The sequence below is a fragment of the Astyanax mexicanus genome, chromosome 5, assembly GCF_023375975.1.
Source record: "Astyanax mexicanus isolate ESR-SI-001 chromosome 5, AstMex3_surface, whole genome shotgun sequence".
In the NCBI taxonomy this organism is placed as follows: Eukaryota; Metazoa; Chordata; class Actinopteri; order Characiformes; family Acestrorhamphidae; genus Astyanax; species Astyanax mexicanus.
Window position 1 is genome coordinate 11,923,773 of NC_064412.1, and position 101,467 is coordinate 12,025,239.

Consider the following 101,467-nt stretch of genomic DNA (forward strand, 5'->3'; position numbering starts at 1 on the left):
TAAACAAACTTGTAATGGTGTCTAATGATACACATCTTCCTGCCTGCAGGCACTTGTATAGCTGTCTGTTGTGTTTGTTGAGGTCCCACGACATCGGCCTCTCAAAGTGGCGTTTGTTTATAAACAGATTATTGAATAAATATTACTTGTGTGAGATCTGCACGTACATCTACAACTGAGTCCCTCCTATGAATAACTGTATGATATCCATTATTCTTTTTTTTTTGTTGATCTATTATGATGATAGCCCATCACCTTAAACCACGTGTCTTCTTGTATACATTCCTTTCTTTTTTTCCATTTTTACTCTTTTAATTTATGTAAGCTCATACAAAGTCATGCTCTTTAATGGCCCATTTCACACCTGATACTTTGGTTTTGGACCAAACTGAAAAGTCAGAATGTCATCAGGTAAAAAAAAAAGGGTGTGAAATCCTCCTTATAGAAATAATAAAATGTAGTTTGTTCATAATAAGTATGTGGGCTACAGGATATGCTAGACAATGATTTGCCAAAATCTGAAGAAGTGTGGTGCCTCAGGTAAGTCCTTCAGCTTGTCTTCTGGATTTGAGTGTTGTGCCTTGTTTAATACCTACATGGAAAAAAAACGAAATGACGTTGCGCACTGAGACAGGACTAAAATAATAGAGAAAAGCAGATAGAAATCAATTATATTACCCCATCTCCTCAGGTAAAACGAATCATGTCAGAATAGGGCTGTCAAATTTACCTTGGTATAGTTGAGTAATTGATTGCATTCTTTTGATACTGGAGACAAGAACATCATGCATGTTATAAGTATCCATTATAGAACCATTTTTCCTGAGCCAGAGACTGCAGACACTGAGCTCAAACTAGGATTTTTTAAAAAGACAAATGCTTGGCAAATGACTGCTATTGTTGGTCCTGGCTTTCGCTATCTCTGCTCTCAAATGTCAGCTCCCTTAAAATACTAAAACACCTTAGCTGACCAAACTGGAGCTAAACACACACAAAAAAGTAAAGAAAAGGCCAAACCTGTGGAAGTGTGTGGAAGCAAGCTTAAACACTAACCCAGCTACAGTTTCTTCAGCTTGCTAACAGCACATCACACATTATCAACATTATTTAATAAAAGTCAGGGATAGTTTTGTTCTTATTGCAGTGTTGAAACTTTGGTTTACCATTTCGTTTCCATAAGCCAAAAAAAATGCAGTGATAATCTTTTTGAAATCGACATAAATCACATACAAATAACAACCTAAAATGACTCTTTATTTGGCAGTTTTTGTTGAGTACGTCTGTAAAGTGTAGATTCTCATGTCTGATACACTCATAATGGAAAAGAGTAGCTCTACAGGTCTGATTCTCTAAGAAGGGGATATGCAGGTACAGGGAAATTAAATTTAAGACTTTTTAGGACCACTCAGAGGGAAAATGAACTAAATTCCAAAAAGCTCAACACCTATTAAGATTAAAAAAAACTTACAGTAAGCTTGTGATAACTGTTTTTTCTGACAAAATTGAATTTTTTGCACAAACAAAAATGAGCTGTTCTTATACTGAAAATAAGGTTTAGTGCAAAATTGGGTTTATCCAATACTCATTCCTATAGTACAGTCTCTGTCAGCTAAAAGGACATAAGGAACGTTCCTGAACGTTAATGAACATTAGCCCTTCTGAGCTATAAATAATGCCATTGGTTCTGCTAAGTTTACTTTGCTGTTAAATCAATAAGCCAGCTTATAAAATGTGGAACCTGCAAAAACCTTTACTGTTTGTGAAATTTTAAGACCTCAGAGAGATGGATTTATACAAATTCAGGCCTTTTATGAAGAAATAATGTGTTTAGACTTTGTACAAGACTTTTGAAGGATTTGCAGGAAGGATATAGCCTGTGTAAGGTGTAGTCTCATTTGCAGGGCTACGTAGAACAGTTGTTCGTGAGACTCGCTAAAAACACTCCCCTGATTTACAGCTTCTGTGAATCCTCAGCATATACAAGGCCAGCTAGTTCTGCCAGCTATAGCTATGGCATGATGCCTCGGCTCTGTATCACTCGCTACCCCCTCTTTAGTCATGGCAGGAAAATGTAAATGGGATTATCAGCGGTCAGGCATGAAGAGTTGGGCGCAAGTGTTCAATTCAAAATGGTTGAGAAACAAACTCACAGTTTGAGTCTACAAGAAGATTTACGTCGTACAGCGGACCAACAGCAGACAACGTACCGTACTGAGAAGAACAGAGGCGACACTCACAGACAACGGTCGAAACATTTTATTACTGTCAGTATGGTACGCAAATGGGCTTCTTAGCACATTTAATGCTACACATACAATAGAGTTGCATCAGGGTGTCCGTGTGTATGTGAGGAGCTCCAGTTAGATTCTCGTCAGTTGGTACCAAAGGCAAGAGGGCATGAAGTTCTCCATCTTGTCTGCAAAAAATCCCAGTGGTGCAAAGAGGGTACTGAAGAACTGCAGAAAATAAAGAAAAAAATATTAAAGAGAGAAGGGCAACTTTTATACAGCCATTCTTGAATTTCTTGGTTTCAAACATGTGACAAAAACATGTTATTGTAATAATGATTTGGTACAAAAGCAGTATCCACAAAAATCGTATTCACAAACACCACTAAAAACTTTTCTGTGCAAAACATAACCATTTCCTGGGCTTGGAGGTGTCTGGGATGGACCATCACCATCAATCATTATTACAGATCTTTTTCGGAAGAAATGAATGCTGTGAGTGGTTTGGACCAAAGACAAAAAGGAGTGTTTTCAGCAAAAAGGCTGAATTTAAGACCTGTCATGTTATGGGGTTGTGTCAGTTCATTCCTGCCACTCCTGTGATGGAGCATTAATGCAGAATATATTGAGATCTTAATATAGGTATACTGAGATCTTATAGCAACATACACTCACCGGTTACTTTATTAGGTGGACATGTTCTACTGATTATTAACACAAATGTAGAATCAGCAGCAACTCATGGCATGCATTTAGGCATGTAGACATGGTCTAGGCGATCTGCTGAAGTTTAAACCGAGCATTAGAATGGGGAAGAAAGGTGATTGGAAAAACGTTACCAAACGCCAACAACATGAAAGCATGAATCCATCCTGCCTTGTATCAACGGTTCAGGCTGGTGGTGGTGGTGCAGTAATGGTGTGGGGGATATTTTCCTGGAACACTTTGGGCCCATTAGTACCAACTGAGCATCGTGTCAACCCCACAGCCTACCTGAGTATTGTTGCTGACCATGTTCATCCCTTTATGACCACAGTGTACCCTGTATCTTCTGATGCTACTTCCAGCAGGATAATGCGCCATGTCATAAAGCGCAAGAGAATCATCTCAGACTGGTTTCTTGAACACGACAATGAGTTCACTGTACTCCACAATGGCCTCCACAGTCACCAGATCTCATTTTTTTGAGATCTGCACCATGGATGTGCAGCTGACAAACCTGCAGTAACTGTGTGATGCTATCATGTCAATATGGACCAAACTCTGAGGAACGTTTCCAGTATTTTGTTGAATCTATGCCATGAAGAATTAAGTTCTATGCTATAAAGGATTGATTTCTGAAGGCAAAAGGGGTCCAACCCAGTTTTAGCAAGGTGTATTTTATAAAGAAGCAGGTGAGTGTATGTGCTGCTTTTATGACCAAACTATTTTAGAGGGATATTCATTCATTTTTTAACTAGACAATGCAAAACCACATGCTACATGCATTCCAAAGGCATGGCAATAAAAACAGAGGTACAGGTACTGGACTGGATAGTTTGCATAGCTGACCTTTTTTTTTTTGTAGTAAATGTTTAGCGTTTTTTAAAGAAATATGCAACAACGATAACCACCATACTGTTACACACTTTTTTTTTATGCAAAAGGGGCCAAAAATCATCTGAAACAATTTATCCCTTGCTATCACTAGTGCCAAAATTTTTTTTAATTAAGGTAAGAGAAGGATTAGAGCATAAAGGTATAACAGACTCTAAAAAAACAAAACCTACTCATCTATTTTGTGTAATTATTCAGAAAATGCTCAGTTTTTTTACACATGTTTAAGAGGTGAGAGGGAGTGGATTGATGTAGAGCAACTACACATAGTCATCATGAAGAAGTCACTGTGAATGCTGCTATGCTTTAAAAGAAATTACTCTTTTTAGCAGGCGAAATAAAATGTAACTAGGTTGCTGATGTTAACAATCAGTAAGTCAAGCATAAAAAGCAATTTCCCCTGCAATTTGTCAAAAACATGTTTTTAATGTAGTAAATGCTTCATAAAAATGGTCGAGTTTGCGCCTCTGACCGAGGCAGTTTGAGTCATAGCTCAAGAGGGGTGCAGGCCAGACACAAACATTAGGGAAGCGCTCCTCCAAACTCGGGCCAACACACAGCTTCACGACTGCAAGCTGGCGTGGAACCATGCATCTGAAAAGTGTTTGCAGCCCCACAGTTCAGTCCACCATAAACAAGCGCTTAATGTGTTTATGAAGCGATATGTTTCACGGTTCAGCAGATGTTTATGACGGAATATGGGAAAGGAAGTTTGAGCTGCAGTGGCGGCGACGGCGGCGGCAGCAAGAGAGGGAACATGGCGATGGTCAGTGCTGGAGCTGGAGAGCTGGAGAGGTATCATCCTTTTTACTCTAGATCCAGGAAATAGAACTAATGTAAATACCGGTTTGTAACATGACAAACGAGGACGATAAAAAGATAGAGGCTGTGGACTGTGCGAAGGCTCTGTGTCCTCGGATTGCTTAGTTTATTACTAGGACAAATTAGGGCATTACTCCACATGGACAACAGTCAGGGGACTGTGTGCGTGCCTTGGGTGAACATCAAACCCTGCAGCAGGAGGAATGTAATTGAGAAAGCTTGATCTGAACAATCTGTGTCAAAGGCGAACTCAGCCCTCTTAGGCCCTTTCAAAAAACGCAAATGCAAGCAAAGCAAGACGACATGTGAAACAATTTAGGAACAGATCACCAACAAAGAAGGGAAACAAACAAAGAAGAGGCCGGCGTTCAGTCACGCCACCACCACTGAGCAGAGTTGCCACTCACTCCGCTGAAGGATGGGCTGTGAGCAAGGCTGGCCCATGCCTAATCTGGAGGATATTTAAAAGGCCTGGCCAGAGAGCTCTGCTTTTCCTCACCTCTCCTCCTCTCTGCCTACTCCATTCTCTTCTTCCTCGCCGAATGTTACACTAAGCAGACTCTGGCTTTTGGCTGTAAATGCTCCATCTATGCGGAGTCTTTCCCAAAACAAAAGCCTCTAAAGAGGGGCTCCAGCGCATGGGTGTATTTACAGGGTATAAACCAGGCTTGTAGATAAAGGTCTAATAAAAGATGGAGACCGTATGCAGACTGTGCATGTCGATCTTCAAAGAATTTGTGTAATCGTGCTTTGATACTGAATACTGTACATGAGGGGTCAGCTTTGACCACAAAGGGCTTAAGCAAAAAAAAATTCATTCCATTCGGTCCATGTTTAACTTAAGAGGTGGGAAATATGAGAACATTTTATTGCATTGTGATAAATTTTCTTATTGTACTGACAATACTTTGCTTTAATAAGCACATCAAGTACAGTATATAACCAGTGCTTAAAGAACACCGACCGACTCTACATTTTTACAATCACACAGAATGTAAATAATTTTACATTTTTACATTTGCAGCAAAATCTAATAAAATCCCTATACTATACATGATAGAGTGTTAGAATAGAACCTGTCACTGCTCATACATTTGGTTTATGTCAAAATGTTGCAATACAATTGTGAAAATGCCTTTAAATATCGTGATACAATATTTTTACCAAATGGCCCAGGCCTCAGTCCGTGCATCACTATGTACATCTTGGGCGGTGGCTTTTATACTGCTCATATCATAACTAAAATTACTGAAAAAAATAATGTACCGTCACATATTTTGTCCATATCCATGTCCAGCCATATTTTTTTGTCCTGGCGTTAACATTAATGTCTGTTGTTGATTGGATCATATATTCATATACTGAATATAGACCAGGTTACTCCATCAATAGATTTTTTCCTCCCTGATGACACAGCCATATTCCAAGATGATAATGCCAGAATTCTTGGGGCTGAAATTGTGAGAGTGATTCAGGGAGTTTGAGATTATAATTTTCACACATGGATTGAGAGAGTTCACCACAGAGTCCAGACCTTAACCTCATTGAGAATCTTTGGGATGTGCTGGATGGAGAAGAGCTGTTTTGTGCAGTGGTCAGACTCTACCATCATCAATGCTGCTGCAAGATCTTGGTGAAAAATTAATGCAACACTGGATTGAAATAAATCTTGTAACATTGCAGAAGCTTACTGAAACAATCCCACGGTGAATGCATCCCGCAATCAAAGCTAAAGGCGGTTCAAGCAAATATTAGAGTGTGGGACTCCTCATTGCCTCACTCCCCAAACCTTTCACAACCTCCCAAGCCAGACCCTTTTGGTGAGAACCCGTCAGTTACAGATTGTAAAACAGAAAAGATGTGTGTTGAGTTTTTTTTTTTTTTTATGTGGGACAATAAAATCTCATCTCTTCACACTCAAGGAGCATTTTAATGACAATTGTGGAAAGAATTTGTATATTAAGATCCTGTCCAGATATAAAAATCCATGTTAATTCCAGGTGTAAACACGCTCTATTACCTACCTCTTCAAACCCAACCCTGCAGCCATGTTTATGCAAATGGAAATCCATAAAAATCCATGCACATAAATATTTGGACCATTCCATCTGTCCGCATTGCAATTCAAACATGAGTCAGAATAGAGAGAGAGAGAAAGGGAAAAAGTAACTCTACGAGCACGGTGCAGACTTACTGCTTTGACGAAGACGCCCATGAGGTCGGGGAACTGGTGTGTGAGCATGGCGAGCATGGCAGTGAAGGAACACAAGCCTGCTGTGAACAGAATGAAGAACGGCAGCTCTTTCTTGGGGTAGACTGACACTTCATGGAATGCTGAAACAGAAAACAGAAAAATTTCACATTCTGCATACAAGCCCAAATTATCTAAATGACACTCCCACTGCACAATTAAAAGAATACTCACACGGCAGTAGCTCTCTGTCTGCTGTCTCTGTGCAGCCTGGGTATGGGTAGAAGAGATGGCCTTTCTCCAGGGGGTATGGTATGATCCTGAAAGCTGGAGAAAAGAAAAGAGGAGGTTTAAAATATGGGACCCTCATCTGCAACATTTAGAGACTCAAAGACAAAATGAATACCACTATCACAATCATAAAATGGCATAAAGGTTTACAAACTTTAGAGTAAGCTTCCTGTATTAATGGACAAACCAATATAAAAAACAAATATATAGAACATTTGCATCTATTAACTATATACATGGGTCCAGTGCAAATTTGTAACTATTTATATCCCATGCCTACAGGTCCGCCTCCACTAACTAAAAAGCAAGTAATGAACATAAGTGAAAATAGCACCGCTTATGCACAGTAAATAATGTTGACTCTACATTTTTAATTACATGGAACGTTAAACTTTCTAATCTTTTTGATTTACAGCAAAAATCTTATAGAATCCCTGCACTATATGTGATAGAGTATTAGAATAGTGCCTTTTAAGAATCTGCCATTGCTCATACATTTGGTTTAAATCCAAATACTCCAAAAATCTCTTTAAAACTGTATTGTGAAAAAGCCTTTAAATATTGTGATACAATATTTTTACCATATCGCCCAGTCCTCGGTCAGTGCATGACTCACGACTGTGTGCACAGTGGGTGGAGGCTTTTATACTGCTCATATCAATAGCAGAACTGTATCATATCAACTGAAATTTTGCCACATAGATTTTATGCACATCCATGTCCAGCAATATTTTTTTCTGCTCTGATGCTTCAGCTCACAGACGCCTTGTGCTCACTCTAAGGGTGTATTCACACTAGGCCCGGTTTGGTTGAATCGTGCCGGAGCACGGTTCGGCCCCCTCCCCACTCCCCCGCAGGCCTGCACTCACACTGCGCTAAACGATCCGTGCCCGAGCACGCTTTCGTCAACAGGTGACTTTTGTTTTGAAGAACAGTATGCGCGCGCAAAACAATGGAGTTCAGGATTGTACTGTTGTTTTTGTTTCTCTGGAGTCGTTTTGGGCGTGCAAATACGCAACTGAACCAGAGATTCATTGATTGTGCAACACAACGATTTACTGCTAATCGTGCTGCACGTGTAAGAAGATTTTTACACAAGCAGCAGACGTCCAGGGAGAAATTTGCAGCTTTACTCGCGGACTACAATTCACGTTCATCAGTAAGGTAAGAGACGTACTTGCTATATACATAAATAGTGACCAAAGGAGCGAAACATAAAACTCAAGTAATAATAAAATGTGTTTGTTGTTTAGGACTTGTAGATAGTAGTCCTAATTTATTATGGGTAACACTAACCATTATGGTGCTCTTTAGAACCCTTTTCAAAAATATTATATGCAGAATTGTGTATAACACGTCCTCCGTTTACAGTAGCGTCGCATCACTGACGTCATCTTGATCCGTGCCCGGGCACGGTTTGTGAACCGTGCTCGGGCCCACCTCTCCAAGCGGTTCGGAGCGATCACACTAGCCAAACGAACCGTGCTTTGGGAGGTAACCGTGCCCGGGCACGGTTCGGATTGCCTAGTGTGAGTACACCCTAAGAGTGATTAGGGGAAAGAGCGCCAACTACCCACCCAAAGAGAGCAAGGCCAATTGTGCTCTCTCAGGGCTCCGGCAGCTGATGGCAAGCTGCATGACAAGGATTCGAATCAGTGATCTCCGGATCATAATGGCAGCGCTTTAGACCACTGGACCACTCTTTGCCCCAATGAGTGCTACACATGTGTTTCTTTACGTGTATGTGTGTGTGTGTGTGTTTTAGGGCTGGGGCGACGCGTCGACATAATCGACGTCATCGATTACAAAAATACATCGATTTGCATAACGTGCGTCGGCGCGTCGTAAACATGGCGGCGCCTGTGGAGAGCATTAGAGGTTAGATCGGGCCCAAAAATTCCAACTGACTGTTTTCGGGCTGTTTTAATGAGCGAAATATGATCAGAATTATGTTAATTAACACGGTAACATAGAAGCATAGAACTATTATTTAATTAAAATGATTTTTAAGAACAGCTACACACAGTGCTGCAAGTCAAACGCGGAGGAGTTCACGTGCGAGAGACAGAGAGAGAGAGAGAGAGAGAGAGAGAGAGAGAGAGACAGAGAGAGAGAGAGAGAGATTTGCTTGTTCTGGTGAGAGCTACTCACAGGTGAAGGTTCTCTTTGATCTCCTCGTGCTCATATTCTAGTCCCATTCATAATTCTGCAGCTCCCTCAGTGTTTTCTGCCGTATTTTGCGGCTAGCGCGAGCGCTTACAACTGACACCGCGGACCGCGAGGTGCCGCCTCGTTTGTGCCGAATCCGACTCTCTGCTGAATCTGACTCCCGCTTCGCGGACAGAATCGGCACAACACCCCCGCTGTAGAACTGCGGTAGTGAAAACAGCGCTTATAAATAAATTAGTTTAGTTTCACTTTCAGTTTTCGTTATTTTTTTTTAAATAAAAATATAATTAAAAAACAGACGCCTACATCTCGGACTATTTTCTGGAGCCCGGGTCGGATTTACGGGCGGGCCTCGGGTCATGTCGGGTTCGGGCAGAGAATCTAAGCTCTAGAGAGCTTGGACTCCGGAGAGCAATCTCCAGCTACAAAAAAACGCCAGCGGGCATCTAAAGTTTGGGAGCATTTCACGCAAAAGGGCAACAATGTGGTCCTCTGCCATACGTGCAAAAGCAGCACTTGAAGCGCAAACATCCAGGAGCACTATGTCAACAGGGTCACACAGTAAGTTACCGTTTACATCAGGGTCTCCGCGGGTGTCCTTAAAAAGACTTAAGGCTGTCTACCAAAGGTTTTAAACCTGCCACAGGCAGAAATTATACATTTTTGGTTTATATTTGTGCATGGCATTTCGCAGTTTCCAGAAACAGTAGCATTATTCATAAGTTCAGGTGTTTAGCTAAGCTAGCTGCCTTAAGTTATTTTAGCTAGCGCCGTCGGCGCTGCGGTGTCACACCGTTTTCTGTCACCGTCGGAATTTTGTGACCAGTGCTCACGGTTTTGAGCGTTCATTGGCAAAACGGAAGCTTTCTATACCTACACCTTACCCTCAGCCCTAAACTGAACCGTTTTGGCCAGTCGGGGTAAACATTAGAAACGAACACGTTTCGAATCGGCCAGTGCACCGGTCTGCTGAGAACTACTTGCTAGCGGTCACAGAAAACAGTGCAACACACGGTTGTGGTGTATGGGAGCTTATCCATTTTTAGCGTTATAGATCTAAACAACGTGCTGTACATGTAAGTGATTATAAGTGTGGGGTTTGGTTTAGTAGGCTTGTGTTGTTGTTGTTGTTATTATATATAAATATAGTAATTTATCGTTTGCTTTAAAACGTAAAATAATTATTTAAATATGTTTCTCAATGAATAGATTAGTCGACTAATCGAAAAAAATAATCGTTAGAATAATCGTTTAAAAAATAATCGTTAGGGACAGCCCTAGTGTGTTTACACATACTGCCTTCCCAGGTGCAGTGCAGCAGGTTGAGAGCTCCTTCTGCTCGTTTCCAGTGTTGCAGGTGGAAGAAGGCATATGCCACTGCTTCACTGTCTCCTCTTTTCAGAATGTGCTCTGGAGGCAGGATCAGACTTTTCATCTCTAAAAGGTACTGCAGACACACACAAAAAACAACATGAGAAAACGTCAATGCACCATGATGAAACATTCTAAGCTAATATATTTTATTTCTAACATGAGTGCGTATGAGGGTGTGTGTATCCGAGCCTGGCCCCTAGCTCTAGGCCCCTGCAGTGTACGATGTGGGGGAACAGGACAGTGGGATTAAATGAGATTAGCTGCAGGGTAACCTTTCCAAACTTCCCTGTGTGTGCCTACAGAACAGAATTGTGGCACCCCAGCAGGCAAGGACCTCATTCTATCTGCTGGGAATAACCCACACGCACCATCTAAACGCCCCTCTCAAATTCTTAAATGCCCCTTTTTATGGCTCCACAGTGCCCATCTGCCTTAGCTAGCGTAGTGCTAACCACTGGCATTAGACTGGCAGCTGTCCTTGGTGGCATCCCTTGGCACCCACACACAGACCCTGAGTGCTTTGAAGTGGGGATACAATGTCAGTGCTGGTGCCTTTTATGTGGGGGCTTCTCCTAAGCCAGTGTTTCTCAGCTAAGCCTCTGTCTGAATCTCATGCTGCTCGTAACCCTTTCGCTTGGCCACACCAGCAAGCTTACACTCCAGCAGCCGCAGACACACTCAACGGAGCAATGTGCAGCATCAGGCAGTCAGGGTTGTAATATGCACTTTGAGTAGTTTTATGTTTTTTATGTTTATTTCTGACATCCTTTATCAGGCTAGGCCAACATTCTGGGGATAAAAATGTACTAAAACTTGTATTGTATTTTCTTTGGAATAGCCAAATATTGAGATATTGAGTAAATGGAAGTAGAATACCATAAACCTCACACATTGTTGTTCCTCCTTCGAAAGAAAATTCCAACCAACCAGAACCAAAACAAGGCTGTAAAACAGGCTTCAAAATCACAAATCCCAAAATTGTTTGGTAACAGTCCGTATAGTTTGTCATTTGTCTCTCCCTTCATCACTCTCACACTGTTATGCTGGCTGGCACAGGCATCTGTTTGCTGATATACTGGAGCTGGAGATCAGGCGCTTTCCTCTTAGCGTGTTAGCTGCCTAGGGATGCTACATTGGTGGCATTTAAAAAAAAAAAGATTAGAGAGGCATCAAAGAAGGCATGTGACTGTCTTACCTTTGTACTGTTGGAAATATTTGAACTGATTAGGGGAGTCCTGGTGGTTAATTGTGTCTGCTACATTGGGCCTTTCCTGTCCCAGACGTAGAGTTAAAACTCGGCATACGACAAAGCAAACGCAAGGGGGAGCGAATGGAGATCTAAACAAGGCTAAAGGCTAACACTAGCCATCAGTTAATGATAGCCAATGCTAACTTTATCATGTCCCCTTTCGAACGTTAACTCCCTTTAACCTCCTAGGACCTGGCGTCCATGTGGACATCCCATTTTGGGTTGTCTAGACCACAACACTAAATTTTGCTCTACAAGTGCATGGTTTCCTCTTATGAGACAATTATACTGTCACCTGGTGGTGAAAGAAGAGTTTAACATGCTACAGTTACAAATTTTACAGTAAATACAGTAAATGTTTATGTTTTTCACTTTGTTATGCATTTGTTGCTGTGCTTTGTTCAGGCACAAAATAAATGTTTTGCACATCATTACTAATTGTGACTTCATTGTGTTCTATCCAAATATAAAACTAATGTCTTAATATGTGGACATCATTGTTCTTAGAAACTACATCATGTAAAAAGATAATTCTTTGTTATTACACTAATCAGGTACCAATCAGCCCAAATAGCAAAGAGACATGAAAAATGCCTGCTATGCAAGAGTTCAGGTTTTAGGAGATAAAAAACACACTAAACTACCACAGCTGACGACCAAATTGGAGCTAAATACACATCACATTTTATTTAATAATATAACTTGAGATAGCCTGGGAAGCATGTTTGGACAAGACTAACAGGTAACCTACCATAGCTAACAGCACACCGCACAGAGGGAGCAAACTGAGAGAATAGCAACACTATCAGGTAAGACTCTGAAATTATTACAGTGTTTTTTTTTTTTACAGTGGCAAATCTATGCTATAATATCACTGCATCTCAAACCATTTAAAATATCCAAGCTAATCATATTTTTTTATCCTCGAGCTAGGGCTTTTAAATGTGTTTGAAAATGCAATATATTCAATGTCAAATATTTTACTTTTATCAATTCTGTTAATACTTGTTTCCCCACTGTATGTGTTCATATACTGTCCCTTAAAAGACATAATACATTGTGCGTAGTCACATGACTCAAGCAGATATTACCAAAGAAAACTGCTGCATTATACAATAAACCCTCCATAAAGAGAAAATTAGCACATTTAATTCTGAGGAAAAATAACAGGGTTATAAGTCGTGCCTTGGCACTGTTTTGAATCCAAATATAATAGCTTAAAAATTTTATTTTAAACACCAAAATACGGATTTAGGATCTCAATAAATGAATACTGCTACTTTAGCACCTTTACAACACACCATACAGCATGTCCAATCTCCACTCAGAGACATACAGGTAGAAAGTCCAGGTGTGTGCATGCATGTATGTTGTGTATAGGATATTCATCTTAGACAGGTGCACTTTGTAGTCAGATCAGTGTGTTTTGGGCTGGGTGATGTAGGTATGGGTGAGTTTGAGTGTGTGTGTGCTGCATATGGGCAAGTTGGAGCCAAGTTCAGAGAGAAGTGGATCATGAGGGCTACAGAATGGCTAACAATTTTTAAAGAACAGGGCATTCTGCTGTTGGTGGGCCAATAGCATACCTGCATGTTTTGTAATGCAAAACTCTAAATCTACCTCAGCATGAAGTTGGAGGCTACTCAATTACAATACAACAGCAGCCCCTAGCGGCCTTAAGTGGACTAGGCCGTCCATTTCATCGTTTCCAAGTTGAGTTTTGGGTAAGCAGCTTAGTTTTAGGACACAAAAGCGTAAAAATGACAGCTACGAACCCATTAGTTTACTTAAAAAAAATACAAAATAAAACAAAAATACTATAAAATACTACTAAATGTCTTGCAAAATGTAGTTCTACAGTGTATGTAGACAAGAGTGACGATCAGGTGTTTTAGATCTCAGTGTAGACAGACTATAGAAGTGGGAAAAAATATTTTTACCTTTGGTACATGTGGGTTGAACTCCACTGCTCTGTGTATAGCCTCCACTGCATTCATCTCTGCAGTGCTAAGACCTCGCCTAGACGCTGCCTCAGGCGAAAACCTTTGTAAACACACAAACACAAAAAGTTAAAATCAAATATGTAATGCCTTTATCACAGAAATCAATACAGCTATCTATCTAAAAAAAAAAAAAAAAAAAAAAAAAGCCCTAATTTCCCTGAGGGAACCTCCCAAGGGATCAATAAAGTTCTATCTATCTATCTATCTATCTATCTATCTATCTATCTATCTATCTATCTATCTATCTATCTATTAGCATGTCAAATTAAGAAAGGACTGTGATATAAAATAAGTATAATAAACAAATTAATATAGAATAGGTACTAGAGGTGTATTGCGAAGAGGGATATACAATAAAAGGCATTTTAACATTAGTAATGTAACGTGCACATGCACAATAGTCACATCACAGGTTGTACATATTAAATATGTGTATAATATATTTATTAAAATGTGTATTTATTATATTCCAATCTTGGGAACATTGTTATATTATGCCATGGTAAACCATTACCCTCTGATAAAATCTGTCAGAAATCCTTGTACATTCTGATATTGCAATATGAATAAAAAAATATATATATTGTATTTTATTTTCTAATCTCTGATCACAATTTTTTGTTTTGCAATTCTGTACAGATTCTCTCTGGTTCATTTTGTGCTGTGTTGTAGTCTGTGTTGGACGTTATACATTTTATTGCAGTTAAAACTGTGTAATTTAATATACAAAACTCTTTTTTTTCTCAGATTTTACACATATGTCTTTTTATACTATAACAGTGTCCCAAAAAGTTTATTAGAGAAACCTGTATTGTGATATGTATTGTATTGTATTAATGGGTTCATGCCAATAGACAGATCTATTGGCTAGGGTTGGGCGATATGGCCCTAAAATAATAATATCATGATATTGCATTGTATTTTTGCAATAACGATATTCTTGGCTATATAACAAAACTTTAATTAACTTTAAATAATGTTATTATTGCATATGATATGATGCGGTACACCCCTTACTGAGGTGTTAAAAAATACAATCATTTTATAATAGAAAGTAATAGAAAGCCAATGATCCAGAATGTCATGATTTTAATAATGCACTCCAAATATCTCCATATATCCAGGATTAAAGTAAAATAAATGATACTGGACAGATATAATCTGTCTCTAGTAGATATATAACGGGAAATGAGAACAGTGTGAATTTTTCTTTTTACTAAAAACAGCAAAAAAAAAAAAGTATTACCCTGATGTGATAATAAGGGGTGCGTGATATGGCATAATATTTCAGGGTATAATTTCGTTCACGATATTTAAAAATGTTGGTGATATTATTAAGTATGATAAAATATGGCACACCCTTACTATTGGCTACACCAAACACTTACTTGTCTGACACTGCCCGTGCTTTCAGTAAGGCAGATGTATAGCATATAGTTGCAGATTTTGGCAAGCTGATATCTGAAAGCAGAGATGAAAATGCACTTATTAATATGTGTCCTGTTCATACCACTGTTAAAAAAATTCTGTGTGAATTTAAGTTCCTTCTTTTGCTTACCGTCATATTTTGCTAAAACTGCTTGTACATCAGCATAGGCCTGTAACTCCAACAATGCTTCTAGAAGATTCTCATGGATATTTAACATTCCAAGTAAAGGAAATTCTTTCATTAACTAGAAGAAAAAGAGGGACAGAAGACAAAATATGATAAATCACAAAACCAGAGATTAAGAAAATGAAAGAGTGGGTATTTAGCTGATATTTGTAGTATTTCTGGTAATCAGATGAAGAATTACCAGAAGGAACTCTTTACTTCTAACACTTTATGAAGGCATAGCTACATATTGGTCTTACATCTCTCATCATCTTCACAGCTTCTTTGATGCGCCCCAGTTTACGTGCACACATGGCCAGTCTGCGTTTGATATACACCAGAAGATTTGTGTCTTTACCCGCTGAAGAAACAAAGGAAATATGCATTACCATAAACAGCACATTCACAACAGTATGCGAGTGTGATGGTGAGAATATATGTGTGTGTGTGTGTGTTTGTGGTTTGATTGAGACGCCATACCAAACTTAAGTGCTTGTTTAAAGAGACGCTCAGCTTCTATGATGGTAGTGGCTTCCTCTTCAGCCAGAAGCACATAAGCTGCAGCACATCTGAAAACAGCACACGAGATGCCATAATACCGAAGCACTATTATTAACAAGGATACAAAATATTTTGGATATGAAGCAGCCCTGTTATGAAACAACAAAAGCTTAAAGCGGTGCACTGTTAATACCATCTGTTTGTACACTGCACACAACAATCTCACAAGCATAGATTTTATAGCAAGCATTTTAGTTTTTAGTAAACAATGATTTTAAGTGTAAGATTTTGGAGGAAGCAAGATGTTTTTTTTTTTTTTTTCTTCAAAAAGGCAGGCTTTTTAGGGTTTAAGACAGAGTAGGGGTTCCTTTATGCGGTACTGCCTTAAAGCAGCCCTTTAAACCAGACCATGTAAGCTTCAATGTTTTCTTGATTACATTTGCAATTGTAGTAAAATGTGTTTGAAGGCTAATAATTGCTTTTGTTTATCAGCTAAGAATTCTTATATAAATCAGCCCCAAGAGCTACACCATATCCTTTAAAATACCGTATTTTTCACACTAAAAATCCTTAAATGTTCCCAACAATTGTCAGTGCACCTTATAATCCAGTGTGCCTTATGTATGAATTTTACCAGTCAGGTTGTTGTTAAGAGCAGTAAAGCCACTCCGCTGAAGTACAGTGTTAAAAAATTAGCTTCCCAGCACCGAGCCTGAAGCAGTATTAGCATAACATGCTAAACACTATCTCTTTTGCCTTTCAGAGGTGAGTATTATCAGCCTATAGCTTGCATGTTTGCTGTGTTAAAACAAGCTACGTGAGATTTGCCACTAATGCTAATGCTGCTGCACCCAGCCTTAGTGGTAATCTGGAAATCTAAGATTACTATAAATAAACAGAAGCGCTTTATTTACCCAAATAAACAGTTTTTAGGAGAGAAATCTGTGCAGATTAATATCCAGCACTCGTTTGACTTAGTTCTAGATTATTTTTTATCATTATGCTAAGAGTAAGCAGTGCTGTACAATGTTTCTAAGTAGATATCAGTCAAACATCACTCACTCATGATTGAGTTCAATAGCCTGGTATGCAGCTCTGATACGAGTTTGAGGATTCCTCTCTCGCCAGGCCTTCTGCATGACTGTTCAACACAAATAAACAAACAAACAAACAAACAAACAAATTTAGCTCAAGAGCAAACTGTCTAAGTAAATTAGCAAGTAAATGTGCACCACAGCTTTGCACTCTGAGGGTTAATGAAACTGACCTGTGTCCTCTGGTTTAAGTTGCTGTGTATCACAGGTAAAGAAGGTCTGGTGATCTTGCGCTGAGAGATTCATGTCATAGTAAGTCAGAGGCTCTTTACCCGTCACCCATGTGTATCTGAGGAAGAGAGGGTCAAAAAGAGGAGAAGGATGAGAGTGGGGCAGGGACCTCAGAATCATAAAAACAATAATCGTAAGAACACATTATGAAATATCATACCTGCTGTACTCTGCACCTCGGAAAAGATTCAAAGGGTTCCTCCATACTTTACACTCTGGAATCAGATGCGTGTGACATTTAGGGGAATGCATAGCAAACACAAATGTACATTATTTCAATAGAATTAATAGTTAGTTTGACTTTACAAGGGTTCATACACATTTTAACCAATACAATTCCATGACTTTTTTATGCCATACGCTTTTAAAAACATCAGTGCAGACATGGACAATAAAACCAAAAATCAACTAAAACTATAATTAAAATTGATTATAGTAGGTCTAAAATCAGCCAGATAAAATGTTGACACACAATCGTTAACAATAAAATGTGTGTCAGATCCTGAGAGCTCCATTGTTTAGGGCTAAATAGATTTGTAAACCAAATTTCCATGACTTTTCCAAAACTTTCTGGGTCTTTTTATTTTTCCAAAACTTATCCAGGCCTTAAAACTGCTATTTGTTTTACAATTCCATGACTTTTCCAGGTTTTTCATGACCGTACAAACCCTGCTTTACAATCTTAATTTCACACTACCAACATTATATATCATGACACATCTTCTACAGTATGTCTTCAAGTATAACAGATACTGGATACTACATTTTACTACACAGCGCACCCCTACCTGAAACACTGGGTCTCTGCTCCACTTCTCCATTGGCTGAGGAGAAGAGACCCGCAGATGTGTTGTTCTCCACGCCACCAAGAAGAGGACGCAAGTGACTGACAGAAACTTGCTCAATAAATGAGGTGCCGTACTTTCTAAAGTACCACCATTCAAATATCTACCAAGATGAAAACATATTAAACACCTGAGAAACAATCATTGACAGAATATTTACAGTACCAGTCAAAAGTTTGGGCACACCTCTTCTCATTCAATGTGTTTGATTTTTTTTTTACATTGTAAAAGAGATTAAAGCTAAAAAGGCACATGTCTACAATTATTTTGTAAACAAAACAAAAAAAACAGAGCATGTTTAATACTTTAGATTCTTCTAAGTAGCCACTAGCTTGTATTCTTTTTGATAGAAAAGCATATGCATATTTAAATACTAAAACAAAGTTTTGAACATTGATTGAATGAGAAGTACACAGCCATGTACATTCCAAACATTTGACTGGTATATACATATACATGTAAATATAGTGAAGATTTCTGTTAACCCACACTTAAAAATAGTTTATAATTACCAATATAAGGCCGGAGATGAGAGATGAGGTCCCAGTAAGTGCAACATAGAATTTAGGTGTCAGTGTGTTTAAAAACATGGATGCTGGAGAAAAAAGAGAAAAAGATCATATGTTAGTTAATCATTTTTGAAGCCCATTCCCGCTACCAGAACAAAAAAACAAAAAAACATCCAGCACATTTTTTTTGTCTTATTTAATAAACTGCTCTGCTTTATTATATTAAGTCATTATTTTAAGATACTAATTCATTCTTTCAAAATAATGACTTACTATCTTAAAATAATGACTTACTATTTCATAATAATGATTTACTGTCTCAAACTATTGACTTAATAATTTAAAATAATGACTTACTATCTCATAATAATGATTTACTGTCTCAAACTATTGACTTAATAATTTAAAATAATGACTTACTATCTCATAATAACTTACTATCTCATAATAATGACTTCTCATTATAATAACTTACTATCTCATAATAATGACTTATTATCTCGTAATAACTTACTATCTCAAAATAATGACTTCTCATTATAATGACTTACTACCTCATAATAATGACTTACTCTCTCAAAATACAGATAGTATCTCAAAATAGTGACTTAAAAACTCACACTAAAGACTTACTATCTCAAAATAAGGACTCACTATCTCTGCATCTCAAAATAATGACTTAGTAACTAAAGAAAATGAGATAACAGCTGAAAACATTAACTAACTAAGAGCTAGGTAGCTAACTCTAGTTAACTAGCTGTGAAATAAAGCTTATTAGGTAGACATGTATCTTGTGAACTGTGCAACTATTTAAGAGAAAGGCTGACACATTAATTCTTAACTAATTAGCCCATTTCCTCCACCTGAAATTATTCATAAATGCAACCAAGACAGTTATTTCCAGCTTAATAAATGAAGATATTTCAAATAATTCTAATAATGATCTGTGAGTGACAGCCCCAGACCCACAGACTGTCACTTCCCCCTGATCACACTGAGTTTCACTGAGCAGAAACTCACTCAGGCAGTGTTTAATCACTATAACAGCCCGGTTCTGCTGGAGTAAAGCAGCAGTAATAATCTGGTCAGGCTGGGAGGAGGATAAAGTAAATGTGAGAACAGGAATAGCAGGAAACTTTGTTTGTTAGCAGCTAGGCTAGTTAGCTCTACAGAGGCAGCGAGCTGCAGGCTGAGCTCCTACATCTCACCGGCGGTGACGGACTCCTGGAGCTTCAGAGGACTCCTCAGCACGTAGATCATAGTCAGGACCATGGCGAACCACACCGCACACACGTAGGTCCAGGACCAGGACAGCCACGACTTTAATTTCTCCGCAAACCCGTGAGATTGAGGATTACTGCTGTTGTCGTCCGCCATTTTTCACCGGATGGCTATAATAAACAGTGGAGTGGTGGGAGAGTGAAGGCTGTAATAGCGGCGGCTCGCCAGTGGGGGGCGGCCCTCCCTCACTTATATATATATATATATATATACACTGCTCAAAAAAATAAAGGGAACACTCAAATAACACATCCTAGATCTGAATGAATGAAATATTCTCATTGAATACTTTGTTCTGTACAAAGTTGAATGTGCTGACAACAAAATCACACAAAAATCATCAATGGAAATCAAATTTATTAACCAATGGAGGCCTGGATTTGGAGCCACACACAAAATTAAAGTGAAAAAACACACTACAGGCTGATCCAACTTTAATGTAATGTCCTTAAAACAAGTCAAAATGAGGCTCAGTATTGTGTGTGGCCTACACGTGCCTGTATGACCTCCCTACAACGCCTGGGCATGCTCCTGATGAGGTGGCGGATGGTCTCCTGTGGGATCTCCTCCCAGACCTGGACTAAAGCATCCGCCAACTCCTGGACAGTCTGTGGTGCAACGTGACGTTGGTGGATGGAGCGAGACATGATGTCCCAGATGTGCTCAATCGGATTCAGGTCTGGGGAACGGGCGGGCCAGTCCATAGCTTCAATGCCTTCATCTTGCAGGAACTGCTGACACACTCCAGCCACATGAGGTCTAGCATTGTCCTGCATTAGGAGGAACCCAGGGCCAACCGCACCAGCATATGGTCTCACAAGGGGTCTGAGGATCTCATCTCGGTACCTAATGGCAGTCAGGCTACCTCTGGTGAGCACATGGAGGGCTGTGCGGCCCTCCAAAGAAATGCCACCCCACACCATTACTGACCCACTGCCAAACCGGTCATGCTGAAGGACGTCTCCAGACTCTGTCACGTCTGTCATGTGCTCAGTGTGAACCTGCTTTCATCTGTGAAGAGCACAAGGCGCCAGTGGCGAATTTGCCAATCCTGGTGTTCTCTGGCAAATGCCAAGCGTCCTGCACGGTGTTGGGCTGTGAGCACAACCCCCATCTGTGGACGTCGGGCCCTCATACCATCCTCATGGAGTCGGTTTCTAACCGTTTGTGCAGACACATGCACATTTGTGGCCTGCTGGAGGTCATTCTGCAGGGCTCTGGCAGTGCTCCTCCTGTTCCTTCTTGCACAAAGGCGGAGGTAGCGGTCCTGCTGCTGGGTTGTTGCCCTCCTACGGCCTCCTCCACGTCTCCTGGTGTACTGGCCTGTCCCCTGGTAGCGCCTCCAGCCTCTGGACACTACGCTGACAGACACAGCAAACCTTCTTGCCACAGCTCGCATTGATGTGCCATCCTGGATGAGCTGCACTACCTGAGCCACTTGTGTGGGTTGTAGAGTCCGTCTCATGCTACCACGAGTGTGAAAGCACCACCAACATTCAAAACTGACCAAAACATCAGCCAGACAGCATAGGTTCTGAGAAGTGGTCTGTGGTCCCCACCTGCAGAACCACTTCTTTATTGAGTGTGTCTTGCTAATTGCCAATAATTTCCACCTGTTGTCTATTCCATTTGCACAACAGCAGGTGAAATTGATTGTCAATCAGTGTTGCTTCCTAAGTGGACAGTTTCATTTCACAGAAGTTTGATTTACTTGGAGTTATATTGTGTTATTTGAGTGTTCCCTTTATTTTTTTGAGCAGTGTATATTATATATGTATTTATTATATAAAATATATGTATATAGAAGTTAGAGTACTACATAAGACCAGTACTACATTAGACCAGTTGGTTTTTTTTTTGCAAGGTGGGCAGTGTGCCAAGTTCTGCTGGAAAATGAAATCGACATCTCCATAAAAGTTATCAGCAGAATAGGAATTAATTAGAACAAAGATTAATTAAATTAATACATTGAAATACTCAGATTTTTTTTTACATAGCACGACTAAACACCTTAAGCTTATGTCAGCGTGGACACAGAACTTTTTATATTAAAAAAGCTACATGAGATACAAGTAAAATGCCTAAATTATTTAAACCTCTATGTTATTTAACTTTGGAAAGTAACTACTAACTTACTCAGGCAACACTTCAGACACGACAAAAAAAACACCCCACATCAAAGAAAGCTGTATAAAATTTACTTTATAATTTTTTTTTGTTTAGTGAAGGTTAGTGCATACACTTCCTGGCCAAAAAATAAAGTCTCCACTTGGGTTTAACTAAGCAATTGATCTGGGGTTGCTGCTGCAGTGAGTCAGGTCCAGGATCAGCAACAGTATTTGCTGAAATAATGAGGTCAGCTGACTACCTGAATATAGTGAATAAAGAGCAGGTTATTCCATCATTTGTCTACCCTGATGGCACGACCATATTCCAAGATAACAATGTCAGGATTCATGGGGCTGGAATTGTGAAAGAGTGATTCAGGGAGCATGAGATCATCATTTTCACACATGGAGTCCAGACCTTAACCCCATAGAGAATCTTTGTAATGTGCTGGAGAATACTTTGTGCAGCGGTCAAATTCTAGCTTATCGAAACCATGCTACAGTGAATACGTATCACAAGCTAAGCTAAAGGCGTTCCAACGAATTATTGGAGTGTAACCTTTTTTTTTGGTGACATGTAGATTCCTATATGTAATATAATCTTGAACAATGTATTGTTGCAGAGTGTTTGTATGAAATGTAAACTACTATGAAGCAGTCACACAAAATAATGATTGTTTAAAATCAAAATATTGGATTCCATGATTTAGAAAAAAGTAAAAATGGTATTATGAAATACTTAATAAAATGTAACATGAATGAACTTAATACACGGTCATTTGGTGCAAATTCTTTATTCCTCTGGGATCATATTTGTTCATACACTTTGTAAAAAATAGTAATAAAGGCTTGGGGAAAGAGGCAGAGACTGAGAGTAAACTTTCTGTGACTGCATACAGTGTGTACCAGTTTTTGACACCAGGGGGCGCTATTCTGACCATTTCCAATCAGAGAAACAGGGACACTGAACACCACATCTGTAAACTGAAACTGTGGACCATACCAACACAGTGCTGCTTACTTTGGCAAAAACTTGATAATCAAATGACAGCACATTTACACGAGCCCACCTGGCAACACTGATTTTAGGAGACCTGCTACTGTGCTGACAGAACAAGGTGGCATGATACAGGTATCAAATTTGGACAAGAAAAAAAAAAGTGTACATGCAGCTGACCAATCAAACAAGAAGATCTCCAGAGTGGCGAGAGTTACTTGACGTTCATTTTTACAACAGCATCTGAAAGTGTCAAGCATTACGTGGTTATATGGCCTTCGGACCTCCAGGGGTTGTTTTCTGGACAGGGGTTACAACATTATGAATATAATAGGTATAATACAAAATTAAAAACAAAACATCATCCTCAAGAACAAATGCTTGCTTTGTGAAACTCATCAGAAGACTACAGAGATAAGAGAAAGAGGAAAATTAAAATTAGTCGACAGTAATCAATATATCCAACAATATTACATAAAAATGAACCATTTAACATTTGGCACAAATTAGGATCAAGACAGCAGACATCATTAACCGTAATTTAATATTATTAATAATAATATTAATAATAAAACTAAATGTAAAATAGAGTATAGACAATCTAATGAGATCATAAATGTTGCCTTAAAAATAATAAAATATGAAAATAAAGGCTTTAAACTCAAATTATCCACTATAAGGCAGAATTCAGCTTTCACGTACACAATGATGATCTTAATGATAAGCTCAAGCATGTAAATCTGGAAGTGGTTCACCACACCTGGCAGACTCAGTAATCAACCCAATGCTTTCTGTGCTTGCAGATCTGCTGGGGTCTTTCCATTTAATCAGGAAAAGCAACTTTTGGTTTAAAAATTAATAATAAAAAAGTTATTAAAGTTACTAAAGCTGGAAAACTAAAATCAACTGCTACATTAAAGCATGATTAAAAAATATGTGCATTATTGGAAATAATTGGAGAACTGCATTTAATCTATGTCCAGAAAACTCCCTCTGAGCATGGTGTGTGTAAGAGGTGCTGATTAAGACGGTGGAGGGGGGGATACATTTCTGACCCTGTGCACTGGTGTTGCAGGAGGTATTTGTTCAACAGCAAGGACTGTTTTTAAACCGATTAAAACAAGCTCGCAGCCTTTCGACCATACAGAAAAGGAGGCAGTCTCTTCAGCTGAGGTTGAACCTTGGCTTTTGTAAAAACAAAAACAAAAACAAAAACAAAAACAAAAAAATAAAATAAACATATGTTAGCACACTTGTCGTAGAAGCCTGTGCTCTAAGCTTGGCCCCAGCCTGGAGTTCAGGCCTGGGCCCCTCTCAGTTTGTTTCTTGGCTAGTAACGCGAGCAGAGGGTTGGCATGCCGGGTCAGGTCTAAGCATTCTGCATCTCTTTGCCGATCTTGTAGCTGAGGATCTTGTTCCAATCGATCTTGGTGCGAGTGACGGGAAGCTGCCGGCGTAAGGCCTTAAAGGTGGTGTCCGACATGGTCTGGTAGTTCTCACTGATTGCCGTCTGGGGGGGGGGGCAAAGAAAGCACTTAAGACTCTTTTGGTTTCACTGTTTTATGCACAATAAGGTATTTATTTTTTGCTTGTCATGGCAGAACAGTTAAACAATCCAATTAAATATTATGAAGAACATGAAAAGGACTGTTAATTCACAATTATTTAGTTTCATTGAGTGAATTCATTTAGTACCTGGTAATCGTTTTCTGCATTTTCAATAATCTTGACAAACTCATCTGCAGTCTGCTTTGCATTCTGTTAAAATGTTGTGAGAATAAAAAAAAAGAAGAAAAAAAAAAAAAAAAGCTTGAATAGACAATAGGGAATAAAGAACAACTTCAGTTTATAAAAGCAGCATTGTTTAGAATACAATAATAGTTAGCATATATACTTGTGTTTTTGCAATACCAATTTCTCACTCTCAGATACATTTCCTCTACAGCACGTGTGTGTGTGTATGGGCCTGGAGGAAGTTCAAGAGCTAACCACACTGAAAGTGTCTGTGTGAAATCTGCATGATAACCTGTTTTATCTGATCTACATAAGTTCTAAAGCCAGTTAAAGAACAATCTTTCTTTCCTGTCTAATCTGCAACTGTTTCTATAAATATATTGAACAATGACAACATCTCTGAGACAGGTGATTAAATACTAAATTACACAACCAATACTATCAATGCAGAATTTCCTGTCTATTAGAATCAATATTTTAACTATTTCTGGAACGAGACTGTTCAAGGCACGTGAAAGGTTTTAGCTCAGCTGTGTTTGTCACCATATATTTAGACAGTAATTTGTGACCATTTCTCTTAATCAACAGTATAGAAATTCAGTGGTAGTTACTCACAGAAATGACAATAGATTCTTGAATGTCTTTGTGGCTGACCAGCTGCACATTGCCGTCTTCATAATAATGCACCTGGATTTTCAGCACACCCACCACCTGAGCTGTGGCCTGAGACACACTGAACTTCCACTCTGACCGGCAGCGGCCATTCCTGTGAAACAGAAGAGACGCTAAGCTCAATGCTGTGAAGAAAAGGTTAATGCTGCACTTCACACAAGTGGAAATTGTCCAGTGTAGAACTTCTCACTTCCCACCTCAAGGTGTTTACACAACTTCAGCTGTAAGAGTGTGGTAAAGTTAAGTATGCTGAAAACATTTACCAAGAATCCCCTTTTATTTTTACACAATGGGCAAATGGGGTTGTTCTTTATGTACATTTCTGCTGATGCAAATACTTATTCCAATGCTGATTTATACAATTTTACTACCATGTTTTTTGCACTATAATGCACACTTAAAATCCTATAATTTTTTGTTTTTAAATCCTCATTGTACATTGCATTCTGGTGCACCTTGTGCACCTGTTCTACCAGTCAGGTATTAAGGAGCAGTAAAGCCACTCTGCTAAAGTACAGCGTTATACAGCAGTTTTAAATTAGTTCTCCAGCTCAGAGACAGACTGGAGCATTATAAGCATTTGCATTATCAGTAAACCGCGCTGAGCACTAGCTCTTTTGCCGTTCAGAAATAAGTATTATTGTCCTGTAGCCTGCTGCCCACCTTGGGTAGCACTGCTGGAGCAGCATTAGCATTACCAGCTAACTGTGCCAACTGTGCTCTTTCTTTATTCAGAGTCAAGTATATCTAACTGTAGCCTGCATGTTTACCACGTTAAAACAAACTATGTGGGATGAACTGCAAGCTAATAACCATCCTGGCTTACTGAGAACTACAGTTTTGTTTACTTAGCTTAGCTTAGCTTAACAGGTCTCGCCACCCAGCGACAAGACCTGCTAAATTATTAGGAAAACATGGCGACACCCCTGTGCCTTTCTAGTGCTGCACAATGTGCCTTATAATCTAGTGCGCCTTACAGTGCAAAAAATACGGTAATTACAAAATTATTATATAATTATGGTACAAAACCTGAGACTATAATAACCTGCTTTAGGCTTATACACAAACATTACTAATGCAGAATACATTCTGAAATACAGTCAGAAGCGAAGCATTATCAGAATATTATTTTCTTCTCTATGCTTTTCTGGAGTTCACTGACTTACTGACTACAGTTTAAGTGAAACAAACAAGTCCTGATCTGACACTGATATTTAGTTTTCTTTTTTGTTTGTTTTTTATATACATGATCAATGTGATCTTTGCTATTAGCATGCATTCTTAATACACACAACACATCATTCACACAACTGTAAACCCTAAAGGCAGTTAAAACAGCTGGAAACATGATCTTGTTCAATGGGAAGTGTCATGTTAGTGTCATCATGGAACTTGACATAAAACAGCATAATACTCAAAAAAGCATGAACTGTTGTGAAATATAAGTGACAGAGAGCCAAGCTAACCGTACCAGAAGTTTTTGGGTTGAAACTGATGTCCTTCGATGCATGCTATGATCGTTTGCTGGCCATCAATGGTTTTCCCATAAACCTACAGGAAATAAGACAGAGAAATGACCTATCCCAGCAGGAGCTTCAAAAGGGTCATGGGAAACAAACACATGGTCTGCGGAAAGGGATGGAAACATTAACCACACTGTATAGGAAGATTTAGACAGAGCTAAGCACACCATAAGTACAACCCCCTGGGAAATGTGAAGAGTGGTTTGAAATTTAAGAAACTTAGATATTGTTCCTGGTCCTGGTCCTAAAGCCGGAGCTCACTCACTGTGCACACTCCAGTGGGATAGTGGTCTTTGATGTAGGCCCTCAGAGCGGTGTCGCATGCCTCTCTCCACGACTCCAAAGCTGCCTCACCCTCATGAGGCTTTGGGTCACTTGCCTCTTTCTTCAGATGATCGAATTTAAATGAAAGTTTGTTCCGAGGGTCGAAGAAGCGCCCGTTTCCCAGGTCTCCATGCTCTGTGATCAACACCTGAAAATGTTAAAAAGATTTTAGCACAACATTACCAATAAAAACTCATTCAAATATCAAATTTATGGAAGCTAATACCCCACCTTTTGGTACTGCCTGGGGTAAGAGACTTTTTAAAAGGGCTTTGATACTGATTAAAACGTAAATTATAACAGAATACAGTATTTAGCAAATCTCACAGAACCATATTTTATTCACAACAGATGTTGAAAGTAGAAACATTTGAGATGGCTCAACAAAAGGCTACATAAAAAAAAGTAATTGATACTAATAATAATAATAAAAAAAAAACTAAAATAGAAGCAGTTGTAATTTGTCGCCAACTCACATTACTAGGTATAAAATGATCATTTTCAAAAGGTAGAGTCTCTTAAAGGCATAGACGGGAAGACATTTACCAATCTTTACCAAAACTGTGTCTCTAAAATTGTAAAACAATTTATCAAAAAATGATCTTTAACAAACAATTGTGAAGACTTTGAATATCCCACCATCTACAGTACATTATATCATCAAATGATAGAGAAACTGCATGTGGGAAAATGTCAAAGGTTATAATTGGATGCTGGTATGCTTGTATATACACAAGCCATAACTGTTAACATTTTATATCTTGCCATTTAATGTTTTATTGGCATGTGCAGTCATTTCATATGCATGTGTCATGAAAGCAATATAAATATGTGAATTACCTGATCTTCCTTAACTTTGATGGGGGTAAACTGATCCATATTATACTGGGCAAAGGCACTGTTTTACAGAGAGAAAGAAAATGTTTTATTAGGATCTCTGTCAATAACTGTAATTAACAATTGTTTCAGTGTAACATGCAGTTCTAACCCCTAGCTCTGAAAAAAGTGTGTCATTAATGCAGACTCCTTCACACTTCATATCAGATCAAAAAGAGGAAGCAGGTGAACTTTTGCTTTCAACTGAGACAGAACTGACATTTGAGAAAGCTTTTAAAACAAAAGGGTAGTTTATCAGAACTAGCCATTACGGAAACTAAGATTTTCCTTTAATAGCAGCATGTGAACCATAGCCAGGCTGTCCCACAAAGAGCAACACTGATTCCACAATGAATGGACATCTAAAGAGAGCCAGCTCTGAACTGTGTGGGAACTGATCTGTACGCTGCCTTGTGGTGATCATTTTCACATTTTGTAGCAATAATCGGTATGTTAATCTAGATATTTGTGAAGATCGTGTGAATTTTTTTGGTGTTATTTTGAAGGTAGTAGTGTTATATAGGGACATCCTGATCTGATCCAGTGACTTTGGATCCGTGCCAATCCAGGCATTTACAGGTATCAGCTTTTCAAGTTTTTATCCAGCATTCTTTTGCTTCCTATATGTGCCATAAACAGATCTTTGCATTGAGGAATGCTGCAAGGACCTACTTAAAAAATAATAATAAATAAACTACTCCAGACAGTGTTCATTTGTGGCCTTAGTTACATAACTTATGCACCATTTAAGGTGGAACGGAAGGTTTGAGTAAGAGGACCATTTTAGCATAAGTTCAGTTTTTTGTCCAAGCTAACAAAACCACTCAGTTTGATTGTAATTGTGTCAATGAGAGAGATATTGAATTATGACTGGTTAGAAGGTAAACCATAGTGCAAATGGTCTGCTCTGCTATTCCTTACTTAACCAGCACTATACAGAAACCTCAAAACTGAGAGGATTTGACTTCCGTATTTTAATGGAACCGGGAGTTGAATAGTCACATGGATCAGTCAGACTGGATAATAAGATAATAGTTCACCAAAATACAGTACTTTTACTACTTTTTTCTAGTGTTACTTAACAGCAAGAAACCACTGATACAATTGTAATGTTATGTGATGTAATTTTAAAACTGAACAAAGTAAATACTTACTGAGCTGCCCCTTCTCTGAGCAGATTGTCATTGTTGAGCAATAACCGCACATCTAGAACCACAAGAAAGTATATTTAGTTTAAATTATGATTATGACACTTCAATATCATGCACTGCACTAATTTTATGATCCAGTCTTTCTACCCTTTCCCTCAAAACCTTTGCAATTTCTATTGTGGAATTACCAAACCCCAATAGTCTGAGACAGGTTAGAGCTGAAACCACTGCCCCATTCACTGCTGGGTGAATATATTTGCTGCTGAATCACTCTGTAGTTCCACCCCACTGCTCACCATTGAATACTTCGTTGAACTCTCCTGGTGGAGCATGGATAACAAAATTGGCTGCGATGCGGACCTGCACAAAAAGGAGAGAGATAAAGAGAGTGGGTGAGTGAGAAAGAGAAAGAGATAAACGTTGAAAAAAAGAGAGACAAAGAACAAGAAAGACAAAGCAAGAAAGACTTTAGCATGTTTATTATGCTATAGATGTCATTCAAAACACTTTGTCAGCTATTAAAAGTTAAGGCCTGTCTCATGGTTTGTCTGTTCTAACATGGTCACAGTAGGGTGAGTTTGGAGACCCCGCAGTTTGACCCAGGCTCATCTACAGTGAAAGGTGTTCAGTGTGCAGCTCTATGGGCCACTCCTTAGAAGGGCGAGGGCTTTTCTTAGCAATGAAAGCCGAGGGGGCCTGGGACACTCCCCTCCCCTCTGGCACCAGGGCTACAGAGAGCAAAGGGAGCGGCCTGAATGTGGCATTTTTCCAAAGGTCTGCAGGAGCAGTCCTCTCTCCTTTCTGTCTTTTTTGAGCATTTCCAAGATCAGTTTCACTTATTTATCCAATTACAAGACAAACCAAAGACGAAAATCAGAGGAATAGGGCAAGTTTGCTCAGCTTATAGAGAAACAAAAATATGCTAAATATCTGAGAAGTTCTAAAAAGTTTGATCATTTAGATTGTTTTACTTTAGTAGGCTGTAGTAGGCTGAACAGGTGGATTTCACAAATTAACTCTCATTTTATTTGACACAGATTGCATTTACATACACAATAATCTAATAACTGCAGATTGTTTTTCAGTAAACAAGTCAACAATTTACATTTCAATTTACACCAGAGTAATCAGATAATAGGAAAAAACTTTAGGTTTACATAAGCAAGACAATAATTGGATTTAAAATTTGTAACAAGCTAATAAATTCACAATAGCATGGCGTAAGATTCAGATTTCCTGCTGTGGTGTTTTTGTAAACATTGACCCACTTTACCAGCACAAGTTTCCAACAGTATTCAGTGCTGCCCTTCATACAGGATTCTCAATACTGATGCATATAAACAGATATATGTTAGGTCTGTGTGCGTGTGCAGACTAAGAAAACGAAGAAAAAGAATTCAGAGTAAGTGTAAACATGTACTGAAAAATCTGATTACTATGCTAAAATCCAGCTCCTGTTATCAGATTTCTTAAACAGATCTCTATTTCTAAGCAATCACATTATGCTGTTTACAACTGCAGAAATCCTATTCTAATTCCTGGATTATTACGCGCATTTGAACACACTCAAAACTTAGCTTCCATATAGAGACTGACTGGACTGGGAACAATACTGGTTTAGATTTTTTTTTTAAACAGTGTTTGTGTTTCTTCAAACTCCTTGATTTTAATAGTGTAACTGCATGTAGTGTCTTTTTATTTTTTGCATTACGCATTAGTGCTGGGTGATATGGGAAAATCATATATCACGATATGGATTTTTTTATATCACGATAACAATATATATTATGATATACCATATTTAAGTATGTTTTCAGTTATTCTTCGAAAAATTACAATAATATCATTGCTTACTGTTTTCCAACTTTAATTCAAAAGTGACATTAAACCCAACTTTTACAAATGAGAATTACTACCTTTTAGTGCCGCAATATATATGTATCAAATGAAAACAGATGAGGTAGATGCAGTAGGTCATTTTTTTCTAAAGAACAATGCGTCTCCATTATTCAGCTTTAATGAGTTTAATAATGTAAAGCATGTCGCAAACCGGCGTGTCCGCGCGTGTCCGTCAAATAACGTAAAGCAGCGCCATGTCGCAAAGCCACATTATAAAGCTTTTTTTTGCGAATGTTACTTTATTACTTATATAAACCGAGTTTATGCAAAGTGACCACGCCAATACATTTTATCGTAGTCTACTTTATACATTTGCATGAAAATAAATTACTGTAGAAACGATAGGGACGATAGAAGGTAAGTAGCACAATAGACACTTTTCTATCGTCCTCAGGATATTTATCGTCATATCGCACAGCACTGTGAAACACTTGGCATCAGCATCAAAGCTGAAAGAATGGTATCACAACCACATTATTTAGTTCCTCTGTGTGGAGTTCACAGTCATTTCTGACTTCCCCTATTCCATACATCAGGTTATTTAATCGCTTGGCTTCTTACATGTTTAAAACTGTTTGCTTAAGTATTTCACAAAGGAAGAGCCAATGATCTGCACCCAAGTTTGCACCCAATGATCTGCACCCAAGTTTGCACCCAATGATCTGCACCCAAGTTTTTCCACTCACATGTACACCTGTACTCTGTGACGTGACAATAAAAATCTCGAATCTTGAATCTTGATCAGTCAGTAATGCTTTTTCTTCACTTATTAGGAGGAGAATGTGATGCATAGTTAAGCGTTCTGATATGTCATGAATAAAACTGCATGAAAGTGAGTCTCAAAATATTTTAAACTTTACAGAAGAAGGAAAAACCTTCCCAACTTTTACTGAAATCTAAAAAGACTTTATGCTGGAGACTTTATATTGGTCTATTAATTGTGAAATACAATGTAAAACAAAAAACAAACACTTGTTTAACACAATATGTGTAACACAATATGTCATTTGAGCATAGTCAACACAATGTGCGCATCACAATAGTCACACTACAGGATGGGCAATGTAAGCCAAATTAGACCATACATAAACTGAACAACTTGCACAATACAACAACAATTAGACCATGCTACAAATTGTTTGATACAAAATTATATTTTGTACTGTCTCATAAATATCTATTTAATATCTTAATATATAGATTTTTTCCAATATCATGCAGCCCTCACTTAAAATACATACAAACAAAAAAACTAAAAGTCTATCTTCAACCATGTCAATTACAATTATTCATTGTTTGTTCTGAAACACATGACCGGTAGCAATGTCATCACCGTGACATTCTGTCTATATCTTGCAGTGCTGGTAAACTGCAGATGCAACCTCTGTTCTGTGAACACAAGTGAGAAAACAGTTGTTGTTTGAAACCACAAACACTTCTAGATCTGGGCTAAGAAGTAGAGCACTCTGATGCCAAACGCACCACCGTGACTCCACTTTCAGCTTTAATATTTACATAAAACTGAAAATGCACTCAAAATCCACTGTTCATCCATCTGTCATGGAAAGCATTATCATACATCAACAAGCACTCTTTTTTTAAAAGGCCACAGTAATCAATAATGCCCATCAAGCTCATCGCATAGACTTTACTAGCCTGTTAGCTACCTTGTGAAATGGATTTGTTGAGAAATTTCAGCAATAATTGCACAAAAAAAGCTTTCTGCATTGTATATTTCATCAGAAACGTCAGTGTCAATTCCAAAAATAGCTTTGACTGAAGTTAACTTGGAACTTCCACATTCATGTTAAACAAACTGCCTGAAGAAACTGAAGACAATTTCTCCATCAGTAGTCTTTCACCCTTCTCATGAAGAAGAACCTACCTAAATCTCACACACCTCATTCAGCCAATTATAGACTTCAGTATCTAATTCGTTGCTTTCAAAGTCTGAGGGAAGAAATGCCCTCAATGAGCTGTTTATAATTTTAAAATCAAAATAGTGTACATTATAACAGCAGGGTTGCCAATATAGCTACACTTTATCAGTGCTGAGGCAAATGACAGCAAACACACTCTTACACTCTTACATAAGCATATTGTAAATATCAGCACTGGAGAATGCTGGCCAACTGCATGTTCCATAATAAAGACCAAGTAAATAATCCAGATCCAGATCAATGTAACCCCTTTTTAAATGATACACTACTAGTGATTTCTGTTAGTGCTATATCCGCAATCAACTCAATCTAAGCATATTGTGCATCATTAAAATATTTAGCATGGTACACTGAAATAGTGTCATACTGTCCAAACCTAGTTTCAACTAATTAAACTTCGAACAAAGCTAAATATTTTGTTACATTCTGGGTATTCAAAAAAAAGTGTCCTTAAACATTACAAGTGAACTGGAATGCACCACAGGAAAGGATTTTTAGTTTAGTTATTTTATCATTAGGCTTATTGAGTACAATTTAACTTTTAATCTCCTAACTATGTTGATTGTTTTCTTTTTAAACGTTTGTTTTTACCAAAATTGAATTAGATAAATTCAGTAAGCAGATCACTTTTTTTATTGTTTGCATAAGAATTAATATTTTATGGTTAAAATCCTGATGTAACATAAATAACACAACAACAATTTCATATAAGCATGTCCCTAATATATTTTTTGCTCCGGACTCCAAGTCTGAGTCATTGATTTTTATCTGCCAATACAGAGTCCCAATCCAAGAGTCCCGAGAAGAAGAGAAGAAGAAAGAACACATCCAAGTTGTCTCTTAAGGTTTTTTAAATGAATGTTTAATTATTATTGAAACAATGGTATCAAAATATACAATTTTATCAGACACAAACTAAATAGCCATTTTCATTTACATATACATATTTTCTTAAATAAAAGCAACGCTGCTTGTTCACACCGAATATGCACAAGAAAGCCTTAATGACACGACTAGCACTTGTCTACTGTTTCTAAGCAATATGTAGTGTTTACAGAATCGATGTATGGGTAAGATAGCATTACTTTATGATAAATCAGTGACCCAGATCTTTTTCCCACAATTTTTTCCCCGATCCTTTGAATATGAAGTGAATATGTAGTGAAATTAGGGGACATCACTAATTTCATTACTTTCATTTCTTGACATTTTGTTCCAGAACCCAGGTCAGAACTAGGTATTTGGAACTTAAATCATTTTAATAAAGCGCTTGAATGGTTAAAATGGTTGGAGCAGATCAGTAGAAGCAAATAAACACTTTTAAAATGAGCATGTTTTATCTTAGCACTCACACATTCTATAAATAAGGTGAGATGAAAAAATACAGAATCTCTCAGGATGTTTCATTATACGTCACTTAGTGAAATTATGAGTTAAAAAAAAGTTACTGAAAAAGTGCTAGAAGGAACTTCTTTTAAAGGGTCTGCGACACAGTCTCTGTCACCAGTTTTTTTGGAAACACTGTGCATGCCTTCTTGCAATATATAAAGACTACCCATACATAACAAAACAAACCAAAAAAACACTCAGAATGAAAGGCCAAATGTTTGAATATCTTACTTTCCTGCCTAAGAGTGAGTAGATTGAAAACTCCTAGCTGACTCTTATATAATTCATCTGGTTAACTCCCTTTTATGAGAAGAGGAAGGAAGTCAGTAGTGTTCGATACAGTTCAAGGGCACTTCCTTGAAGCTGTAAAACTGACTGTTTTAAGCAGTGTGTGTGAAAATCAAAATGTGCTTACTAGATTAGGCTACTAAATCTAAACAACTAAAATCCACAATAATCAGCATCATGCTGTATATTCATTTGTTTTCCACAGAGCAGCTGCATTTGCATCAACTCTGAAAATGGAATAATAGATGTGATGAGAAACAGGGAGACTATTAAGGTCTAGGCATTGGTAATGCTCACTGATCTCAGAGGGAGAAGCATTAGTTAATTACAGTGTGGACTAGTGCAGTGGAGCAGTGTGGGCTCTCCAGAGCAAAGCAGAGCATATCTGAAATACCTCTGCCTTCCTTCTACTGGTCTCTACATGATGACTCTAACCACATGACTTTTGCAAGCTTTACAGCGGCGAGGGCGGGGGGGAGGGGGGATGTTAAAGCTCGGAACAGCGGCCTACATGCAGTAGAGTGCTGGTGGAGGGTGGATGATTAACCGCTGGAAGAGCCAAGTGCCTGCACCAGCACGCCCAGTCAGGGCTGGGTCAATAAGGGCCAGCTGAGAATACAAACAAGAAGTCATGGGCGCCTGAAGAGTGAACAAACACTGTGTCGTTTATGTGTTAAAAACAGCACAGAATTAGTTTAGACGACAGCTAAAGGCTCTTAACGTTTTCATATTTTTATTTTTAGGAGGGAAAAGGACAAGTCTCAGGGTTTTTTCGTTTTTTCCCCGTTCCACCTTAACCAGAAGAGCAGCAAGTACATTAAATGTGTATATATGCGCCTGAAGGGAACTGCTGTACCTTTTAAGGTGGACGGGAAATTAATTATTAATAATAAAAACAAAGAAATAAAAACACATGAGAAACATGCTTCCTTTCCACAGCTGTTATTGCAATGACGTTAGAGGGTATAAACCAGGCAGGTCTACTGTTTTATCTAGGTCAAATAACTTAGACCTAGCATAATACATTGAGTAGAAATTGCTTGTAAAGGTAGTGGAAAAAAGACAAGAATTAAGTTTTTTTTTTCCCCAGTTCCACCTTGACTACAGAAACAGCAAATATACAGAATGTGTAACTTATATGCGCCTGAAGGAAACTGCTGTAACCTTTTAAGGTGGAATGGAAAATAAATTACCTAATAATAAAATGTAAAAATATAAAAACACTCATACACCAAACCTACGAGTTGACTAGCTACCTATATAAACTAGTTTAACAATGATCAGACAAAACTCAGTTTTTGTTTGTTTTTCCCGTTCCACCTTAACTAGAGCAGCAGCAAGTAACTTATATAGAATGTGTACATACGCCTAAAGGGAACTGCTGTACCTTTTAAGGTGGAACGGAATAATAATTAGTACTGATAAAAAGTTAAAAATAAAAAACAGATAACCAACACTCAATGAAAGCATAAGAGACAAGCTTACTTTCCACGGGTATTAACGTTATCTAACTACGTTACAATGCGGTTAGAGGGTAGAAACCAGGCCAACTTGGTTAAAATAACTCAACATATAGCTAGCATATAACGTAAATACATTGTGTTAAAAATGCTTCTAAAAGTAGAAAACATATATAGCATAATGAACAGATACCCCAAATGTAGAAACCTGTAAACTAGATAGCAAGCTAACTAGCTAATGATCAGACAAAACTTAGTTAACTTAAATCTGAACCGCCCACTTTAAAACGCCAGGATACACCCTAACCACACAAGCTAGCTAGGCTAACCTATGTTAGCTAGCTTGTTAGACACCACAGATTATTTAATAAAGCACTTTAGACAACTTTAAAACACAACACAGTGCCGAGACAACGGTCCCACTCTGCTGATTTAACCTAAATACATTAAAATACCACATTAAACTGATCACCGCTCGCTGCCTTCAGATCATATTACCATATTACGGCTGCTGCTACTGCTTGGGTTCACTAGTTGTCTTAGCAAGCTGTTTTTACCAACCAGAAACAAAGCACTGCTTAATACCACAACTGCAAGAAGCCCCGGCTTCAAAGAGAAACCAAACTAAGAGTTCACACGTGAAAAACAGAGGATAATAAGTTAAAAAGTTTCAATTTTTAGCCTCATACCTTCTCCTCATCAGTGAGCTGCTCCTCAAAGTCTGCCATCTTGGCTCAACTGGACCAGCCCAGAGCCGGTGTTTGGCGAGCCCTCCCACTTGTTTGTTTCCCCGTTATAGCAGATTATGACTGCAAACGCTAGAGGGCGCCCGCGAGGGAGTCCTCAATGAATGGGTTGAATGGAGCTAAACTGCTAAAATGTTTATTTTAAAAACGAGTCTAATTAATAGTCCTGAATATTCCTTTAATTTTAGAAAGTACAATAAAACGTTTTACTAAAAAAGTAAAGAAAACGTACCTGCATGTTTCTCATATTTTACATAAATAGTGTTATAAGCGGTAAAGACGCTAGCATTATTGCTAGTGTGTGCTATCTTAACCCAGTATCAGGCCAGGATTATTACACAAATTAATCTTGAGGATTCCTATAAAAGTATAACAAATAAAGCGTTCATGTTTGATATGGGACATAACTGAAAAGCATAATTGTAATTGTAATAGAAAACATAAAACAAGTAAAAGTAATGTAAAAAATAATGTAAAAAATATAATGAATAAAATCATAAAATTGTCTCCTTTCTGAACTTCATTTTAAAATCAATATTTTCTGAAAACAAATCAAACAGTTCATGTCCTCCAAATATTTTATTTTCATTATGTTTGTCTAGTTTTTACATCTATTTTCAAACATGCAGAATTGGGGATGATTCATTTTACTGATCTGGAATTAGTACATGGAGTAAAGAGAAAATAGGAGGCTTCTCTGTCCTGTAGGAGACTTGAAGTCTCTTAAATTTTCAGAATGTAAATAAATTATTTATCTGAAAAACAGGGTTTTGTATGGAAGCCCATTTCCGCCACCTGAAGAAAAAAAAACGTCCTCAACTAAGTCATAATTATGAGATAGAAAAGTCATAATTATGGGATAGTAAGTCATAACTATGAGATAGTAAGTCATAATTATGAGATAAAAAAGTCATAATTATGAGATAGTAAGTCATATTTATGAGATAAAAAGTCATCTCATAATTATGACTTTCTATCTCATAATTATGACTTTCTATCTCATAATTATGACTTAGTATCTCATAATTATGACTTTCTATCTCATAATTATGACTTAGTTGAGGACGTTTTTTTTTCTTCAGGTGGCGGAAATGGGCTTCCATATGGTTTTGTATTACATACACCTGTAGCCTGTATACAGGACAAGTCATTTTAGGGGTTGGTGAGCTGATGCTGATGAGTTACAAACAGAGCACGTTTATTAAAAGGTTTTTAACCAGAGATGTATAAAGTAATAGATACCCAGATCTGAGTAAAAGTACAAGTGCTCTATCAAAAAAATATAAATATGACTTGAGTAGAAGCTGAGTGAAGTGTTCTTTAAGCTCCACACTTAAGTATAATTACAAAATATTTAACCATTTTTAAATATACTGAACGTAAAAGTACAAGTGTTGTGTTATGTAGTTATTACAGAAAGCAGTTTAAAAGTCTGAATATCATTTTTCAGGCAGGCAGCAGAGTGAAAGGCAAAACAAGAGCAGCAAGGTCTTCTTATAAGATAAACTTGATCTCTTGATTTGCTCAATGATGAGAAGCTTCACCAGCCTCATCAGCGATTTGTAACATTTTTATAATTGTAACGATGCAACACATAAAAAATGATCAGAGTAAAAGTATAAAACTCAGAAAGTATGAAGCAAAGTAAAAGTGGAAGTAGGAGAACAAATAATACTCCAATTGATACAGATATAGCATTTTAATACTTAAGTACTGTAGTGAATTTACTATATATTTCTGCTAATAACTGGAGCGGAAAATATTTAACTGATATAATGATAATTATCTGTGCTAAAAGATATTAAAATGGATGTGTGATCAGATATTAAGGAAACATACTAACATATCTTGAGTGTAGGGCTTTGTATTGGCAAGAACCAGGCTAAATGTTATGGATCTCAATATCAGCATTTTGGCACTTTAAGTACAGTAGTGAACTTACTATATATTTCTGCTTATAAATTAAGTTGGAACTTAAAATAAATGTCCGCAATGCTGAAAACATGTATGTTATTCTGTGTTAAGAAAATCAGTAAAACAATTCAGTTTAAAAATGTATAAACTATGATTTTGCTCAAATGCTTCATATAAACGCATTTATTTTGGACTCCCTCTGGAGCGCCCTCTAGTGTTTGACAACAGGAAAGACATTATTATGCGGGTATTCTCCTTTATAGAATTTCTCTGGACCAACCCTGACAATTGCATCACGGGAAAATGACGAACAGCAGCATTATTATTATGTTTAGCTTTTTTTTTTATTATTATTAAATACAGTCATAAATAATTATGAATAATGAACTTAATTAGTTTTCTTTTTACTTTATTAAACATTGCCTGGCTGTGTAATCTCGCAGTAGGGTCTATTTTTTTTTTACTTTAGTTTTAATATTCATATTAATATGTTTATCATCTTACAATAGATGACTACACAAAAGGGAGCCCACACCTCGTGACCGTGTTTGTCTGAAATGCTTTGTTCAGTTCTTTTTTCTTTGTTAAAAGCATTTCTTTTCAAAACCAACTTATTTCTAACAGACATGATTACAAAGGAAAACAGCGCCACCTGTAGGCTCGTATGCGTGTGTTTTTAATGTTTTAATGTTTTTACGTTTATTTTAATCAGACATAATGACATACGTATATTCTATTCATATATTCTGGTAGTCAGTTAGAAATTAGATTAGTATACAAATGTTGTTAAATATTAATATTGAAAATGGCATAGGGACAGCAGGCACTGGTGGAGCGATTACATAACGTCAACAGCAGCAGCAGCAGCATAGGCAGAAGTAGATATTTAGGAAGTGTCTCAAAATACCCACTCAGAAACAAAACGAATAAATGAACACAGTCCCTATGTACTTTATGCATTGTATACAATAAATAAACCTGACGAAACAGTAATACAATTTTCATATTTTGTGTTTTATTTACTGTTTAACTTTCTGTGTTAATTATTATTCGTTTTCTATTCGCTACGACAACTTGTCCACAGTTCACACATTGGCGCACGCCCCTTACAGACCGTCCCTTACCAACTCACTCACTCCGCCCTGTGTGAACCGGTCGCTGTCCTGTAACCAAATAACCGCAGGTCTAGAGTCTCCTGCCGGAGCCATGCCTTCTCTCAGAGCTGCTTTTGAAGTCGGGCTGGATTTTCTGGAGTTCCTTGGGGAACGAAAATCCAAAACAGACAAAAAGGAACTCCGGGACATCTACAACTTAGAGTTTAAAAGGTTGGTAGTGACTTGTTAAACCAGAAAACTCACCCAGTTTCACTGTAGTTCCAATGTAGCAGTGTTAGCTAGTTACATAGATACATTTAAATAAACTGTAGGATGAATATGTAGCTAAATACATAACCTCAGTCTTTAAAGCCGAACACCTCTGTATTGTTATACTAAGGGTAATAATAAAAACAATAATAACCCATTATAAGTGTTCTGTTTTTGCTTTTGTTATTTTAAAACTCCTTTAAGAAGATGTTCTTCTACAGCTTCTACAGCTCAGGAAAATAATAAGAGACCACTTCAGTTTCTAAATCAATTTCTCTGATTTTGCTGTTTATAGGTATATGTTTAAGTAAAATGAACATTGAGGTTTTATTATATAAACTACTCTCTTTCTAAAAATATTGTCGTTTAGAGCATTTATTTGCAGACAATCAGAAATGACTGAAATAACAAAAAAAGATGCAATTAATAATGCAAAGAAAACAAGTTCATATTCATAAAGTTTTAAGAGTTCAGAAAGTTTTCATGCATCTTGGCATGTTCTCCTTCACCAGTCTTACACAATGCTTTTGGACAACTTTTTACCACTCCTGGTGCAAAAATTTAAGCAGTTCAGTTTGGTTTGATGGCTTGTGATCATCCATCTTCCTCTTGATTATATTCCAGAGGGTTTTCATTTGATAAAATTAAAGAAACTCATCATTTTTAAGTGGTCTCTTGTGTTCCAGGTATAGTTAGATGACTAATCTATGAATGACCTGCTGACTAATAATATTCTGTTTTTAGGGAAGGAACCAATGAGCCAAATTTTTCCAGGCTGGTCTTTGCCCTTCAGCACTTCAACAAAGCCAGTATAAGGCATGGCAAAGTTATCCTGCATGCCAAATCCCAGGTATCTCGTTTTCTCTCACACTTTTACATTTTATTTCTCACTATCTGTCTACAATTACCTGTTCTATATGAGGAATGTCCAAAAGTTGAAGAATTACACGAATGCTGATCTGCATCTCCATCGCTCCTAAAGTGTAAAGGTGCGAAAATATTATTAATAAACAAATAATAATCTAATAAGTCCATTAGTATAATAAGTTGTTCATTCAGCTTAGATGGGACACTTACGTTAACACTAAAGGGAAAAGTTTATTATATTGATGGAATTATTTGATTTATTATTTGTGTAAAACAATATTTTGGCACCATTACACTTTAGGAGGGCTAAATATGCATGTCCCACCTAAGCTAAAGGAACAGATTATTAAATTGACAGAACAGATTTAGTTACATCTAGTATAAGATTAATACATTTGACCAAATTATGTAGGAAATGTATTATGTAATGCTTAATTGAGGAAATTATTTATAAAATATAATGAGCTTTTTTTTTTTGCTAAACATCACTCAATGTGAGTGTGTGGTGTTTCAGGCCATATTTTATACTGAATCTGATGTATTATTGTATATGTTTGATTAGGGCTGGAAGATTAATCTAATTACTCTTTACATGTTATTTTCAAAATGGCATAAGAGATGGACATCTTTACAAGTAGAAGCTGCATGAGGAAATGACAACAGATAAACATTTGCTTCTGTCAGAGACCTGTAGAGAAATCTTTATGTGGCAGTCATTTTCATATTTTACACTTTTCCTTAACTGAAATGCAAGGCTGTTAAGTTTTCACCATGTTTAATAAAAATAGCTGCATGTAAAGTTGAAGGCGGCTGTTTACTAAATAAAAATGTTTAAATTAAATGTAAAAGAAACAATAGTTTGTGCATCAATTTAAATTGTGCTGCTTGTTTAAAAATAAAAAAAAAATATGTAACAAAAAAAATTAGAAGAATATCAAGATTTTTTTTCAATATTGCCCAGCCCTACCTTTGATATACAATCCAGCTTTTTCTGAGTATTATCAATAATCACTGTTACTGACACGCTGTTCTAGCAATAGAAAGAGAAATAGAGACCTAGAAATATGTTTTCTGAATTTATTTGCTGTTCAGAATAAGATTATTTTTTTTTTATTTGTGAGTAAGAACCTCCCCCACCCCCCTCCACCCCCCTCCACACACTCCTTCCCCTTATCTGTCTGTCTCACACTGTACTCTTCTAATCATTCTCTAGGTGCGTGTTTACTACTGTGACCAGTGGAGGTCAGTGGCAGGGTCCAGAACTGATAATGTTGGAGCCACAGCTTCAGCCTCCGCTCACTCATCTTCACCTACTGTTAACCCGGTCCTCACTTCAAAGAAAAAACTGGCTAAAGAAGTCCTTCAGAGACTTAGGGTAAACAGGTGGGGAGAACCAATGTTTTGCCTATTTGCATTTATATTTGTCACATTTAGCAGAGATCCAGACACATTTAAAAGGAACACTTTGTGGGAGATCACTGTTTTGAATCCCGTTCGTGTAACTTGTCATCGGCTACTGGGGCCCTGAGAGAGCACAATTGGCTTTGCTCTCTCAGGGTGGGTAGATGGTGCTCTCTCCCCACAAGGTAATGTCGCTCAGCACAAGGCGTCTGTGAGTTGATGTATCAGAACCAAGTTGCTGCGCTTTTCTCTGAGTACGCTGTGATGCTACTTGGCAATGCTGCATCAGCAGCAGTTCAAAAAGAGGCGGAGTCTGACTTCACATGTATTGGAGAAGGCATGTGCTAGTCTTTACCCTCCTGGTGTTGGGGTATTACAGGTGATAGGGGAAGTCCTAATAAGTGGGTTGGGTAATTGGCCTTGTAAATTGGGGTGAAAATTGCATCAAAATTAGAAAAAAAACAAAAAAAGAAGCATATGGTTGGTACATTGGCTACCTAACTTCTGTGGAGTAAATATATATATATATATATATATATATATATATATATATATATATATATATATATATATATATATATATATATATATATATATATATATATATATATATATATATAATTCAGCAATAAATGATATAAGACATCAAAAGACTGTCCATATGAAACCATATGTCTATATGCTTGTCTTGTCAATGCATCTCGCATCAAGTCAAGAAGTGTTGCAATGTCAGTAATTCAGGTCATGTGTAATAAAATTCTCAAAACTAGGTACTGACCTCTCTTTACCCAGGGAACAACCATTGTTTTACTATAATAACATAATAATGATCACCAAGTTTTTGTTCTGAAAGCTGATTGTTTGAACCTATTTAAATTTTTAGTTTACACAAAAATAATGCATTAATTAAACCCTGTAAATAGCCGATAAATTCATTGTATTGGCATGTCTGATTTTTTGCAGAGCAGAACTGATCTCTGATAAAGGAAGCATTAAAATCACTTCTGATCCAGAGAGCACCAATGGAAAAGTTGTGTTGAACATCGACCTCGTGGACAGGGTGTATGTGGTGAAGTTTCACATTGAGAACGTGGGGCAAAACTGCATTTACTTCAGCTTCTACACGGCCCTGCACCGGATGCGATGCTTTACTTTAGTGGACGAGAGGAGAGTGACCAGGGTTTGCCCTCTGCTTCTCTGTCCAGGTGAGGACACTTTGAACTCATTGTGATTTTGTGCTAAACCTACTGTTGATTCTAATCAAATTTACTTTGGATAGAAGTCTATAGTATGAGTTCCAATAGATTTCATCTTTATTAACACAATTCTCTTTTAATGTTATTTCCTTGCACATATACAGTATGAACAGTCTTTGGATTCTTAGTTGTTCACGATGCTGTTGCTGATTGTTTAATGTTCGAAATAGTGAAACTAGTGAAAAGACTTCTATAGTGCCATAGATGACCAGATATTATTTGGTGTACTAGACCACAGCAGGGACACCGACATGATTACAGCATATTATTGTGTGTTTCGCTCTGTGTACACTAACTGGATGCTTTTATAGGCATGCTTACCTTGTTTGTACACTCTGTACAGATACATGCTAAACCTTATCAGTTTTTTTTTCATGTTCCTTAAGGTTTTTAATGTTTTTCCTGCTCATACACACACAAGTTATTTTAGAAAAGGACTTGTTAATGATTGTTAGCTAGATCAGGTGTTCTAAGGAAAACTAAAATGTGCAGGGAATGGAGAATTTTAGTAAGAGTGTTTGGAAGCAGCCCACTTGCCTTTTATTAGAGGTCAGTTTTTCACCACAGGGCTACTGTTGAGCTTGAGCTTTTGGATGAGTTAATCTGCAGAACATCCACTAATATCTAGTTATTAGTGATCTTCTGGTGGTTACTTTTCATTGATGAACATGGTGGTTATGGACAATAATTGCAAAAAAAAAAAAAAGGTGTTTTTGGCTATAATAAACAATAATAATTAATATCTTATTTACCAATTATAAGAACGTTTTTCTTTATCAATCAAAATAACTTCACAGCTTCAAAGTTGCTTTATTCACAGTGTGCTTTTCCAAATATTGGCAGGTGAGAGCTATGTGGTAGAGGTGCATTACCACATTCATCACTACGGACATTTCCCCGCCACCATGTACTTTGAATTCTGCCCTGAATCAGAGGACTCCAGCCCCTCCAAACCTTTCTGCATTGTAAGGGAACTGGAGGTGGTGATCCAGACCAAGTTGGCTGCAGAACTGGGCCCAGAAAGCCCCTACACACCCAAGCAGAGGGGAAGGTACAGACCTGAGAACCGAGTAGTGGAAGAGGGTGTCCCACCTGAAAGGTAATCATACTGATATTTAAACGACATATTTAATTTACAAAGGCCTTTATAATAAAATAAAGTTTTGAAACTATCAGTTACACTGAAGGTCAAAATAATATTAAAGTAAATGTTATAGTAGTTAAGAAAAAATATATAATTTATCCCAAAAGGGAGACAATATATGGATGTTGTAGGAAAAAGCTCAAAAGGAAATAGTTTGTACATCACTGTTTTTGTGCTGGTCAGATTTTTTTCTAATACATATTCTATAGTGTACACAATTACATTAACCATAGTGGTGTGGCATTTGGTTTGCTATCATGTAGCACTCTAATGGCTGATTACCTTTTATGAGAAGAATCTTACTGAATTGCATCACTAAAGACTCGATTTGTAACTGAAATTGTGATCCACTTGTTTTTTCTTTCTCTGGAGTGGTGTGACACATTCTCTGAAGCAGGAGGTGAAGCTAAAGGACTATAAGTACCCTGCTTACCTGAAAGACTTGGTGAAACACCGGTTAGCTGATACAGAGAAGCTTTCCCCAGCAGCTAGATTACAGCTACCCAGAGTGAAGTGAGTAAATTAGCAGCAATACTGAATAAAGACTTGGTTTACATATTGTCACTGTTCAACAAAAATACAGATTTTATTGCATATCCGCTGCTCTCTACATTATGTAGACATGCTATAATGAATAGAACAGCAATGTTCCAACCATGTTATTTGGAATAACATACATGTATGATATTGTTTCAGAGCCGTGTTGGAGACTCCGTTGTGTATAAAGCAGTATGCAGAACGTTTCCACCTCCTCCTGCATCTAGAGGAGATTCAGATGGAAGTAGACATAAAGAAGTATGATCTGTACAACCAGACCATGACACAAGACATAACCAACAAAAAGCTGCTGGTGTTAAAGGTGAGCCGGCCTTAACAACAATGCATTACTTATTTGGTACAAGTTGCTTACGTTGTACATCTGCTCAGGGACCATTTTATTAGATTCAACTACCAAATATGTGCAAAAACCAAAACTTGTACTTGTAAATGCCCAATAAAGTGACCAGTGAGTGAAGGTAAAAGGCAATTTCATGTATTTATTGTTTGTAAAGTAGCATGGTAATTGCGTAAATCGACATAAGAACTAGATATGTTCTAAATATTTGGAAACTGGAATTATTTGGCAAAAAAATAAAAAATAAACACGTGTTATCTGAAAATACCAAATAATTCATATTGAACAATGATTAAGTTATTAATTTAGAATTGTGTTCTAGCAGTGTGCTCCCTTTCCCCAGCCTCAGGTGGCACTGCATATCAGAACACTGCTGTATACTAGTGCAATCTGGAAAAAAAAAAAATATAATTCTAAAGGTACTTATTTCAGTTATCCAGTTCAAAATGTAAAACCCATACATTATATATATGTATTACACACAGTGATCTATTTTAAGTGTTTATTTCTTTTATGGATTACAAATATTAAAAAAACAAAAAGTCAATATCTCAGAAAATTAGAATATTACATATGACCAGTTGGTAATTTTGGCAGTTTGGGCAGTGTGCCAACTCCTGCTGGAAAATGTAATCCACATCTCCATAAAAGTTGTGAGCAGAGGGAAGCAAGTGCTGTAAGATTTTCAGGGAAAACACTGCACTGACTTTAGACTTAACATAACACAGTGAAACAACACCAGCAGATGACATGTCTCTCCAAATCATCACTGATTGGTGGAAACTTCACACTAGACCTCAAGCAGCTTGGACTGTGTGTCTCTTCACTCTTCCTCCAGACTCTGCTCCCTTGTTTTTTTAAATGAAATGCAAATTTACTGATGGTCAGTGATGGTTTGGTTATGTTAATTTTTACGCTCTACTTAAATAAAACGTTTAGCATCACTTATTATACTTGGCATATGAAAGAGGCAAGATGTGCAGAGATGTACAAGGCTAAAAGAAATGTTAAAGGTAGCAAACTAGCTAACTAAACTTTAGCATTTGTTTCGGCATTCAAATAAATGTCCCTTTTTGTTTGGTTTTTCCCTAATTTTTATTTTAGTAATGTGAATTGTCCATTTATTTATTGGTTTTATCTACTATTCTCCACTCCACTGCCACTCTCTTCCTTTTTCTATCTCAGGTTCCAGGCGTCGCAGAGAACAGGCCATCTGTGTTGAGAGGAGATCACTTGAATGTGTGTGTGTCTGAAGACAAAGCCAAACCTGTCACCATGTACAAAGGCTATGTCCATCGTGTGGAGCTGGATCGTGTTAAGTTGGGCTTTTCTAAGAAGTAAGAGAAGCAGTAGACCCTGAGATTCGGTGTTGTGAGTAACATATCTGGCATTTCTAAGTACTGTTATTAAATGAAACCTGTTCTGTTCTGTCTCTCTTTGTGCTGACAGGCTTGTACAGAAGTTTGTTAGTAATATGAAGTTTGATGTGGAGTTCAACATCAACCGCTTCCCTCTTAAACTCCAGCACCGAGCTGTAGATCTGGCTGTACAACACAAGCTGGGAAATGTTTTGTTCCCCAGTGGTAATAAAGTCGAACCTCCAGCAGTGCCAAAGCTCAGGTACACACACACACACACAAACACACTTACTATCAAATAAATGTCTATTTTCTGGTCTATTTTCATACATAAGGCACACTCGATTTTAAAGCACATTTTAAGAGAAACTGTAAGGAATTCCTAATTCAGCAGATCCCGTCACTGGGTGGTTGGGGTTGGGGGGTTTGCTAACTAGCGGCTAACATACATAAGGCTCACTGGATTAAAAGGTGCACTGACGATTTTTGGGAAAATTAAAGGATTTTAAGTGCGCCTTATTGTGTGTGAATTACTGTAACCATTAAAACCCTTAACATAATACTACCCCCATTGTGCTTTAATGATAAACAAAATACACAAGTTCATCATTAAAGCACAATGGGGGTAGTATTATGTTAAGGGTTTTAATGGTTACAGTAATTCACACACAATAAGGTGAACAATAATGGGTAGGTTTTTGGGGTTTGTCACTAATTGGGGAATGTGCTCTTTACCAGCTCCAGGGTTTGTACAGTCATGAAACTGTACAAATAAGTGATAAGTGATAAGTTTTGGAAAAATAAAAATACCCAGGAAGATTTGGAAAAGTCAACTTTCTGTTTCCATTTATCGATGGAGAAAATCTGTTTTGAGCTAACAAATACATCAGCTCAGAGTTAATTCAGTAATTTAGCCCTAAACAGTAAACTCAGGATCTGACAAAGACTTTATAAAGACTTTAAAAATTGTGTCAGATTAGTTTTAAGCCTACTTAAAGTTTTGATTATACTTGATAGTTTTGATTATAGTTTTAGTTGATTTATTGTCCATGTCCGCACTGTTTTAAAAATTGTATGGTCATGAAAATTTGTCCTGAAGGCATGGAAAAAGCATAAAAAAAAAGAATGTAAATGTATTAGTTAAAAAGTGTATGTGTAACTATGCAGCTCTCAGAATAAGTATTTTGTTTCTTGGCTGGCATGTAGAAGATTCCAGTTGTCCAATTTTCCAGTGCCCAATACTTCCAATATTAATTTTGCTATTTTATCAGCTTAACAATGGCTTGTATTTCTCATCTCTGTGGTTTTCATGTTGTGTTTTTCTTATAAACAGCCTATAAAAACAGTCTATATCAAAAGCAAATAAATAGACCTAGCTGTTTCAGTATTTTCAGAAGACATTGTAATAACATTCTCATTGTTTGCTGTTGTTCGTTGTTTTGTACAGCATGTTTAATCGAGATCTGGAGAGCAACCCTGAGCAGAGCACTGCAGTTCAGCACATTCTGTCTGGCCATTCTAAGCCAGGTCCATACCTGATATTTGGACCTCCTGGCACGGGCAAAACAGTTACATTAGTGGAGGCCATAAAGCAGGTAATGCATTTTATGTATGGCATTAATTTAAGCTGAATTACACTATTTGTTGAATAATTGAATATTTTTACAATTTGCTTAGATGATTAAGGTATAAGTAGCTGTGGTTGATTCTCTTTATTTAGTTATCCAAATCCTTCTGTAATATTCAGTTACTAATATGTATGAATCTGAGCAATTGCTGCAGCAGGTTTGGTTGTACAGTGCTGAGAATAACCCACCACCCAAATAATATCTATTTTATGGTGGTCTTGTGGGGTCCTGACTATTGAAGAACAGAGTAAAAGAAAGATAATAAAGTATACAGAGAAACAGATTCAGGACTACAGTCTGTAATTATTATAGAACTACAAAGTGCTCCTAAAACTACAGAGTGTAGAAATAAGGAGGTGATTATGTATTTTCTGCGTGATTCTTTGTTTTAGGTGAATAGGTCCGGTACTGTTGCCCATGTCCTGGCTTGTGCTCCCTCCAACAGTGCCTGTGATCTGCTGTGTGAGAGGTTGCTAAGATACGTGGATGGCCATCACCTCTATCGTCTCTGTGCCAGCAGTAGAGACCCCCGCACTATGCCACAGAAACTACTGGTATACTACATACAACATCTAAAGTACATTCATTTTGGATTAGTTTGTACACACATACACAAAATAAAACCATGCATGGTTTGTTAGTTAAGGGTGAGGATGTGCACTAACACACACACAGAGCCAGCTTGTTTAAACAAGTGTGTCTCTTCACAGAAACACAGTAACTGGGATGAAGGGCAGGACAGCTTCATCCTCCCATCTAAAGAGACTCTGATGGGCTACAGTGTTATTGTGGTCACGCTGATCACTGCTGGAAGGTAAAGGTTATTTTGGCACTTTTTTCATAAATTAGTAAAAAAAATTGTATCTTACTTCTTAAAGAAAAATCAATAATAAAATTGCAATTAAAAATTGTTTATTGAACATTGCATCATGAATATACCTCAGCAGTACTATACCAGTCAGAAATGTGCACAGCAGTTGCCAATTTAAAGTGTTACATTCCTGCATTACAACACTAAAGTAAGACATGTGTCATTAATCGCTTATTGTTCCAAATGATTGCAAATTCACAAAGAAACTTTTGATATTTTAGGCCGAATAATGGTTGCCAAATATACAAAATACATTTCACCCAACATATACAGCTCTGGAAAATTAGGAGGCCATTTAAAAATGATGAGTTTCTTTGATTTTACCAAATTGAAAACCTCTGGAATATAATCAAGAGAAGGATGGATGATCACAATCCATCAAACCAAACTGAACTGCTTGAATTTTTGCACCAGGAGTAAAAGCATAAAGTTATCCAAAAGCAGTGTGTAAGACTGGTGGAGGAGAACATGCCAAGATGCATGAAAACTATGATTAAAAACCAGGATTATTCCACCCCATGTTGATTTTGGAACTTTTAGTACTTTATGAATATGAACTTGTTTTCTTTGCTTTATTTGAGGTCTGAAAGCTCTGCATCTTTTTCTTATTCCAGTTATTTTTTATTTTTTCCAAATAAATGCTCTAAATGATAATATTTTTATTTGGAATTTAGGAGAAATGTCTGTAGTTTTTAGAATAAAACAACAATGTTCATTTTATTTAAACATAAACCTATAAATAGCTAAATCAGAGAAACTGATTCAGAAACTAAAGTGCTCTCTTAATTTCTTCCAGAGCTGTATATAAAAAATCAGCCAAAAGGCTTTAAAGGTTTAACTGTTATTGGAATATCTTACTGTTATTTTATTTTCACGTTTCTCAGGCTTGTATCTGGAGGTGTCCCGGTTGGTCACTTCACACACGTCTTCATAGATGAGGCTGGCCAAGCTGTGGAACCTGAGTGTGTTGTTGGGATTGCAGGTAGACAGACTGATTGACAGTAGGGCTGCAACGATTAGTCGATATAATCGACAATGTTGATTATTAAAATTTTTCGACTACAAATTTCATTGTCGACTTATCGTTAATTTGTTATAGCATCGCATTACACAAAGTGCTGGGGACAAAAGTTTAGTTTACACTCAACTCAACTGTCTCCAAGAGTGCCCAAACACAACACAACACAACACATTACATATTTACTCACTAAATATCAGTACTTTCTATGTTTAAACAGCATTCAGACATTTAAATGCCTTTTAAATCTTATTTGCAGCTGTTTCTATCATTTTTTAGAGATGGAGAACATGGCAGAAATAATCGTTGACTAATCTACTAATAAAAAAAAATAATCATCAGACTAGTTGACTACCAAAATAATCATTAGTTGCAGCCCTAATTGACAGGTTGAATTTGTGTCTGAAGGAGTGATTTTTTTTTCCCTCTTCACATTCTCTCTGTGCTTTTTCAGGTCTCCTCCATCCTGAGAAAGGTCAGGTGGTTTTGGCAGGAGACCCTCAGCAGCTTGGACCTATCTTGAGATCTCCACTGGCACAGCAACATGGGCTGGGTACTTGCATCATTGTTTTCCTGTGTAATCTCTACATAATGTGAGGCTTGTTCTAGACATACCTAACAAGTCTAGGCTGAACAGAAAAACTCTTACCGGGCTTTTACAGTCTAGCCTGGAGCTCAGGTTGCACAGTAATAATTACACTGTTTTGTCTGTGATGTGTTAAAGGACTGTCACTGCTGGAGAGACTGATGACCCAGAACTCGCTCTATCAGAAGACTCATGATGGCTCCCAGGCTTACAACAGCTGCTTTGTCACGAAGCTCCTGCGCAACTACAGGTGCTGTGAGACGTTTCTTTGTGGCCTCGTCCCAGCTGGATCAGGGGTTTTAACTTTTTATACTGTGTGATTCCTTTTTAGGGTTCAAAATACACTGTATTGCCTAAAGTATTCTCTCTCCCATTCAAAAAATTGAGCTAAGTTTGTAATAATTTCTATGGCCAGAAGTGTATAAAACCCAGCTCCTAGGCATGCAGACTGCTTCTATAAACTTTAGTGAAAGAATGGGTCACTCTCAGGAGCAAACTCCAGCGTCGGACCAGGATATGATGCAGCAACAAGTCCAGTAGTGAAATTTACTCACTACTAAATATTCCACAGCCAACTGTCAGTGATATTATAACACGGATGCTGGGGAGCATAGTGCACAGTAGGGGTGTGCCATATCGTATCGTACGCGTTAATATCGCCAAAATTTTGGAATATTGTGAACGATATTATACCCTGAAATATCGTGCCATATCACCCACCCCTAATTATCACATCAGGGTACTACTTTTTTGCTGTGTTAAGGAAAAGAAAAAGTTACACATTTCCTGTTAAATATCTACTAGATATTTTTATATCTGTTCAGTATCATTTATTTTACTTTAATTCTGAATATATGGAGATATTTGGAGTGCATTATTATTAGAATTATGACATTCTGGATCATTTACTTCTGCTACAAATCTGCTAAATTTCTTGTATCTTTTTAATATCTCAGTTAGGAATGTGCAATATCATATCGTTTTGTTGCAGTAGTGTATTTTTTATTTTTTTTTGTCATATTGCCAGGAGTATCGTTATCGCGATAATACCCTGAAATATTGTGATATTATTTTAGGGCCATATCGCCCACCCCTAGTGCACAGAGGAGCTCTGTATTCATTTTACAGATATATAAGTGCAAAAAATCCTGATTCACAGATGAATTCTGAGTGATTATCTTTTATATTAATTATCTTTTAAATTCCCACTTCCAGTTCTAGCTTCTGAAAAGTGCTTAATTTTAAACGCACATGAAATAAACCTGAATCTGATTAAGTTAAAGAGTCCGATTCTGCAAAAGGATAATGTTCAGATCTTGATTATCTGCTCATTTTGCTGTGAACACTCTTAATTAGAATCACCCTCATGACCCTCCAGGGACTATATCAGGACCCCCAGGTTAAGAAACCCTCTGTTAGATGACTTTAATTCATTTATATGAAATATTTTTTTTCCTGTTTTTATTTTCTTAACCCTCACCAGGTCGCACCCTGCCATCCTCGAGATTCCTAATGAGCTTTTCTATGACAATGAACTACAAGTTTTTGCAGACCAGATGGAGAGAGAAGCTTTCTGCCACTGGGAGCATCTCCCTAAACAGGTAAATCAATCCAAGGTTCAATAATATTTTTCTTTCTTCTTTTTCTTTTTCCTAAGAGAAGACCAGCTTTGGCTGTTTTTTTAGTTATGGGCTAAGCACAGGGACATGTTTTGACTACTCCAGTGGAGGAGATGACATGTTATGGCTTCTACATGTTTTGCATGTAAGTAGGGCCTTTTGTCAAGGTTGCTCTTATGTTTATGATCAGGGCTTCCCAGTAATATTCCATGGAGTGATGGGGAAAGACGAGAGAGAAGCGAACAGTCCATCTTTCTTCAATGTCAGTGAGATCGAGGTCCTCATCAGCTATCTCCAAAAGCTAAAGCTAACTCAGGGAAAGAAGGGCCTTCCTAAACTCAAGCCTGCTGACATTGGCATCATTGCTCCTTACAGGAAACAAGTAAGAAAACTTGTTTATTTCACGAATGCTTAAACAAATATTTCAATAAACTATTTAATTGTAATTTTAAGGCTATTTTATACCATGAAGTAACACAATACAGGAAGTTATACTCCACACTTCTTACTTACTTACTTACATGACAGTACTAACCTTCTCCAACTAACAGTTAGGTTGCTGTGGCTGTTTACAGTCTGATTAGCACCTCCCTTCATCAGTGTTTTGCTGAAATTGGCCCACAACACCTATGGAAAGCTCAGAATGGAGGACTCACACCCGTCAAAACTATTTGAATTGATAAAATCAATTCAAATTGATTTTACAGAACTGTATTGTGTATTTTCTATGCTTAATGTTTTGTCTAATTCTTGTGATCATGTTTCTGTAAAGCTGCTTTGTGGCAACACCAGTTGTAAAAAGCACTATACAAATAAATTTGATTTGATTTGATGATAAATTAATTGCATTATAACATCATACATTTGCCCCAAACTAATATTCCTAGCTCTGACACTTCTGTGTGTTTTATAGATATAAGACCATGCATTATTATAGTGTTAGAAACTATAAAAACTATAAAACTGGTTGCTGTCATGCTAAAAAATACTATTTCTCCAAAACACAGATTTACAGGTTAATGCTGTTTGACCATCATAAGATTTTAACACAATATAAAGACTTATACTTAGATTTAGATTACATTAAATTATATGATACACTAACAATGGAGATGATTAACGGTTTTGCCAAATATGAACCAACAATGTATATTTAAGGTAGTTTGCAGCGTGCTAATTGATGGGATATAAGCAAAAATCTAAAAATGTCAACTTCAGTGATCCACATGTCTTGTCTGGCTGGATAAATCTTTTGTTAAAGGCACATTGTGCACATTCTGACAAGGAATATTTCTTTTCTCAAGGTGGAGAAAATCAGGAAAGCCCTACAAACAGTAAAAGAATTAAAACAGTGGAATGATATTAAGGTCGGTCCTTTTTTTAAATGTACATTTTCATATATCTGTGTTAAAATTGTGAGAAAAATAAATGAGAGACAAATGAGACAGTGTGCAGTGTGTTCCTGGTGTTTCAGGTGGGCTCCGTGGAGGAATTTCAGGGACAGGAGAAAAGGGTGATCATGGTGTCTGCAGTCAGAAGCAGCATAAGCTATGTGAAGATGGACCAAGACTTTAACATTGGCTTCCTCACAAACGAGAAGGTACATTTACACACACTGCTCTATGCATGTTTAGTACAACAACAAACAGGTCTCGGTTAAAGTGGTCAGGTTAAAAAATGTATTCAGCTAAATTAGACCAGTAAATTTCACCTAATTTGGGGGATCTTATCATTGTATTAAATCTTCTCATAGTTTGGTTGGTGCTGATTGGTTTAAAGCTGGAAAATGGCTCTAAATTACTGAAAAGCTACCCTCAGTAACCAGTTTTCCTCTTTATTTATTTTTTTTCCTTTAATTTTTCATAGATAGGGTTGTTGTTGGTTGGAATAGTTTATACAGAGTTTTTAGTAAACACAAATTTGTTCTTTTTTTTGTCAGAGGTTTAATGTAGCCATGACCAGAGCCAAAGCCCTGCTCATTGTGGTAGGAAACCCAGTCATCCTCAACAAGAATCCCACCTGGCAGAGGTACAACATTCAAATGCAATCAAATTTCTATATAGATATATCACAGCAGAACAATTTATCCATTTAGATGCATCACATGAGTGGAACATCTTTAATACACAACTAAAAGTTTCCACTATAGTTTGATTAGGATAGGACATGGGTAAAATGTTTATTGTATTTGTTTAATTTATGAGGATAACATGATCATAATTACAACTATTAGCATTTCTCTCCAGAACAAATTTTTAAATTTAAATGTATGTGCAAATAGAGATATTCTGTAACAAAATAAAGAAAAAAAAGTGTGGTAATATTGCAAACATATTTGTGTTGCCTAACGATGCAACCCAGGTTCATCCAGTACTGTGAACAAGAGCAGGGCTACACTGGTTTTGACTACAGAGATGCTGAGGGGGAGGAAGATGTGGTGACCCGACTGGCATCTCTAAAAATTCATACTGCCACTGAAGGTACGAACAGTAACACATTATTTACCCATCATTCTGTTTTTCTTTATCCATGATCAGACAAGCCATTTATGTAAGAGTGTCACATATTAAACAGCACATTTCTAAATATGTGTGTTTGTGTGTAGAAATAGAAGAGAGCACACTGCAACAGAATGTGCATCCAGAATGGAGGAGTGAACAGTGAACCACCTACAGACCGGCTGTCAATCAGTCGACAGTGTACTTGCCATTAAACTGAGAACCATGGTAAAGCATTGCAGCAGTTTTTCCCCCTGAAGGCATCATTCTTATTCGTTTTTAGATGCTACTAACCGGCATGTCTATATTTTAGTTAAGCTAGTTAAGAATCACTGGAAGTATCAAGAAAAAAAAAAATACTACATAATCTTCCAAATGGGATGCCTATAAAATTGGACTTGAGTTTTATCGTTTTGAGTTTAAATTAATTTCTTATACATAAAGTTGGTGGAAATTACCATTTACTGTACATCCTTAGCTTTTCTATTCTTAATGCATTGCGCTTAGTTCTAAAGCCTTATAATTGCAGTACATCTCCTAAATACTTCATTTAGAATTTTAGCTCAAAAGAAAAAGGTCCTTGCTATGCAAAGACCACCCTATTTTGTCTATTTTCAAATATGTATAAAATATTTTTTTATACAAAGTGTTGCAGTTTTTGCATATTATTTTAATGCACTGTATAAAAAAAATCCACTCTTCTACAGAATCATCTTGTTGCAAAAAAAGGTTTATTATCATGGGTTGGTTTCACTGAAACATTAACTGCAATACTAGTTCTGCGTACAAATAATTATTACAATGAGTGCTCATATAAATCTGTATTATATAGTTTTTCATATTCAGTACTTCCGACTAAAGAGGAAGACCATAGCAATGTGAAAGCTTGTTCATATGAAGGGTAACCAAGAATTGAATTGCAGGTAATGACAGTGGATTTGATTAGTTAGTGTTTCTGCCACAATACAATGGGCCAAAACAAAAAAAGAGAAAGAAAACAGAAGCAGAAGTGTGCTCGATTTTGTGTTGTCTGACTTTTCGGTGCTTTGTAATTGCCAGATGAGCTGCTCTTGTGTAATGCCCTCTTACCCTACATTCCTTGGCTTTATCCATGGCAAACTGTAAACTCTAAGAATGGTCACTTGTCCTGTACTGTATTGTTCTGTAAGCTTGGTGTTTGCTCTGGGAACTCAGGAGAGCTGGTAAACTTCCAATAAAGAACAATGTCTTTGGAGTGACAGATAAGGGGCACATAAACAGCACAGAATTCACTTTTTTTAGTTGCTTAGTGCAGGTTCTGTGCAAGAATTAATTCATCTACCACAGCTCACCAGCAGGGGGCAGTAAACTGTAAATCTGCAAATCATTTCTTCCTTTGCACAGTCAGCAACAGATGATGTCACAACAACATCACTACTGGCATGCAACACAAGAACAGTAATCATGTTCTGCAAATATTAATAAAACTTACTCCAGTACTACATTCAATACTTTTAACTTAATTATACCTGTAATAAGAGTGGGCAACTCAAAAGACGGTGGAAGGCACGCAGGTAGTTAATTACAGTGGGTAGAAGCACTGATGGCCACTACACATGATCAAAACAAACCTCAAAGTGTACAAATATCTGTATGGCGGGTTTGTTTTTACTGCTATTTTATGGCCTATTTAACAGGGTTCTCTTGGTTTGGCAGGGCAATTTAGATCTAATCATAGCAGAACCAATCATATCATCGGTCACTCAAGAGGATTACTGAACCCAGGCCAGAACAGAGTAGTATAGATATAGATGTAGATCGAACAACTGAATTAGACTGCATGTATTTATGCCTCCCTATACATAAAATCACCAAAGGTGAGGGCAGTGCAGTTTAAATAAACAATTAATAAGCAGAAAAGAAAAAATATATAGTTACTTATATTCAAGAGGAGTGCCAAACTAGTTCTGTGCAAATACATTCAAATCTGAAGAAAACTCAAAAGGCACCAATTCCATTAACACACACTGCGCTATATGTTAATTTTTCACCCTATATCTCAAATTCAAAATTCAAATGAAGAAGACCTCATGCCACATTTAGGATATAATAACCGTTATCTGGGCAACGACATAAGACATACAGTTAGTGTGAATGCATACAACACATTTATCATAATCACCAAAATCATCATCATACTCTGGTGAAAACCTCACCCCCCCTGTAGCACAAAAGACCTGCTGTGCTACATGTTGATATAACTAAATAATCAAGGCATATCTTGTTCTAACTGCCCAGTCTTGGTCCTTTTGATGCATATGTGACATTCAGTACAGTACATAGACGCTGTTTGGTTAAAAACTCAGTTTTTTTTTTTTTTTTTTTTCCTGGTCAGTTGAACGGCGTACAGACATTTCTGGATACTTCTCAAAAGCTTTCTCAGAACTTTCCCAGACATTTCTCACAAGATCAAGCATCCACTCCTCTTCCTCTTCTTCCGGACCTGCAGTGCTGCCCTAGTTGCCATTTCAAACACTTCCCTCACGCCCTCCTTAGTCTTGGCTGAACACTCCAGGTAGCCAAAGGCGCTAATACGGTTAGCCATGTCCCTGCCCTCCTCTGGTTTAACAGGCTCCTGAAAACAGACCAGAACAGGTGCAGAAAAGGTGTTAGACCTACAACCTTTGTGCTCCTCAAGATTTATGATTTTTTTTTTTGCATATTGTCAGTCATGCAAAATTTTGCAGATCATCACCCTTTGACATAATTTGAATCTGGCCAAAATATTCAAAAATTACTTGGAATAAGATCTTTTTACACTAAGATATTAGCGATTTGGTGAAACATTGACAATACGCAAGATACTAAGGCAGAGACCACTTTTATGTGGACCATGGTCTATATTTAGACTTCACCCAGAGCTGGACCAATAACCGATAAATTATTTAACAAAGTATTTATGTTAACTGCTGTAACTCTCCTAGCCTATGTTACAGTTAACTGACAAATAGTTATGAAATATACTAAATTTTATTGTAAATATAATGTAATCTGAAATATAATTGCTATAACTGTTGATACAAGTACTAGCTTTCTTTAATATATACACAATATCTAACTGATATACATGATATCCTTAACCTTTACATGAGAAAACTTTCAGTAGCTGGATTAAATTAAATTTTAATAAAATACAAATGTACTTAGACCTAAATTAATGTAGCAGTAAAAATATAAAAGGGCTTGGTTTCTGAGACAGATGGAGGACAAAATTAGTTTATGTACACAGACTAAGATTAGAATGTATCTTGTACTCTGAAGCAACACTCATAAGGAAACAACTCCAGAATGAATTTAGCGCACACAACATGGACCAGTGAGTCATGGTCACACTTCTGATTTATATACTTTGTTTTACTTTAACTTTTATTTTTTACCAGACTCTTTATTTGAGGAGTAAGTTTAATATAGGTGAAACTCTAAAACCTGACTTGTGAACACAACAAACCCTAGTCTGAAAGAAGGACATCAGTCTGTTGTTTAGACACTGATAGTATTAGCTACTGGCGTTTAGATTTGGCTAGTAGCCAAGAGGTAGAGTGCAATGTGTGTTTGACTGATGACGATGTTGTTGTTCATGCCTCACAGAGTGACAGTAATGCAATCCTCCAAGTGCTTTTTAATGGTTCTCCTTAAGCAGAGCTTTGGGCAGAGTGAGGGAGTTACCTGCTTCATCTTAGCCAGCTCTCGCCGTGTGTGTTCATCATTCCGTAGATCCTTTTTATTCCCCACCAAAATGATGGGAACATTGGGACAGAAGTGTTTCACCTCGGGTGTCCACTTTTCTGGAATATTCTCTGCAGAAAAAAAAAACAAAAAAACACAAATGGTTTAAAAATAAAGAGTAGATTCACCTTTATTAAGACCTTAATTCAAACCCATTACTGTCTTTGTATAGACATGATTTATTGAACATAAACATACCACAATTAATTTTATTATCACTAAGTTTCTGTACATACTGAGTGCCTTCTGTGAGTTTGTCAATCTGTTGTTAAAAATAACAATATATCTATCACATGTACCTCCTATTGCACAATGTAGTGGCAACAGATTTGTGAATTAGTCCTTTCAGTCCTAATTAGTCAAATCCCACTATTTAACATTTTAACACTCAACATAAGGTATAAGCATCTTAAAGCTTTTTAGCTCAACACCATTTCTGGCACGATAAAATGTATAAACATTTGTTTCCTGAACCGAAAAAGGGGGAGTCTGAGCTGCTTATCAAGGGTATGGTGACTCACTCAAGCTAGTCAGAGCCCGAACTTCCTCCTATTCACACAGTAAGAGAGAATACAGACAGAATACACTCAGGATGTGCCTCTGATAGCCCAGATAAGCAGTGATGAGATCATAAGAGCGACAGAATCCTTATTTAGATGTTCCATGAGGACGCTAGCACAGCTGAAGATGTATATCTGCACACGTAGAACTCTGACGAACAGTCTGAATATGACTCAGGGAAGTGAGAATGTCACCACAGAGAAAATAATATTTTATATCAAATCCCTGGATCAAAATAGAAAGCAAAAGAATCTACAGCCATCAGAACTTCTGAAAGCGAAAGAACAGAATCTGTGGAGTTTGTTTTGTGAGAGGGAACATGGTGTTTTTAACTGTACCTAAACTGTCTGGGCTGTCAATAGAAAAGCACATAAGGATGACGTCCGTGTCTGGGTAGGAGAGTGGTCTTAAACGATCATAATCTTCCTGACCTGCTGTGTCCCACAGTGCCAACTCCACCTGTCAAGACAAAAGAAGTGAAGAAATCATTGATTAAAGTTTGACAGAACAGTTTGTAAAACCTCTATAGCCATAGACAATCAAATTTATATCCAGGCCTACCTATCGGGACATACTCTTGAGTAAGGACCAAAAAATAAAACAAATATTACTGTTAAAAACAGCTAATAGAATAACATGGGTGTTTAACAAATATTAACGGTTAAAGGAGATTTTGTCGCCTACTTCAGTGAATATAGCTTATGTTTTTTCTAAGGTCCTTTAAATCTCCCAGAGTTAGAATTAGAACCAATGGGGATGTGGCTGTCAGCACTGGGTCTTTATCATTTTATCATGTTATCTTATTATAAAAAATTCCATACCACTTTAAAATGGTGTGGTTGTACAGCTGACAGGCCAGCTGAATGTTGTGAACATTAAACATTTGAAAAATGTCAAACATTAAGCCAAATTCAGCTTCTTAAATTTCAGAATATTTAATACAGGTGTAAAGTTTAGGCTTCTGAATTAGCAACATCAAGGAAAAGACAGGACAGCTTGGGATTTTTGAGCCCATCAACACTCAGAATAAACCCCTAACTAAGCCTGTTTGACTACATTACAAAATGAAGTTTAGAGACCATGTATTCTTCTGGGAATTTCCTTAATTTCTTATTTTTTTTAAAGTGTGAACTTAAAATGATCTGTTTTTATGGAATGTTCTTACTTGGAACACAGAAGAATCACTTTTGATTCTGCAAAAGAAACAATTCCAGGATGTTTTCTAGTATACTTTGACGTCCATACATGGCAACATGCATACAATGGGTGAATTATAAAAAACTATGGATATCAATTGGTTTTACACATATGGTGACTGGATGTACTATTCAACACCTACTACTGTATTACTCTATACCTTTGTTTTATTAGATATAAATCCATCTGCATAGTATCTAGTGGTTTTCTAATAGGTTTTAGAGCCCAAATTTATCAAGAAAGAAAATGTACAGTAAATGTTTTTGAAGAGTCTCCAGGACTACAAAACAGGTCTCAAAGGCTTCAGGTTTTCTACATTTTTTAAACATGTGGGAACATTGTTTAAATTAGTAAAAAATATATATACACCAAAACAAACATTTTTCAAGCCATTAAAAAAGGTTCCGCATGAAACCAAAAATAATTATTTTTAAAGAGTGTAGGTAGAGGGAGAGGTGAGATGGTCAACCTTCTGAGCCAGACTTAATCTCTACAGTTACTTCAATAGATTACATATAACATGCAAAGAATATAAAACTAAAGTTGTGTTAATATTGTATCTTAACAAGCCATACAAGCTCTTACACTCTGTGACTTGTATTACAAGCTAATGATAACTAATTGGTAACTTATTTAATGTTGTAACAGTGGAGGTTATGTGAGACAACACTGGTGATTCTGATAAGTTTAGAAGGTTACATTGTACATTTACAGCTTATTTATTCTGCAGCGTGATTTTAGAATCCATTTCACATCTTGGCATCCTTTAGTTACAGATCTAATGAACTGAATTAGGTAAACTGGCGATTAGAAGGAATAAAGTCTCAATCCCTTTCCCTCCCTTCTGCCTCAATGACTGGCAGCACTAAGGGACTTTACCCTTTAAAGCTGAGTCACGCTTTGGGTGGAGGAACCTAAGACTGACCTGGGAGCAGCTTCAACTTAATCATGATACGGAAACAGTAAATCCTTACCCACATTGACTGAGATGATCTGAGAAAAAGTGCATACGTGATCAGAAATGGTGAGGCAGTTAATAAAAACTTGCTAAGCCCTTTTCCTGGTGTATGCACAAGGTTTAGCAACAACATTGAAAGAAAGCAGGAAAAGCCAAGGAGCTATATTTAGAGCTTAGCTGTGCCCACAGATCGAGGAGGAGACTATAGAATGTTTCCCTTTGGGCCAGAGGGATTTAGGCTAAGCTCAGGATCTGTTCGAGAAGATTCTAGATCTTATGCAAGCCTGGCAACAAGCAGGGTAGACTCTGTGTAGCATAATCTTACAGAGAACAAGAGGAAAAGACTGAAAGGGAGACTCCACAGTAAGCCCCAGATACTTAACTTGTACTTTTCCTGTACAGGAGAAATAAATACTCCTACAGTTCTCCTCCCTCCACTACACTCTCAGACCTACACACACGCACACAGGAAATGAACTACCCTGTTTATCAACCCATAAGGGCCAGGGGGAGGGGAAACGTCCAGACATCCATGTTCCCAAGTCAAGGCAGGAAACAAGCAAGTACGGCCATTTCCTGTTATGGCCATTCTCCTCTTGGCCATTGCAGTGGCCAGTGCAAAACTAGTGTTATCAGCTAGTGCCCATTAACAGTGGAACACTTCTGAGCAACAGCCGGATGTCACTCATTCCAGTAGACTGACCATTACTTCAAGTTAACTAGGAGTTTCATAGCTTATTTGGATACGGTGACGGTAAGATGTACTGTAAACAGCTCTTATAGGAAAAGTGACAAAATTTTTCTCCAAACCAAAATAACAATTTGGTCTGACCAAAAGAGGTGGTTTTGGATCAACTGAACAATGGTTTGATTAGTTTGTAGTGTAAAATGAAAGGGTCAAACTTTCAGACCAATTACAGGATGTTGAAGCAAGCCATCATTCACACAAACAATAGTAGAAGAAAAATAACCTGCATTGTGCTGAAATACACTATACAATAAACAATGCCTACAAAATTAAATGGCTACAATATTTAACTGGATATTAAATTTTAATAAATAAGTTTAATGCTTTTTTTTTTAAATATAGCCTTTCTGGAAAACCACCTTACTAAACAGCTAAATCCATTTAAGATACAAAATACATTTCTGCACAGCTGGTATTTCATGTGAAGAGACTGAATCTATCAAGCAAAGAATCCATACCAACCTGTTTGCCATCCACCTCAATGTCCGCAATGTAGTTCTCAAACACAGTGGGAACATAAACTTCAGGGAACTGGTCTTTACTGAATACTATGAGCAGACAGGTCTTTCCACATGCTCCATCGCCCACGATCACCAGCTTTTTCCTTATGGCCGCCATGCCTGGAAATGACAAGAAGCATCACAAGTTTATTAGGCTGCTGCTGACGGACGTTGTCAGATTTATCTTTAGATGATTGAATACAGAGCAATTAGAATGTTCATAAATTTCAGTTTCGTTTTTACAATACATGTTTATCCTTGGCATCAACATGGACACAGATGTGTGAATTTCTGGGAGTTTTTCTGTGGTAATTACTCTCAGGGTAAAATCCTGAATACCGATATGTATATTGCAAATAAAGTTGCTGAGTATAAACAGAGTAGAAGGAAAAAGGTCAATGCTTACTCTACTGGTCAAGAATTGAAATGGAGTGTACACAGCTAACATACTTTCAAACTTAAATCAGACTCCGTTTTAGCTTCAGACACTTTTTTTATACTGCTGCTAAAACACAATTGTACCAACAAACTTTGTGTATTTTGGGAATCATTACACTCATATTTTAAGCACTTTTTTAATAGCCTGGCTGATAAGTCTCTGACCACTTCAGAATTAGTAGCTCTCCCTAAGATCTTACATATCTGTGTGGGAGGCGGGGTAGGTAGCCTTCATGGTAATAAGTAGCAGCAGGGAAGCACAGCTGTGCATATACTTGTACACCCCCTCTCTCTGCCTCATCTTAAGATCCAACTGAACACATACACACAAACGCGCACACACAGACTTGTCATATTGTGCTGAGAGCAGTAAAAATAACTATTTTTAGTGCAGTCCACTGTCCTCCTCATCCCAGAATGCCATTTCTCACAACGCTTCTTCCACCCACGAGAAGCACATACTTATTTCCAACCAGTAAAAAGTGAGAGTGTAATGGAAACCTTCCTCTTCCAATAAAGTATTCCACAGGAATCTAACATAAACCTTAATTTATCTGGAAGTCTGTAAGGTACAACTCTCAGCAATTTAAAATGCACAGTAAAATGACTATTTTTCCACAAAATGATCTAAGCAAGAGCTCGGAGGCTGAAAGCCAACTGAGCACCATAGAAGTACAAGACTCTGGAGCAAAAGCACTGAAGGAAACTATCACATCAGCAACACAAGCCTGTACAAGTCTTTGGCTGAATAACAATAAAACGTAGAACAGCTTAAATGCTCTATGGCAGTATGGCTGTCTAGCTTTATTTTCTTCCTCATGCCTTGAGAATGCTAAGCTATATGATTTTTCAGCATAAAACCAGAAAGACAGTGTCAGGCATTCCAGTTCTGCGGCTTCCACATTTATGCATCTTTGATTTAGTTTGTGAACATAAGCACTCTGCCTGCAAGCTTTAATCTACTAAAAAAGGTACTGTGTTTAATACTGAACATTGGGATGTAACGGCACACGAAGGTCAGAGGATGGTTGGCGATTTGGTGGTTCAGACATTACGCTTCACTACAAGTATGATAAAACAGGTGGGGAAAAACATCAACCAAAAACACCTAAATAAAGAAATAAATCATAAGACTAACCCAAGGTTTCTTTAATTTAAAGTTAAAGTTGTGCAATTTACAGTTTGTTCCATCTAGTGCCAAACAGCCCAATATTGAAGTTCTGCACTGTTCATATGCTAGTTGGAAGACCCTACTTTCCACTTGTGAAGTCAAAATAACAAGCCCTTTTAACTGCTTTGTTGTCAGTGACAAAAAAAAATAGCATACACGAGGTTCGTTCTCACCTGCTTCCTAAAAAACCCCAAAGTAATAAATCTGCTACTCACAGATTACAGATTAAAATCATCTGCACAGACAAAAAAAATAGTGACTATTTGTCTTTTTTTCCTGTTGAGTTTGTTTCTGCCATGTAGAAGGTCACTTCAACTTAAAGACGTATCAAAATGATCACAAAATTGCTCAATAGACATGCTAAATTGAGGGGCTGTTCACGAAAGTTTCGAAGTCAGGAACTTATATTTACCATAGTTCTGATATTCAAAAAGACAAGGCAGATGGGTAGAAGGGGGGGGGGGGGACAAACAAGACTAAAAGGACTATAGCAAACCTCCCTAACAACTACAGTTCCCACAGTACTGTGCAAATCTCTCAGCTCACAACTTATGATTAAGATTTTCGTGTGGCATTCGCTTGTGAAACTGACTAAGCCTGACCCATTTATGATGACAATTTAGTATGAGAACATGTACATTTGCAGCCCTATTTGAAAAGGAAAAAAAAATTATATTCTTTCTTCTATGTTGTTTTTAAAAAAATAGAAGTGCTTTCCACAGCTCAATTGTGTGTTGTTGGATTCTTTGTGTCTTTTAGACCTTGCAGATGGTGTTAAAAGCTTAAAGAATTTGTATGCAGTCACCCTTGTTGGGCCTAGTCTCTTAAATCCAATTAATGCAGGGAAATACTTTCTTCGTGCTCATCTCAAATCAGAACTGTGGAAGGTGTCCTCTATAATTAAGCTACATGACATGTTTACATACTGATTAGGAGGACAGTGCTTTAATAGTCACAGCAACATGTAACTAGGCAAACAATACGGCAACAGTTCAGGAACGTGGAAGCTTTTTATGATTTCCCTTAAGTAAACATTTGATACTGTAACAGTATCTCATTCCACATTTTTCACACACACTTACACACGTCATACTTTCGTTTGAGTCATTCCAAAGATTTCACTTCTGTTTGGAAAGAACAAAAAAAAACCTGTAACAGACTGAGCCGGTTCTTCAGGTTTAAAGGCAAAAATAATTTTTTGACTAATGCTAATCATGTTTTTCACACAGTTTAGTAATTTACAAATCCCTACTAGTCAGTCTCTACAATATCAAGTATAAGCTAGGGCTATGTGTGCTTTTCCTGAGGTGTGTTACGTTTGCTGTAGCTTCTGTTTGCACAGGCTTGGTGTGCTTCAAGTACCAACAGAAGTTCCCAATCCTAGGCATAATGTTTTCCTTATTTCTCAAACTGACAGCTACTACTGTGTATAAACCCTATCCTAACACCCACCCTAAAAGCAGGTCAGTGTGGCAGGATTTGCATAAATACTTTTCACACAAGACAGATCCCTCTTTCAGCTAATTTACAAGTCTTGATGCAATGAAAATTAATAAAATCACTCAAAATATGGACAGAGGATCCTGAAGTAGCTACGGAATAACATCAGGTTAAACCTTTAAAGATGGCACATTAGCTGTTATGCCAGTATATCATCATGGTCATGCAAAAAATATTATCTTTCTGTTTTGGCATTATGTAAATCCGGCAGTTTTTCTTTTTGACATTGTGACAGGATTTCAAGTAGAAAGGTCCAACAGCTACAACTATTCATAAAATCTGAGTAAAAGAAAGGTTCATTTTTAAGCAACCAGAACACTACACAATACGACTATCTACAGGCATGGTTTAAACACACCAAAAAATCAACCACTCTAACACTAATCTTTACATGTAAAATGTTAACTAAATTATTAATTCAATAATCATTTAAGCAGCCCAAAATGATTTAGAATTACTGTAAGAGACTGTTATGACTGAGGCTCTGAAGACTAGTCCTAGTGGATAAGGACGGTCTTAAATGTTTCTAGAATCAGTGGTCACTGACCCCAAGTTTCCCATGGCCTAATCTAAGACACAGTGGAGCATAAACTTATGCAGTCAGGGTGTAGTTTCTCCGTAACGTTATAGAAACAGTAGTCATTATAATATGGTAGGTGCACACATGGGGCACACCTTCACACCATACAACAGTGCACATTTCTTGGTCAGCTTTTTAAAGAGATATTTGGCTTCTCTACTTTACTAGTTTTCCAACAGCTCAAAGCAAGTTTGCCAACATCCCTTGCACTTCTTTTTAGTAAACAAAATGAAAATGATTGGGGTTTTAAGGGAATTCACTAGTCGATGGACACGACATCATATACTCATTTGCTGTTCTTATAAACTGATCCACTAACAACCAAACCGTCCTTGGCTGGATGAGAAAACAGGAACACAGTGTGCACTTGACTAGAAAATCATAATAGTATTTCCTCATTACGATCTGTAGAGTGATTATTTGATTATGCTGACAGGACAGTTATTACGTGTGAGACAGAATACCAGACTTTATGAGGTAAAATTCCTTGAAAGTGCCTAGTTGCTCATATAAGGCTCAAAAATGAAACAGCCCAAGTATGCTCACTATTTTCTGCCTGAAAAAGTTCGAGGAGGAGGAATAGGGTGGTGAGTGAAAAGAGAATTAATAAACAAGTATCAAAGTAACATAGGTTTTATGACAGATGCTGAAGGTCTACTGTATTATAGCCATTAGCTCAATTTCTATGGAAACCACTATAAGAAACTATGTGCAGTAAAATGTGCAATCTACATGTGTTAAATTAAACAATCAAAAGAACATATCCTCTGAAGAAGCTGCACAGGAGCCTCGGAACCCTCAGCACTGGCAGTGGAGCAGCAAAACTTTTTCCTTTTTCCAGAGTTGAGCGGGTTGGAGCGCCAACCTCATTGCTTTGGGACAAGCTGGAGTGGCAACTGTTATCCAGATCCAAGTCAGCCTAAGATTTCTAGTTCTCCTGTGGCTGAATATAACAAATTGTAATTAAATCCTAACAAAATAGGCCCCAATGTACAGCCTTTCCATTTGAATATAGGCTGTTACTGCAGCAAAGAAGGAACAAACTCCCTAGTCCCAATTCTGATTTTCAATAAAATAAAGTTTGTTGTTGGGTTAGGAAAATCTCTGCTAATCTGCATTTTGTGGAGGAGCATTTTCTCCATCAGGTTCCAGGGGATTAGTATATATGCACTAGGGTTGTTAACCACTGTGCAGCACCAACAGCTCATTTTCTTGGGAAATCCCCCAAACTTTCAAAATGTTTCTGCAATCAGATCACTTGAAGCAAAAACAAAATCTTACAGATTTGTTGATGTAAATTAGACCATTGTTCAGAAGCTGTAGCTTCTTTACAGTATTGATTACCTAAATTGGGGATCACAAGGTTATTAAAAATGTACCAACAATAAAATAATGGTGCCAAAGACATTATTTTACTGTAACGTTTCTCTCAAAAGTTACAATTTCCTTTCTCATGTAACCTTATAAAATAAATGATCATTTTTAGCATCTTAGCCCCTCTTTAACCCTTCACCATGACTTTCATTATTCTTACCATACTATCTATTGTGATTAAATCAGCACACCTAATCAAACTGTGTTGCCAAATAGTCTGACCAGAACAAGATAGGTAATCCTTATGAACATTGGTTCTTTCCAAGGTTTTTTTGGCACCAGTGGGAAAGGGGGGAGGAGGATTTTCCCTTGAAACTGTCACTTTTTGCTCACTCACTGAGAAGTGAGTGTTATGTTTATGTATGGTTGATCTTGCCTGTAAAGCTGCTCTGTAACAATGTCATTTGTTTAAAAAAAGTTCTATACAAATAAATTGGACTTGACTTGCTGTTGCCTGTTTGTCTAGCTACCTTCTAGAGAGATTTAACTCCAATATATCTGGTTACATTAAAACATAGACATTAACAATTCAGTTAGTTGAAATATGTTCAGATGTTGAAATATAGGACATATTGATAGGATTTCCCTTCCAGGCCTTAAAAAGGTTGCAAAAACTAAATCCACATATTGAACAATGCCTTTTATAGTCATGTCTACGTGCTGTTATCTCCCGACCCAGGTTTTCCAAAGCCCCAGTGTGTGGATGTCGTTTGGAAGTTGACCTAGTTTGCTTGTCTTGGGAGCCCTCTTGTCCTCATGACTCAGTGAACTACATGCCTGTTTACTGTATCCGTTTCAGACGGCACAACTACTGTTCCTCAAGGATTAAAGTAGCTACCAAAGCCAGTATTGTCAGCAGTCACCTACTCTTAAGGAGAGAAACAAGTGAGTTTAATGTCGCCCTGTTCCCAAATGTTGGAAATAGCTAGTTAGTTGGCTAGAAAACTGCTTAAAATCTGTGAAACTGATTTTGTTGGAAACGGTCTTGCTGTATGTTAGCTAGGTTATGCCTAATTGTACTACATGTTCCAGGCAAGCCAAGGCAAACAACGCCCTGTGACTGCGACAAGCCAGGCCTGGCTGGCGAATAACAAATGCCTTCATACTTCTGTAACTGGAGTTAAGTCGGAAAGGCCAACCAGCAAAGTGAAAGTTTCGTTAGCTAACTCAACAGCAACGCCCTAGCAGCTAACGCTAGCTGGCATTATACAGCGCTATTCAACGCCCTGAAATGTCACGAAAAGTTATTTTCGACCGCCGCCTCACCCTTCAGGTTACGCAAAGGGAGAGAGAGAGACGAGGAATACGGTGTTCTGACAAGTTGTTCTACTATGTCAAACCGTGCTACCCTAATGTATATTTAAAGATAAAAATATAAAAAAACACCATATATTGGAAAAATGTTCCCAGCAGAACTCTAGATAGGATATTTAACTACATAGGGTAGTGAAATCACTGTAGCAGGTAAAGTTATAGTCGTATAACCTAGATTCGAAAACGTATTTATTTTTATAGTTCATCATAATCTATTTATATTGCCATTTACTGTTATGTAACATTCAATCAAGTGGTTTAACGCACCAGAGGAAAACAGAATTAACCACAGAAACACAAACTATTTAAAAATGTCAAGGTCCAGCGCATGCGCAGTGCCGTTAAGAAGCACATATCAATGGTTAGCATAACTCGACAGAACACCGACAATAGCGTTGTAATATCTTGTGATAACTAGTTAGTTACTTTAACAATCTTACAAAAGACGGGTTACTCTAACTATTTAGTGTAAAACAGAACTCCATGTGTTGATTTCGCGAGTAAATAAAACGCTGAGATAATGGAAAGCTGTAAATACTCATTAATTCTCTAAATTTACCCACTGTTTAGCTGGTGTTCTGTCGAGATGTGCTCCCCCATCGATATGTGCTTACCGCTATTGCTCATGCGCAATTTTTTTGTGGCAATTCTGTTTTACTTTGTCGCATTAAATAAGCAGAGTCAATTGTGTTACAGATGTGTAAAGTTAATAATAACGCATTTAATCATAAAAGTAATAATAAGACAATGAAAAACAATTTGTTCTAAAATCAAGCCTTTTCCCCGTTTACTGTAAGTTACCTGTTATATTAATACAGGCTTTACAAATATCTTACAGAGACTTTAAAGAGAGATTTTTCAAATATTGTGCTTTTTTTCTGTCATTTTTACCTTATTTTCAATATCCTAAAAATAAATATAAACTAGGGTAGCACGGTTTAACAGGGTAACTAGCACACCCCGGCAGAACACCGATTTTCGCTTTTTATCGAGTCCAGAGAGCTACTAGTGAACTAGTTAGCTAACTAATCTAGTAAGGTAACCTAAGTTAGTTAGATTAGGCAATAACAGGTGGTATAGCTAGCTAATCGAAGTACGTTACAGCACCCAATATAAAAATACGTTTTACCCCCACAACTATACCCGGTACCTAGTTATTACTATAAATGTGAATTAGCTAGGTTAACTGCTATCTAACAAAGATAAATCTTTCACCACAAACGCCTTTCTAACTGACAAACGAGACTTTCAGGTCACCGAGCCACCACCTACTTCCACACACACCGTCGCCGCAAACAACGAAAAACTTCTTCCCAACCCACCTTCCTGAGCTACTTCGATATCTAAAACCAAACTAGTTAAAAAAACAGTAGTAACAGACAATAACAGTACCTTATTTCTGCCGTTTTGTGTTGTTTTAGTGTACTGTTGGAGCTCTGTGGCTGTAAGTTTCTGTGCTGTGAGCGGTGGTAGTTAGCCTAGCTCTCTGTAGTCCGGTGGATATATTGCTAAGAAACGAAGCTGACAGACCGTAGCTCCGCCCACACAAGAAGAAAAAGGCTCGGTGCTGAATTCTCATTGGCTGGGACCCACTTCTGCCGTTAGGGGCTATTCAGGGCTATTTATGCCCCGCCCCTCGATAATGATGACATCATTCCTTCAGCAGGGACAGCAGCAGGAACGCGGGGTGGCGCAGCAGCTCATTCAGTCTCATTCAGCAGCAAATTCAGAATTTCTCCATCTCTCTCAGCTAAAGGATCAGAGGATTACGTAGTTGGTTTGGTCAGTGTAACGTTTATCTGTTTAATCTTCTGACCGTATCAAGCTAAATTTGAAAATAAAAAATGGGTATAAAACCTAATTTACTTTTCTATTCAGCATAGTGAAGAAGAACTGTGTTTTTATCCAATTTTTGCAATGATCTAGTTTTTAATTTCAGCCTTTCACAAACAGAATTTTGATAGAAATGAAAAGGTAACATTTATCTTGATTTTCAGATTTGTCCAATTTTGTATCTTGTAACGGTCAGTGTAACGTGTATTAATTTAATTTTCTGACCGTTTGAGGCTAAATGCAAAAAATAGAAAATTGGATGTAAAAACTATTTTTTTTTCTGTAGTGCAGTGTACATTAAATACGTTTTCATCATTTTTTCCATTTTTTGTTTTTTCATCTCTGCCCCTCACAATGGGAATTTCAGGAAAAATGAAAAAAATAATATTTTCTTTTTTTTTCTGATTTTTCTATTTTTGCATTTTACAAGATGGATTTTAACATCAACTATTTTCGAATTAAGCTTGATACAGTAAGAAAATTAAACTGCTAAACGTTACACTGACCTTGTAACACAAATCTGATGGTATAATCCAATCCAGCATTTTTTCGTTTAGCCACAATAATTTGTATGACAAGCACAGTCGTATAGTTAAAGTAGGGGAACAGATTTTAAAATTAATTCAGAGGAAATGCATGAATTCCAGCATAACATTCATGCATTTTAATTAAATTAATTTTGCAATTTGTTTGACTATCCTCACTTATCGTGACCTTATTTAAAGGTGATGGTGCCTGGAGAACGACTTCAAGGTTTTGTGTGTATAAACAGTGTTTCCTAATAAACTACCTGTGCACTTTCAAGTTCTCAGTGCTTTGATTTTAAATGGCAGAATTCACCCAATGAAGTGTGGAGCTACTTTGAGGTTGGTCTGGAGTAGGCTTGTCACAGTCACATTTTTTTTCATGGACGATACTTTGTCCCAGGAAAAATAGCAAAAAACAATATTATTTTTAATTTTCATGACACTGCTACAATGACATAATAAAGAAATTACACCCTTTTACAGGGCAAAAAAATATTCACACTCACCTGTTCGCACTTTAATATGGCCAATTCACCTACCACGTGTGTTTTGGGGAAGGCAGGAGGACACCCCAAGGAAGTACTCAGAGGAAACTTGTGAGGACATGAGGAAAACTCACCAAACTCCTTATAGACAGTGACCAGACCACAAATCCAAGCCCCTTGATTTGTTTAACTCTCACACTATCTAAGGCACCTCCATGTTACCTGTAACCCAATATATATTTTAATAATGTTGTTTAGTAAATGCTGAAACTGATGAATTTACTTACATATCAACCCTTTTTATAACCACCCCCAGGAGCCAAAATATGAAATCATTTTTTTAAGTGGGGAAATTTATTGTGAATTAATCACAGTTGCCTAGGTTTTACAGTTTGACAAATTATCAAACATATATATGTATTTCCGGCATGGCGACAACACAAAAAAACAAACAAAAAAAAAAAAAACAATAAGGAAACAAATGAAAAACAAAACAGTAACAGAAGAGTACCGGTCTTCAGTGGATCCCAAATATTTTCATTTAGACACAAAATGGTGTCCACTGTTTGAGATCATGTAAGCATAAGGATTAAAAAATATCACCACTAAAATATAACTGAATGGAAAGGAGCTGCCTCTGAGAATCCTTTTTCAACATAACTTCACAAAAATGGGGTAGCTCAGATACGGTTGAATGTAGGTTACAGTAAAAGTGTTCAATTTAACACTGAGAGTCAATTTCATGGTTGTGCACCAAGACTGATCTTGGACTAAAAGTTTCCTGAAAGGAGATTCATCACTTAATCTAATGCTAACCTCAGGACTGGGCCTCTAATCCTGGCTTGTAGAAACTGGCCCATAAGCTCCAAGTTGGGTGCAAAGCAGAGCGCACGAATACATTTGGGGTCTACCAAAGGTTTAGCTGTCTTACCAAAGGTTCATCTATGTAGAAACTTTGAAGTTGGACATTCGGCATGGCTTTGTGAAGAGGTAGGGAACACAGCTTTAGTCAAATGTGCAAAAGTATTCACATGGCTGTCTCTGATTTCCAGCAGCTCAGTTACAGAGCTGAGTTACAGCAGATAGTACAGTACAGTACCGAAATGCAATTCTCCACGACTGCCTGAACCACAATGTAAACCATGCTATCATTGCCTTTCTGGAGAAGGTCCATTTCATCCACTGACCCTTTACAGCAGGAGTAATGTACAAACTGTGCTTCCCTTCTTTCTTATTGGAAAAAAAAAACAAAACAAAAGTACAAATACATGTGTTCAAACAGGTACATTCTTTGGAGACATTCGGGAGATGATTATAATTAGCAAAGGTTTAATTACAGATTGATGGGTTTCTGCTAAAGATAAAGTGCTTACATTTGTACATCCTTCAACATCCAGGTGTCTGCCTTATATCAACTGCGGCTCATTCTTCTGTCATTTTCTGATCAAGTTTTATACTTGACACTCATGTTCCAGAATTTTCATCCTTGTCTCTGGTCTCCTCTTCACTCCATATGGATGTCCAGAGTGTATATTTACAGCAGCTCTGTTCGTTCCGGGGTCTGAAACATCTGTCGGATGTCTGAAAAATAAGCAGTCTTTCACAGCAAGTCTATAGGAAATGTGGGGTTAGAAGAGTGGCACTTTATGATAATGTAATCCCATGTTTGATATGAGGTAAGAGTCAGGATGAGGAATTATGCCTCTGAAAAGGAGGAGAAAGAGGAGCGATGTTTATATCTTTCCCACCCACTTGCTTCAGCTCAAATGAAAATGGATTTTTTTTGGTTTTGCACCGCTTTCCTCAGCAGGCGGGACGTAGGGACGTGTCCTGATTTGCTCGCCAGTGAAGATCAGACATAACTCGTCATGTCTCTGACTCCGCTCCGGCCAATGGGATTACAAACACTGTGATGTCATCTCCAGAGCCTAGTCTGTCATTAGGCAGCCGCCAGCCCCGCTCTTTCAGAACACCACGGGATCTCATCAGGAGGTCCTGAGCTGCCAAAGTATACCTTTAAAAATGATCAAATATTAAAAGAAAAATATTAGACTTTTTATATCTAGTTAAACACACTGTTTAGGTGGTTAATTGATAGCATAGGTTGGTTATCCATACGGTGTCAGGCCTAGTCTCAGAATAAATGTTCCTTTCAATGGGAAAAACTAGGCTTAATCCCTGCCTGGGAAACTGCACCATAATGTTATAATGCAAGTAGGTGATCATTGGCAAAACACTTAATCACATGTCTGAACACTGACATCTACTGGTGTATCTGAAGTAACACAGAATCCTGCAATTCTCTAAAGTGGAATCCCACTGATCACTCAACATTTCTGTATAACTAGTGAGTTAATAATTTAATCAGTGAGGTAAATAATAATCAGTGAATAAAGTAATTCATAGTGATTTAATGTAAAATTGTAGAAAACTTTATAGGCTCTGATTCCTGTAATTGATAACAATAGGAAATCTATCCTTTTTATTTCCTTTATCTTAAATTATTGTTGAGTTCTCATTTTTCTTGTCAAACATCTATTCTAGATATATAATAAAACACAGCCTCATTTCATATATTAACTTTATATAATGCACCTCTTTAAGGCATTACATGCTTGTAAATGTCTATTTTCTATCACCACCACTATTTTTTGACTCTGTATGTTTCTGAAGAACTAGATATTTCACACTAAATAAATTTCAACTACATAGTTTAGATATTAGCCCTTTAATTATGCAGAGAATCCCAATCAAATGTTCTGGATAATTTGAGACTTCCCAATTGTGGCATGCTCAGTACAACTGATAAACTAGCTAACACACCTTTCTTGAGTTAAACTGTGTGTAGTCTTAACATTTATATACTCCCCTTGTCCTAATAGGCAAAAATAAAACAAAAACTATCTATATACCTGGTGTTATACAACATTAATGGAAGTACAAAGCCAATGTTTATTTATTCCCTTTAATGTTGGGGCATCTGAACATTAGAAAAGTCATTAAATTACAAGATAAATAAAATATAATTATGAGATTTCTCTGGCATTAAACAAAATACATTTCTACATAATTTACTATAGCCAATTACCCAACCCACTCTTGCGCTGGCCAATCTTACACGAGTAGTGATGTAGAAAGAGAGAGACAGAGCGCCATCTACCCACCCGTGGAGAATTACAATTTATCAAAGTACAGTTCTTGGAGTTGGGCTACAGTGTCACAGTGTCTTAAGTCCTATCTGGATGTGATTAGTTTCTCAGGGGGTTCTGGGGTCATTTCCTCTTTTACGGGTGGTCCTCTGTGATATTATTCCGGTCCGGAACGACCATGTGTCTGTTTTTCTCAGACGTCCTCCAAGAAAATCAGAGGCTGAATTACCTTCTGTATTTTTGCTGAACTCTGTGCTCCTTTTTTCTGTTGTAATTTTAGTCTGATCTGGACGCACATCTCTGAGTTTTGTCACCTCACGTTTAATAAAATGGCCATTTGTCCACTGTTACGCATTATAATTACACTTTGGGTACGCGTTTCCATGGAGATCCACATAAACACAGTGAAAGCCTAAAAACTCATTGGTCCTTCTGTTTTTTAACTGCAGTCCAGATACAAGAGTTTTATCACTGAGTAGAAGTGTGAAATATTTTTCACAGACATCACCCTGAGAAACTAATCCGGTCCAGATAGGGCTTAAGTCTGCTGATTAGCCACTTTGAGCCTCAGTGGAGGTAACCTTCTGCTCCTCCCATTGGAGACTCTAAAACAGTCCACAGTTTCACTCTTTATGCCAAGTCCCAACATGCTTGAACAAGGCCATAGAATATGTAATCTAATTTAATACTGGTTGAAATTGGGAGCTGAAGGCAAAACTGTGAACTGTCTTGGGGATTCCAGAGCACTGCTTTATGTCATGCTTGTGTATCAAATATTTAGTTTAGTTATCTTCTGTAGTCTATGTCGATTTGTAAGTTAGAAAGAAGAAGAGGTCAAAAAATGAAAGCGTACCTCATTGGGTCATTTGGCTCACAGCAGGACAGGAAGTTTGTCACTGCATCTGCTACATCCCTGTCAGAGGTCACATCCCACAGTCCATCCGTGCCCATGATGAGGACATCATCAGGACCATGCTTGTGCTCTGATGTGTTATATACTTTCACCTGGATAGATAGCAAAACAGAGAAACTGTGTATCAGTAGGGTAACACAGACATTACGCCCATGCTTGCCAAACATTATCTTCAATTAATAAACACATTTCTTAATGGTTAAATTCTTATGCTAACTATCTGCATTACAATAATTATAATGCAGTTCTCATTTTAAAATGTCTGACATGCATTATGGATGAACCATAATGTCACATGGATTTCGGAAATACGTGACATACATATTTGCTTGATGTAGTGTAGTAGGTAGCAACATTGCCTTTCCTGTGAAGTACACACACTCGTGATCAAAAGATTGTACATTCAGAAAAGGCTGGGCCATTCGTTTCAGGATCTTATTAATGCACATTCTGGTATGCTATTCCAACAGGACAATGCTCGTCCACATACTGCTGCTATCTCAAAAGCCTGCCTTGAAGACAAAGATGGAAATAATTGCAATCCAAGAAGAGTGTATTCATATAAAGAAAGAGGGTAATTTTGCCATTGGGGCTGCATGTGCAATGTATGGGGCCTTGACACCATAAGCTGATGTGCAATTGGCCTTCTTGCTGATTACCCTCCACACAGATTACCACTCCCACCAAGTGGTTAGAAGATGGTTGGATCAATGAAATCTTCGAAAAGACACAAATTTTAAAAGATGAGTGGTAAAAGAGCAAACTTTAACCTTCTTGAAATCTTAAACCCACCTCTGGACAGCAGGACAGGAAAGGCTTGATGTAAATGTTGGAGTTGTACACTTTCAGGTCGTGATCACCTAAGCCACGTGTTACTCCAATAGTGGCCATGACTCGGGCCTGTGAATGAACACACACAAAAAGTTCCTGTAGATTGTGCTGAGATGCCCTTACTGTTGATTTCAATGCTCTCTGTCAGGCAATAAAACACTGCATAAAAACTATCCTAAATAAACAAATAAAAAACATTGTTTTATGTAATTTTATTTCTATTTTTTCTTATTTTTCTCCCAAATTAGCTCCCCATTGTCCCACCCTTTTAACTGCTACTCATCACTGTATATCACCCATCACAAGTGATGCAACAACACAAGGAGGGTGAAGACTAGCACATGCCCCTCCGGCACATGTGAAGTCAGTCAACGCCTCTGTTCGGACTGCTGCATTACATCGCGTTTGGAGGAAAGCGCAGCGACTCTGTTTCGATTTTGCTCTCAGGGCTCTGGCAGCTGATGGCAAGTTACACGACTGGGATTCGAACCAACGATGATAGTGACAGTGCTTCAGACCTATGAACCACTTGACGCCCCCAACTAAATATTTATATATATATATATATATATATATATATATATATATATATATATATATATATACAAAAAAGTCATTTTTTATTTCACGCTATTATATACAATACACAAAAGCAGACATCAAGGAAACATATCACAGGAAAATTAGATAAAAGAAAAGTGCAACTATAATAGCTTGGCTCCACTGTGACAAATAGAAGTCAATGGCATATCCTGTAGTCTGTCTCCATCATCCATGGTCAATGGTGATTTATTAACCATTTACTTCCTAATTAATCTCATTCATTCTGAAATTTTACATGCCACTGATGGGTTAAGACATTAACCACATCTGCCCATATCAAGTTACTATAAATCCTGTAAAGAATACTGAATACCTTTTTCCCTTCTCCATAAATGAGGGGGAACTTCAGATCATCTTCCACAATTGTCTTATACGCCCTGCAATATATGAAATTACAGTGATTATACACTCATACAGAAACATAATATGTATAACTCTGTCACCACAACTTTCTTTTAAAAGCCTAAAAACATTCAGCATGCTCTCATATATGCTTACCACCCGGTCATGGTGTGGTCTCTGAAGAGCATCTTCTTGCCCAGCTCTTTGTGTTGGATGCGTCGTGGAAATTCAATGTGTGTGAATTCGTTTCCAAGCAGTTCTGGCTGAAGAAAACCCTGAACACAATCCAAACAAGATCATGAAACAACTGTTACTGGAATTCATCTGAAGAAGTTATTATAAGACATTTGCAGAAATCTCTATTTTTCTATATTATTATTTCATTTACTGAAGATGATGTTTGCACATTTAATCAGGAATAACAACCACATATCTTTTACACTGGACCCTGGAATACAGCACAAATGAGGAATCTCACCAGATACTGCAGCCGTTGCCTCTCGCTCTCTGGCGTGAACTCATTGGACATGGGAATGACCTCATCATTACGGACAATTATGGCTCTAAAAGGAAACAAAAAAAAAAACAATTTATGCTTCAGTAAATTTAACAGTAAAACTAAGACCAAGGATTAAATATATTGATTTAAAAAACTATCAGTTAAATTGATTGAACAGGTCATATAATTTTTTTTAAATAAAGAGTTCACAACTTTTTCTGTAATTACTTTGAGTTAAAATGCCAATGTTACATATGTATCACATGACTTAACACTGCATTTAATGTATTAAATGCAAACACTAGAGTATGATTTCATCATTGGGGACAGCCATGGATCTGAATGGATAAAAACAATTTAGAATACAAACAATTACATGCATATTTCTAATCAACAAATAAGCCTATTGATGATGTGCTCAGTTGCATTAGAGAAAAGTATATACAATGAATTCATTGTAATGTCATATAGACCTCAGAATGATAATCAGAATCACAATTGCATTCAAAATTGTTCATTTTTTTTTAAATTCCTCTTACCTGCTGTCTCCTGCGTTTGCTACATAGAGCTTCCCCATTAAGTGCACAGCAGTCAAGGCACAACATCCACCAGAAATACTGTAAGATGCTTTCTCTTTCTCGATGAGGTCATCCTGCGTGAGAGTCAGACACCAGAACATCATTTATGCCAGCAGGATAAAGTGCAGCTCTTTTATATTTTGAATGTTTTTGACACAGTGTGTGAACATTTTTACCTGTGCTCCAGTCTTTGGAAAAACATTACAATGCATATTAATAAATCAAATGTAATACTTTTATGTAGCCCCAGATGTATTATTACTATAATTACTATAATTAGTTTTATAGGCTCTAAAATAGAACCCTGTGGGACTTCACAAAATGTAGTTCACTGAACTTATACATAATAGGTTCTTTTAAGGATTAAGGGAATTATTAACCTAGGGTTTAGGACATTAATTTAAGGGTATTATGAGCACAGCTACTACAAATCTATTGAATAAAATAGACTGGAATCTCAGGCCATTTATCAATATAACCAATTATAAGAGGACCAAATAGTAGTGGAGTTTATTGTCATTGTCTTAACCAGTGAAGATGCTTAGAAAGACTTAGAAATCAGAATACAGCAAAAACATTTAAGCTGTCCAGTGCATTGTTAAAAATGCAAGATTGCAGATTGGGATTCTATTTCGTAAAGCTTAGTTTTTGTACAGAGTATTTATCCTCTGAAATGGTAAATCTAATGACAAAATACTTCTAAATCCTACATAGTTTACATAATGTTAATTTGCACATCAAATTAGAAAAATAACTAAATAATTATGCAGAAAAAATTAATTTCTCATAGTCACTGCTTCATTTTAAACTCCACACTGGAGTACAGGCATGACCCCAAACCCATGTGTCATCAAATCCTACTCAACATTGTCTATTCAAATAATTTATCATTGGTGATATCTTGCCCAGAGCCCCATGGTCTTACCATCTGTTTAAAGGCATTCTCTATGATGCCCATCACCAGGCTCTCCAAACTGACCACCTTCTCCATGTGGAACCGATCCACAGGCGCATCCTGGTCTTCTGCATCCAAGCAGGCACCCTTCTTATGGTCAGCCTGGTAGGGGCTACCGTTCTTGGCCAGGCAGATGGGCGGTGGGCTGCTCTGGTTCTCCAGAAGATGAGCAACTTCACACAGTCTGTCACGGATGAGGCGATGGAGAAGCTTGGAGGCCATCAGGGCAGCTCCAGAGCCAGCATGACCGTCAAATACACCCCAGACGTGCATGGGGATACCTGTGGTGTCCTGATCAGGAAAGAACAGAAAGAGAACCATTAGGAGAAAAAGGAATACAAACATTAAAAGAGATGTAATCTATGTAATTTTATCTTATGAAAAGACAAGGCCTGTCGTTTCAAGTCCACAAAATACAGCTGACAAAACCCTGAACTAAGCTCTAAAAAAGGGTATTCATGTTTAAATTACCCAAACACTGTTCTACACCCACAGCAAAGATACGCAGATGTATGTGTGACAGATTAGATTTGTTACAGGACTAAATCAAATTCATTTCAGTTTCTGCTGAAAATTACCCAATATACACATTAATATTAATATACTATTTTAATAACATACAGACAGGCAACAAAGTTGTAGTATATATTTATATGCTAAGTAAATCACCAAATATTAGAATAAAATTCTAAAACTAACATCCAAACAATTAGCAGTTACTTTGAATCATTAAAACATATCCAAAACTCTCCTCATGAGAGTTAAGTAATATTTATTGTTATTATTCAACAAATCGTTTGATAAATCAGAGCTTGGAAAGTTATGTTCAATCCTTATTCTTCAATTGAGTAAACTACTATTCAAAAAGTGAAATTATTTTTTAACTTTTGCTGTATTGTTTATGTTTACCTGTGTGTACTCTACTGTAATCTTGAACACAGTTTTGGTCATTTAAATGCTTTTAAATAACATGCTAAGGTGCCTATGAGCTCTGCATAATACTCTATATAAAAACAGGTTAAAGAGAAATGCTACACTTACATCTACTCAATAAAAGTGTTTTTTTTTTTGTTGGACGATTAACATTTTTGTTTACCAAATAATATAAACACTGTACAGGCAAGAGAAGAAAAAGAAGCAGAGCTAAAAGACATTGCAATGTGCGTATAATATGCTGTGAGATGTATTTTTAACACCACAAGGGGGATCTAACTACATCTGGATGCTCCTTGATGCTGCAAAAAATACCTGTTCAAAAAAGACAATTTTTTTCTGATGTGACCTGTTGATGTTGATAGGATTAACCCCAGAGATTAAGACAATCTTTCTTGTGTCTGGCAGCACAGACAGGAGGTAAAGTTTTGAGCCTGTTTCACAAAGAATTGGCAGCCATGGTGCACAAACATCTGCCCTGTATTCTTATCTGAGCATATTAACTGATGAAGAAATGTGATTTAGTAGAAAAGAGTTATAATGGGGGGGTGTGGGGGAGTTAATGTTTTAGTCAGGTACTGCAGACTTTTCTGGCTACTGTGTGTGCGTGTGTGTGTATAGAGAGATATCAGATAGCTTGAATAAGTGAAGCAGCAGTCAGAGGCGCAGCGTTGTCTTTGCACAGTGATTTAGGCAGAAACCCTAATCCATAATAATGTGAATCCAGCATAAATTAAAGCTCTGATTGGCGGCTGTGTTTGGAGGTTGGTGTATAATATGAGGGTCACGTAACAACATTGGTTGATCTGAATGCTTAGACCCAACAAACACAAATACACACATTTCCATGGTGTCAATCAACAGAATGAATCTTTGTGTTTTCACTATTTGACTGAATTTGGTTATGGAGTTGAATAATTGTAAGACTGCAGTTGTCATTAAAAGTGGTATAGAACTAAATTGTTTAAAGTATTTATTGCAAACAGCTCAAATTTTGTAAATTTAACAAAGAAAAAATAGTAGTTACCGTTTTTTTATTTATTTTTTTTGCACTTAAGGTGCATTTTCTTAAAAATCATCAGTGCACCTTAACCAGTGCACTGTATGAATGTATTCTACCAGTCAGGTATTAAGGAGCAGTAAAGCCCCTCTGCTGAAGTACAGAGTTATACAGGAGTTTTAGTTTAGTTTAGCAGTATTAGAATTAGCTGCTAACTGCACTAAGCGCTAGCTCTTTTGTTGTTCAGAGGTGAGTATTATCAGCGTGTAGCTTGCTGCTAACCCCGTCTAGCAGCTTTTTCACTGTTTAGAGGTAAGTATTATCACTGTAGACTGTAGCCTGCGTGTTTACCGTGTTAAAACAAGCTACGTGAAACGGACCGCTAGCTAATATCGGTTCACAGTGTAGCGCTGTCATGCAGCATTTACTAGCGCTAAGCAAAGCTAGTGCTAGCAGTTAGCTGCTAATGATAATGCTGCTGCACCCAGCCTTAGTTGAAATCTGGAAATATAACACAACTGTAGAAAAACATGCATTGCTTTAAATTCATAGTTCTTTGCTTTTTTCATATTTATAAAGAAACAGTAAATAATCTCTCCCCCCACTCACACACAGAAAGAATGCATGCCTCATTGTACATTAACCACACATTCAGGTCTGAATAAGGTTTGAATTTGTTTCACAAAACTAGGAAATGTGTTCATTTGAATGAGGAACTGTAACTTGAAACCTGAGCCTCAGATTACTTTCTGCTAAACAGGCAGAATGAGAAGGAGTATTTGCAACAGATGCTCATCAAGTGAAATGAGGTAAATCTATTGTAATCTGCGGAGAGGCTAGTTTTAGCAGTTTAAACTGTTCTCCAGCACTCATGCAGGTGATTATGGGCCTGCACAGGCTGTTGGCAAGATCAGTAACACAGGAAGTAGCAGAATCCACAGATAAAGATTTTACAGATAGGCCTGAAATATAACATCTAAATGTCATCTCTACTGGTTGCAATATAAGGGATTTGTTTCTGTTCTACACAAGAACTGCAGTAAAAATCATGAAAAAAGCAAAAACTAAACCAGACAGAGAAGTCAGACAGCTGACAATTAAACATTCATTATAAACCTACACAAAATGTATTAGAGGAATTTAATGATGACATGTAGGTTTTTATATTAGCACTTTGATATCTACCCTAAAAGGCACAATTTACAGTTTAATTATTTTCAACATGAGTGATCAGCTCACTTATAGCTTTATTAGTAGTGGTGTCACTCGATTAAAACCTGTGCAGCAAACATATGCCTCACAGAAGCAGCAACGTGTGTGTGAGTGTGTGAGAAAGAGAGAGAGAGTGAGAGAGAGAGAAGCAGAAAAATAAGAAGAGGAAAGAAGGAATAAAAAAGTGAGAGTGGTTTAAGAGATTTAATCAAAAATCTTTCCATAATTCAGCATAAATGAAACAACTCTTTTTATATTGCTAAATAAAAACGCTAATATGTTACTAGGCTCTATAAAAAAAGTGAATTGTGGGAGGTAGTTGGGCGCAAACTTTAATAAAAAAATGTATTTGTAAAACACAACCAGATTAATGGCATATATTAACACAATAACGGTGATAGCACTACTTATTAGTCTTATTATAATCTATTTTATAGAGCTAACAGTTTCACTTATAGATGATGCAGATGAAGTTAAGATATGCAGATTTGGTGCCTGAGGTAAGAGAGCGTGGGTGGCAGGCATATGTTAGACCAGTGGAGGGTTAGTGTTAGGGCTTTAGCTGTGATGGTATTGCTGGTTGAATTTAGATACAGAGGCTGCATGCTAAAGGTGTGATCTTTGGGCTATAGTGTCAGTGTGTTAGTCTGCTAAGGCACTTGGAGCCCCAAATCCTTTTTTAATACATTTGATTGCTGAAGAAATTTGCAGGTATCCCAGTTCTTTTGTAGATTTAGTGTATTCTAACTAGAGTTTATTATCTCTGCCAGAGCCCAACCCAATGCCCAACGCAAACTCAGGCTGGTTTTGGCCGAGGTTTTCCACCACTTTCCTTGGGCTCAAGAAATTGACGTAGGCGTCTATTTTTTAATGCTATTTGTATTTTGTAAATAGCTAGGCATGATAAACACATAATAGCAAAGTAACAAATCAAACTGTGCTTTAAAAATATATTATAAAAAGCTCAATATAAAAAGTGTTTGTTTAGAAACAGATTAGAAACAGATCTAATAGATTAGAGGAAAGTAATTCAGACATCATTCTTGTAGCCTAATTTACCGAAGTGTATGCCTGTTGATCCTTATTTGCATTGATTGTATTTTAATCTTTCAGAGATCTGTTCTTAATAAACATTTTTATTAAATAACAAGTCTATGCTTTTTTAGTATTGCAATGTTAATTAACATCATTCTGAACAGATTTTACTCATTCAAACATCTTGAAAATGTTTTCAAAAAGCTCAGTTTTGACGCTCTACTTACTAAAAAAATGTCAGGTTTAAATCTGACAGTTTATGCAAATGGTCGGCTTGGGCTTGGGCAGAAGGTGCACAGGCTCGGGCCAAGTTGGGCTGGATTTTTTAAGCTCAAATTCTAAATCATTAATAATCCCTTTTTTTATCCCCGTTTTATTACACACTTCTGTATCTTCAGAACAGAAATATAATATTAGTATGTTTTAATATGTCTAAAAGGAATAGCTAGTTATCAAGTTGATGAAGTCAAATTGTATCTAATCAGCTGTATTAAAAGCTTCACACGTACCCAACTTGAGTACCTTGCAAACCTTATCTCACCCCTACAGAGACAGAACTTCTGCTTTCTTCGTTTAAAAACAACATGATTTTATCATGCACTAAATGTTTTGTCAATATCAGTACAGTTTGCAGATCAATTTGTGTTATATAACTAATTATACAACACATGATATAATGCTTCAATGCTAGGTTGCCAAGAACTCGTATTATGCCTGAACAGTTGGCAAAAGACCCATGCAACAGTAAAGCGGAAGTGTAAATGTCTAACTGAAACTGTCTGTGGGCTATTGTGCATGTTCGTGTATGTCTGTGTGTGTGTGTGTGCATGTGTGCGTGTGTGTGCAGCAGTACAATGCAAGAATAACTTACCCCAGTGTCCTCTAACAGCATGGAGGCTCGCTGCTGTTTACCACTGAGCTTCTTCGTATACAGCACCTCACACGAGGCCTGATCCTCATTCAGCATACTCTTCCCTGCATTTATCACCCTGAGAGACACAGAGAGAGAGAGAGAGAGAGAGAGAGAGAGAGGGAGTTCTTTAGTGTCACATTCTTCACATCATTTCTATCTGTGTGAAATACATTGATTGGATTGTGTTTCCTAGAGTTATCCTCAAGGAACCTTGCAGAAGGGTTATTCAGGAATTCCTGAATGTGGGCCAGAGCTGCTCCAGGGACCGACTCTGAACTCACTAACAAAGACACCAACATACAGATTATGTGGTGCAGTGTGTATAATTGAGTAGAGTTATTATTGTTCAAAGGACTCTGCTATTACTGTACCAAACGAAGGCCTGCGTGCTGCAGCTAATTAGTGTTTTGCATTTGCATTTCAGCGGCTAAATATGTTTCGTTTACATAAAGAAGTCCTGTCCAATAAACAATGTTCAGGAGAAGTTTATATAGTAGTGCTTGATTATAAAAGGGATTTGTTTAAAATGGGAAAGAAACCAAAACATGCATTGTATTGTTTTTAAGCGTCAACCGACAGTTCGGTCAAAAAATTAACTAAACTATTTTCCCTGCAATCCAAATATGGTCAAAACAGGTTTGGTGTCTAAAGTAGGGCTGCAACGATTAGTTGATATAATCGACTAATAATGTCTAATCGTTAATTTGCAACAATACCGCATTACACAAAGTGCTGGGGACAGAAGTGCAATGTGAGATGGGTAAATGGATCACTCACACAGTTTACCCTCAACTTGTCTGTGTCTCCAAAAGTGCCCAAACACAACAGATATCAGTACTTTCCACGTTTAAACATCTAGACATTTAAATGCTGTTTAAATCTCATGATCAGCTGTTTCTATCGTTTTTAAAGATAGAGGACATGGCAGAAATAATTGCTGAGGATGCAAAAAACGTGCAAAAGGCATGTACTAATTCTCATAATTAATCATGGTGCGTTTTTTGAGTAACGTGAAATTAACCAATCAGTGTTCCAGTTGTCATTCCTTTTAAGTGGCAGGTGCGCTTTGACTTCAGCACATTTGTATAGTAATAGTGCAGCACTTTGTGCGAAGGTACGCCAGCAGCTAATGTTATTTATTCTGTTTAGTGTTGAGTTAAAAGTTTGGTTTGCGTGGTGCTTTATACCGCCAAGAAACAAACACGCCAGATATTAACCTGAACACACCTCACTTCCAGGCCACCAGATATATTCCTAAACGCTGACACTTTTTTAACAGCACGGGCAAAATGCGTGAAAATAGACTGCTGATAGGGTGTAAGATGGCAACAAGCATCATGACGCAACTTGTGCAGGGTGAACGATAGGGCCTAAGAACTCTCCATCCTTATTGGTACATAAAGCAACAACATAACATTACAACTTTTCTTAATACAAATACAAAAAGAGAATCGTAAAAACAGAATTATATAAGTCAAGAGAATTTTGTACCATTACATGTTTAATCATCCATATTACAAAGACAAAAAAGGAACAAAACTGTGTTTAAGTGTATATATATGTATAATCCTTCTCCTCAGAAATGGATATATACTGTATTCCTGTATAAATGTGCATGCACCCTCTGATTACTGGAAACAGTGTACTCTCCCAACTACACCTATTTCACAAATGCGTTGTTGCTCTGATGATGTTTTGCTGTACATGAAGAAAGCTCTGTGTTTCGCCACGATCACAAAATATCCATGTCTACTTTGATGCTCTGATGGCAGGACACGCTATTTTAATATGAAAAGAACTGAAAGCCACCACTAAAATCTGGATTATAGAAAGCCCTCCACTTTATAATCAGTTGAAAGCGGTCAGTTGGCATCAAAGAACACGGCAGGGAAACATTAGGACAGACGACACAGAGGAATTACAATCACTCTTTGCTTGGCACTTTGGGACAGACTGTGCTGTGCTCCTTCAGCCAAGACTTCAATCACTGAGAGTAGGCCTGTGTGCCATATTCAGTGACGAGGAACGCTACATCAGTTTATTCACCAAAAAAACCTGATATGAAGCAACAAACCACCAGATATAGACGTACGTAAATCACATTTGAATGTGACAACTGAAGACAAAGAGGCTTACATTCAGCGATAAGTAAGCTCCCCTCAAAAGAGGAAGCACTACCACTATCCACCAGTTCCTCTTCTGAAGTCACAAGAACTCTTTTTTACAACTAACACTATTTCTGCAATCTGGGTTTCCGTTTCGACATCATTATTTCTTGTTTAAAACACATCCCACGGCTGAGGCCCAATATATCACCTTTTTTCTGCGCTGTGAAAGCAATCAGTTTGGCTATGTTATGTTTCTGAACGGTTATGAATTACTGTTGTCCGAGGGAAGTGTGGCGAGATCTGACATTTCCTCTGATTTAAATGACTCACACACTGAGTCATATACCTAGAAAGACATTCTGTGCTTTTTACATGAGACTAAAGTAAGCCACTGCACCCGAAACCCAAGCAAAGTGACGTAATGTCGCATAATAACAGGTCAACTGGTCTGGGTTTCTGCTCTTAGTCTTGTTTTCTCTTAAATCACATGCATGGAAAATGTTTTGTAATATAATAACATTCTTACTACAATTCCAAAGAGAGAGACATCAAATAGAGCCAAATTAAAGATGCTCTAGCATGTAAAACTGTCTTTTCTTTCTTGGTATTTGGTAAAGGGAAGTAGCATACTGTGAACTTCAGTATCATTTCTTTATTTAAAAGCAAATTGGGTATATGCCAAGCAGTGCAGTATAATGGGTTTGGAATTTAAACTTCCAGAACATTTAAGAAACAGCTTCAGAATCAAAATCATTGTTTTATGCAATGCAAAGTGTCATATATAAAGTGACAAAAAATATCACATATAAATGTTCTGAACCAGGCCTTGTGAGTGCAGCTGTCACTGATGCTAATTTCTGGAAAAGGTTAGCATAGCTTTGGTTAGCCAAGAAGCTACATCCAGGAAGCCAGTGGATATACACGCTAGGCTAAAAGCTGAAAGAATGAAAAAAAAAAAAAAAAACCAAAATGCTGCTCATGGGACCATGTAAAGAATCATCATCCACAAACTCTGGAATAATTATTAAAAATACCTACAATATTCTTGTTACAGGGCTAAAACAAAACAATGCAATGCTTTGCAATGCTATGATTTGTGACCCTGTGGGCCCTTTGATGTCGTAAACCAGAGCAGAGCCATGCAATCAGAGCAGAGCACATCATTAAAAGGAAAAATAATTTGTTCAAAAAAATATACGCCTGTGAGTCAAATGTTAAAAAGTTTAAACAAATCAAAAAACAACTTAATACATTCTTAGTACTCAAAAATGCATTTTGTTACACCTTTAACATGATTTCACAAGCCAATATATCTTATGTTAAAGTTTAATTAAATCTAGAGACTTCTAAAAAAAATTCTTACAAAAGAAACAAGCATGAGAATTTTGAACAAAGCCTTTAATAACTATAAAGCTAATTGAATTGGAAACTAGAGCATAATGTTGTTTCCATGTCTCTTGGCATTATGTACCTGTACAGTCCTAGTAAAAAGTTTGGACCCACCTTCTCTTTCTGGCTTTTATTTTTCCTACAATAAATACTGCAATCATCCAGACTATGAAGGAACACATAATGAATCATGTAGTAAAAGTTTTAATTGTTAAGCAAACCAAAACACTTTAGGTGTCTCTTATTTGGGGTGCCGTTAACTTGCGATTTCTGAGACTGGTAACTCTAATGAACTTATCCTGTACAACAGAGTTAGCTCTTTTAAGTTTTTCTTTCCTGGGGAGGTCCTGATGAGAGCCAGTTTAATCATAGGGGTTTTGATGGTCTTTGCAACTACACTTGAGTATACTTTCAAAGTTTTTTTTTCAAGATTGACTGATCTTCATTTCTTAAAGTTGTATTTCTGTACTTAGTAGAGTAGTTCTTACCATAATATGGATTATAACTCAAATATAATACTCAAATAGGTCTATTCACTGTATACCAACTCTACCTCACAACTTTACAACTGATGCTCTTAAACATATTAAGAGACAAGAAATTCAAATAATTGCCTCTTGAACGAGTTTAGCACAGCTGTTAACTGAAAGCCTGAATTAAAGGTGACTCTACCTCATAAACCAGACTGAGAAAATTCAGCCAAGATGTGCAAAGAGATGCTACTTTGAAGAATATAAAATATAAAACATAATCTGTTTTTTTGTTTACTTAACTAGTTTGGATGACTTTAGTATCAATCTAAAATGCAGAAAAAACTAAATAATTTAAATTAAGAATTAATAAGAAATGTATGGTGTTTCCAACTTTTGAATGGGACTGGTACTGTATATTGTTTTTTTCTTCCAAGGTAAAATGAAGAGAATAGCATTAAATCAGTAAAACAAAGACCAACCACCATCTGTCACATACAATCTATTTTAATGCATTTGTCTGTATCACGTACAAGCATGAAGGTCTGTGGACCTATGGGATGAAGCTTCTTTTATGTGAATTACGCTGTGGGCTTCCTTTCTGAAGGCAGAGGATCAAAGGATTTGTAGACAATGCTGGATCCTCTGTGGTGGTATCATGGGCCTTCCCTGGTTCTGCTGGGCAGTGAGCTGTGCCAGGAACACAGGGAGGCAGTGTGGCAGCAGGAAGAACAGCAGGGCATGGGGGGGGGGGACCCCTGAACTAGACAGTAGTCTACTAATGTATCATATTTCAGATCAATGATCCAGCTCTGCGCAGGACATACAGTAAGTGCTCCATTAATATAATATGGCTGCTACTTGCAGGGAACCATAATTCTTGAGGTCTTTCACATTCTTTTTAGACTGACATGAACCTTGTAGAGTATGAGGAATACACAGAAAGCATGTGACAACACTGGAATACAACATGCTTCATTCAAATTAGGCCATTATCTCTTTTAACACAACATACCAGGGAGTTGTTGCTCTCAACCAGCTTCACTCATCTACTAAACTCATCCATATCTAAAGCCATCTTTGAGGTTCTCCCACCTCTTTTAATCTGCTTTACAATCTATCAACACATCATGTGTCAATATATCATTTACCTGCACATCTGCTTTCTCATCTAGCCTCATCAACAGACAAAAGCTGCTGACTAAACTTGAATTATACAACTTATAAAAGCAACATGATGGACATAATGCAGTTCCGTCTTAGTGGTTGTCCACAAACCCTGTTTAACCCCACCTTCTAGAATTGCATAAGCTGTACTGATTGATTGTAGAGCTTGTATTAGCTTGTACTGCACCGGTTTCAGCTGCTAAACTAACCCAAAAAGATAACAAAATTAGGAGACATACAGCTCTGGAAAAAAATAAGAGACCACTTCAGTTTCTGAATCAGTTTCTCTGATTTTGCTATTTATAGGTTTATGTTTGAGTACAAAGAACATTGTTGTTTTATTCTATAAACTACAGACAACATTTGTTCCAAATTCCAAATAAAAATATTGTCATTTAGGGCATTTATTTGCAGAAAATGAAAAATGGCTGAAATAACAACAAAAAAAGATGCAGATCTGTCAGACCTCAAATATTTCATATTCATTTCAAGTTTTAAGGGTTCAGAAATCAATATTTAGTGGAATAACCCTGGTTTTTTAATCACAGTTTTCATGCATCTTGGTGTGTTCTCCTCCACCAGTCTTACACACTGCTTTTGGATAACTTTATGCAACTCCTGGTGCAAAAATTCAAGCAGTTCAGCTTGGTTTGATGGCTTGTGATCATCCATCTTCCTCTTGATTATATTCCAGAGGTTTTCAATTTAGCAAAATAATAAAAGAAATTATTATTTTTAATAGGTCTCTTATTTTTTCCAAAGATGTATGGTGTGCTCTTATATTGTTAATCACTGAAGGATTATTATAACTTTGGCTATAATTAAACCACGCTTTATATGTCAGAGAAGACTGCACAGAAGCTGTGTCACCTCCACCGCACTCTTTCAAAATTCTGCTGACCTACAATGGAAGCACAGTGAAGCAGAAGCACCTGCAGTACAACTCGAAAAACCTGACGGATACAGCTCTGCCCACACCCAAACTGTTCAAGAGTACAAACGGCCTGCCTTTCTGGAATGACGATGCCTTCACTACATTTAAACTTCCTTATATAGTCATCGCAAACTTGATGAAACAAATGAACAAAAGAACAAAGGTCCAAAATACTGTGTCAAGGTCAGAGGTGAAAAAGAACAACAAACCATTGTTTCATTTATGCAGACTATGTACACATTTGACACAAAGCAAAATGAGCTATTGCTTATTTCCTGAATAATTAAACATTTATGGAAAACTCAGAAATTGCTAATGCACTGATATTAATAAAAGAAGATAATACAAAGATCACTACAGCGTTCATATAGGATGAGCAATATTATGATATTAATGACCCAGGATTCACAGGAATTCATACTATGGCACAGTATGATTTCCTGTGAAGCTGGTGGGTCACTAAAAACAAAGCACAGAAGTTCTGTTAAACTGCATTAGTGCAGCACATTGTGTGTACTGCAAAAGAGTTGTCTGAGAGACGCCACAGAAGAACCGTTTTTGGTTCTAATACTAATTTTGTAAAAGAGATGTATACCCCTTAAACCTTGTTTAAATAGTTTAAAAAGGCTGGTGTAACTGTACTTCAGTCATTTACAGATTATTCACACTTACGGATTCTTAACAGAATCAACTCTTAGAATAAAAAAAGAGAAGATACGTACTGTATCACAATACAGGGGTTATGATTCAATATATCACAAGATATTGCAATACTGTAAGCAAGGTGATAAGCTGAGACAGTTTAAATCAAATTGTAAAGAAAACATTTTTAGTCATAGTAGAAAAAAACATCATATATATATATAAAATCTAAAAAAAAAGGAAAGTTTTATTGTAGTGTAGTTTAAGTACAACACAAAATGAACCACTGCCTGACATAAATTTTAACATGTACACAAATCATTAAAAATTAATATTGTGTTAAGAAAATACAAATTACTGTATTTACAGCATTATGGAACACACGCTTTCATAAACGGCTACAGCTGTAAAGAGATATATAAGTGAAGATATAGGGTTTAAAAAAGTTGTTGTAAAGGTAATTTAGTCATTTGAAGTGTCTTCACACTTAAAGCTTCTGTACAAATGTGAATATTTCTGGGAATTAAATACTTGTTTTTATATAGAACTTTTTATTGGTGCCTATAGTGTGTTAAAATGTCAACAAGTTCTGTGATATTGTATATGATAAAAATACCTTCGGTATTACTGCTCAGAAGGAGAAAGAACCTTTCTGATTACTTTTCAAATGCTTGAATTTTTGTCAATATGTCTTTTATAAAAGGAGTGATGTGCTGAAATATGAAAGGTACAGTGTTTATCTGTCATCAAATGTTTGGTGTTAGAAGTTTGTTTCTTAGGTTTTGCACAAGAACTATAAGCTTAATGTAGCTACCAAGTAATGCTCTATTATATCACCAATAGATGTGCGTAGGGCCATCTAGACATAATACCAAACATGCCTAGGGTATTTAACTACATTTGGAAATGTTGGAAATAGTGTAAAATGATTCTTCGCTTGATGAAAATATTCTTTACCAATTTCTTAACATCATTTTTTAAAGTATAGCTCAAATAACTTTTTAAAGCTCATATTGGCAACTGAATTTAGCTATTTGTTTGCTTAATACTGTAAATACACAGCTTCTCAAAACAAAAGGATGTCCTGTTGCAGCACAAAAGCTATAATAAAAAGTGATAAGTACTGTATATTTGCACACAGAAACAAAGAAGCTAAAGCAAATATTTATATAAAAGCTTTGCTTTGAATAGCAGCATTTCCTCACAATCACTAACTCTGTAAAACATTACTGGCCAGTTAAGTTTAAAGAAGTGTGCCAACATGTGACAGCAGAAATAAGGAAATGTGATTCTCCACCATAAATGAGTCTTGAAACCGGCTCTAGAATCCTCATGTAACTTGTTTCCTGCTGAACCCTGAACTACACACCTAAAAAGAGGAAGCAGACAGTGAACTCAGCAGCAGCAGCAGGTCTAAACACAACATTACACTGTCAGGTCTAGACACTGTAGCTGTGGCTTTTCAGGGTATAGGTTAGTGTAATGACTGATGAGAAACACAGAATGCTGATGACAAAGCAATGTAGAGGAAGTCTCACCGCTGTTCCACTGAAAATTCCACTGCTGTTTCTTCATTTCTCCACAATTCTACCATTTGGATGTAAATCACATCATTTCAAAGGGCTTTGACATGACTCACTCATGTGTTATGCAAAAAGCTGGCCACCCTGGTCAGCGTCTCTGTTGCTGTGAAAACTAATTGAGAAAACGGGGAACTGATCTCCATAAAGCAAAAAGTTAAACATGACGTGTTATTTTAAGGCATTCTTAGCAAGATTACTTTTTTCTTCAACAGTTTAAAAATGGCCTAAAACAAATTACCTCCATCATTTTATTTAGTAACTATTATTACATAATAATCTGAAAACAGTGATTTATGAAAATCCTTTTTTATATTAATTATAAAAAATGTCTCCTTGCTTGTGGGCACCACAAGAACTGGAAACTAACTTTCCAGAAGTACTTGGCACTTGCTTAGAGGAGTCCACAACTGCTGACTGTTGGGATAAAGTTTAAGAAGTCAAAAGTACAGTACTGTGCAAAAGTTTTAGGCACCAAAGCAAATTACACTAATCCATTTATCTCAGCAATATGAGTGTTTTTACCTGAAAAAAAAGCTCCACATATGATTTGAACAGATCCAAATAAACATACATACAGTAAAACGTAACAAGGAATTCTCATTTTTAACTAAGTATGTTATATCCTGTGAGCCAAGCTGTAGAACAAAGTGTAGTTTCTCCTGGATGCTCCTCAGCCAGCATGTGTATATGTTTAGCATGTTCAGTTCCATCAGCAGCTCACCTGATTTACCAAATTTACCAATTTACCAAACCAGGTGTTGATTAATATGATGAGAACTAGAAAAAACTCAGATTAGGAGAGATTAGGAGATGTTTTAGGGAAAACAGTGATGTTGAAGCTCTGATTTTTGTAAAATTGCTGTTTGTATTTATGTAATGCTGTAATGTGTTTTACTGAGTTAATAAACACTTACTTCATAGATAAGAAGATTTTTCTTTACTGAAATTCCCACAGATGCCTAAACCATTTGCACAGTACTGTATATAATTAAACTTATGCAAAATTTGCATAACCTGGCCTGTAAACAACCAGGACTGTCCTGTTGAAAGGCACGCGCCAAAGCACTTTCTGCAACTTCATTCATATTATTTATTTATGCATTTATTTACATTTGTAGAGACAAGTAGAGAAAAACCTATGAAAGCATTAAAGTGCCATCAAATAGATTAGTGCTTCAGTTTTACCCAAATCTCACAAGTTTGCTACAGTGTCGCCAAGCATTCATTGATTGTGAAAGTGCTTCAATCTCTCTGAGAAATAAAAGGATAAACTGAGTCCAATCTGGTTGCTTTATAAAAGCACAGTTTGGGTTGCTCTACTGTTAATACTCATAACCTTCTATAATGTTTCCTGACTAGTGTTTGACTGGTACAAATGATTCCACATAAGATGGGACACATGAGCAGCACTGGGCCGATTTACACATTTCCTCCATATTGGGACTCCAACTGGAGTTGGTGGCAAGACTGCTGGTTTATAACGTGACAATAAAATCACACAACAATAAAATAATCAAAGCTGGGGCCCATAAGGAAACAATTTGGAGACATTTTGAGTGTAAAAACATTTTTTGAGCCTTTTTAATGAGTAACCATATATAGAACATTTCTTCCTTTCGGGAAAAAAACAAGTTTTTCTTACTGTGTTAAACTTATTAAATATTTAATAACTCATTAATTGCCCTCATAATAATTATAGCATAACTTACAATTAGTAAAGAAAATGATCACAAATGGGAAAAATTGTCAATATATACAGCTATTCTCAGTTGATGTAAATGGTACTTAGCAATTTTTAAAGTTCCTCACATCACATTTCCTTTACCAAAGCTACCAAAGTTTCTTCCATGACATTGATCAAATAACTCTTAAGCCTGTATTTTAAGAGTGCCTATTAAGAGGCATAGTTGCATGCAAAATAATAGCTGAGATAGATCAGGCTGAATGAAAACATGTTTACGTCATTAATGAACGTCAAGTCTTATTGGTGTTTTTCAAGACAGGCAACTGCTGTTTGTTTGTTTTTCAAAGTGCAAGTGAAAGAATACCACAGACATGCATGACCTTTAAATGGACCGACTTGCAGCACTGCACACAGCCAGCAGTGCCTAATGCTCCTTCCTTCCTTCTACCTTACATTCTTATGTTTGCAAGCTATACAGTATCTACAATAGGTCCTGACACACCTTTAACAGCTATTACTATTTATTTCATTGACTAGTGCCTGAAAGCTGAGTCAAATACAAGCAGTGTTTGATTAACACTTAACAGATTGACTCGCTTTCAATTGCTGTCATTAGACAGACCTCCCCAAAAACCTAAGAGTTCCCTGCTTATGCTGTGTTTAAAAATGGATGAAATAACCTGAGGCTAAGTGGGATATTTTGAGAATTACTCTCAGTATTACTCAGAGTCTGCTCTCTCTCTCCCTCTCTCTCTCTCTCTCTCTCACAGGGTCAACCTTGCTGCATTATAGTTCCTATTGCATCATCAGTCCTATAAAAAAAAATCCTGATGCCATTAGACTTTATGAAACCTTGCATGTAATTCATAACAATTCTTGCAATCTGCGTGGCAAAGGTATAAGTTTTACTTATAAACAAAGTGCAATCTAAAGCAAGGTTGCAGCCAAGTGTCCAAAGAATTCTAGGGGCATGACAAAATATACCTGTAGTTTTATCAATACTAGTTCTGTGACATTGTGTTTTTTTAATACTATAACAATTTTTAAAAACAAAGTGTATATTTGTTATTAATAGTTTACATTCACAGATTGATAGCAGTGGTAAATTATGTGTTTAAATCTATAATGCTAGATAGCAGTGTTGTACTCTGTATTAGAGACCTGATATGGATAAAGCACTGTCCTTCAACAAAAAGAGCCAATCAGCATGCTGGTTGTAAGGAACGTGGAGGAGAATCACTGTGCTGGTGGTGGGGAAGTAAGGAAGAATCGCCCCCCAACTCTTTTGTTGTGGAGATGTGCGCAGGCGCAGTAGCCATAACAAGCTGAAAAATCAAGCTTTTTTGTGCATTTGAGAGCCAAATGTCACAAACTGTTTATGTTAGGTTATGTTTAGGTTTTATCAGATTCTATCAGTAATGTAAATTATGTTGTTCAAATAGTAACTAGACCTTTAGTTTAGAGTATTTTGGTCTCTCCACATTCAAACAGATAAGAGGATGGACATAAGCCATGCTGCCAAGATCGTCACTGAGTGAACTGACTTGCCTATAAAGACCACTGTTTTTCAGATTGTAAAAAGTGATCCTCATCATCTTTTTTACTTAAATTTATGCATACAATGGTTAGTTTCTCCATCTAAAAATGATCTCAATATACAGTTTTGCCAATTTGCAATACATGACCACTACATATTGAATCATAACCCCTGTCTTGTGTTATGTATCATATCTCCAAGTTCTTGCCAATACACAGCACCAATGTATTAACGATATAGTTCACTTTTTTTTCACCTATCCTTTCCATCTGCACCTAAGCTAAGTAAGCAACGTTCCAGAGTGAAGGATCCCTGGGTCAGGTGTGCTGGGAGCTGAAACAGCACAAAAATGAGGAATGTTGGAGTCGCCCAAGAGCAAGAACAAAAGATGCTCTATCCCTTTGTATGTCCTTGCTGTGCAGGTAAGAATAGGACTACAAAATGCAGAGAGCTTATATGAATTGTGTTGCATTTTGTTATGTTTGAGACAATGGAGCTGACCCAGCTTCAGAGCAAAGTGGAATAAAGAGAAAAACAAAACAAGCTCTGGATGATGGAATACGGTGTATAAAACATGCAATTCCAAGATGGTGGCATTGTCTTAGCGGTCCAAAGATTATAGAAGCAAATAGTACAGAAAGACAGATTGTCTTGATGGTGATAGAAATGCAATGGTAACCCAATAACATAATAATTCTTTTTATTTGTTATCTATATTGTTTTTTTTCCTGATTCCTTATTTCTATGCTTTTGCCACATACCTGTTTCCACAGTTTTGCAGATATAGACTATGACTCGGCTTGTAATCAGTTTTTTTGACTGTACTTAACAGTTTTTGTCTAGCAATAGATTTTTGTGTTTTTCCCAAATATTGCTTGGAAACATCTGATTAACCATTTGAGATTCCATAACCAACACTGACACAATAGCAACTGCCTAGCAACCACCTTCCAACCACTTCCAACCTTATAACAAACACTATAGAAAGCAACATGACAGCAATCACTTTGCAAATATATAGCACTGATTTAGCAGCACCATATAAACAACAAGGGATACCATTGAAAACCCCTGGCAACCACAGACCATCAGCATAGCAACCACCTGGGGTAACATAGCAACCACTTAAACAACACTATAACAACCATCTGGGTTACCACAGCAATCACCTAGCAATTATAACTAGCATTATATCAACTACTTACAATACCATAACAACCACCAAGAATACCATACAACAACTTGAGTTACCACGCCAACCACATATTATATCACATCATTATATCACAGATTTTTGCCAATAAGCAACACTAAAAGATTCCCAGATAAATTATTAGTTTTTTATCTTTCCACACACCTGTACTAAGTAGGCCAGGTTCTACAGAGAAGGATCCTTGAATCTGGGGTGCATTGAAAGGGTGGATGCTTTCTAGCACCCACCTAGAATACCATCCAACCATCACTTAAGAGCACAATATCTATAGAATACCATGAAACAGCTAGGCGACACTGTAGTAACGACCTATTGATGCTGTAGCAACCACTTAGAACACCATGCAACCACTTAGCAGCACAATAGCTAAAATACCATGCAACAACTAGGCAATACTATGGCAACAACCTGGGATGCTGTACTGTAGCAATCACATAGAATACTACGCAACCCCTTGGCAACACTATAGCAGCAACATGGGATGCTGTACAGTAGCAACCACCTGGAATACCACAGCAACCAAATGGCAAAAGCCTAGCAAATGCTTTAATGTGCGAACCACTTAAGACGTACATCCATTCTGTGTTCCCTTCAGGAAATGCACTTTTGTAGTTCAGCATAATCTGGTTAAAGCGTGTCAGGTTTGCGAATGCACACCCTTGTGCACAATTTGGGCTAATCTGCGGTAATCTACACGCTGTAAATCCCTGTTCAAACTGTTCAGGAGGCCTGAGGAGAGCAGAGGGTCTGAGGTACGCTTTAATCCCCAGAGAAACACAATATCTTCCTAACAGGTGGCAGATTCATTCATCCCTCACCATGAATGGCTGCAGAAGCTGCTCGCTGTGGGTCTCGCTGTTCGTACGTTGGTTGCGGCTGTGGAATTACACATTGAGCACCATGTGACCAGACATGTCTGTTAATCACACTCTGGGTTTTTTTTTTTTTTTTTTTGTGTTTGTGTGGGGAGGCAGGCAGGCTGAGTGGGGATGATGTGTTGCATTGGCTTTTCTTTCTTTTCTTTTTTTTTTTTGCAAGAGAACAAAAGGCAAGGCGGTTGTAAACACATGCATATATACACACACACTATATATATATGTATATGTATATATATATATATATATATATATATATATATATATATATATATATATATATACATATATATATATATATATGTGTGTGTGCACACAATATTAGTGTTGGAAGATTCAGAGTGAAAGAAAGAAAGAAAGAATGAACAAAACTGAAATGCATGCATGAAGCAGCAGCCAAGCTTAATGTTAATATGAAATCTTGAAATTATGACTTAACCTATCGTTTGTTTATTTATTTAATTTTTTTTTTCTGACTGCATGCGAGCCTACGTCACACACGCACAGCCCTAGTCTGTCTCAGTGCACAAAAGCTGGGGGGTATGAGGAGGCTCCATCACCAGGGTACTGATGCTGCTGCTGCTGCATACTTGACTTGCCCTTGGCTTAATGTGGCAAAGGAGGCAAAGCACGCATGGCACGCTGCACTACCGCAATAGACACCTACAGCACCACCCACATGATTTCTTTACATTTTTAAAGGCCGTGTTAATATATAGCAGGTGTAGCAGCAGGTGTAGTAGGTGCAGATCGCCCTGCTGGAGGAATAAAAGGGCAGTGACTCACTCTGCGTATCCGGTTCGCCACGGCAGCGCGCTGTCTCGCCTCGGTGTGATCACGGGCCGGGAGCCGTGGTCGCTCGAGTACTGCAGCAGCTCCGGCGTGAGCTCCAGGAAGTCCGGCCGGCTGTAGGGGAAGCGCGGCGGCAGCGCGTCCGTCCCGCAGCCCTGAGCGCCCGGCTGCTGCTGCTGCTGCTGCTGGTGGTGGTGATGGTGATGGTGGCCGTGCGGAAGAATTCCGCCCACCAGCGAGGACATGGCGTTCTTCACCTTGCTGATCATCGCGGTGGGTGCAGCGCGCGCGGGTCTATGGCATGGAGAGCGGCGGATAGAGAGAGAGAGATGAAGAGATGGAGAGAGAGATGGAGAGATAGCGAGGCAGAGAGGAGGAGTGAAGCCGAATAGACGCGATGCAGGAAGCGATCAGCGGCGCTGAGCCATGTGACGCTCTGACACGCCGTGTTTTCCTCATAGAGAGGAAAAAAAACACACTCCTGGCAGCGTATATTATACAGCGCGAGACATCCGAGGGGCTGGGCACAGGAACAGGGGGGCAGCAGCAGCCGGACTGAGCAAGTCCAGCAGGGGCAGTAGTGGAGGGAGCTGTGATGGATGGAGCCAAGATAGCCTACACTACTTCTATATATATAAACAGCTTCAGTTTCTGAATCACTTTCTCTGCTTTTGCTATTTACAGGTTTATGTTTAAGTAAAATGAACATTATTGTTTTATTCTATAAACTACGGACAACATAGCAATTTCTCACAAATTCCAAATAAAAATATAGAGCAAATGAGAAATGGCTGAAATAAAAAAAAAGATCTTTCAGAGCTTTCAGACCTCAAATAATGCACAGAAAAGAAGTTCATATTCATAAAGGTTTAAGATTTCAGAAATCAATATTTTGTGGATTAACCCTGTTTTTTTTAATCACAGTTTTCATGCATCTTGGCATGTTCTCCTCCATCAGTCTTACACACTGCTTTTGGATAGAGGGAGGGAGATGTGATCGATGGATGAAGCCTAGATAGCTATGACAGCCTACACTAACTTAGCTTACACACTGCTTTGAGTGACCTTATGGCACTCTTGACACACAAATTTTAGCTTTGTTTTATGGCTTGTGACAATCCATCTTCCTCTTGCTTATTGAAATTGAAATTCCTCATTTTTAAGTGGTCTCATAAATATGTTTGTGGATACCCCTCCTGTAATGAGTGCAGTTACTCATCATACATAGTTAAGCCAAAAAAATAATAAATATATATTTACTTTCTGGGGCAGTCCTATGCTATTGGCAATACTACAGTGCTCTAGATCAGGGGTTCTCAAACAGTGGTACAGGTACTGTGAAACAGAATATACTGACTATATATTGAGGATATATTGACTCAAAACAATAAGTTAAGCAGAATATTAAAAAGATAAAGGAGGCTTTGCTGGGGCGTCTTTTGTACATTTAATAATAAATAAATTAAATGAATCCCTACTGAAATAAAAAAAATTGATAAATGTGCATAGCAAACATTTGGAAAAAAGTCTTCATGCCCAATCATGTTGTACTCAATACCCCATTATGAGTAAGTGAATTGTTTTGTCTTGCAAATTTATTAAACGTAACAAAAGATTTGCATGGACGTTAGTATACAGATCATTTGCAATGCCAC

The 101,467-nt window shown here is 37.2% G+C and overlaps 5 protein-coding genes across 5 annotated transcripts; 1 reads left to right on the forward strand and 4 right to left on the reverse strand.

The window, feature by feature from the left end:
* Positions 1–2,241: 2,241 nt before the first annotated feature.
* On the reverse strand, positions 2,242–20,104 carry st7l (suppression of tumorigenicity 7 like). Its single transcript, XM_007253355.4, has 15 exons — positions 19,906–20,104; positions 18,701–18,783; positions 18,132–18,291; positions 17,504–17,558; positions 17,286–17,401; positions 17,081–17,159; positions 15,998–16,086; positions 15,778–15,878; positions 15,482–15,596; positions 15,312–15,384; positions 13,861–13,963; positions 10,594–10,744; positions 7,072–7,164; positions 6,841–6,980; positions 2,242–2,456 (listed from the first exon to the last, which is right to left on the reverse strand). The coding sequence occupies exons 1-15, from the start codon at positions 20,072–20,074 to the stop codon at positions 2,361–2,363; spliced, it is 1,623 nt and encodes a 540-aa protein (XP_007253417.1). The 5' UTR covers positions 20,075–20,104; the 3' UTR covers positions 2,242–2,360.
* Positions 20,105–22,864: 2,760 nt separating this feature from the next.
* On the reverse strand, positions 22,865–37,107 carry capza1a (capping actin protein of muscle Z-line subunit alpha 1a). The gene is made up of 9 exons (XM_007243206.4): positions 37,029–37,107; positions 29,660–29,723; positions 29,367–29,418; positions 28,177–28,234; positions 27,278–27,484; positions 26,961–27,040; positions 25,433–25,583; positions 24,779–24,841; positions 22,865–24,593 (listed from the first exon to the last, which is right to left on the reverse strand). The coding sequence occupies exons 1-9, from the start codon at positions 37,065–37,067 to the stop codon at positions 24,453–24,455; spliced, it is 855 nt and encodes a 284-aa protein (XP_007243268.1). The 5' UTR covers positions 37,068–37,107; the 3' UTR covers positions 22,865–24,452.
* Positions 37,108–40,135: 3,028 nt separating this feature from the next.
* mov10a (Mov10 RISC complex RNA helicase a) lies at positions 40,136–56,150 on the forward strand. Its single transcript, XM_007253352.4, has 22 exons — positions 40,136–40,324; positions 41,108–41,213; positions 42,444–42,613; positions 43,595–43,836; positions 44,731–44,986; positions 45,404–45,544; positions 45,728–45,890; positions 47,112–47,263; positions 47,376–47,546; positions 48,732–48,879; positions 49,305–49,466; positions 49,623–49,726; positions 50,668–50,765; positions 51,256–51,354; positions 51,526–51,637; positions 52,871–52,988; positions 53,197–53,388; positions 54,311–54,373; positions 54,481–54,606; positions 54,946–55,034; positions 55,368–55,486; positions 55,612–56,150. The coding sequence occupies exons 1-22, from the start codon at positions 40,206–40,208 to the stop codon at positions 55,668–55,670; spliced, it is 3,009 nt and encodes a 1,002-aa protein (XP_007253414.3). The 5' UTR covers positions 40,136–40,205; the 3' UTR covers positions 55,671–56,150.
* Positions 56,151–56,216: 66 nt separating this feature from the next.
* rhoca (ras homolog family member Ca) lies at positions 56,217–71,150 on the reverse strand. Its single transcript, XM_007253354.4, has 5 exons — positions 71,003–71,150; positions 63,196–63,353; positions 60,169–60,289; positions 59,210–59,340; positions 56,217–58,118 (listed from the first exon to the last, which is right to left on the reverse strand). Exons 2-5 carry the CDS (start codon positions 63,349–63,351, stop codon positions 57,945–57,947), a joined length of 582 nt encoding a protein of 193 aa, XP_007253416.1. The 5' UTR covers positions 63,352–63,353; positions 71,003–71,150; the 3' UTR covers positions 56,217–57,944.
* A 1,632-nt stretch (positions 71,151–72,782) lies between these two features.
* ppm1j (protein phosphatase, Mg2+/Mn2+ dependent, 1J) lies at positions 72,783–100,357 on the reverse strand. Its single transcript, XM_007253351.4, has 10 exons — positions 99,807–100,357; positions 85,377–85,494; positions 80,296–80,616; positions 79,332–79,444; positions 78,772–78,856; positions 78,450–78,568; positions 78,265–78,328; positions 77,310–77,417; positions 76,458–76,609; positions 72,783–74,469 (listed from the first exon to the last, which is right to left on the reverse strand). Exons 1-10 carry the CDS (start codon positions 100,079–100,081, stop codon positions 74,322–74,324), a joined length of 1,503 nt encoding a protein of 500 aa, XP_007253413.3. The 5' UTR covers positions 100,082–100,357; the 3' UTR covers positions 72,783–74,321.
* Between the last annotated feature and the right edge of the window lie 1,110 nt (positions 100,358–101,467).

Coding starts and splice junctions, on each gene's coding strand:
- mov10a (XM_007253352.4), top strand. CDS start 40,206: ATGCCTTCTCTCAGAGCTGCTTTTGAAGTCGGGCTGGATTTTCTGGAG. Junction 54,374..54,480: donor AACAGTGGAATGATATTAAG/GTCGGTCCTTTT, acceptor CTGGTGTTTCAG/GTGGGCTCCGTGGAGGAATT. Junction 55,487..55,611: donor AATTCATACTGCCACTGAAG/GTACGAACAGTA, acceptor GTTTGTGTGTAG/AAATAGAAGAGAGCACACTG.
- st7l (XM_007253355.4), bottom strand. CDS start 20,074: ATGGCGGACGACAACAGCAGTAATCCTCAATCTCACGGGTTTGCGGAG. Junction 17,559..18,131: donor GCAGAGACCCAGTGTTTCAG/GTAGGGGTGCGC, acceptor ATCTGATTCCAG/AGTGTAAAGTATGGAGGAAC. Junction 2,457..6,840: donor TGGGCGTCTTCGTCAAAGCA/GTAAGTCTGCAC, acceptor TATTTTCTGCAG/TTCTTCAGTACCCTCTTTGC.
- rhoca (XM_007253354.4), bottom strand. CDS start 63,351: ATGGCGGCCATAAGGAAAAAGCTGGTGATCGTGGGCGATGGAGCATGT. Junction 59,341..60,168: donor TGACAGCCCAGACAGTTTAG/GTACAGTTAAAA, acceptor TTTTTTCTGCAG/AGAATATTCCAGAAAAGTGG. Junction 58,119..59,209: donor AGCTGGCTAAGATGAAGCAG/GTAACTCCCTCA, acceptor GTCTGTTTTCAG/GAGCCTGTTAAACCAGAGGA.
- ppm1j (XM_007253351.4), bottom strand. CDS start 100,081: ATGATCAGCAAGGTGAAGAACGCCATGTCCTCGCTGGTGGGCGGAATT. Junction 85,495..99,806: donor TGGCGAACCGGATACGCAGA/GTGAGTCACTGC, acceptor TGTGTCTCTCAG/GGTGATAAATGCAGGGAAGA. Junction 79,445..80,295: donor AGAATGCCTTTAAACAGATG/GTAAGACCATGG, acceptor ACTCTCACGCAG/GATGACCTCATCGAGAAAGA.
- capza1a (XM_007243206.4), bottom strand. CDS start 37,067: ATGGCAGACTTTGAGGAGCAGCTCACTGATGAGGAGAAG. Junction 29,724..37,028: donor AGCTCACTGATGAGGAGAAG/GTATGAGGCTAA, acceptor CTTTTTGTGCAG/GTCCGCATCGCAGCCAATTT. Junction 27,041..27,277: donor ATCCCACTGGAGTGTGCACA/GTGAGTGAGCTC, acceptor TATTTCCTGTAG/GTTTATGGGAAAACCATTGA.